This window comes from Macrotis lagotis, chromosome 1 (genome assembly GCF_037893015.1).
Source record: "Macrotis lagotis isolate mMagLag1 chromosome 1, bilby.v1.9.chrom.fasta, whole genome shotgun sequence".
Lineage (NCBI taxonomy): Eukaryota > Metazoa > Chordata > Mammalia > Peramelemorphia > Peramelidae > Macrotis > Macrotis lagotis.
Window position 1 is genome coordinate 79,836,676 of NC_133658.1, and position 128,473 is coordinate 79,965,148.

General features: G+C 36.4%; 4 protein-coding genes and 1 pseudogene across 4 annotated transcripts; 4 read left to right on the forward strand and 1 right to left on the reverse strand.

Annotated features, from left to right (window-relative positions):
* Positions 1-18,058: 18,058 nt before the first annotated feature.
* LOC141511004 (olfactory receptor-like protein DTMT) lies at positions 18,059-45,115 on the forward strand. Its single transcript, XM_074220372.1, has 4 exons — positions 18,059-18,076; positions 22,116-23,049; positions 42,651-42,693; positions 45,112-45,115. The coding sequence occupies exons 1-4, from the start codon at positions 18,059-18,061 to the stop codon at positions 45,113-45,115; spliced, it is 999 nt and encodes a 332-aa protein (XP_074076473.1).
* On the forward strand, positions 45,112-46,071 carry LOC141511112 (olfactory receptor-like protein DTMT). The gene has a single exon (XM_074220424.1). The coding sequence runs from the start codon at positions 45,112-45,114 to the stop codon at positions 46,069-46,071; it is 960 nt and encodes a 319-aa protein (XP_074076525.1).
* A 146-nt stretch (positions 46,072-46,217) lies between these two features.
* LOC141511209 (R3H domain-containing protein 2 pseudogene) lies at positions 46,218-74,062 on the forward strand (annotated as a pseudogene).
* A 1,406-nt stretch (positions 74,063-75,468) lies between these two features.
* On the forward strand, positions 75,469-76,422 carry LOC141511305 (olfactory receptor-like protein DTMT). Its single transcript, XM_074220559.1, has one exon. It carries the CDS (start codon positions 75,469-75,471, stop codon positions 76,420-76,422), a length of 954 nt encoding a protein of 317 aa, XP_074076660.1.
* Positions 76,423-90,820: 14,398 nt separating this feature from the next.
* On the reverse strand, positions 90,821-121,525 carry LOC141500363 (uncharacterized). The gene is made up of 6 exons (XM_074203493.1): positions 118,556-121,525; positions 118,025-118,093; positions 108,640-108,731; positions 106,495-106,621; positions 106,043-106,138; positions 90,821-97,997 (listed from the first exon to the last, which is right to left on the reverse strand). The coding sequence occupies exons 2-6, from the start codon at positions 118,065-118,067 to the stop codon at positions 96,769-96,771; spliced, it is 1,587 nt and encodes a 528-aa protein (XP_074059594.1). The 5' UTR covers positions 118,068-118,093; positions 118,556-121,525; the 3' UTR covers positions 90,821-96,768.
* Positions 121,526-128,473: the final 6,948 nt, after the last annotated feature.

The following is a 128,473-nucleotide window of genomic DNA, read 5'->3' on the forward strand; positions in this document are numbered from 1 at the left end:
TTGCTTCATTGTTAACGGTAAAATTTGTATCCTGTCTTCTCATTCCCAATCCCCAGCCTCCAATCTTCTACTTGGTTTTGGTCACATAAAGGGGGAGGGATTTCCCCTTTTGCCCTCAGCCACCAGATGAAGGGCAAGGCTAAAAAAGTGAGCTGAACTCCACTCAGGGCCAGTCTGTTCTCCCTGACTGTCTTGCTTCCTCTCTTTATCTCCCTATCTCTATCTTTGTCTCTGTCTACCAGGCAACCACATCTAGTCTTTTGTTATTCACCCTGTCCTAAAGTGCTTGTTGGCTCTTCTGGAGGAGGAAAAGTTTTAACCTGTTTACTTTATAATTTGTAATAAAATCCTGCACAGTTCTAAATTCCCAGAGAGCATGTGAATACCTTTGTCTTTCAATAATTCTTGTTTCTTGGTTACCCCAAAATTCCATCATTTTGGCAACCTCATAAAGGGACACACTTAATCTCTCCAGATCTGTTCAGACATCTATGAGGTGAGAAAAATTCTGAACTAGGCTATCTTTTCCTTGATCTGGCTAAATTGGACTCTCAGGAAAATCTTCCCTTATTCCTGGGAAATTGCAGAGAAGAGTGGCTGAGGGGTCCAATGTTGAGAAGACTGTGTTTTGTGGTGAGTTTGGGTTGACTAGTTGAAAACCAGGGATGCTGGTGTGTGGGGGTCACCTGCTTTTTCATAGTTGGGGGCAATCTGCTTGTGTCAAACATAGATGAATTTAAAGGTACAATCCAAGGATTTTGATGGCTTTTTGAAGCTTTTTGAGTAGCACAAATTTGTCCTTGGGATAATCCAGGAGTGTACTGGGAGGATTTTTTCACTGAGAGTTTGTCTGGCATTTTAAGAAGGAAAATGGCAAGTTAAGGATTTTTTCTGCCTCCACTCTTGGAGGTCAAACAAACTCTTATCTATGGTTTAATTTATGCTTTCTCTCTTTGTCTTTGAAATGCTCTCTCTTCCTCTCTACAGCCCCACCCCTTCAGAATGACTGGGGGGGGGGGGGGTGAAAGACCCTTCTTTCTTTGACTCAACACATGGCTACTAGATATCAACTGCACCCCTCACCCCTAGCTCAAGTTCCATCCTTGAGAGGGGTGGGGGAAGGGGAAGTAAGGGGGAAGATTGATTGACATGCCTCATGGTCAATTGAATAAGAGAAAAGCTCATTTTTTCTAACTGGGAAATATAGTTTTCATCTTAATTACCATATTTCCCCATGTATAAAATACACCTTAATTTGGGGAGCCAAAATGTGAAAAAAAATCTATTACATAAAGTTATTGAACTCAAGTTTTATTCATCATGGAATTCAAGGATCTTCTGGTCATAGCTTTCAGGCATCTTTTGGGCAAGTCTGGTGCCTGGACACATGTTCAGTTGATTCTGTTTCATGAACCTGAAGCACAAATCTTGTCGTCCTTTGAAATCAGTCATTTCTTTTTCATCAACGATTATTCTTGTGGCCTGCTGAACCAGCTTTGGGGACACAGGAATTGTGGCCCTTTGCTCTTCAATCCATCTCTTCAGTTATTTTCTAAATCAGGCCATTTGGCTGACTTGCCTCTTTCATGGTCTTTTTCTGCCAGGATGTTTTCAATAGGGGATTTTTTTCTTCCTACAGCCAATCTCAGATTGTTTTCTCAGTTGGAGGAGCACCAAACTGACATTCCGCAGCACAATTTCCATTCACTTTTGCAAACTGGATCACTTTGAATTTGAATTCAGCACTGGAAGAAAATCTTTTCTGAGTCATTTCTGGGCAGAACATGACAAAATATAACCTAATATACCAGTAACAAGTGCAAAACAATGAGCGCAAAGACAACTATTGTGAAAAAGTGGGAAATGCAAGTAAAAAAAATCTACAACCACTGTATAAGACACTCCCAGTTTTCAGACCTCATTTTTTTTAAATGGTGCGCCTTATACATGGGGAAATACAGTAAGCCTAAGATCTCTGTAATAGAGCAACTGGATTTGAACTTTATAAAGCAACTTAAGATGCATTCAACTATATTAAGGAATTTTAACTATTGATTGGCTATTTTAAAATCTTAATGTACATCTGAGGTTCCTAAAGAAATTCTAATTGATTCTAAAATTTCTTGAATGGACTTAATTGGTACAATTCAAAATTAATATTATAAATATATATGTGTGTTTGTTAGGTGTGTATATTTAAAAATCAAGAGGATGTTTTCACACCTCTCCACTGACCTGGAGAGACGGGAAAAATGTTTCTATATCTGAGATTTTTTTTTAGTATATCTGAGATTTTAATATCAGCCAGGGTGTCCAAAAATCTCACTTTGATAAATGTAGAATCTCTGTTCAAAAGAATTGTCTCTGTGTGTGTGTGTGTGTGTGTGTGTGTCTGTGTCTGTGTCTAAAACTCTTCTGTGTGTGTGTAATTCAGATCTGAAATACTTCCTTATTGGTAACTGAGTTAAATGGTATTTCCTTTTATTTGGGGATTTTGGATTTAATTGTTTTTAAAAAAAGAATAATTTATAATTAAGTAACCAATAGGATTTGAGCCTACCTCCTTACTAAAGACTTTTACTACCTTTTGACCTCAATTAGGAATTGCAATGAGTAACTAATTATCCTTTGAATCAAGTTGATAGTAAATCAAGTTAAATTAGAAAATAAACAAATTTAGCACAATCAGGGGAGCTGTTCCTGACTCTGACTTATAGGAAATTGCACTCCATCTATAGTTTACATTTGAAAGTGTGTAAGTACCCAGCTTTGTGATGAATGCCTTTGTGAAACTCACCTGTGAACTGTTTTTGTTAGCTAATATGGATTGAAAATTGTTTTCAATGTACATTAGCTAATTGAGATTTTCAACTTACTGTTTAATTTCTGTGATTGTCCTGGATATAAGGGCTAGATTCTTTTGGTTCATCCTGCCCTCAAGATGCTTTAAAAGGGGAGGCTGGAAGGCTTTTGATAAGAAATGTCTCCTCCTTGAGGATAAAAAAAGAAAAAAAGCTAAATTGGCAAGTATTTGGGGGGAAAGAGAAATATTGTACTAAAAATTCTGTAATCTGATTTGTTTTGATGTTAAATTCATCTTGATAATACATTGCAAAAAAAAAATCTCATGAGGTTTTTTTGTTGGTGAAGAAAAATTTGTAATAACCTTGCCTCAACAAATGCTTATATAAATATAAATATATGACTAAAGTAAAATTTATGTAATATCTGTTATTTTAAAATAAGAAAATGTATAAATTTGGAATCTCATTTGATGTGAATGTAACACTGCCTCATTTGATGTGAATGTAACATTATACCCTGGCATAAATAAGAGTTAATTGAGGTTTTTAAAAATTATTATATGTATAAGATTGAATTCTTGGGAATTCTCATTTTCTTTTTTAAAGATAAAAAAGCATATTTAAGATAGAAATAAATAAACATTAAACAAAATTGAAAAAGATACTGAGTTGCAAGATCTGCCTTAAGTTAAGGAAAACCTCTTCATTGCTTTGGTTTTGTTCTAAGGGAAATGAAATGTTAGCATAGTAATCTTATGCTTAATGTAAGTAAGTAATTATATGCATAATTTTAAAGAAGTTAAAATTGTAGATTTCTTCCCACATGTAAATTTCAGACAGAGGAACAGGAAACTGAAAAGTATGCCCTGATTGTAGGATGTTTTTTTGCTGATGTGTATGTAGGGGTCTGTAAGTAAACTGTGAAAAAAATCTTTATCAATTATGTGAAATGCTTTTGTAGACATAATTATTTGATTATCTCTTATGAACATATAAGCTGTTTGAATACTATAATAGTGCTGAAGCCTGAAATTAATACATAATTATTTTGTAAGGATAATGAAAGGGAAATATCAAAACCAAAACCACCATTAGGATTCCAAATATTACTAAATAATGCATAATGGAATAATGTAAATATAATTTTGTAAAATTTAATAATTCATATGTTAATTGACTTGAATATCTGGCTACTCTTACTATTCTTTTATTACATTGGAATTAATAACACATGTTAGAAAATTTGAAGTCATCTTATTCTAATAGTTTTAAAGAATTCTGAAAGTAATAATTTGTATTTTGAATATGGCTAATAGTTAAACAAGTTTATATATAGAAATTTTCCAGTTATATATGTAAATTAGTATAATTGTGGATGTGTGTGTGTGTGTGTGTGTCTGTGTGTATGCCAAAACTGTGGTTGTTTGCCTTGAGGGAAAAGCACCTATGTAATATGAGAAAGATAAAATAATGGTGATAATTTGAGATTTCTCTGGCAATCCCTAGCTAATTGTTATGTAAAAAGTCTGGAGATGATGGGCAATCTCCTAGCCAAAAGGATATGCTTAGTTATTTTAAACATAATTAATAACTAAATGGGTTCATTGCAAAAAGTTGCTTTTATAAAAAACATCCAGTTCTAAATGTGAATTAAGATAATTATATTTTTACATCTCAAATTCTGCTAATTGTATTTACTTTACAGCACTGTCCTTAGTACATGAGCAACAACGGAATTATGATTTTTTTTCCTCTGGATCTCTTTTACCAAATTACAGCCTGGAACACTGATTTCTTAATGCTCAAGTCACCTGAAGTTCTGGTTATAGATAATTGCTATATTACAATATATTGATAATTAATCTGTCTGACTGACATCAGGTATGTTAAAATAGAAAGACAACAACATGCCAGTGAAGTCATTGAATCTATGAGATTTGACTTTAATACTGCAGATGGAGTGAGTGGTCTTTGAGAGAATGATCTCAGCCTCAACTGTGGTAGGATTCTCTTAAAGGAAGCACCATACTGGCATAGCTGGAACCTGACTCATTGAAAAGGACTGTCTGGAACCTCTGCCTATAAAGGACATCTAATACATAAGGGAACACATCCTCGTGTCCCTCTCTACTCTTTAATAGCAAATTGCCATAATCATATCAGGTGCACCATAAGTGTGACAGTGAGTCATTGGAACTCTATCTTCTAAATCTTTAACTGGCAAATATTCAGTCTTGCCATTCTTCTTTAACATAGAATGTGACTATCACAACAAATTCCCTTAGGGATAATAAATATTAGTATGGTTGCTTATATCAGGATAATGCCTATTGGTCTATTTTTTTAACTGCTTTAGAGGAGAGATCCATTATTCAACTAGAATTTTTGTTCATCCTAAATATGACTAAAGTCAAGATAGAAAAGTCAAGAAAGAAAATTTTGTTGCAAATTACTTATTGGACATGTTCAGTTTAAAATGTTTATTCAATACATTTGTTTATACTATTCTTGAGCCCCTAACAAGACATCCCTAATGAATCTGTGTTATATTGGAACCTATGTTCTTATGAAAAGTATTCTGATATTTTTTCTGACTTGGAATCATAAAGTATAATTCTTGCTCTTTATAGACCTTCCTTTTTTGTAATTATTGGACCTCTGTTAAATAACTTTCTCTGTTAAATTGCTCTCTTTATTAAAATCTCTCTCTCTCTCTCTCTCTCTCTCTCTCTCTCTCTCTCTCTCTCTCTCTCTCTCTGGTTTTGCTTGCTCAGTTTTTTCCCTCGAGTTTCATTTCTCTAGGTTACTAGCCTCTGCAAGATGCCAGACCTAATAGCAATCATTCTCCAGATCCTACCTCAATGGTTCTCACTGCAATGCATTCATCTTCACATGGACCCTGAAAGGTCCAAAAGAATCTGGGTCCCAAAATAATTTGAGGGTGGAAATGATGCAGAAAATTATGAATACAGAAAAGCTATAATCAGAAACAAGTTCTGTAATTTCTAATGCTGTTTAATCTGGGAATCTTGTTAAGAGTGTGGAAGGTTCTTTGCTCTTGAAATATAAAGTGATTCCTATTGTTTCATTATTTAATGTAATATTTATATCCTCATTCCTAACCCCCAGCCTCCAACCTTCTACCTGGTTTTGGTCACATAAGGGGGGGGAGGGATTTCCCTTTTTTGCTCTCAGTACCCAGATAAGAGACAAAGCTATAAAATCTGAACTGGACCTCTGCTCAGGACCAGTCTGCTCTCTCTGACCCTGTCAACTCTCCCTGAATGGCTTGCTTCCTCTGTCTCTGTTTCTGTCTACCAAGCAAGGGTGCCTAACCTTTTGTTATTCACCCAGTCCTAAAGTGCTTGTTGACCCTTCAGGAGGAAGAAATGTTTTAACCTGTTTACTTTGTAATAATTTGTAATAAAATCTTGAGTAGTTTTAAATTCCCAGAGAGCACCTGCATTCCTTCATCTTCAGTAACCCTCATTTCCCAGTTGCTCCAAAGTCAAAAGCCTGGAAAAAAAATACAAGAAAATGTAATGTATTTCATAATAAAAACAACTGACTGGAAAATAAATCAAGGAGAAAAATTTAAGAATCATTGGGCTATTAGAATATCATAACCAAAATAAGTGGTAACATCATATTTCAAGAAATATTAAAACTGCCCGGATCTCCTAAAACCAGAGGTCAAGCAAGGTGGAAATGGAAAGAAACCCCAAAATAAAAATTCCAAAGAATATCATAGTCAAAATCTAGAGTTTCTAGTGATACTGGTGGGAGTGGGGGGGAGTGAGGATGGGGAATATAGTTGGCTAAAGGTTCAGGTAGGATATGAAAGAATTCATGTAAAAATCCCACTCTGACTTAGAAGAATTTTTAGGGGCAAAAAGATTTAAATATTGCTGTGATATATAGAAAAAGTATATCCATGGTATAGTAGAAGTTAAGGGAAAGAAAGAGTAAAGACAAGAAACCATGGAGACCCCATGATCCTTAAGCAACCTAAGCCTCAATGAGAGGATAAGGAGAGGTTATGTGAAGACTCACACTTCCCAAGAGCAGGCAGCCCTCCCAAAGGAAGATAAGTAACTCACCACCGGAGAAGTAAGTGAACTTTTAAGAAGGATGTAGGGAGATATTTGGAGAGGTAGGAAGACATTGGTGGGTGGCAGTAGCTCAGAGAGCAGAGATGAGATAATGAGAGATATGTTGATTCAAAGACAATTCTTTCATTTTAGGTCAAGGACCATTGTTTTGTTGATAAGGTTTCTGGAAGGGGCAAGTTACTTTACTGAAAGTTAATTGATCTCATCTCAATAATTTGAACAATGGAATGGGCTTGGAAGATACATGGTCAGTACAGAGGATACAGATTAATAATTATAAAAAATATTTCTCTTTCCAATATTCCCTCTACTTCACTAGGTCACAGGGAAAATTACTGCAATCAGCCAGTAAGAAACAATTCAAGTACCACAAAACCATAATCAGGATCACACAAAATTTGACAGACATAGAAACAGAGAACTTGGAGCATGAAATTCCAGAAGGCAAAGGATCTAGAATTATAATCAAGAAACAAAATTGAGTATAATTTTTCATGAAGGGAAGACTGAATATTTAATGAAATAGAAATTTTTTTGAGTATTCCTGATGAAAAGGCCATTTAAAAAAAATACTAAAAGGAAGCAGAAAAAGGCAAACATGAATTGAAAAAGATATAGAACCAGAAAGTTAAACTGTTTATATTCTAAAAGGAGAAGACATATGTAACCCCTTAGAATTTTGTCATCATGAGGGATCTAATAGGGAGTCTAATTAGACAGAAGGCATACGTAATGTGGGATCCAAGTCTGCTTTTTAATCATGACTAGCTGAACCAGGTTGAGTATCATTCCCTGAGAAAACAAATCACAGAAACTCAAAACAACTGTCAACATTCATGGAGACCCCATACAACTCTTAATCCCGTGGAAACCACAACATCCTGCTTTCCTAGCACTCACCCTATAAAAGGCATGCTTTCCCAATTATGATGTACTGGAGTTTGCTCCAAACCAGTCCACTGTTCCTTCTTTCAATAAATGGTTTTACACTCCTCTCCATTTTTCTTTTGTTGCTGTCGTCCTTATACCACAAGCTTTCTGACCCTATATTTTACCTTTCATTTGATGTGAAAACCTGGGAGAGGCTCAGCAAGGGTTCCTTGGATGCATGCAACCAAGGAAGCAGTGAGGGAATATCACAATTGGGTTAACTCCTTAATCTTGCCAGAAGGAACACATGAAACTCTCCTAGACCTATCAAACTCTTGGTATTTAAGGAAGACTACTAGATCCTGTTCACTTCAGAAGACAGAACTAATTTGAGAGCTAAGACTCTTCCCCCTTTCTACTTGACAGGACACCAAGAGTGATCCCAACATAGGTGGGAAACAGAACTGGGATGCCTCTTTCTTTCTCTATTTAAACATAACTATGACTCAGCGGACACAGATGCTCCCCTAGTGGTCCTAGTCATAACCACTGGGCTACTCTGTGGGTCCTCACCTTTCATAATACTCTTCTTCATGGGGACTTGGAATTTCAAACATTCCCCAGACATCCTCACTGACCTGAAAAATTAGTATCAGAAACTACACAAGTGGAAATCTCATATGTTCAGCTGTTTTTTCAACTAAAGTGGCACCCTCCCCCTTTTGACTTCTGTTTACCTACTCAAATTGTCCTCCTCTATTAACCTGACCTTCCTAAAATGAGTTTAAATCCCCAAACTACATCAGACCTTTCCCACCATCTCTGTCCCACTGGTCTGACAATTCCTGACCTCCCAGTATCTAGACCATACCCTAGCTCTGACTCATCTTTCCTGAACTGAAACTATCCTAAACCCCCTGAGGTTGTCCCCATAAGAACTGTGAAAAATGTGTGGGATAGGATTTGAAGAAGAATCATAGCATCTTCAGGAGAAATGAACTTTGAATAGGTCAATAAATCAAAAATGTCATTCTTCAATTAGACAAAGTTTCCTGCCTCTGAGAAACTTCCTCCCTCTGAGAATACCTCTACTCTCAGCTTTCTTCTTGCTGCCTCCTCTCCACGGTTCTATAGCTAGAGTTGGTAGGATCAGTCATTTTTATTTTTTACAGCTATTTTCATATCACAGACAATAAATTTGAAGTCCAGGAAATTTGTTACCTACATACCAACTCATGAAACAATGAATTAGTAGGAGACGTCAGTTAGCCATAATCATTTAACAAACACCTCCCATGTGCAAAGCACTGTGCAAAGAGTTAGATTTTTTTTCATTTTATATGTGTGTATGTATTTAATTTGTTTTCCAATTGCATAAAATGGCACTTTCTACCAACCATTTTTGGTCTTTGTTTAAATTCCACAGTTCCTTCTCTGGGTATGGATGGTATTTTATATCACAGATCCCGTAAAATTATCCCTGATAATTGCTTTAGTGGAATGAGCAGGATCATCAAAGTTTATTATCACCCCATGTTGTTGTTAATGATTGACTCTACATATGACCATCACCAGAAGGTCAATCAAAATCTGATTGATTATATATTTTTCAGTCAAAGGTAGAGAGTTTACTGTGACTCAGAGCAAGAGTTTCTTATTGCAAAAGTCAGACTTAAATTGAAGGAAATAGTGGGGAAACCATCAGACTATATAGATATGACCTAAATGTCATCCCTTCTTATGAATATGAAGTGGAAATCACGTTCTAGTAGATAGAGTGCCTGAAGAACCAAGGAGAGAGGTTTGAAACACTCTATATAAGAGGCAACAGTAAAAACATTCCAAAGGAAAATAAGAACAATGAAGCAAAATGGCTATGTGATGATACTTTACAAATAGCTGAGGAAAGAAGAAAAAAGAAAGGGAAAGATATACCCAACTGAATGCAGAATTCCAGTGAATAGGAAGGAGAGATAAAGTTTTCTTAAATGAGCAAGGCAAAGAAATAGAAAAAACAGAATGAAAAAATGAGAACTTTTCAAGAAAATTAGAGCTATCAAGTGAACAGTTCATGCAAAAATGTCAAGCTAAAAGATAAAAATGCTAAGGACTTAATAGAAGTAAAAGAGATCAAGACAAACAAAAATAAACAAGAGAACTATACAAGAAACATTTAACATCACTGATCACCAGGATGGTATGGTTCCTGGAAAATGAAATCAAGTGGGCCTTGGGAAGTATTGTTAACAAGAAGGCTAGTGGAGGTGATAGGATTCTAGCTGAGCTATTTAAAAATTCTAAAAGATGATGCTAATAAAATGTCTGCAAATTTGGAAAACTCAACAGTGGCCAATATATTGAAAAATAGTAGTCTCCATCCCAATCCTAAAGAAGGACAATGCCCAAGAATATTCAAGTTACCAAATAATAGCACTCTTTTCATATACCAGCAAAATTCTACTTAAGATTCTGCAAGTAAAGCTTCAGCTTAACTGAAAAAGTGCAGACTGGTTTTCAAAGAGACAGAGCAACTAGAGAGCAAATTGTCAACATTCACTGAATCATGGAGAAAGGGAGTTCCAAAAATAAATATACTTCTCCTTCATTGACTAAACTAAAGCCTGTAATTGTGTGGTTCACAAGTCCTCAAAGTGATGGGAGTAACAGATCATTTTGTTGTTTCCTGAGGAACCAGTATGTGGATCAAGAAGTAATAGTTAGAACCAAACACAAAGATTTAAGATTGAGGAAGGAATATAACAAGACTACATAGTGTCACTCTATTTATTTAATTTATATGCAGAATATATCATGAAAAATGCAAAGATGAAATTAAGAGTTCCAGGACAATTCCAAAAAGTGCCATTCTGATGCAGAAAATGAAGAAGAATGAAATCTCTTGATTAGGGTGAAAAAGGAGAATGTAAAAACTAAACTGAAGTTTAACATAAAAAAATAAGACATTGACAACAGGTCCTATCATTTCCTGTCACATACTTCATCTCAAAGATCACTGCCGATGGCAATGGTAATTAAATTAAAAGATACTTGCTTCTTGAAATAAAATCTATGGCAAATCTGAACATTGTACTAACAACAGAGATATCACCTTACTGACAAAAGTCTTGTATTGTCAAAGCTATGGGATTGTGGTGTTTTTTTTTTTAAGTAATTCTGTAAGAATGTGAGAATTGAACTCTAGAAAAACTGAGAGCTACAAAATTGTGGAGCTTTTGAACTGTGTTTCTGAAAAAGACTTATGGAGATCAAATCAGTCAATACTTAAAGAAATAGACTTTTCTCTAGAAGATCAAATATTGAAACTGAAGTTTAAATACTGTGATCACATAATGAGAAGACAGTACTCATTGGAAAGACGCTGACATCAGAAAAAGTGAAGAGTGAAGAGAACAGCGGAGGATGAGATGGATCACTGTGTCATAGAAGCAATGAAAAGGAACTTGGACAGACTTTGGGATATAATGGAGACTAGAAGAGCCTTACATGTCCTTATATAGTCCATGGGATCATGAAGAGTTGGACATGACTGAACAAATAAACAGCAACAAATTATACTAGAAATGCTAGTGAGACAAGAAAAAGAAATGCAAGGAATAATCCCAGACAATGATGAAATAAAATTACCACTTTTACAGATGAGATCATGGTTTTCTTAGAGAACCCTAGGAAGACAACTAAAAAACTAGTCAAAACAGCAATTTCAGCAAAGTTTAAGGAAAAAATAAACCCACCCAAATAATCGACATTTCTGTATATTACTAACAAAACAGTAGGAAGAGATAGAAAGGGAGAAGTTACATTTAAAATAGCTATAGATAATTTAAAGTGTTTGAGAATCTTTCTATCAACACATATATGGGAACTATATAGTTACAATAATAAAATACTCTTCATACTACTAAAGACGGATTCAAACAATTGAAGATATAGTGATATATTAAATATATAATACTTGCTAAAATGATTTACTTATTCAGTGCCATACCGATCTATGAAAAAAAATTATGTAAAGAACTGGGGGAAAACATAATAGAATTCATCTGAAAGAACAAAAGTTCAAAAATATCAAGGGAATTATTTTTTTGATGGAAAAAACAAGAACCTACCAATAACAGATCTCAAGCTAGACTGACTATAAAGCTATAATCATCAAATCAATTTATTCCTGAATAAGAAATAGAAAAATTGATCAGTGGTACAGATGAGATACATAATCCAAAAAAAGCAAATGGACACAATAAAAGTGAGCTTGACAAACCCAAAGAGCTTAGTTATTGGAGTAAAAACTATTATTTGGGGAAAAAAAGCCTTTTGGGAAATCTAGAAAGTATTCTAGTTAGAACTCATCATTGGACAACAACCCCTACTATATATAGTTTCTTTTCTTTGCTTTTTTTGGTCAACAATTGATAAAGCAGTTATTTTTGTGATATCAAAGAATTGGAATTAAGAAAATACCATCAATTGGGAATTGGTTGAACAAGTTATAATGGATTAATATGATGGAATACCAATACTGTAAGAGATGGTGAAAAGACATTTTCAGAAAAATCTGGGAAGACTGATTGCAAAGTGAATTAATCAGAACTAGTAGAATAATTTATACAGCAACAGCAGATAACATACAGATTATATAGTAAGTAGAAATTAAGTAGAAATCTACTTTTAAAAACTTAGTAACTAATCAACAGGATGTCCAATCACAGTTCTAAAAGTTCATGTTAAAATATGTTATCTACCTCCAGATAGGGAACTGATAAACTCAAGAGGTCAATTAATATGTATTTTTCCCCTCTTTCGTTTTTTGCTTTTATTTTTCAAACACGTAGCTAATATAGACATTAGTTTTTGTAACTATATACATATGTATGTATATGTATATATAGATATGTAAACATAAGTTTTCCTTGTCTTCTCAAAGGGTGGAGAAGGTGAAAGAGGAAGGAGGGAGAGAATTTGGAGATGAATTCTGAAAATTTTTTTGAAAATATAGTTTAATTTAAATCATATCAATAGGAAACCTTTTTAAAAAACAAGAATAGAAAATATAATGTCCAGTCTTGGGGAGTTCACATATTAAGCAAAGAGAGATGATTCACAAATATTAAATAATCAGAGGGAGGGATACTTTTCTCAAGCCAGTGTGTGGGCAGGAAGAAGGTATATATCTGCCTGGGTGAGAAGAGTGAGAGGAGGAAGGGAAGGTCTTTGCAATCTCTCATTCTTTCCTTCTATTCCCCAGGATACTGTTACTGTCCCTGAGAGGGTTTGATCCAGGGAATATAATGTGTGGTTCTAATAAAAAGCACTACAGCACTACAAATAAGAGGATGATCAAATTAGAGGATACTTTCTAAGTCCCAAAGGAAGACTGAGATTGTAAACACTTCAGCAAAACTTTAAAAACTCTGGTCCAGAGAGATCATCTTGCTGGGGAAACGAAAAAAGGAATTTGAGCACAAGAAAATTCTCACTTTGTCACTAATGAATTTCCTAGGGATGTTAGGTCTCCAGGGCATAGGACACTGAAGAAAGGGAGAGAACTGGGGTAAAGATAAGGAATCATGTAGATAGCAGAGGAAATAACAGGACCAAGGAACAATATCCTAGAGTCTCATTCAGCTATCCAGGTAAGTTGAGAAGAAACTGGGAATTTTACTGTCTGGATTCCTGACCTCCGTGACATAGTATTATTATTATTATTATTATTATTATTATTATTACTATTATTATTGTTGTTGTTGTTGTTGTTGTTATCATTATTATCATTATTATCATTATTATTATTCCTAATTTATCTGGTCTGTTCTTTCCAAAGGCACTAGTTTACACACACACGCACACATGAACACACACACACACACACACACACACACACACACACACACACACCCCTACCTCACATGGTTCCATATGGCCCTAGGATAAAATCAAAATTCTTTATTCTGTTGTCCAAGTCCTTCCCCCACTTGGTTCCAAACTATTTTTCCAGATTAACTTCGTATGACTTGCACACATTCAGTTCTCTAGCCAAACTGACCGACTAGCTACTCCTCAAACTCAATGTTCTCTATTCCATTTTCATGCCTTCTCTGTGCCTAGAATGCAATCTCTCCACATCTTCACTTGACTGAATTCTTATTATTCTTCAAAATTGTATCAGGCATCAATTACAAAGAATAGTTGGTTATGTTTCCTCACATTCCTTTCCATTATACTGATAGATATTAATAATGCAGTCTCCTTGAGGTGAACTTTGACTTTAAAACTAATGCCTTGAATGCAAGCATACACTTGATAAATATTTATTGAATTTAAAGAAATTGAAATTTTCCTCTGATGAATGACATCACTGATCCAAGACAAAGCTGGGTGATTCCCTTTGCCCTCTTATTTTCATCTTCTCTGGTTTTTTACCACCATGACCATCATCCCTGTCTGTTACAATTCATATTCAGAAAAAGAAGATTCTGACCTCAGTAAAAGTGTACTGGTCAAGGTGTAGGGAGAAGAAAGAGAGAAAATCCCTAGCAACAACTCCCCCAGTGGTAAGCATCATCTCAGGAAAGGATATATAGGTCCACAGCATAAAACTGAAGCCAAATGCCATGCCTCATCAAAGGTCACTTAGCTATAGTGTTTTCTATTTCCAGATGCCATAATGACTTCTCTGGAGTCAGTTCAATCAGAAAACTGAAATTCATAACACTGATAAAGATAATAATGATAAATGTGATATTAATATAATTTCTGCTAGGTGCCAGACATCATGTTAAGTATTTTACAATTAGTAACTCATTGGATTCTTGCAACACCCGTACAAGGTAGGTGTTATTATTAAACTCATTTGATAGATGGGGAACCTGAGGCAAATGGAGGCTAAGTGAGCTGATCAACAAAAGTCAAACAGTTAATGTCTGAAACTAGATTTGAACTTAGGTTTTCCTGACTCCAGACGTAGTACTTGATCTACTGCACAATATTGCTATCTGAGCCATTGATGTTAGAAAAGAGCTCATTGCCCTATATTTCTTCAAGACACTAGGAACAAATGGACTACCTCACAGAGTAGCTGACAATGAGATTTCTTAACTCATGCTGTATGGGACACTTCACAGAACTAGAGATGGCCAAGTGTCTCAATATTCACTACAGGAAAAATGTGAATTCTTCAAACCATAGATCAATGAGTATTAACTTAGTTCCAGAGTAGGAAGGGAGCCTTAATAGAGAAATGATTCCTAAGCACCTAGGAAGAGAAACAGCATTTACTATAAGACTGCATGGGCTCCTCAAAAGCAAATCATGAAAACCAGATTAATCCTATTTTATTTGTGATAGGTTTGCTAAAAGATTAGAGAAGGGAAAGACTGTAGGCATAGTATGTCAGATTTCAGCAAGTCAAATTTGTGCCAATGTATGTAATCCACAATATTCTCAGTGGGACCCATATGAGATAAAAATGTAATTGAGAAAAGTTTTAACAAAGAAAATGAAAATACAGATAACTTAATTTGAAGTTTTTTAAAGCAATATGCATCCCACATGGATTTATTTCTATTTGAGATTAACTCCACTGGATTAGATAATACAGATATCTGGGTTCAAAATAGACCCAAAGACTGATCTTCGATGAACTAATGCCAATCTAGAGGACAGTTTCTAGGCAGTACCCCAGAGTCCCTTCTTTGATCCTGTTCTGTTCAACATTTTCATCAATGACATGAATGAATACATAGGCAGGATATTTTTTTAAATTAAAATATCTCAACAGGCTATCATAATGACCTAAAGCAACAATAAGAAATTTAATGGGGATAAATGTTTTCTATAGTGGTTCAAAACATCAAGTGCACAGATAACTAGGGAAAACAGATAAAAAGTACATCGTGTGCTAAAGACCTTAGAATTTTATATGTTTGCAAGTATTTATTCATGTGAATATGTTGTAAAGTCATGAACATAAAAATGAATGTAATATTGAGTCATCATTGATATGTGTTCAGAGTAAGGAGCATTCTAGTCCCACAGTTCTACACCTGATCACACAACAATAATAATATTCTGGATGTTGTCTTAAAGGGAAAGACAATGACAAACTACATAATGTCCATAGGAAGGAAACAAAGATAGTGGACAAAATTTAAATTATATAATATCACAAAATCAAAGAATTTGTGACTTGTAAAGTACTCAAAGCATATCTAGTGAAATTCATAACTGTTCAAAAATACCCTTTATAATATCTCCAAAAGATGTCCTTCACTTAAAAACTTTTAAAAATTATTTGAAACTAGAACCATTGACTACACATTCATTGCACCTCCCAATATATCACATGGTCTAGCTGGCTCACTTGAAGGTATATGTTTAGTATAGAAAACATATATCATTTGGGGAGAAGGTTACTTCTTTTATCAAATATTTTAAAGTCTGTACTGTGTTTGATACATTTGACTTCCAACTTGATCCACTGTATAAAATCAGATCCATTGAGTGAAAAATTACCAAAAAGAAGATATATTTTGGCTCAAAAGAATAATTTTTTTAATCTATTAGTGCTGTCCATAAACAATATAAATTATATAAGGGGAAATTTTTCATGTTCACCAGAAAATTGGGGGTGTTTTGCATATAACAAGTTAATGAGAAAACAGATAAATTAGTATATGAGGGTAAAAATTCAATTATTTCTCTAACATGATAGGGTCCCTATCAGCTAGCAATATTTTCTGATGGTGGGCCAGATATTCAACAAAAGAAATAAATATATAATAAAAACATAGATAACCATACATACACTTTAAAAGTAAATTGAAATTTTAGCCTTCAGGAAACCCTATGAATGGATTAATGACCCTCTTCTATTTGAATTTGACACTTTTTTTTTGGTTTTTTGCAAGACAGTGGGGTTAAGTGACTTGTCCAAGGTCACACAGGTGATTATTAGGTGTCTGGGGTCGAATTTGAACTCAGGTCCTCCTGACTCCAGGGCTGGTGCTCTATCCACTGAACAATCTAGTTGCCCCTTTATCTAGCTGCCTCTGAATTTTGACACTCTTGTTTCTAGGATATCTAATGTACCTCTACTAATAAAGAGCATAAAGAATTATCTACTGATTTTTGTCAAGTGGGCAGATCAAGATGAAAAAATTTAAAAGAGGATGATAGCTTTTATTTACTTTTTGATGTTGAATTTGAAATGGAAAGAATGGAAGATAGAAGAAAAATTAATTTTTAATCCCTACGTATTTTAAGAAAGCATCTATTGATTTCATAGACCATAAATGTCAAAGAGGCAATGTGTCCCTAGTGAATGAACAGCTAGCCTTAAAGTCAAGAAAACATGGGTATAAAATCCCAGTACTCTGAAAGGTTGTTTGAGATTGTTTTAGAAAGGAGGTCAACCTGTATTAATAGAGAAGTTTTCCTAACCTCAAAGTCCCAAAAACCAATGAAAATCACAAGTTTAACTCCTAATCCTGTAAAATGTCAAACCTGGAAGGAATCTGAGGAGATCATTTTAATTCACTCCATTCACTGGGGGGGGGGGGGGGGGCGGGAAATTTATATGACACATATGTAAATTTAATCTGTTTTACAAATAAGTTCTCAATCACTTTGTTAAGTAACAAAAATAACAAAATCAAGCCCTGATTTATAGTAACTGTCAATTTCTGAAAATTTAACAGTCACTTCTCATGAGCAAATTTGAGCTAACTCTAGCATATTCCCATCCCAATACCACAAAAGGATCAAAAAAGTTGAATTAAAAAAACAAATCGTGCTTTTTTGTCAACTCTGAAAATAAATAACCAGAGTCACAAAGTCACATAGCTGCTGTTAACCTTGAAAATAACAAAAAGCTCCACACAGGTTTATCATAATCACTGTTAACTCTAAGAAATAAAAATGAAAGAAAAGCAAAATCAAAGGGGTTATATGAAAGATAATTTATTCCATTGAAAGAGAGAACCTAAGACACATGAGTCTTAGGAAGAAAAATCCACTTAAATGAGGCCAAACCATGATACAAATAGTAGTGACTACAGAGTGGACCTGTACCTGTGACAATGTAATAACAACTGGGTGAGTTGGGAGTCATAGCAAGGCCTTCATGAATGAAACTTCATTGCTTCAGGTTGTTTGAGATGAGGGGATACCTGAGGATGGGGTCAAACAATTCTGGGATTTTTGCTGCTGCCACAGAGTTCATCTGGAGGATGATTGTTGTTATGCCGAGCTCACGTCATGACCTGCTTGCTGGTTGTGGCTATTTATAAAAATAAAAGGAATCAAAAAGAGATTGAGTAATCTTGGCAAGGAGATTCTGACATTTCCAAAGTCCCTACTCAAATTCACCCTTCATAGAATCATTTTGTGAGTGATTCATAAACAATTATTAAATGCATTTTTGTTACTGTTCAGTTTGTTTCAGTGATTCTCCATGAGCCCATTTGACTTTGTTTTTCCCTTGGAAGATTTCTAGTTTGCCATTTCCTTCTCAAGCTCATTTTGGAGGAGGAAAGTGAGAAAAGACTTGTCCCAGGAACACACAGGTAGTAAGTGTCTGAGGCCAGATTTGAACTCAGACACTGAGTGACCTAGCTGCCCCATTTGTTACCTGTTTAAGACTTTAAGTCTTTCCAACCCATCCCAGTTTTGATGACTCATTCCCTCTTCTGAATTACTAAAAACACAATTGCCCTTAATTTTTCATTTAAAAAATTTTTATATAATTTTATAAAGCATAATTTTAATTTACTATAATTTTTACTAAAAAGTATAATTTTATAAAAGGTTATAAACTATAATTTTATAAAGTATAATTGTATAATTTTAATATATATATAAATTTTATAAATTTTATAAAAAACTATACTTTTAATAAAAAGTCCTCTTTTTAGGTCCCAATTTGGATTAAGAATTTACCATGAACCAACTGACCATTTATCAAGCATTTACTAAGATTTTAGGCAATGAAAAAACACAAAAAATTAGTAATATAATGAAAACTCAATACCTGCTTTTCAAAGAGCTTCCATTCTAATGGAGGAGTCAACATGTGTGCATATAGACATGATAGATAGATAGATAGATTAGATAGATAGAATAGATAGATAGATAGATAGATAGATAGATATACTAAATAAATAAAAATTTAGTGTGGTGATACCAACAATAAAACAAACAATGGAACAGTTTTTCCTTGAATGGAAAGCAAAACTCTTCGACACTGAAATCTTTCAATAATAGTTAGACGACAATATGTCAGGTATGTTTTTAAAGGAAGTTCCTGCTTAAGTATAGAGATTGTACTAGAATGAAACACTTAGGTCCATTGCCCCTTTTGAAGCTCTATGAATCTCTGATCTTGCTCTAATCACAATCAGATAAGGCATTTTGGAGGAAAATTCACAAGTCTTTTGCTTTTCTACTTTCTTTCTTCAAAATACTCTGCTTTTTGGTTGGGAAGTTGTCATTCTTTGTTCTTGAAGAAAGAAACAAAGTGACTACATTATATTAGAATCAAGCTACAGTGTGTCCAAATGTGACTCAGAAGGCTTTACCACAGGTTACGCACAAATAGTCCATATGAACAGTTAAGTTTCTAAATTTGAACATCTCATACTACTTCTGAGCTAATACAATTTTGCCTGGTTTATAGAGCACAAACACCTTTTTTTTGAGGAGAAAATACCATGCTAAGAAGTCCTGTGCCAGGGTTTTTCTATATTGCACGATCAAAACCAAAGTTTTTGAAGATGTAGAGAGTGTTTTTTATATTGCTTCTCCTAACTACCATATAAGCACTTGTCCTTTTGTGATTTTCTCCATAAAATAATCTTTTAGGTAAGTGTACTCTTGACATTCAAGCAATGTGATCAGCACTCTCTGCAGTAAACTTTGAATGCATGGCAATTTATTTTGAGAAAGAACCTCAGTGCCAAGTACCTTATCCATCAGATAGATGATCTTCAGAATCTTCCTAAGACAAGTCAAATGGAAGAGATTCTATTTCTTGACATGGTACCAGTAGATTTCCCAGGTTTCATAGGCATACAATAATGAGACCAGCACAATGACTCTTTAGACATTCAGCTTGGTAGTTAATCTAATATTTCTTCCCTCCCACACTTTCCTTCAGAACCTGTAAAACACTATAAGTTAGCTCTGGCAATGTGTACATCCAACTCAACATCTAGGTATATATATTCCTGGAAAGTACATTGCCAAGGTAAGGGAACTTGTCCACAGCATTCAGACTTTGCTATTCTTATTTCACTTAGGACTACTTTGGGAATGTGATACCTGATGAGTTCTCTTGCAACAAGAGCTGTTTATCTCTCATATTTGGTGGATTTTGTGTTGTATATAATTGTTTGCACATTCCATGTACTGATGGTGAGTAAAATCATCTTTGCAGTTTTTGTATATTTTTTTTCTGTTTCAACCATAGGGTGAAATCCCAGACTGCCTTAATGAATAGACCAGGATTGGGGGTAAGCAGACAATTATTAGTGCATGTTTTCTAGCCCCTTCCTCACACCGGGAGTTAAGTTAATGCAAAGTTTGCCCTTCCCTTTTTTGAAAAAGACCACTACATCAGGGAGATGATGTCATGATAAACATGTGAATTAGATTTGAGTGAGGGGGTACTGCGTTAAGTCACCAACCTCACTTTCTCCTCCATCATCTGGATTCAATGGATAGATATGAATCAGGACAACTAGAGATGGTCCCGGATGCAAGTCAATCAGGATTAAGTGACTTGCCTAAGGTCACACACCTAATAAGTGGCAAAAGTCTGAGTCTGGATTCAAACTTTTGTCCTCCTGACTCCAAAATAATTGCTCTATCCACTGCATCACCTAGCTGCCCACAGGAGGTGAACAGTGTGGTAAAAGGCTGCTCAGAAAACCAGAGAGCTGTCAAATCCCACTGCTACTCCCAGTGGGGAAAACAACTCTCTGGCCCTCCTGTGTACAGGGTTGTGACTACAGCTCCCAGGGTATTGTCACCTTCTGCTTCATCACTTGACTGTTGCCAAGGTTTTTTATGGGTTTTATCTTTTAATTTATGCATAAATTGATCAGTTATATAAAGATATTGGACTGCTATCTTCCAGCATTATCACAATAGCAGAAAAGATGTCACTCTTGAGGATAGAGCAGTCGAGATGATTTGTGGTATCTCAGGATGCAGTATAGGGTAAAGGGTGCATTCAGGGAAGACTAGTACCTCTAATATAAGGGTTGCTGTGGTGTTTTCTGGACTGCTTTCCACCTTTGGTGTCCATCTGATCCATTTCACTCTTATCTGTGATACCATGAAGCTATAGCATGTACAACAATCAGTCCAAGCTAGGATGAGAGTAACAGAGAGGTCTCAAACCCATTGGTGAGTTAGAGGGATGTCTTTTCTAAGCATGTGAAGATCTCCCCTGGTAGAATGAGTAGATGAGAACAATTTATTCCAATAATAATGAAGGCATCTTAACTAGACACTATCAAGAGATTAGAATTTGGTTAGACATCAAAGATGAAAAGGTTATCCACTGTGCTTTCACCTGAGTGAGAGGCTAACTTTTGCCAAAAAAAAAAAAATTGTTCTTCCTCCTTTTGTCCGTGAACTGAGCTAAGTCCAATGAGGAAAGAGAAACTGGTGTACTCTTGAAATCGACTGGTCATTCTTCTCCTACTGTCCAGATGTACTATTAATTGCTAGGAAAATGTTAGGCTTTTTCCTCTGGGGGAAACACAGACTGAACATTTGAAAAAGGTTAAGTTGGAAAACATGGCCATTAAGTTAATGAAAAACATGGCAGTTGTTAAACTGAATAGTTGAAATTTGTAGAACCACAGAATCTTAGAGTTTAGAGAGATCCAAGAACTCATATAATTCAATCTATTGCCCAATATAGAAATCCCTGGAAAGAATTTCTGGCAGGTGTCCATCCAATACACAATGATCTTTCTGTGAAAAGAAACCAATAATAATAGTCAGATTATATCATTTTTGGCCAACTAAGAGAATGGAAAGAGACTTGGATCAAGATGATCAAGCAGGACATCTAGATTCTAATGTCATCTCTATCACCAAAACCTAGATCAGATCACTTTTCTACTTATCAGTTTCCTTACTTATAAAAATTAGAAATCATACTTGGTAACCCCTTAGCTTTTTTCCAGCTCTGAAACTCTAGGGATGAGGTCTCATGCAGAAGGTATATTTACCACAATTACTTTTCAAATAAATTATGGGTATTTTTGCTTTCTTTCAGATGAAGGAAGTGTATTATAAAAAGGGGAACCAAACCATTATCTCTGAGTTCATTCTCCTGGGCCTGCCTATTCAAGCAGAACTAAAGAACCCTCTCTATGCCCTCTTCCTGGCCATGTACCTTACTACAGTTCTTGGGAACATGCTCATCATTCTCTTGATCTATGTGGATTCCCACCTACACACGCCCATGTATCTCTTCCTCAGCAACCTGTCCTTCTCTGACATGTGCTTTTCTTCTGTGACCATTCCAAAATTACTGGTAAACATGCAGAGCAAGAAACCAACCATCCCCTATATTGGCTGCCTTACCCAAATGTATTTCTTTCTTTTCTTTGGAGACCTAGAGAGCTTCCTGTTGGTAGCCATGGCCTATGACCGCTATGTGGCCATCTGCTACCCACTGCACTACACAGTCAAGATGAGCCCCAAGCTGTGCAGCTCTCTCGTGGTGCTCTCCTGGGTCCTAACTACCTTTCATGCATTGATGCATACTCTGCTCACATCCCAATTGTCTTTCTGCACCAACAACATAATCCCTCATTTCTTCTGTGACTTGTCTGCCCTGTTAAAACTGACTTGTTCAGACATCCACATCAATGAGATCATGATCTTTATCTCTGGGGGGCTTGTTCTTATAGTACCCTTCCTCCTAATTGTTGCATCTTATGCCCGTATCCTCTCTTCTATTCTCAGGGTGCCCTCTGTCAGGGGCATCCGTAAAGCTTTTTCTACCTGTGGCTCCCACCTCTCAGTGGTCTCTCTCTTCTATGGGACAATCATTGGCCTCTACTTATGTCCTTCAGCCAACAATTCCACAATAAAGGAGACAGTCATGTCAATCATGTACACTGTGGTAACACCAATGCTGAACCCTATCATCTACAGTTTGAGGAATCAAGACATGAAAGGAGCCTTTAAGAAAATCTTGGAAGGAAGAAAACTTCCACTCTCAGCTGGTACTGTGATTCTGAGGCTTCTAACACAATTCTTTACAATAATAGTAGGACTTCATGGTATAATAATAATAATAATAATAATAATAATAATAATAATAATAGAATATAAAAAAATCCTATATGATCTCCTAACTTTAATTTCCTCCCGATTCATTCTCATCATATTCTGTACTACCAGAGAACTCTTACTTAAATCTCCCTTTTATTACATCCTCGCCTACTCAAATACTTTTCAACCCTTCAACACTGACTTTGCTTGTCTTCTATCCCCTTGTTCCTCTACATATAATCTGTACTATAATCAAACAAGTTTCATCACAGTCCCTTATTACTACTTCTACCATTACTCCACTTTCCCAGTTGGAGTACTCTCCTCTTTTTTCCCTCAATATTATCTCTTTATAGTCCTTCATTTATATATATTTAAGTCAATTATTTTTTGGTTTTTGTAAGGTAATGGGATTGTGATTTGCCCAAGATCACACAGCTATTTAATTATTAAGTGTCTGAGGTCAAATTTGAGCTCAGGTCCTCCTGACTCCAGGGCTGGTGCTCTATCCACTGTGCCACCTAGCTGACCCTTTAAGTCATTTTTAAAAAAAAATTTAGATTACTTGTCAAGTATTAGATCCTGTACTTGGCATAGTTACCTTATTTCTTCTCATTTGCCCTGCCAGAAGTGGTTTATCCCTCCTCTAAATTCCTAAATCACTAAATTCTCCAATTTAGCAATTCTTTGTATACAAATTGAAGAATTCTCTTCTTTTATTTTATATTTTTATTGGAAAGGGTAGGGAATTCTTAACTGAAATGGTTTGATTTAAATATTATTATTCAACATACTATGTTCAAGACAACTCTCTTAGAGCATAAGGTTCTGGAAAGTTGCTTCTCCTCATTAATTGAGGGAATTTCCACATCATGAATTCCCCATACCATGAACTCTTTGAACTAAATTTATATTTTAAAAAAATATAACAAAGCAGGATTTAAAAATGAATTTATCTAGATAATAGATTCAATTCCTTAATCTTTATGCCTATGTGGGAAAGTTCCTAGTGAAGTCCTCTTAGAGTTAAAAATTGGTTTTGGTCAAGAAAACCTTATATCCCAAAGGAGGCTCAGAGAAACCTGCTTTATGATAAGACTATTTTTGCAAACTGGGAGGACAGTATAAGCATAGGAATCACTTCATTAAGACAGTGATGAAGGTCCCAAATTATCTCACCATCTGGTGAGAAAAATATTGTGAAAACATTTCATCTCTTTCTCTGTGTCTGTTGCTGGGGTAGATTTTCTGCAAATAACATTGTGTCTCCAGAGACTCAGCGAATGGGTTAGAGGAGAAGGTAGGTAGGAAGGGGGGGCCTACATTAGGATGTATATAATCTTGCTTGACTGTCCTTTGGGTACAACTGTTTGGTCCAAGAGACTTGGTGTTTGCCGTTTTCTTGAGAAAAGCAATTAAACATTCATTTTGCTCAGATCCAGTCTCTGCAGATTTTGTTTAGTGTATTTTTATCCTACACATATCTAAATTGTCAAAAAAATTTCATGATTTATTTTGACTGCAACTGTTTTAAAGATGATTGAGAGGTTGAGCTAGAGGACTACTGAGCTCCTATTCAAATCTGAAACTCCATGTGGTTCTATGATTCTGAAAATTTTTATCTGGACACTAAGTTTTTCAGTCATATATTTACTCAATACTTTGTACTTAATTAAGAAGAACAAGGCCATCTGATATGAATTACCTCCTATGTTTCTCAAACTACCTTATCATATTTTCTTCTTTCTTTCCTTTTAGTCTCAAGATGAAGTTGTCCATCCAAACATGGATTTAATCCCATCCCCTCTGATTCCTTCAACCCTGCTCAATCTATTGTCCTCTTCCACCTCCTCCTCCTCCTCTTCCTCCTTCTTCCTTCTTCCTTCTGTTGTGGGAGAAATTAGTGTCACCATTATAAAGGTGTGAGCTCCTGAAAAGTGAAAAAATTTACAGAGTAGCTCAAGAATTTTTATTTCACAAGCCTGCAAAATTCACAGATTAAAACTTTTTTTTTTTTCCTGAAGAGGCTACAAGTGACTTGAGGAAAGGATGAATAACCAAAAAGTCTAGGAAAGGTGCCTGAGGGAATGGGTGAAAGGAAAGCAGCCAGCAGAGCTGCCTGGGCTGAGACTAGAGTGAATTTTCTGACATGGAGTAGAGGCTTTAAACATAAGGACAGATTGAATAAAAAAGTTGTAGATGAGACTTCCTGAGAGTAAGGGAGAAAGGAGAAACAGCCATAAGAACTGGCTATCTTAGACTCAAGGGAGTCTGGCCACATGGAGTAGAGGCCATAGTTCTCCAGCAGCCTAGGTCAAGAGCAAGTGGTTCTGGCTCAGAGAGAGAAAAGGGCCATCCTGAAAAGAAGAGAAGGGAAAAAAGAAAAAGAAGTTCTCTTCCAGGAGATCTTACTTAAATGTATTTCTATAGTGGGTTGGACAAGGGTGGTACTTGGGCAATGGTTTAGCACCTGGCTCCAGGTCTTATCCAATATATATCCACAAGAGCCACCCTCCAAGGAGTAGCTAAAACAGTACTCATTGTGCATCAGTGGAGTTCTAAGTATGTCTTTCCTGTCTCAAAGGGCAAGAACTTCAAGTCCAACATTAGTCATTTCCTGTGTCCTACATCACTTCCTGTTCTTTCTTCTTTATCCTCCTCCTCTTCTCCTCCTCCTCCTCCTCCTCCTTCTCCTGCTTTTTTCTTTCTTCTGCTTTTTCTAGTTCTCTCTTTTCATAGTCTTTCTCTCAATCTTTCTATGTCTGTATGTCCATCTGACTCTCTCTCTCTCTCTCTCTCTCTCTCTCTCTCTCTCTCTCTCTCTCTCTCTCTCTCCCCTAATATCGTTCCATACCGACTTTATTTTAGCTACTGGCTTCTTATTTTTGGTTCTGAATGCTTCGTGAATATAACATTATTACTAAACTTTTCCCACATAAATATCTTATCTGCACCAGGAAGCCCTTAGATTGGGACTTCTTAACTTCTTTGGTGTCCTGATTCCCTGAACTACTTAGTGAACCCTACGGACCCTTTCTTAGAATTATATTGTAAAGCATGTAAACTAAAACATCTATGATATCAAAGGAAGCCAATTATATTGAAACATAACTATCAATAATTTTTAAATTCATGGTCCTCAGCATGAAAACTCTCACTTGAAAATGGTAATACCACAAAAGCTCATATTTTTAGACTGTATTATTGTTTACAAAGTGATCTACATATGCAAATTCATTTGATCCTCACACCAAGCCAAAAGTTAGGTACTATTGTCATTCCCACAAAAGGAGATTGGAGCTAAGAGAGGTTAAGTGATTTGTCCAGGTTCACACTGCTAGTCAGTAACCAAGTCAAGATTTTAACCCCCCCCCCCCCGTCTTTCTGGCACTAACTCTAGGGCTCTATTTACCACACCAGCAAATCAATCAGCCCCCATCAATAAAGAACATAAATATATTATACTGAGGTTACTTTTGCAGCATTGTTCCTTTGGATCTACACAACAACCCATTAAGGTAAATATTAAAAATATTATAATCAGCCATTTTATAGGTTAAAGAACCATGGTTCAATGATCAGAAGTAATTTCCCCAAGATCACATAGCTAAATAACAGCAGGACCAGGAGAAACACGTCTTCTCCCTCACAATTAGTCAATAAGCATGAAATACATATTATATACCAGATATACTAGATACTAGAGAAGAAGAAGAAAAGAAGAAAAAGAAGAGGAATTATTAACTAGTATAGTTCTGACATTTTAAAACAAATAGCTATCTAAGACAAGTCAAAGGAACTAAGATTACACAGAAGAGTCATTCTATTCCCTCTAGAATACATCTAGCATTTTATTTTCTACTTTCTGAAGTAAACTGGAGTTAATTATATTGCAATTATACACAGAAACTTAATCAGAGATTGTGTACACAGACAAAATGCATGGTGCCATGAAAATATACATAAGACTAGGTGTCTGGAGACACCATAAGAGTCTGGAAACCTAGATTCTTGTCCTATTTCAACAACTTGCTCACACTGTGACCTTGAACAAGTCTCATCTCCCCTTTTGGGGGGGGGGGGGTAGGGGGAATGCTATTTCCTCAACTGTAAAAATTATTAGAATTACTCTCTGCAAAAGTTCCTTTCAGTGTCAAGAATTTTATGAATCTATCAAAAGAAGCAGACACATATAGAAAGATTCAGAGAGGGATAATACAAGAAAGTATTTTTTATTCCTTAATATCAACTAAGTATCTTGTATCTCTAGAGAAAAATCAGAGACAACGACAATAACAATTCTATTCACTATGAATGATTACATTTCCAGAAATAGCTTGAGGTGTTATCAGTTCTAAAAGAAACTGAAAAACACCAAAATACCAGTTGAATTTCCTTATTTTTTTGTCTCCAATTACGTCAAGCATTTACATCATATGAGACCTCTACACAAAGTAACAGAAGGCTTATCTATTAACAAGTTATCAGTAATTGTTGGATGAATCTTAACCTTAGGTTTAAAATAACTACATAAAAGCATGATGAGGAAGACATGGCTAGGAAGCATATTATATACAAAATAGTTGAGGATTTTACTGGACTGCAGGCATTTGTTCATAGGAATCAACAGTGATGTCACAGACATAAAAATAGACAAGATCTTGGGCCACTAGAGGGAATGGCTCTGACAGAACTATAACATCCAATAAAAGGGAGATTCTAGTCCCACCATTTTCTGACTAGCCAGACCACATCTGCAGGGGTGTGACTTTGTCTGGGTGTCATAGTTAAAGAAAAATTCAGTGACATACTACATAATAATCAAAGGAGGGAAGCAAGGATAATGAGCAAAGTCACGCAATATCACAAAAATCACAGATTTTCTTTTTACAAGAAGTATCTTAAATTCATAATTATTAAAGTAGAAGATATCTAGTCTTAGATTGCTTAAAAGGGTGTGAAACCTCAAGGAGATTCCAAATTGTTCTTTTCATTGTGTCACACTTTCCAATTTACTTATTTGAAGGAAAATATGTTTAATATAGAAAAAGAGAAGCAAGGTTTAAGTGGTTGAGAAGGGAAAATTACTTTTCAAAATGTTCAAGGTTAAATTATATAAGAAGTATTAGATTTGTTCTTGTCCATTGGGGAAAAAAACTGAGTTTGAATGAGTAAAAATCACAGAGGCATATTTGGAAACAGAAGGCAAATGTTTTTATCTGTGAGAGTTATCCATATGTGGCATGAGAAATAGCATGTATGTATACTATATGTATTCACCAGAAAATTGAGACCGTTTGCAGAGGTCAGATGACAGAAAAAGATAAATAAATCTGTACAGGCGAGGAATTGAATTATAACACCAGGATAATGAAAAAGTTCTCTAGGGCATCTTGAAGTGCTTATTCTAAAGGAGGGTATAGAAATGGATCATCTATTCTGGAGATATGGATAGGTTGGGAAGAAAGAATTAAGTAAAGATAATTATTTTGTTTTCCTTTTATATATATATATATATATATATATATATATATATATACATATATATATATATCTTACTTAAGCTGAAAGCAACCTCTAACAAACATTTTTAAAAACTCATATATTTTAAAAGATATATATTTTTTGAGATTGTGTACAACCTGAAAATGTCAGCACTCAAAAGGGATCTGAGATTTTATCTAAACTCCTCATTTTGTAAATGAAGAGATTGTTGCCTAAAGAAGAAATTTGCCCAAGATCAAATAGAGAACAAGTAGTTGAATTAGAATTAGAAGTCAAGTCTCTCAACCCCCAAGCCAGCACTCTTTCTGTTTTTCTATTTTCATAGGTATTGTTTGAGTTAGATGGAACAAACTTCTTTGAATAGTGAGCTCTCAAACTCTGGAAATCTTCAAGCCAGAGGTGGGATGACCATTTGTCAGAAATGTTTTTAAAAAGTAGGTTGGGAACAAGGGAGATTTCTGTTGAGGTAATGGTTAGGTTATATGACCTCTGAGGCCCCTTCCAATGCTGAAATCCTATGATCTCAGTCTGGTCAGAGAAAAGTAAGAAAAATATTCAGGAAAACTCACTTGTCATAAGATTCTCCCTGGTTACTTTAACATTATTACTCTCCTTGCATAGAATAATAAGTGGTCTACCTAACAAATATCTTCATTGGAAGTCCTGTTGTCTGTTTCAATTAAAAGTGATTAAGGGCAATTCCTTTCTGGGAAAGGATGCTAATACTTTCCTAAGATAGATTAGCCAGAATTGGTTTTGTTCTACTTTTGCAACTCAGACACACTGCCTCCCCTATTTGCCAGTAAGTGAGAGTCAAGTTTAGCAGGACCATGAATGCTAAGGTATTGATTTGAGTTTATGTGCTAGGAAATAGGAACAGCTTGAAGATTTTAGGTTAACAGATGCTAGTCAAAAAAGATCTTCATCACAAGACAAATAATTAGGAAGATGGCTAATTTGAAAATGAGCAAATGAAATTCACAGATAATTTAGTTAAATATTTTTGGGGTTTTTATTAATCTATGTAATGTTCAAATGCATTAAATTGACAAGAATATCTCAATAGTTCTAAGTTCCAAATTTTTTCCCTTCCCCTTTCCCCAAGTCAGAAAATAATCTGCTATAGTTATACTCGTACAACTTTGTTAAACAACTTTACATATTGGTCATTTTGTGAAAGATGAATCCAAACAAAGAGAGAAACAATGAGAAACAAAAAAAATTTCAAAGAAGTGAAAATAATTGCTTTGATCTGCCTTCAAACTCCATCATTCTTTCTCTGGATGTAGATGGCACTTTTCATCACAAACCTTTGGGAATTTGTCTTTGATCACTCTATTGCTGAATTCTAATTTTATCATAGTTGATCATCACACAGTGTTGCTCTTAATGTGCACATTTTCTACTGTTTCTGTTCACTTCACTCAGCATCACATCATGCAAGATTTTCAAGGCTCTGGGGCGGCTAGGTGGTGCAGCAGATAAAGCACCGGCCCTGGAGTCAGGAGTACCTGGGTTCAAATCTGACCTCAGACACTTAATAATCACCTAGCTGTGTGGCCTTGGGCAAGCCACATAACCCCATTTGTGTTGCAAAAAAAAAAATTTTCAAGGCTTTTCTGAAGTCTGGACACTCATGATTTTTTTTAATATTATTATTTTAATCTTAATGTTATTTTATTTTATTTTTTCCAATTACATTCAAAAATATGCTTCAGTAGTAATCTTTCTGTAAGCTTTTGAGTTTCACATTTTTCTACCACCCTCTCTTCCCTCCTCCCTTTCCCAAGAGAGTAAGTAACCTAACATAGGTAACAGATATACTATCATGTTTTACATAGTTTCATATTAGTGATGTTGTAAAGAAATCTAAACTAATGAGAAATGTGAAAGAAAAAAGGATAAAACAAGTTTCAAAAAGTGTAAGTAGCATGCTTTGGTCTGCATACAGAGTACATAGTTTTTTCTTCTGGAGGTGGCATTTTCCATCACAATACTTTAAGAACTGTCCTTGATCACTGAAATGCTGAGAAGAGCTGAGTCCATCATAGTGGAACAACTCACAATATTGTTGCTAATATGCCCACTGTTTTCCAGGTTCTTTTCATTTCACTATCAGTTCATGCAAGATTTTCCAGGATTTTAAGAAATTCACTCATTCATGATTTCTTACAAAGCAATAGTACTCCATCACATTCATATACCACAATTTATTCAGTCATTCTCCAATTGATGGGCACCCCCTCAATTTTCAATTCTTTTTCACTACAAAATGAATTGCTAAAAATATTTCTGCACATGTGTGTCCTTTTTCTTTTTTATGATCTCTTTTTGATATAGACCTAGTAGCAATATTACTAAATCAAAAGGTATACACAATTTGATTACCCTTTGGACACAATAACAAATAATTACTTGAATTATTTGGATTAGTTCACAACTTCATCAAGAGTGCATTAGTGTTCTATTTTTCCCAACTCCCCTCCAACATTGATCATTTCTCTTTTCTGATCTAATAGGTATGAGTTGGGACCTCAGAGTTATTTTAATTTGCATTTATCTAATCAATAGTGATTAGTGAATGGAAATAGTGAATGGAAATCATGCTGCTGAACATCAGTTTGGTGCTCCTCCAACTGAGAAAACCATCTGAGCCTGGCTACTGGAAGAAGAAACACAACTGAAAATGTCATGGCAGAAGAAGGACATGAGAGGCAAGTAAGCAAAATTGTTGGGAGCCAGGGTCTATAAGCTGTTTGACACAGTTGCGGCAAGAAGACTCAAAGCAGTCACACTGCCTCATGGAACAACATTTCCTTCTTTTTTCTTCTTTTCTACAGTAAAGGCACCCCAATCATCATTATAACTAGCTGCTTCATCTTCCAGATCCTCCTCTTCTTCAGGAGTTAATTCATCAGGAGGAGGATCTTCCTCAGGCTCATCTCTAAGAGATGCCCTTAAGTTATTTCTAGATTTTATTAATAAAGGAGTTTCCTCAGTTGCAGTACAAACTGCAGATGATAACTTAGTATTTATTTTTGTAATTTCATGGCCAGGATCGAGAGTGTCCTTGACCAGGCTCCATAAACTGAACACATCTGTAGGAAGTTTCTCTGGTCCTTGTTCTATATAATATTTTCTGATATCTTCTCCCACTTTTTGCCAAATATCAAGATCTATAGACCTACTTTCAGGAAACCAAGGAACAGCAATTACGCACAAATGAGATGAATCGAGTGACTCGGACCTTAGAAACCTTGATTCCTCTTTTATGTAATAAATGAGTCAGAATTTCAATAAAAAGAACTCTCTGCCTACTTTTATTATTACCCATGATGTTCTTGAGATTACTGCCCTTTCTTGCCTGCTATAACTCTCATCAGGGGGCCTGCAGATTCCCCGAGCAGAAACCTATCTATCCTGCTAAGAAAATAAAAAGGAGGGGGGTATATTACCTGTCAAGTCCCTGTTCGGGCACCAGTCTGTGGGGGTCCTGCCTCCGGGGGGTCCTTGGAACCTGACAGGAGGGAGTCAGCAAAATGAGTTGAGTCAACAAGTGGGTATAGGCAGGAGCAGGTTGACTGACTGTCAGCTGCTTAGATTTATTTTTATAGTCTCAAAATCATATGAAACAAGCAAACTAAAATCATTTCCTTGGTTACAAAAGTATACAATTTTCATCATTAATCATATAGTTCATATGGTTACAAGTTTGATCATGTAGTGGTTACAAGTGTGATTATCAAATCATTGTAGTTAATTTTCTTGTCCCTACTCAGACCGTGATGACCTCAAACTGCCTGTTGCCTAGTTTGTTGCTGCATAGTAAAGTTATTAATTAAACAGAGCTTTCCTTATAATAATCTTTGATATAATTTGTTTAATGGAATGCTTTTATGTTTCTGTGCCGCATATGTAATGTTTTTCGATATGCTCCCTTGACAATCTATAGTGAGGGTAGTTGTGTTTGTCCACCCATCCGTTGACTCCTTCAATAACCAATTTTCCTTTCAGCCTTTGTTGGTAGATGCTACGGTTTCTATGACTTTTTATTCTTTCCCAATAAACTAAGGCTGTTAGAGTTCACATATTGGTTACCTATACTAACTATTCTCTCATCATCTTTATCATATATTCCTGTGTATGATAAGGGGGGCAAAACTGTTAATTTCCCTGGAATTTTCTCTGACCCCATCTTGTATCTGGTTTCCCTGTATATATTCTGACGTCTCCCTGGAACTCGCAGTGCCTGTATCTTCCAAAGATTTCATAATGTTGAAGCCTTTTGTATGTCTCAGGGAGAGGCAGTCCTGTTAAATTTGGAAAGAGTTCATAATCTGTTTTATTCAAGGAATTTCTCTGAAATCCTTCCTTTATAGTCATTCCACTATTAGGATGAGTAAGTTTTGCAATCAATAATAGACCTATAAATATGGGTATACATGGAATCCCCTATATATATATTGAAGAAGGAAATGTTGTTCCATCAGGCAGTGTGACTGCCTTGAATCTAGTCTTCTTGCTGCAACTGTGTCAAACAGCTTAGAGACCCTGGCTCCCAACACAAAATGACCTGATTTAGAGAGAAATTGAAGATATGGATCGAAGAGCATTTGGAATTCCTGTGTCCACAAAGGTGGTTCAGCATGAGGCAAGAAAAATTGCTGATGAAAAAGAAGCTACTGATTTCAAAGGAGGACAAAAATGATGCTTCAGGTTCATGAAACAGAATGGACTAAGCATGCAAACATACACCAGACTTGCTCAAAATATGCCTGAAAGCTATGAGCAGAAGGTGATGAAAAAAATTGAGTCTAATAGCTTTATGTAATACATTTTCTTTCAAATTTCAGGCCCCAAAATTAAGGTGAGTCTTATACATGGGGAAATACAGTTTTCTTGTTTTAAATTTTATTAATCTCACCTTTTATTTTCAGAAGTTCTAATGTGGGACAGCTAGGTGATGCAGTGGATAGAGCACTGACCCTGAAGTCAAGAGGACCTCAGTTCGAATCTAATATCAGACACTTCATAATTACCTAGTCATGTGACTTTAGGTTACTTAACTTCATTGCCTTGCCAAAAACAAAAAAAAAGTTCTAATTTGGTATTTAATTGTGGAATCTTTAATTTGTTCTTTTTCTAGCTCATTTAGTTGCAAACTCAATTCATTTATCTCCTCTTTCACTATTTTATTCATTCAAGCACTTAGAGATATAAAATTTCCCATTAAAAACTGCTTTGGCTGCATCCCATAAATTTTGGTTATGATGTCTCATTATTGTCATTTTTCTTGAATGAAATGACAGATTATTTCTATGATTTGTTTGATCTACTCATTCTTAAAATTAAGTTATTTAGTAATCAATTAATTTTGATTTATCTTTCCATGGCCCTTTATTACATGTAATTTTATTACATCATGATCTGAAAAACATGTGTTTATTTTTTCTGCCTTTCTTACATTTGATTGGAAAGTTTTTATGCCCTACTTACATGGTCAGTTTTGGTATGGGTGCCATATACTGCAGAGAAAAAGTTATATTCTTTTCTAATCATCATTCAGTTTTCTCCAGAGGTTCTAAGATTTTGTTCATCTTCTTAATTTATTTCTTGTTTATTTTGGGGTTAGATTTATTTAATTCTGAGAGAGGGAGGTTGAGGTGCCCCATTATTAATTTTTTTCTGTCTATGTCTCCTTGTAATTCATTCAGCTTCTCCTCTAAGAATTTGGATGCTATACCACTACATGCATATATATTTAATAATGACATAACTTCATTACCTTTTCAGTACCTTTTAAGAAGATGTAATTTCCTTCCTTATCCCTTTTAATGAGATCTCTTTTTGCCTTTGCTTTGTCTAAGATAGAATCGCTACCCCTAATTTTTTTTTTTTTACTTCTGCTGAGGCATAATATATTTTGCTCCAATCTTTTGCCTTTACCATGTATGTATCTCTCTGCTTTAAATGTGTTTCTTATAAACAACATATTTGGGTATTCTGGTTTTTAATCCATTCTGCTATCTGCTTTCTTTCTATGGGAGAGTTCTTCCCATTCACATCTACAATTAAGATTACTAATTCTTTATTTCCCTCCCTGCTGTCTTTCCCCATTTATACTTTTCTCTTTTTTGCCTCTTACTCCTCCTCACCAATGTTTTCCTCCCTTTCCCCTTTAACTTTTCTTTTAAATTTTAACTTTAATTTTACTTCCACTTTACCTTTGCCTTCCCTTTTATCAACTCCTTCTTCCCCTTTCTTTCCCTTCCCCCCATCTACTTCCCTGTAGGGTAAGACAGATTTTTAAACCAAATTTGAAATGTATGTTATTCCCTCTCTGGATCAAATCTATTGAGTTGGATTCATTCAGTGTTCACATCTACATTCAGACACTTAATAATTCCCTAGCTGTGTGGCCTTTGGCAAGCCACTTAACCCCATTGTCTTGCAAAAACCTAAAAAAGAAAAGTAATTGAGAAGTAGGATATAAATTAAGCTAGAAGACCACAAGCTCCCTTTTAAATTTAAAACTCCATGATTCTGTGGTTCTATGATTCTGAAAAAGTTTATCTGGGCATTAAGCTATTTAGTCATATATTTACTCAACACTTTCTACTTAATTAAGAAGATTAAGGCTGGGGCAGCTAGGTGGCGCAGTGGATAGAGCACTGGCCTTGGATTCAGGAGTACCTGGGTTCAAATCTGACCTCAGACACTTAATAATTACCTAGCCATGTGGCCTTGGGCAAGCCACTTAACCCCATTGCCTTGAAAAATCTAAAAAAAAAAAAAAAAGAAGATTAAGGTCATCTGATATGAATTACCCCCATATGTTTCTCAAATTATCTTTTTATATTTTTTCTTTCTTTCCTTCTAGTTTCAACTGATTAAATTGCCCATCCAATGTGTATTTAATAGTATCCCCTCTGACCTGTTCAGTCTTATTTCCCTCTTCCATAATGGTATGCCTCTTCACCTGGTGTTCTTTATCCATTATTGCCTAGCCCTCTTCTAGGAGTACCTATCCTACACTGAGTACCCTCCCTTCTTCTATCTTATTAGAAATGTACTCCTCAAGAGTCATAAATCACATCAAATTATAGTCATTTTATACCTCACCCCCTTTTCAATTTCCCTCCATGGCCACACAATCCTCATGAACCAAAGCATCATGCAAAGTTAGATCATTTCATATGATATTTATATCTACCCCAAGCACACTCCCTCCAATTGTAGCCAAATGTCAAGCAAAGTCTCATCATGATATTTTCATGTCCAGTCTCTCTAAGTACACTCTCTCCCTTCTCTATTGAACTCAAACCATAGCCTTACAATTCTCCCCAACCAAAGTATTGGGTACTCTCCCTCTGGCCCTTTAGTACCCTAGCCAAGGTATTAAAATCCTTGTTAACTAAACTATGGATTAAGGCAAAATCACTTCCTAATCTATTTATGTCCAGCCCTTCTAAGTATGCTCCCACCCTCTGCCCCCTCCTTAAGTAAGGTCTCTAGGAAAAAAAGGTCACTGATTTAATTATGCATAGAGCCTCTAAGTACTCTAAATACTGGGACACCCTGAAGGTCTCTCTTAGGAACTTTAGAATTGAGTGTAAGGCATGGGAGATGCTGGCATAGGACTGCCCATCATAGAGTACCCTCATCAGAGAAAGTACTGAGCTCTTACAAGCAAGGTAGAATTAAAGTAGCTCAAAGGAACTGTGAGATGTGTAAGTTTAGGTAAAGACCCCAAGTGTTCATCTGCACTATCTGTGCCCAACCTGTGGTAGAACATTCTGAATTTCCATTGGTCCAATCAGTCCCTGACAGGTACACTGTAATTTGTCTCAAACATAGTGATATCATTTTGGTCTTCTTCAATAATTAAGGACAAAAACCAGCCATACCCTTATCCTCTAAGTATAATCTCTTCAATTATATTCAACTTTTTAACTATCCTAAGAGAAATACAATTCTCAAGATTTACAAGTGTTATCTTACCTTTTGAGGATATATACAAATTAACATTCTTGACTAGCATTTTTTATCCCTTTTCTATTTACTTTTTTGTATATCTCTTATGTCTTATATTTGAAGATCAGATTTTCCATTCAGTTCTATTCATTTTTATCAAAAAATTTTGGAAGTCCTCTATTTCATTGAACATCCATCTTGTCCCCTGATAGAATATGCTGTATTTCACAAGATAGTAAATGTTTGGTTGTAACCCAAGGTCCTTTGCCCCTCTGTAATATCATATTCTAAGCCCTCCAATCCTTTAAAATCCTGTGTAATTCTGATTATACTTCCTTTGTATTTAAATTGTTTCTTTTTGGCTGCTTGCAGTATTTTTCCTTCATTTGAGAATTCTTGTACTTGGCTATAATAGTCCTTGGAGTGATTATCTTTCTGGAAGTGTTCTGTGTATTTATTTCAAAAACCATTTTGTTTTCTTGATCTGCTATATTTAGGATAATTTCCCATGATAATTTCTTGAAAGATGTTTTCCAGGCCTTTTTTTAATCTAGACTTTCTGGTAGATCAATAATTCATAAATAATCTCTCCTGGCACTATTTTCCAAATCTTTCATTTTCCTAAAAAATACTTTATGTTTTCTTCAATTTTTTTTCAGTCTTTTGATTTTGTTTGATTTTGTTTGATGAAACCTTGGTGCCTCATAGATTTATTAGTTTCTATTTGTCCAACCCTAATTTGGGGGGTTTTATTTCTTCAGATAGCTTTTGTGTTTCCTTTTCCAGTTGAGTAATTTTACTTTTCAGTGAGTTGCTTTCCTTTTCCAGTTGATGATTTTGCTTTTCAGTTGGTTATTTTCCTTTTCCAGTTGGTTGATTTTACTTTTTTGCTAAGTTGCATTCCTTTCTAGTTGGTCAAATTGATTTTGAGATGAATTGCATTCCCTTCCTAAGTATTCAGTTTTATTTATTGATGATTTACATTTTTTCCAGTTGGCTATTTTTATTTTTTAAAGGAGTTGATTTCTTTGGTCAATTTTTCATAATTTTCCTAATGGCTCTCATTTCTTTTTTTCCATTTTTCTTCTTCTCTTCTTTGGTTTTTAACCCTTTTTTAAACCCTTTTATGAGGTTTTTGATTTAAGTCCAATTCATAAACTCCTTTGAGAATTCCCATGTAAGTAATTTGTCATTGCTTTCTTCTTCTGGGATAGCAGTTTTATCTCTATCTGAATAGTAGCTTTCTATGGTTAGCACCATTTTTGTGTTTTTGCCCTTTCTGATTGCTGAGTTCTGCTCATAGAGTATAGGAAGTATAGTTGCGAACTTTTTGTGCTGGGACTAGGGTCTGATCCTGGTTTATTGCTTGCCAAGAAATTGCCTTTGCAGCCCAGGTATTGCCTATGCAGAGGTTTGCTTGTTATTTTATATCCAAGCTCAACCTATGCAGTTCCTAACCCAATCCTGTCATTGCCCCAGTGATCCCAAGGTTCAGACTTTCTCTGAAGATGGGACCCTCCCCTGCTGGCTTGCTTCTAGCTGCCAGGACCTGGGTTGTTGTCCAGCTTCTAAGACCAGGGCTGCCCTGTGGATAGAAGCCTCCCATTGGCTTTCCTACTCTCTTGCTAGCTAAGCTTTACTTCCCCTTTCCCCCAGACAGACCTTGACTGAAGATCCTCTATGATGCTGAAAACTTGTTAGAATCTTTCTTTTTTTTTTTGATGGGATCTATAGCTTTAATATCTGTACAAAGTCTTCATTTTTCTCTGATTTATTTTAAAGAATATTGTTGTAAAAGTAGTTGGGAAGGGGTGGCTAGGTGCCACAGTGGATAGAGCATGACCCTAGAGTCAGGAGGACCTAAGTTCAAATCCAGCTTCAGACACTTAATAATTACCTAGTTGTGTGACCTTGGGCAAGCCACTTAACCCCATTGCCTTGAAAAATCTAAAAAAAAAAAGCAATTGCGAAATAGGATATAAGTTAAGCTAGAGGACTACAAGCTCCCTTTTGAATTTTAAACTCCATGATTCTGTGGTTCTATGATTCTGAAAAAGTTTATCTGGACACTAAGTTATTTAGTCATATATTTACTCAACATTTTCTACTTAATTAACAAGATTAAGGCCATCTGATATGAATTACTACCTTATGTTTCTCAAATTATCTTTTTATATATTTTCTTTTGTTCTTCTAGTTTCAACTAATTAAATTGCCCATCCAAATATGCACTTAATCACATCCCCTCTGACCCCTTCAGTCTTATTCAATCCTCCTCCTCCTTCTCTTTCCTCTCCTTCTCCTTCTTATTGTTTTTCTTCTATTCTCTCTCGACTCCTCCATCTTTCTCCATCTGTCTGTCTGCTTGTCTTTCTTTGTATCTCTCTCTGTCTCTCTCTCTCTCTGTCATTCCCTTCCAATATATTCTCAAACTAACTCTTTATTTTGATTACTGGTTCCTCATTTGTGGTTCTGACTGTTTTTTTGAATTATTATTAAACTTTTCCCATATGAACATCTAATCTGCCCCAGTAGAATATAAGATCCTTTAGAATGGGATTTCTTAACTTCTTTGGTGTCCTAAACCACCTGGTGAAACATATGGACCTCTGCTCAGAATTACATATAATAAAATGCCTATGATAACAAAGGAAACTAATTATATTGAAATACATTATCAATATTTTAAAAAGTTCACGGACCTTGCTTAAAATTCCTGCATTAGAATGGTAATAACCACAATAGTTCACATTCATAGGCTGCTTTACTGTTTGTAAAGTGATTTATATATCTTAATTCCTCTGATCCTCACACCAAGCCTGCAGAGTAGATGCTGTTATCAATCCCATCTTCCAGATGAGGAGACAAGCTAAGAAAGATTAAGTGACTTGTCCAGGGTCACACTGCTAGTCAGTGACTAAGTCAAGATTTAACTCAGGCCTTTCTGTCACCAATTCTAGGGCTCTATTCACTGCACCAAAAAGACAATCACCACCATTAATAAAGAGCATTAATATATTAATCTATGGTTCCAAAGCACTTTTGTATCATTGTTCCTTTGAATCTTCATAATAACCCTATAAGATATAAAAGTATTACTAATACTTTTATAGATTAAAGAACTATGCTTCAAGGATCAGAAGCAATTTTCCCAAGATCACATAGCTAATAACCAGCAGGAAGGGGGGTAGCAGGTCTTCTCCCTCAAATTAGTCAATGAGTAGGTATGCCAACTATATGTCATTATACTGATCTAGCATTTATCATGCAAGTATAGTTTCATTTGAGATTTCAACTAAATAATTCTCTAAGTCATGTCAAAAGAATTAAGATTACACAGGAGAGCCATTCTATTCAGGTTGGAATCCATCCAGACCATCCAATCCATCCAGCATTTTATTTTCCACCTTCTAAAGTAAACTGGAGTCAGTCATCTTGCCACCATACACAATGTCAATGGGATTAAGTACACAGACAGAATGCATGGTACCATGAAAATATCACAAGACTGGGACCTTAGAGCCCTAGATTCTTGAACTTATTTAACCACTTACTCACTGTATTACCCTGATCAAGTCTTTTTCCTTTTTGGGAGGGATAGGAGTTGCCATTTCCTAAACTGTAAAAGTTATTAGACTAGATCCCTGTGCAAAGATTCCTTCCAGTTCAAAGTATTTAATGAACCTATGAAAAGAAACAGACAGAGAGAGAATTAAAGTGGGATAAAACAGAGAAAGAGAGAGAGATAAGTGGGATAAGACAAGGAAGTATTTTTTTTCATCTTTATTATCAACTGACTACCTTGTGTCTATGACTAAGTTATTAGAGAAAATCAGGAAAATCAAAAGCAATGATCCAGACACAGCCAGTCAATATGAATGAATACATTGCCATACAAGCATGAGACTTTCTTTCATGCTGACATTATAGCTACATTGACCCAATAATCATTTCTCAATTTCTCTCTTAACATCCAAACATTTGGACCTGAACCAATTACTGAAATAGAATTCCATAACTCTACCTATGGAAATACAATTTTTTTTCAATTCAAAGTTTAGGTGACACCTTCTCTTTGAAGCAATTCCTAACACATATAGCTAGAAGCAACAAAACCCTACTGAATCTCCCTTCTTAATTTGACCACTTCTATGCATTTAAGGCATTCTATTGGGCATTCTTTGAGTGTCTTTTTCAATATACCTTGCTATATAGTATATTTCCAGAGAAAAGGCAATATATTACTTTTCATTTTATTTCTGCAGCCTAGATCAGCAAATCATTATGTTAAATATATATATGTATATATATACATATATGTTAAATTTTACTGAATTGCTAGCATGCCTTTGAAGACAACAGAAAGAGAAGAATATATAATTTCTGTTAATGAGGATCTCATAGACTGACAAGGACAGAAAACTCAAAAACATAAGACTGTCAGGAAACTGTCTCTGTACGAACATGATTTCCTGTGCCATAAAACTTGATATACCACTTACAGTCCATCCTTCCCACTTCTCTCCCACAAGCCACTTTGGGCTTCTATTGGTGAGTTTTCACTCTATCTTGTCCTGATCTCAGGCCCTCCAAAGTGGCTTTCTCCAGACCATAGCCCAGATTAAAATTCCTCCCATATTTCCATCCCTCTCCTTTCTAACTCTCTCTCTGAAAACAAAATCAATGTACATATCTATCTTATAATTTCAATCACCATTCCTCCAGATTTTCCCATCAAAAGCCTTTCTTCCTTCCTTGCCACCACTCCCCATATAATGTCTTCCCCCATTAAAATGTAAGCTCCTTAAAGGAAGGAATGATTTTATTTGCTTGTATTTTGCAACCTCTGTTCCTAGCAAATTGTCTGGGACATAGCATTCAATAAGTACTTTTACATTCATTTATGAATGAATGATCCAGGTCTATAATGTATAAGTCAGATAAAAAAATAGCATAACAGGGTAAAAGGTGAGCCAAATTAGAATGGACTGAAGTAGACTTAGAACATATCCTGAGTCCTAAAGAATGATTAGGTGTATAAACATTTGTACAAACAACTAATATGTCCCAGAGAGATCCACCTAGTAAGGGAAAGAATGAGGGAACCTGGACACATAAACATCCCCATGTTGATTACTAACAAGTTTCTTGGGGAGCAAAGGTCTCTAGTGACTGTGATATGGCAGAAGGACAGTGAGTGTCAGAGGAGAGAGAGAGAGAGAGAGAGAGAGAGAGAGAGAGAGAGAGAGAGAGAGAGAGAACTAGCTGAATACTACATTGAGGAGAGTCAAGAATGCTTCAAGAAAGCAGGAAAGAAGAGCAATGGCCTGGAACTCCACTCAAGATAGCCAGGTGAGCTAACGGGGAGCTTGGAAGAGATGAAAAGTCTGCATTCCAGTTGTCAAAAGTGGTGACCTATGATCCCAATGCAAGATAATCTTTTCTCAAGGAGACATGTTTCTTTAAAAAAAAAACTTTAAGTGACTCAGTATTGCAATACTCTGAGATAAAGACAAGCTTTACCTTAGTATAGGAACTCATGTGATTCCAACTTATCTTTTAAGATTTGTTTTCATTATTGCCCTTTCCTCAAACTGGTTCAGCCAAACTGGTCTACTAGCTGATCTCCAAATTCAACATTTTCTGACTCCCTTAAAAGCTCATGAACCATCTCCTTCACCTCATCCATACTGTGTGAGAAAAGTACTCTATCTAATCTTCACCTTATTGAATCCCACTTTTCATTATTCAACTCAAAGGCCATTCCTCCAAGAAACCTTCCAGGCTACTTAAATCCCAATGCTGGTATTCCCTCACTTCTCAGATTACTTTCTAATATATCTCCAGGCATAGTGCAGAATACAATCTCAAATCAAAGGATTATTTTCTTTTCCCCTTTATATTCTCAAGTGCTAGCATCATCTATACACATTACAGGTATTAAATTAAAACAATTGTTGAAGTGATTTGAAATTTTCTTCTGAATAAAATTGATCATCCTAAGGGACTGGATGACATTCTTTTACTCTGACTGACATTTTCTCAGACTTCTCCTCTCTTTCTCATAATTCAGCTTTAGACTTCAATAAAGAATGCAGGTTGGATGACAGAAAAAGGTAAGGTTGGAGAAAGAAATGAGTGCTGTGCTCTAGGTCCCTAGCTATAGCATCCCAATGAAGAGAGTCATATCAGATGGAATTCAAAAAAATTAAAGAAAAACAAATACCATGTTTCATCACAGATCACTCACTAATACTGTAAGCTTTTGAGTTTTCTAATATCTCACAAGTCAATTCAGTCACAAGTCAATAACCAAAGTGTACATTAGAAAACTGCTGGCTGTCCTTGATGTGGTTGTTGTTTCAGTTATGTCTTACTTTTCCTGACCTCATTTGGGGTTATCTTGGTAAAAATACTGGAATGGTTTGCCATTTCCTTCTTTGTCACTATGAGCAAAGAAGAATTGCAGAAGTACAAAAGAAAGAGACATCTCCGTTCCAAATGATCAGATGAATTATTTGTGCCCAATCTATATGGTAGAATCTTCCTAGCTTGTAGTGGTCTAATCTGCCACAGTCAGACACACTGTACCTTGACCCCAGTATAGTTCTGTCATTTGATCCTCTTCAGGAACCAAGAACAACACCCCATCTCTAGCTCATTATGCAGTTGAGGTAATTGAGACAAATGGGGGACTTGATCAAGGTCACACAGCTAGAAAGGCTAGATTTGAGGTTAGATTTAAACTGAGGTCTTACTGACTCCAGCCCAGTGCTCCATCCACTGCACCACCTCACTTCCCTTGCCCTTGATGAGTTCAAACTTAATTATGGAACAGGGTATAGAAACCTTATCATATCCTTGGGATATGATAACTAAGCTACTTCCCAAAGGAAATCCTGTGGCAGATCTACATTATTAACTCTATTAGCTATTGCATTGATAGGGATGGTTTTTGAGCACTTATTAATTGGAAGTCAAGTTTGACTGGACTTTGAATGCTAAGAAAATGTGCTAGGTAACAAGTTCAGTTTGAAGATTTTAAAGTAACAGATGCTGATCAAAACAGATCATCATCACAAGACCTCATAGCTGTAAGATGGTTAATTGGAAGATGAGCACCTGAAATTCTTAAAAGTCATGTAATCATTGACCCAGAAGAAGAATACACTCTAAAGCAATCCTAATTGGTATCCATTCAACCTTAATTTGAACACTCAAAGTGCCAGTACCTCACTGCATAACAAAGTAATTTGTTCCATTTATCAGCTGAGAACAGACAAATTCAAACCTGGTCAAATCCAACTCAACCACTTATTCACAAATCTCTGAGACTCCATTTTCTCTCTTAAAAAAAAAGGATTGATTGTTAAGGTTCCTTCCAACTATGTAATTGTAGACAGGAGGAATGTGTAGTTATTAAAAATTATAGTTTGATTTTCTTTCATTTTTATTTTATTTTTCCAATTTTTCCAATAGTTTTCAACATTTATTTTCTGTAAGATTTTGAGTCCACAATTTTCAACCTTCCTCCCTTTACTCCACCTATGTCAATTAGTAATCTGAGAAAGGTTATATGGGTACAGTTGTGTTTAATATATTTCCATATTAGTCATATTGAGAAAGAAAAATCAGAACTAAAGAGGGAAAAGTCATAAGATAAAAAAACATAAAATCGATTTTAAAAAGTTAAAATAGTATGCTTTGGTCTTCATTCATACTCCATAGTTCTTTCTCTTGATGTGGATTCCATTTTCCATCACAATTCTCTTGGAACTCTCTTTGATCATTGAACTACTGAGAACTAAGTCTATCATAGCTTATCATCAGACAATTTTACTATTAATGTGTAAAAGGTTCTCCTTTTTCTGGTCATTTCACTCGGCATCAGTGAACTTTCCAGGTTTTTCTAAAATCCACCTGCTTATGATTTTTTACAGAACAATAGCATTCCAAGGGCAGCCAGGTGACACAGTGGATAGATCACCAGCCCTGGAGTCAGTAGTACATGAGCTCAAATCCAACCTCAGATACTTAATAATTACTGGCTGTGTGACCTTGGGCAAGTCACTTAATCCCATTGCCTTGCAAAAAAAGCACAATAGTATTCCATTACATGCATATACCACAAATTCTTTTTTCAACCATTCTCCAATTGATGGGCATTGCCTCAATTTCCAATTCTTTGTTACCACAGAAAGAACTGCTACAAATATTTTTATATATGGGGGATTTTTTTCCCTTTTCATGATCTCTGAGAATCAGATTTAGTAGTGGTATTGCTAGATCAAAGGATATATATACCTTTTATAGCCCTATAGGCAGAGTTCCAAATTGTTCTCTAGAATGATTGGATCAGTTCACAACTTCACCAACAGTACATAGTGTCCCAGTGTTCTTACAACTCCTCCAAGAGTTACATTTTCCTTCTTTGTCATATTGACCAATCTGATAGGTATGATATGGTATTTCTAAGTTAATTTGCATTTCTCTATTGATTTTTCTTTTAATGAATGAATATTGTTTTCTTTTAGATGAAGGAAGCTGATGATACAAAGGGGAACCAAACTATTGTTTCCGAATTCCTTCTCCTGGGCCTGCCTATCCAACCAGAACTAAAGGCTCCTTTCTTTGCCCTCTTCCTGGCCATGTACCTTATTACAGTCCTTGGAAATATGCTCATCATCCTCTTGATCTATGTGGATTCCCGTGTACACACACCCATGTATCTGTTCCTCAGTAACCTGTCCTTCTCTGACACATGCTTCTCTTCTGTGACCATCCCCAAACTGCTGGTAAACATGCAGAGCCCAAAATCAGCCATCTCTTACTCTGACTGCCTGGCCCAATTGTACTTCTTCCTTTTATTTGCAGATGTGGAGAGCTTTCTGTTGGTAGCCATGGCCTATGATCGTTATGTGGCCATCTGCTACCCACTGCACTACACAGTCATAATGAGCCCTAAGCTTTGTGGTTCCCTTCTAGCATTGTCCTGGGTCTTGACTTTCTCCATCTCCTTACTGCATATCCTCCTGGTGTCCCAGGTAGAATTTTGTGCCAACAACATAATCCCCCATTTCTTCTGTGACATGTCTGCACTGTTGAAACTGGCTTGTTCAGACATCCACATCAATGAGCTCATGATCTTTATCTTTGGGGGGCTTGTTCTTGTGGTACCATTCCTGTTAATTGTTGCATCTTATGCCCGTATCCTCTCTTCTATCCTCAAGGTGCCCTCTATTAGGGGCATACATAAAGCATTTTCTACCTGTGGCTCCCACCTCTCAGTGGTCTCTCTCTTCTATGGGACAATCATTGGCCTCTACTTGTGCCCTTCAGCCAACAACTCTACAATAAAGGAGACAGTTATGTCAATCATGTACACAGTGGTAACACCAATGTTGAACCCCTTCATCTACAGTCTGAGGAATCAAGACATGAAAGGGGCCTTCAAGAAACTTCTGGAAGGAAGAAAACTTTCCTTCTCCCTATGACTGTGATGCTAAGGATACTAATACAATTCTTTACAATAAGTTAGAATGCATTTTATAATAATAATATATGAACATAACTAATGTGTAAATATGTTTATATGACTGCACACATACAACTTATATCAGATTGTTTGCCATATTGGGGAATGGAAATGGTATGGAGGGAGGGAGAAAAAATTTGAAACTCAAAATTTTATTTAAAAATGAATGTTGAAAATTATCTTTATGTGTAATTAGAAAAAGGAAAATATTAATTTCCAAAAATAAAGAAAAATCTAAAAATATTAATAACAATATTGTGGAGAGTAGAAAAATATCCTACATCATCTCCTTGCTTCCATTTCCTCCTATTCATTTCCATCTATCCTGTAGTACCACAGGATAATTCCCCTTTCATACACCCATCTCCTACTCAAAAACTATTCAGTCCTCTAAGGCTGACTTTTCTGACTTCTCCCCCACCCCTGCTCCTCTACATATAATCTGTACTATAACTGGACTAGTCTCATCAGCTTTCCTATTGCTGTGTTTACTATTACCTACTTTCCCAGACGGAGTGCTCTCCTTTTCTTTTCTCAACATTCTCTGCCCTTTAAAGTCCAGTTCAAATTCCCCTTTATCAATATATTTTTAATGATTTTAAAAGATTAAATGCATAGTAAATATTAGATCTTCTATTAGACAAAGCTCCCTTACATTCACTCAACCATCCTGAATGAAATGATTTATCCCTCCTCCAAATTCTTAAATCACTAAATTATCTAATTTAGCAATTCTTTATAAATAAATTTAATAATCCTTTTTTGATACAATAATAATCCCACATCAATATGAAAATAATTATGGATTTGAAGGGAGAGGAGGGAATTCTTAATTAAAACAGTATAATTTAAACATTATTATTATTCAACTTGCTCAAGACAACTCTAATATCATAAGTTTCAAATAAATTCCTTCTCCCCATTGGTTGAGGGAATTTCCACATCAGGAATTCCCCCATACCATGGAATCATGGAAATAAATTATACTTAAAAGAATACAATAAAAGAGCATTTTAAAATGAAATGTTCTAGGTAGAATTCAATGCCTCAGTCTTTTTAACTAAACTATCAAAAAAGTTCACGATTTATTTTATTTTTTATTTTATTTTTTAGGTTTTTGCTAGGCAGTGGGGTTAAGTGGCTTGCCCAAAGGCCACACAGTTAGGTACTTATTAAGTGTCTGAGCCCGCATTTGAACCCAGGTACTCCTGACTCCAGGGGCGGTGCTTTATTCACTGCGCCACTTAGCGGCCCCCATGATTTATTTTAAATAACATTGTTGTAAAGGCGATTAGAAGGTAGGATAAAGGTTAAACTAGTGAACTACTAATCTCGCTTTTGAATTTGAAACTCCAGGATTTAGTGGTTCTATGATTCTGACAGTTTATCCAGACTCTAAGTTGTTTAGGAATGTTTTTACTCAACACCTTTAATTTAATTAACATTAAGGCCATCTGATTTTAATTTCTCCCTATGTATCTCAAATTATCTTCTTATATTTTCTTCTTTCTTTCCTTCTAATCTCAACTAATGAAGTTACCCAATTCAAATGTGGACTTTATATCCCATCCCCTCTGACTTCTTCAGTCCTGCTCAATCTATTTTTTTCTTGTTCTCATCCTCCCCTCTCCTCCCCCTCCCCTCCCCTCCCCTCTCTCCCTTCCCTTCCTCCTCTTCCTCCTCCTCCTCCTCCTTCTTCTCCTCTCCAATATCTCCCTATATTGACACTTTTTTGTTTTTGTGGTTTTGAATGTTTCTTTGAATACTTCCCATCTTATCAATGTTTCTTTAAAACAAGACTTGTTAACTTTTTAGGTGTCCTGAACTCCCTGAACTACTTGGTGAATGAAGCCTATCGACTGCTATGAACTGCTGCTCAGAATTACATTGTGAAGTTCATAAAATAAAATACCTAAAATAACAAAAGAAATAAATTACATTGAAACACAGTTATTAGAAATTTTTTCAATGCATGAATTTCAGATTTTAAAATCCTACTTTAAAATGGTGGCAGCTCACATTTATATGGTCTTGGATTCAGGAGAATGAGAGTTCAAATCCAACTCAGACACCTGAGTTGTGTGACCTCAGGCAAGTCACTTAACTCTGATTGCCTAGTATCCAGGGCCATCTCCAGTTGTCCTGATTCATATCTGGCCACTGGATCCAAATGGTTCTAGAGGAGAAAATGAAACGGGTGACTTAGCACAGCACTCCCTCATTCAAATCAAATTCATGTACTTGTCATGGCATCCCTGATGTCATGGTCTTCTTCGAGAATGAAGGACAAATTCCATTTATCACTTCCATCTTACAGATGAGGAAACTGGTGTTGAGAGGTTAAGTGACTTGTGAAGGGTCACATTGCTATTCAATGACTAAATCAAGATAACTACTCTGATCTTTCTGACTCCAACTTCAGGGCTCTTTTTGCTACACTAACAAGTCAATCACCAACATAGACAAATATATCACCCTATGGTAACAAAGCACTTTTGCATCATTGTTCCTTTGAATCTTCACAACAACACTGTAGAGTAAATAATCCAAGTATTGTTATCAACCCTTTTTATAGATTAAAGAACCAAGATTCAATGATCAAAAATAATTTTCCCAATTAGTACCAGGGACAGGGACAGGGACAGGGACAGGAGAAGCAGATAATTCTTCTTCACAGTGAATAAACATATGTGCCTACTATGTGCCATACATGGTATTAGATTTATCATTTGGGGCAGCTAGGTGGCATAGTGGATAAAGCATCGGCCCTGGAGTCAGGAGTACCTGGGTTCAAATGTGGTCTCAGACACTTAATAATAACCTAGCTATGTGGCCTTGGGCAAGCCACTTAACCCCATTTGCCTTACAAAAAAAACCTAAAAAAAAAAAAAGATTTATAATGCAAGTTAGTTCTGAGATTTCAACTTAACAATTCTCTAAGTCAGGTCAAAAGAACTAAGTTTACATGGGGCAGTCATTCTTTTTAGTTTGGAATTCATCCAGCATTTTATTTTCTACCTTCTAAAGTAAATTGGAGGGACGGCTAGGTGGCACAGTGAATAGAGCACCGGCCTTGGAGTCAGGAGTACCTGGGTTCAAATCTGACCTCAGACACTTAATAATTACCTAGCCATGTGGCCTTGGGCAAGCCACTTAGCCCCATTGCCTTGAAAAATCTAAAAAATAAATAAATAAATAAAGTAAATTGGAGTCATCTTGCCTTTACACACAAATGTTGAGCCAAAAGGAATTAAATAGACAGACAGAATTCATGGTCCCTTGAAAACACCACAAGAACTGGCACCTTGGAGTCCTAGATTCTTGTACTAATTTAACTACATGCTCACTGTAGAACCTTGATCAAGTCTTGTCCCCTTTCGGGAGGGACAGCGTTGCTATTTCCTATATCATAAAAGTAATTAGATTAGATCTCTCTGTAAAGGTTCCTTCCAGCTCAAAGAATTTTACAAATATATTAAAAGAAACAGATACACAGAGAGATATTTAAAGAAGGATAAGACAAGGAAGTATTTTTTCTTCCTTAATATCAACTGAGTACCTTGTAACTCTAGAGAAATCAGAATTAATGATCAAGGCAATCCAAGTCACTGTGAATGGGTACATTGCCAGAAAGAGCTTGGAGAGATCTGTTGCTGAGGGCTCTAGTTTCTAGGACTGGGGTAGGGAACATCTGAATGTGGGCTGTCAATCATTTGGTCTGGTGCAACCATGGCAACCACAGGCAGGATTTGAAATTCAATAAATCTAGAAGCTTTTTTAGGGGAGGAATAAATTAAACATTTGACCAAATATAGTTGGCTAATTTTTAAATTGATAACTTTGTATGGTCCACAAATGATGTTATAAATATCCAAATGGTTCTTATGGAAAAAAAGTTTCCACATCCCATTCTAGAAGAAACTGAGAAACACCAAAATACCTATATAGTTTCCCTAGGCCTTGTCTCCAACTGCATCAAGCAGCTATAATATGGGAGACCTCTGAAACAAAGGAATAGAGGGCTTATCTCAGAGCAAATTATCAGTAATTGCTTTGGGAATGAATGAAACAAATGAATACATATGAGAATGAATTTAAAAATTAAGAATGCATAATAAATTATGAAGGATTTCTGGTTTTATAAATAGATGAATGTATAGCAAGCACCTCTGGGAATGCTAAAGAGATGTGGACACTAGAAATGAACACAACACCTGCTGGTCAGACTGGAACTTTCCCAGGGTTCCTCTGCTTGGGCCTTAAAAAGTAAAGATTTACACCACCTGAATCAGTCAGTGTCAGTGATCAACTATTCTTCCTACCATGGGGGAAAGAAACATTCCCAGAAATGTGGATGGAGATTGGAAATCAGTGCAAGCACAGCAGACAGTGGCTTAGGGGTGAGAGTAGGTATAAATGGTAGAGAACAGATGTGATAAGTAGCTCATGACTTAAGATACTGAAAACTAATTCATTCAACAAAGAACAAATACCTAGAGCTAAAAGTAATGAACTAGTAAGATGTTGCCGTTTTATATTTGGGAAAATAGATTTCTAGTAAGTTGAGGCAATTTTACCAGTGTCACAAAGGAGAATAGCCAAGATTGAAAGCAAAGTTTTGATTCAGATGAAACACTCATTCCCCTAAAACATGAGCTGTCTTTAATGTTTCATATTTCTCTTAAAAGAATCCTTCAGTTTGGGGAGCTTAGCCCTTTAGATGTCTTCTCTCATTATGTTCTCCCTTAGTTTCATTTATTTATTGCCTCCACAACGATTTCTCTTAAATTTGTGTCTCCATCCATGACAGCCTCACTAAAAACAATCCAATTTCACATTGTCAAAAGTCTGCTGAAATGTGAACCTGGATGTTACTCCCCACCCCCACTGAAATCAGTCTTACAATTCAATATGTCCAAAACTGAACCAATTATCTATACCTCTAAACAGTCCCTTATTCTGTCCTCCTTAACTCTATTGAGAGTAACAGCATTTTCAAAGTCATCTGACCTTGAAATTATGGAATCCTTTTTCCCTTCCTTTGTGCCCAACATCTAACCAATTGCTAAGTTCTATTGATTTTACTTCTGTAATAACCCATTCATTCACATTATTCCATTCCTTATATAACTATTCTAGTTCTTACCCTCATTACCTCTTAGCTATACTCTCTGTCAGGAAGATTCCCAACACCTTTTCTACCTGTGGCTCCCACCTCTCAGTATCTCTATTCTATGGGACAATTATTATGTTCTTCCACAAACTCCATAGTCCAGGAGTCAGTCATGTCAGTCATGCACACTATGGTAACACCAATACTTTCATATATAGTTGAAGAAATAAATTCATGAAAGGGGCCTTCAAGAAATTCTTGGCAGAAAGAAAAATCCCCTTCTCCCTAGAACTATGATACCAAAGTTTGTTGTACTTTTTAATATTTTAATTATTTGTTTTTTCCAGCTATATGAAATGGTACTTTTTTGCAAGGTTTTGAGTTTTGTATTTTTCTCCCTCCCCCTCTTCCCTCACCCCTCCCTCTTACAGAAAGCAATCTGATATAGGCTCTTCATTTATAACCATGCCAAACAATAGATTCATATTGATCATGTTGTGTAGCACATTTTTAAATAGAAATAAGAATACATGGTATAATAACAATGTGGAGAGTATAAAATAGCCTTTTTGATCACATTGCTTTGATCACAATTTTTACTGATTCCTTTTCCATGCATCCTGCATAGCAAGTTACTCTTTCTCAACCATATCTTTTATTCTATCTCTCCCAATCTTCCCAGCCCTAAATAATTTTTCCTGCCTCATCTCTCCCTACTGCCCTGCATTTAGGCTATACTCCAGCTGGTCTTCTCTAGTACACCACACTATCTCACCTGAAATTTGCTCTTTCCTATTTCAATTCACCCAGTTCTCAAAAGTTCAGTTCAAATTTTTCTTCCTTCATCCAATAAGCATTTATTAAATGTAAATTGTTGTTAGTGTGTGATTAGGTGGCAAAGTGACTAGAGTACTGGGTCTGAAGGCAAGAAGACTCATCTTCCTGAATTCAAATCTTTCCTCATTTAACTAGCTATGTAAGCCTGGATGGGTCAATTGACCTTATTTGCCTCCATTTCTCATTTGTAAAATAAACTGGAGAAGGTAATAGCAAATTATTCCTGTCTTTGCCAAGGTAGAATACCCCCCAAGTGGGAGTCATGACTGAAATTATTGAACAACAAAATGCTATTGCTAGACCTTTTATTAGACACTCACTTTTTAAAGTCTATAGGGATCATCTCTGCCTGAAGTGATCAATATATCTTCTGAGCTCCTAAAATTATTATTTCTATATCTCATTTAGCAATTTTTTATATTCAATCTTTTTTTTAGATGTTTTTTTTTGCAAGACAAATGGGGTTAAATGGCTTGCCCAAGGACTCACAGCTAGGTAATTATTAAGTGTTTGAGATCAGATTTGAACCCAGGTACTCCTGACTCCAGGGCTGGTGCTTTATCCACTGGGCCACCTAGCTGCCCCAATTCTTTATATTCAATCTCTCCTCCTATGGCTTAGAACAATGCACTGACATTGCTAAGCTTTTCAAAGTCAATGTCCTATCTCACCCAGAGAGATTGAAATTTAGAAGAATGACCATTTCAATCACCGCCATCAATGACTAGCAATATGTCACTGAAAATTACATAGCACTTTTAGACTTATGTTCCATTTGATCTTCACAATGACTATGAGGTAAATAGTGAATTAAATGTTATTATCCTAATTTTCCAAAGTAACACTGAGAATCATATGAAGTGATTTTCCCCACAATTACACAGCTAGTAACCATCAAAACTAGGGCTTCACAGGAGTAGTCTCTCATAGTATACGTTTATATTATTAGCAAAGTTTTCCCTGAGACAGGAATATTATAATATTTTTTCTTTAGGGTAAGGAGGAATTGTTAGTATAAATATGATTCCTTAATATTCTAAACCCCAAATTTTTGTTACAGATTTATTTACATATTTGTGAAAGAAATTTCCAAATCAAGACTCTGACTTCACCTTTGAAATTACAGATGATGTTTTAAAAATACCAATAGGATAATAATTCTTTTTTAAAATTTTTCATAAATAATCTTTGTCTGCTAAGATTTTACAATAGCCTATTCTAAATAATATTGGTAAAGATGTTCTTGATGTTCTTGATCAATATAGATCTATATTTAGCATGGTTATAATTGTAGATTTTATATTAAATTGCTTTCTAACAGGGGAGGGGGGAGTGAAGGTAGGGAGAGAGAAAAATGTAAAACTCAAAACCTTGCAAAAAGAGACTGGTAAAAATTAGCACTCCATATGGTTGGAAAAACAAATAAAATATTTTTTAAAAGTGATAGAGGTGGAGGGCGGAGCCAGGATGGCTACATGAAGGGATCAAGTCTTAGGAGCTCTCTGATAAAAACTCATAAACTAAGGACTCTAACTAAACTTTCGAGAGACAGAACCCACAAAGGGACCCAGTGAGGCAGTTCTCCTACTCAAGGTAACCTGGAAAAGAGCAGAAAGGCTCTGCTCCCTGGGGTCGGAGGGGCGGCCCGCCAGAGGGGTGGCCCGCCAGAGCCAAAGAACTTCAGCCTCCCAGAGGCAGTCCCAGGGTGCTGGGAGCCGCGGCTCACAGCAGCAGGGGAGCCTCCTGAGCTGCACCCTAGGGAGCACCGGGCACAAAGTGGGGGAACAGCAGGGGGACCTCTGCCAGAGCGAGCCCTTGGAGCCCAGCCCCCAGTGCACACAGCAAGCAGCTTGGTCTTTCCACAGCCCTGATGCAGGAAACAGAAGCAGGCGGAGCCTGTAAGCAGGAGCCCCCAGGGCATGAGCCCATTGAGCTGAGGGAGGGGAGTGAAGAGAGAGAGACTGCCTAGCTCTGTCCTCTGCCCCTGGAACAGGACTCTGGGGCTCTGAACACATTCAGATACTGATTGCAGTCTAGGCCCCCCCATAGAACAGCAGAGCCCCCTTTTACCTCAGCCCCATGGCAGAGGGGGGCGCTTATGGTCATTCACAGACCAGGAGGGAGGACAGAACCTCACACACTGAGACCCTTGTGGGAGTGTCCCAAAAGCTCAGGAAGCACCCCAAAAAACAGACTTAGGCTGGGAAAATGAACATGCAAAGAAATAAGAGGAAGACCATTGAGAAATATTTTGCAAATGAGCCCAAGAAGGATCAAAATACTCAGTCTGAAGATGAGGAAGCACAAGCTCCTGCATCTAAAGACTCCAAGAAAAACAGAAATTGGGCTCAAAAAAGATTTTGAAAATCAAATGAGGGAGTTGGAAGGAAAAACTGGGAAAAGAAAGGAGAGAGATGCAGGAAAAACATGAAAATGAAGTCAGCAGCTTAGTCAAGGAAATCCACAAAAAATGCTGAAGAAAATAGCATGCTAAAAACCAGCTTAGGTCAAATGGATAAAACAGTTCAAAAAGTTATTGAGGAGAAGAATGCTTTAAAAAGCAAAACTGGCCAGATGGAAAAAAAAGATAAGAAAACTCTCTGAGGAGAACAAATCCTTCAGACAAAGAATAGAATTCAGGGAGATTGATGAATTTACCAGAAATCAGGAATCAATACTTCAAAACCAAAAAAAAATGAAAAATTAGAAGAAAATGTGAAATATCTCATTGAAAAAACAACTGATATGGAAAACAGACTTAGGAAAGATAATTTAAAAATTATTGGAATACCTGAAAGTCATGATCAGGAAAAGAGCCTTGACATCATTTTCAAAGAATTACTACAGGAAAATTGCCCTGATATTCTAGAAGCAGAGGGCAAAATAGAAATGGAGAGAATCCACCGATCCCCCCCGAGAAAGAGATCCCAAAAAACCAACCCCCCAGGAATATTATATCCAAGTTCCAGAACTCCCAAGTCAAAGAGAAAATATTACAAGCAGCCAGAAGGACACAGTTCAGATATCATGGAGCTGCAGTCAGGATCACACAGGACTTAGCAGCAGCTACACTGGAAGCTCGTAGGGCTTGGAATACAATATACCAGAAGGCAAAAGAGCTTAGAATGCAGCCAAGAATGAACTACCCAGCAAGGCTGAATGTCCTCTTCCAGGGAAAAAGAGGGACTTTCAATGAACCAGGGGAATTTCAAAGGTTGCTTTTGGAATGGCCAGAGCTGAACAGAAGGTTTGATCTTCAGATACAGGACTCAGGTGAAGCATGGAAATTGGAGGAGAGGGGGGAAATATGAGGGACTTAATGAGGATGAACTGCATGTATAGAAAAATGATACTGATAATATTCATATGAACCACCTCAGTTAATAGAGCAGGTAGAGGGAGCTTTTATAGTTGAAGCACAGGAGAAAGCTGAATTCAAAGATTAAATATGGTGTAAAAATGGAATCAATAGAAAAAAGGGAAATGGAAAGAGAGAAAGAAAAAGGAGAGGGGGAATAGTCCAAGATATTTCACATAAGATTTTTTTTATTACAACGAGCTATTGCAATGATATGGAAGGGGGGAGGCAAGGGGGAATGAGGGAACCTTTGCTCTCATCAGTGATGGCTAGGAGAGGAAACAGCAAATATACTCAATGGGGTATAGACAACTGGAGTAAGAAGGAGGGGGGTGCAGGGGGAAGGGGTGGAGATATGAATAAAGGAAGAGAGGATGGACCATGGGAGGAGAGTGGTCAGATATAACATTTTCTTTTTTACTTCTTGCAAGGGGCTGGGATTGGATGGCCTGCCCAGGACCATAGGGCCAGGTGGATTCTGGGCCTAAGGGGTGGTATGGGGGCTCAGGGCTTCTTGGCCCCCAGGACCAGGGATCTGTCTGCTATGCCACTCAGCAACCCTACAGCACGTGGTAGTGGAGAAATACGAAAGGAGAGAGTTGCAAGCAGCAATGGCAATCTTGGAAAAATATGGAAGTAACTTTTGTGACGGACTTATCATAAAGAATGTGATCCACCCACGACAGAGTTGTTGGTGTTGGAACAAAGACTGAAGCACATTTTTTGTTATTATTATTTGGGGGAGGGTGCAGGGCAAGTGGGGCTGGGTGGCCTGCCTGGGGCCACATAGCAGGGTGATCTTTGGGTGTCTGGGGCCAGATTCAGACCCAGGTGCTCCTGGCTCAAGGACCAATGCTCTGACTGCCACCCAGCCACCCCTACTATTATTACTATTTTATTTTATTTTGGGTCATATTTTTTTTCTTCTTTTTGGTTTTTGCAGGGCAGTAGGGATCGGGTGGCTTGCATGTCACATGGCTGGGTGATTATTGGGTTTACGAGGCTGGATATGGGCTTGGGTGCTCGTGGATCCAGGGCTGGTGCTTCATCCTTTGCGCCACCTGGCCATACCTACAATTATTACTATTATTTTTTTAATTTTAATTTTTTTTCTCTCTCCTTTACTTTTTCACCCAAGCAAGTCTATCTATATTCATGGGAGGAGGGGTATTTTGTTTACTTGTAAACAAGTATATTTTATTAATGTAAAAAAAAAACATTTGTACAAAATGAGAATAAAAAAATAAATTAAAAAAGCAAAAAAAAAGTGATGGAGGTGGGGGGGCGACGCAGTGCACCCTCCTTCCCCCTGGGTAGTGTGGGGTAGTGAGTGGCCCCTGAGGCCACAACAGTGAGGGAGGGGGTACTCCAGGGGAAAGTGGGGTACAGGCAGAGCCATGCCGGGGGCAGGGTGAGGAGACAGCCAGAACCCCGAGTGGGGCAGATGAGGACTAGCAAGTGTCCATAGACCCTGCTATATTCTGTTGGAGATATCTAACAGTAACACTATTCAAGAGACCTTGGAAATAATGAAAGAATAAGGGGAGGGGGGAAGCTGGTGGAAGAGTCTGTACACAAGGATAAGTTTGCATCCAAGTCACCAAGTAAGGAAGAGATTGAGAAGGAGGCTAAGGATCCTAGTGTTCGGCAGGAGAAACAGAAACGGTCTTCCAACCATGGACATGCCAGAAAAAGAGCTAAGTCCAACTAAACTGAAGCTGGTGCGGCACCTGGCAGTGTGTGTAGTGGTGTGGCAGTGCTCCTTTTGTTGATGAGCCACTGGTTACCCAGGGTATAATTCAGTTGCATATCAGTGGCCCCTCTGATAAAGAAGAGAAGTCTACAAAAGATGGATCAAAAAAGGAAGAGGAAGATAAAAATATAGGAAAAGTCCCAAGGCAAATGCTGTCTAGAGACTACAGTCAAGAATACACAGACTCACTGGAATAAACCTACATGAATTTCTAGTAAATACAATAAAAAAAAAAAGCCTAAGGGACTGCTAAAGTTAGAACAAGTGATTCTGGAATTCATTAATGACAACAATAACCAGTTCAAGAAATTTCCTCAGATGACCTCATCTCACCAGATGCCATTACACTGGGTTGCTGCCTGTTTTGGAATGGACCACAATGTTAACAAACTGGAAAAGCTGTCATCATCAACAAAACCAGTAACACAAGGATATCTGAATAGAGGTTCAAAGATGAGAAGAATGTAGAATTTCAACAGAGGTTCATCCTGAAAAGAGATGACTCCAGCATGGACCAGGATGATGACCAGGGCAACCGTGAGGGGCTGAGTTGTACTTTGAGCAGCCAACAGAGCAGCACAGACAGCAAGTTCAAATCTCTGGAGCCCCAACCTTGGAGCAGCACAGACTCAGATGGCTCTGTCCCTAGTCTTTGTGACCAAAGCCAGAAGCTTCTGTGGCCACCTGAGGTGACAGCACTGGGAGCAATCAAGGAGACAGTGCAGGAAGAATCTCCAGGCCAGATTTAGCCCTGGTGCCCCAGAAGTGTGCAGCCAGGTCACCTCCTCCCAGCCTGTCCAGGGCCTTCTCCCCTGTGCTCCCCAGCAGCAGCAGCAGCAGCAGCACCAGCATCCAGCTCTCCCACCCACAGCCCAGGAACAGCCACCCCCCAGTAACCACGTGATCTTCCAGGCCGTCTCAGCTTTGCAGGACTCCCAGCAGCCTGTTCAGTACTTTCCAGGCTCCTGTCTCCAAGTCCTCCTGCCAGTCTCTCCACCCCAAAAGTACAATATGACGGATGATCTCAGCAACCCCTTTGGGCAGATGAGCCTCAGCTGACAAGGTTCCCCCAAAGCAGCTGATTCATCTTCAGCCCTGTTCTAGCCCCCACTTCTCTCCCAACACCCTCCACAGCCTGGCTTCATCATGGCCTCCACAGACCAGCCTCTCCTCACCTCCAGCCACGCTCCCCTGGCCCAAGACCTGTAGTCTCAGGGCTCCATACAGCCCCCACAACAGATAAAGGTTTTTTACTCTCCTCTTGGGCAGTATCCCAACTCCAACCAGCAAGACTGGCCTGTCTCACCCGATGGCCTACAGCCCCCAGCATGGTCAGCAGCTGCCTCAGCTATCTCAGCAACCTGGGTTACAGCCCATAATGTCCAACCAGCAGCAGGCAGCCTACCAGGGCTTGATGGGTATCCAGCAGCCACAGAAGCAAGGCCTTCTCAGCAACCAGAGGAGCAACACGGGGGACCAGACGCAAGACCTAGTGGTCCAGGATACTCTGCTACCTTCATACCAAGCTCCCAATGAGTCCCAGAATGCGGTCTGGCAGGCCTGCTGCTCCCTGCTGGCCAGTCAGTGCAGGAGCGCTTACCAGCAGGGAGCAGGCCTGCGGACGACAGGGTGATTCTACCAGCACAGCAGAATGGCACAGGCCCTTCAGTAGGGTTTCTGCAGCCCCCTGGCTCTGAGCAGTACCAGATGCCTCAGTCTCCTTCCCCCTGCAGCCCACCACAGATGCCACAGCAGTACTCAGGAGTGTCCCCATCTGGACGGTTGTGGTGGTCATGCAACTGAATGTGCCCAGTGTTCCCCACAGACCCCATCTGTGGTTCTGTGGAGTCATTGAACACACTACAGCATGGACCAGCATGGACCAGCCTGGACCAGCCTGCGAAGCCAGGAGACCTGTACAAGCCTGAAGATAGCCCCAGATCAATACCCGTATCCCACTCAATCCCCCACCCCATCAGCCCTTGTCCTGTCCTTACACAGTGCCCGCACCTGTTGGCCCTGTCCAGGGCAATGGGCACTACTCCTTCCTGGACCAGCCATTACGGTACAGTCTGTCCATCTGTTCTCCGACGGGAATGAAGCCTGGAAACCCAGGGAAGAGGCAGGCACTCAAACCTGCCCCCGCCGCCCTGGGGACTGCGGCTGTTGTCCCGGAGCAGGAGTCGGAGGGCACGGATCGCCCCGAGGGCATCACGCGCACGGAGGCCGACATGCCCTTCACTCAGCTGGCCATGCCCGGAGCCAAGATCCAGGGGCTGCCAGGGGCTGCCAGGGGCAGGGGCTGCCAGGGGCTGCCCGGGGCTGCCAGGGGCAGGGGCGGGCGACAACGGGACCGCCGAGAAGGGCCGGCACACAGACCTGGCGGCCTCACCCCCGGGCGGGCGGCCCAGCACGCCTCCCTCCGCCTCCACCACTCCGTTATCGCTTCAGACTTCGAGAGGCCAAAAAGAACTAAGAGCTGAGGATCCCGGAGCGGCAGGGGAGGGGCAGAGGCCAGCCCACGGGCTGGGGCGGGGTGGCCTGGGCTAGGGACGCAGAGAAAGCCCAGACGGAGAGGCTGGTCCAGACACACATGGGAACCTGCACGGAGCTGGGGAGATCAGGCCATAGCGCGCGCACACGTTCCCTCCCTTTCTCTGGGTGGCTTCTCTCTTCTCTGCCTCCCTCCCCCTCTACTCCTCTCCCTCCTTTTTTGGACATCCCTTTTTCCCATCCTGGACCCAGTACGTTTCTTTCATTTGGGGACGGGTGGTATGAGGGGTCCCACACTCCCCCATTCCTCCCCTTCTCCTACCACCCCCATCTCCTCTTCCTCTTTTTGGTCTTTATGAATATATTTATATGGACAGAATTAAGAAAAATATTGATTTCCCCCCCCCCTTTCATTTCCCCCCATCTTGTCTCCTCCCATGAGTTAAAATCTGTGACTACCCCTCCTCTATCCACCCCAACCTCCCAGAACATTTCTATATAGTTTGTTTGAGGTCCATGCTGCAGTAACAGACACAATATTTACTTGCATATACAGATGTTTGCTGGGTACGTTTACTGTAAATTTTATTTAGTCTGGATTTTTGTTTGTTTCAGGGGGTTGTTTGGGGGGGTTATTTATTCTATTTTTGTTTTGTTTTTAAATATTAAACATTATCTATCACTAGAAAAAAAGTGATGTTCTTTGGGGTTATAGTTTGAACTGAGTTCTCTTCCTACACTGAAATTCTATGCCATGTCTGCCTCAGTTCCTCATCTATATGAGGGGCAGCTAGGTGGCACAGTGGATAGAGCACCGGCCCTGGAGTCAGGAGTACCTGAGTTCAAATGTGACCTCAGATACTTAATAATTACCTAGCTGTGTGCCTTGAGCAAGCCACTTAACCCCATTGCCTTGCAAAAAAGAAAAAGGAAAAAAGAAAAAAAAGAAAAGAAAAAGAAAAAGAAATTCTATGAAAATATGTTTATGTGATTCTGACTTTGGTCACTTTTCAGGATACTAAATTTTCCATTTGCAGCCTAATCTTTTCACTTTACACTAAAATACCCCTGAAGTAGTCTGAATATATCATTAAAGAGTGCAATCAGACAGGAAAACAGGATTGTCATATAGCAAAAGAGAAGAAATGAAGTGTGTGTGTGTGTGTGTGTGTGTGTGTGTGTGTGTGTGTGTGTGTGTGTGTGTGTGTGTTCCACTGGTTTAAAGTATTAAGGAATCATATTTATAGTAATGATTCTTCCTTACCTTAAAGAAAAAATATTATAATATTCCCATCTCAGGGAAAATTATGCTAATAATATGTTCAGAAATATTCAGAAACCTAAAGGAAGGCTGCCAAAATATTGGGTGCTCTTCCTTATGAGGGAATTACATCAAGGATTGTACTGGATAAAAAAGTATGTCCTGTTCTCAAGCAAATTGAATGGATACTAGTGATACTCAAACTATAAGATATGATGGATTTAATATACTTAATTTGGTGAAGATAAGGAAAATGGGGTAAAATAATCTCTAACACCAAATATTTAAAGGATTCCCAGGAGGGAAAAGGAAATGGACCTCTTCTGCATAACTCCAGCTAATAGCATCAGGATCATAGAAAAGAAAGATCGAAATCTCAATATATGAAAGATTTTAACAATTAAAAGCATTCAAAACTGGAAAGGAAAATTAATTCTTTGGCATTCTAGGTGTCCAAGAGGCAAACTAACAACCTTATTATTTCCCAAATCAGAATAAAACAAAGATTTGGGTCCAACTTTTCCCTACTGGAGAAAAAGGAGGCAGGTTGCTAATTACACTTGGATTTAAAGCCAAGAGATTTGAGAATGGATATAGTTTATTTTCCCAAACAAGATAGCATAAGGCAAGGAAGAGATATTCTGGGAATGGACTGTATTGTTCCCAAGGCAAACCTTGGACTTATATACAATAGCTATGGAAAGATGTCAGATTGTCTGAACTAGATATTAAAAGAAAAAGATTTCCAGTATTTTTGATAGATCCTCCTTGAAAGATTTATGAGAAAACATAACACAAATATTACCAAAATTATAAGGGTTGTGATTTGCATCAAGGGAGTGACTATTTCCACTAATGAAGTCATGGATTAATTAAAGTATAAAAATAACCATATAAGCATTTGTATCCCTCCATACTCCAGAGATCAAGAGATAGGTGCAAAGACAAAAAGTATCACGCAACAAAAACATAGGACTAGAATTCAAGAGACCTAAATTCTCATCCCATAAATTTAACTTTAATCTCATTGTATCATCCTGAGCAAGTTTTGGGAAACTATTTACTGAATGTAACAATGACTAAGCTTTCTAGATTTATCTATCAGCAAAGATTCCTTCTAGCTCAAAATGCCTGAAACAATGAAAAAAATAGGAATAGATTAATTACAAAGAGACAGGGACCAGGACAAGAAGAAACTTTTTCCTGCTTAATATTAACTAAGAATTGTATATTCCCAAAGAATATTAGATACAACCAGGATCAGAAAAATTACCAGGTTCTCTTTCATGATAGAGGAGCTCAAATCGTCAGGAAGAATCTGTAGTCACTGGTGTTCTGGCTGCTAGGAGATGCCCAGTAGGAGAAATGTAAAAAACACTTATCTGGTTTCTCCTGCCTTGTCTCTGATTCTGAAATGTTAACAAACATTTATGGAGGAGTTACTCTGTATGAGGACCTGGTTTGTTGGTTTGCTGACTGACTATGCACCATAACAGAAAACTAATTTATGAATCAAGATTAACAATTATTGAATGAATGAATAGAATTAATTTAAAATGTGTGAATTGAGCTCAGAATACATGGAATAATTCTAATGGCATGAATATATATATATATATATATATATATACACAAATTACATGTGAATGCAATTCAATGCTTTGAAGAATTACATGACCAAATGAGATGAGATAGAACAGTAGAGTCAAAAGAATAAAAGAGGAAGAAAATTTTCACATGGATTGAATCAACAGCATGAATTCACAACTTAATCCTCATCCATATTCTCTATAATCCAGCTATACTAGAATAATTTCTTTTTCTCCTTCATATCATTCTATCTACCATCTCTGTAACTTTTCATTGACAGCACCCTATACCTGTGTACTTTGTCCCCCATCATATATATAATGTTTCTTGGTTTACTCAGCATCAATTCATGTAAGTTTTTCCAGGTTTTTCTGAAATCTCCCTGCTCATCATTTCTTATAATACAATACGAGCCCATCTCATTCATATACCACAACTTGTCCAGTCATTCTCCAATTGATGAACATGCCCTCAATTTCTAATTCTTTCTTGACACAAAAAGAGCTACTATTTATATTTATGTACATGTGCATCCTTTTACCATTTTTATGATCTCTTTAGGATATAGATATAGTAGCCATTGATTGCCCTTTGGGTAAAGTTCTGAATTGCTCTCCAGAATGATTGGGTCATTCCACAATTCTACCCACAATGTATTAGTGTCCCAGTTTTCCCATGTACATTCTGAAATTTATCATTTTCCTTTTCTATCATGTTAAGCAGTCTCATAGGTGTGAAATAGTTCCTCAAAGTTCTCTTAATTGGATTTTTCTAAACAATAGTATTTTAGAGCATTTAGAGTTTTGATAGATACTACTTATCATTTTAAATAAAGCTCCATTTATTCCTATTTTCTCTAGTAGGAAAGGGTGCTATATTTTGTCAAAAGCATTCTCTGCATCTATTGAGATAATAATATGATTTCTGTTGGTTTTGTTATTGATATGATCAATTATATTGATAATTTTCCTAATATTGAACCAGTCCTATATTCCTGGCATAAAGTCCACCTGGTTATAGTTATGATTCTTGTGATGTGCTATAAACATTTTGCTAGTATTTTGTTTAATTCAATTTATTTATTTATTTAATTCAATATTCATTACAGAAATTAGTTTATAATTTGCTTTCTCTATTTTGGTTCTTCCACATTTAGTTTTCAGCACCATATATATGTCACTAAGAAATTTGGTAGGACTCCTTTACCTATTTGTACAAATAGTTTATAGAGTATTAGCATTAAATACTCTTTAAATGTTTAAATGTAGAATTCACTTGTAAATCCATCTTGACCTTAGAATTTTTGATTAGGAAGTTCATTGGTGACTTTTTCCATTTTCTTTTTCTAAAGTGTAGTTATTCTATTTCCTTTTCTGTTAATCTGGGCAATTTAAATTTTTGCAAATATTTGTCCATTTTATATATGCCCATACAACTGGGCAAAATAGCTCCTAATTATTAATTTAATTTCCTCCCCATTTGGGGGGTGAATTTGCCCCTTTCATTTTTGATACTAGTAATTTGATTTTCTTTTTTTCTATTTTTGAGTCAAATTAAACAATGCTTATCTGTTTTTCATAAAACCAACTCATTTTTATTTGATGATTTTCTTACTTTCTGTTTTATTAATTTCTCCTGTGATTTTTCAGGATTTCTAATTTGGTATTTCAATTTATTCTTTTTCCAACTTTTTTTAGTTGCATATGCAATTTATTGATCTATTCTTTCTCTATTTTATTGATGTAAGGAATAGGGATACATAATTTCCCCTAAGAACTTACTTTGACTGCATGCCATAAATTTTGATATGTTGTGTCATTATAGTCATTTTCTTTTATAAAAATTATTGTGTCTATAATTTGTTTTTTAACCCACTCATTCCCTAGGATTACATCACTTTCCAATTAACTTTAATCTCTCTTTCCATGTTCTTTTACTAAATGTAATTTTCATTATATTATGATTTGAATAGAATGTGTTTAATATTTCTGCTCTCCTATATTTGATTTTGAGGGTTTTTTAAAGAAATAATACACTTTTTTTGTATAGGTACCATGTCCTGCTCAGAAAAAAAGGAATATTTCTTTCTAACTCCATTCAATTTTCTCCAGATATCTATCATATCTAACTTTTCTCAAATTCTATTCAAGTATCTCCTTATTTTTGTAGTGATATTTGTCTAGTTATGAGAGGGAGAAATTGAGGTATCCCAGTTGTACAGTTTTATTGTCTTTTTCCTCCTGTAACTCATTTAGCTTCCAAGTCAAGGAGAAAATACTGCAAGAAGACAGAAATAAACCATGGATCCATAATCAAAATCACATAAGATTTAGCAGCTACCAATGTAAAGGAGGGGAGGACTTATAATATTCCAAAAGGCATAGGAGGTGGGATTGCAATAAAGAATAACCTATCCAAAAAAAATTGAGTAGAATCCTTGGAGGGGGGAGGAATTGATATTTAGTGAAATAGAGGATTTTTTAAAATTCCTTATGCAAAAACTGGAGCTAAATAGAAAATTTAACATTCAAATACAAGACTCAAGAGAAACATAAAAAGATAAACATGAAAGAGAAATTTAAAAACTTAAGATTAAGCGTTTACATTTTTGTATGGAAAAATGACATATATATATATATACATATATATATATATAAACTCCTAAGAACTTTATTATTATTAAGGTAGTTAAAAGGTGTTAACAGACAAAGAATGTGGTTGTGACTTTATTATGTTGGGATAATTTCATTAAGTGGAAAAGTGAAGAAGAGGGATGCACTAGAAGAAGGGTGAAGGGAAAAGAAGAATGGAAAAAAATATCTCACATCTTCCTCATGCAAGGAAGAATTTTTATAGTGGAGGGGAAATAGGGGTAAGTGAGCAATGAAGCTCACTCTTATCTGAATTGATTCAAAAAAAGGAAAAATGCACATGCACAAACATATACAAACACACACATATATATACAGATGGGTATAGAAATTTCTCCTATTCAACTGGGAAGTGGGAGAGGCCTCCCCTTGGTTAAGAAAAAAGAGTAGGGCAAGTGATTAGCTGCAAAATAGATTTTTTTGAGGAGGAACAGGGTAAAAAAAAAGCGGTAAAAAAAAGCTAAAACAGATCAAAGCAGGATGGAGGGAATTACACAGTAATCATAACTTTGAGTGTAAATGTAATGAACTCACTCACAAAATGGAATCAGAAAGCAGAAAATATTTGAAACCAGAATCCAACAATATGTTGCTTACAAGACACATACTTGAAACATAGAGATATACACAGAAATAAATAAGAGATTGGAGCAGAATCTCTTATGCTTCCATTGAAGCATAAAAGGCATGAGTAACCATCATAAGGTCAGACAAAACAGAAGCAAAAATAGCCCTAATTAAAAACATAATCAAAGAAACCATATTTTGCTAAAAAGGTACCATAGACAAAGAAGTAATATCAATACTAAATATATATCTGCATCAAATACCATAGCAAACAAATTCTTAAAGGAAAAATTGAATTCTTTAAAAAAAGGAAATAGAACTGTACTGTCAGAGATCTCGTTACCCCTCTCAGAACTAGATAAATCTAATCATAAAGTACATAAGATGAATAGAATTTTAGAAAAGTTACATATAATAAACCCCTGGAGAAAATTGAAATGGTAATAGAAATGAGTATACTTTTTTCTCAACTATTTATAGCATCTTCATAAAAAATTAACCATGTATTAGGACATAAAAACCTCACAATTACAAAAATAGCAGTAATATTAATTGCCTTTTTCTAACAACAATGCATAAAATTACATTCAGCAAAGCGTCTTGGGAGCATAAAATAAAAATTAAGTGTAAACAAAATAATCTAATGCTAAAGGATGAATGAATTCAAGAACAAATCATAAAAACAATCAACACTTTCATTGAAGAGAATGGGAACAATAAGACTGTATGACAGAGAGTGGCTTGGTGGCACGGTGGAGTCAGGAGGACCTGAATTCAAATCCCACCTCAGACACTTCCTAATTACCTAGCTGTGTGGCCTTGGGCAAGCCACTTAACCTCGTTGCCTTGCAAAAAAAAAAAACTAAAAGAAAAAAACTGTATGTCAACATTTGGTGAATATACATAGAGGAAATTTTATATTTTTAAATACTTTAAGTAAGAATGGGCAATGAGTTAACAAAATTATAATTCTTTGTAGTTAATATGATGGTATATTTAGAGAATCCTAAAGAATTAACTAAAAACTAGTAGAAATAATTAATGTTAGCAAAGTTGAAACATAATCTCACACAAAATAATTCACATAAATCATCAGCATTTTTGATACATGACTGACAAAACACAGCAGGAGATAGAAAAAGAAACTGCATTTTACTTTTTTTTAAGATTTTATTTATTTTGAGTTTTACAATTTTTCCCCTAATCTTACTTCCCTCCCCCCACCCCCCACAGAAGGCAATTTGTCAGTCTTTACATTGTTTCCATGGTATACATTGATCCAATTTGAATGTGATGAGAGAGAAATCATGTCCTTAAGAAAGAAACATAAAGCATAAGAGATAGCAAGATCAGACAATAAGATATCAGGGTTTTTTCCCTAAATTAAAGGTAATAATCATTGGTTTTTGTTCAAACTCCACAGTTCTTTCTCTGGATACAGATGGTACTCTCCTTTGCAGATAGCCCAAAATTGTCCCTGATTGCTGCACTGATGGAATGAGCAAGTCCATTAAGGTTGATCATCACCCCTATGTTGCTGTTAGTGTGTATGATGTTCTTCTGGTTCTGCTCATCTCACTCAGCATCAGTTCATGCAGATCCCTCCAGGCTTCCCTGAATTCCCATCCCTCCTGTTTTCTAATAGAACAATAGTATTCCATGACATACATATACCACAGTTTGGTGAGCCATTCCCCAATTTACTTGATTTCTAATTCTTCGCCACCACAAACAGGGCTTCTATGAATATTTTCGTACAAGTGATGTTTTTACACTTTTTCATCATCTCTTCAGGGTATAGACCAGTAGTGGCATTTCTGGATTAAAGGTTATACACAGTTTTGTTGCCCTTTGAACATAGTTCCAAATTGCTCTCCAGAAAGGCTGGATGAGTTTACAGCTCCACCAATAATGTATTAGTGTCTCAAATTTCCCACAGCCCTTCCAACAATAATCATTATCCTTTCTGGTCATATTAGCCAGTCTGAGAGGTGTGAGGTGGTACCTCAGAGAAGATTAAATTTGCATAAGAAATTGCATTTTACAGACTGAATAAAATACTTGGGAATCTCCCTGCCAAGAAACACAGAATTATATGAATAAAATTACAAAACGCTTTTTACAGACAAAAAAAAGAAATTTAAACAATTGGATAAATATTAATAGTTCATGGATAGGCCAAGCCAGTGTGACAAAAATAACAATTCTACTTATATTAACTTACTTATTCAATACCATACCAAGCAAACCACCAAAGTATTATTTTATAGAGAAAATAATAATGATAATAATGAAATTTATCTAAAAGAACAGGTCAAGAAAATCAAGAAGATCATTTTTTTAAAATGTGAAGGAAAATTAGATTTAAAACTCTATTACAAAGCAATAATCATCAAAACAATCTAGTATAGAATAAGAACTACAAAGGTCGATCAATTGACTATTTTAGATATACAGTATACAGAAGTAAATTACCATAATCATTTTATGCTGGATAAACTCAAAGATCTTGCTTTTGGATTAAGAACTTTACTATCTAGATATTTCTGGGAAAACTGTAAAACAGTCTGGTAAAAACTAAGCATAGAACAACATCTCACTCCATCCACTAAGATGTCAAAATGGGACCTGGAATCAAGAAGACCTGAGTTTATACCCAAGATGATTATTATCTGTGGGACTCTAGGCAAGTCACTTAACCTCTGTCCTGTAGGTATGACAATACTTATCTCAGTTTCTCCATCTATAAAATGGGGATAAAAATAGTACCAACCTCCGTGAGTACCTAGGACAGTAACTGGCATGTAATGGGTGCTTTATGGAGGTTTGTTTCTTTTTTTCTACTTCTTAAGCTCCAGTGGTCCTCCATTGCCTCAAGATACAAATGCAAATTCTCTTTGATGCTTTTATGGCTCTTCACAAGTTGGCTCCAGTCTTTCTCTTCAGGCTAATTATAAACAACTACACTGGTCTACTTACTATTCACAAACAACATTCCATTTTCTTTTCTCACACCTTTGAAAGATCATCCCTCTATACTTCCTTCTTACCTGTGTCATAGCTTCCTTCAAAGTTCAGTTCAGTGCTATTCCTTACATGAAACTTTTCCTAATCTCTTCAGTTATTAGTGCCTTCCCCCAAAATTACTTGCATTTATTTTTCATATATTTCACCTAAGCATTGTGTATATATATTTTCTCCCCTAATAGAACATAAATTCAAATAAACTACATACAGCATAAATGGAAAATAATCCTGTATATATAGCTTATTTGGACAAAGTTGTTTTTAGGTTGCCTTTGCATTAGACTATGAGTTCCTTGAGAGCAAGGAATATTTATTTGATTTTCTTTGTATGCCCAACACTTAACCCAAAGGCTACACATAATAGGTTCTTTTTTTTGTTTTTTGTAAGGCAATGTGATTAAATTACTCGCCCAAAATCTCACAGCTTGCTAATATCATGTGTCTGATATCAGATTTGAACTCAGGTCTTCCTGACTACAAGGACAGTGCTCCCTCCACTGTTGCCCCAGCTGCTCCTACATAATAGGTTCTTAATAAATATTTACTAACAGACTGACTTTTGTCTTTGTATGCCTATACAGTGCGTAATATATGTTTATTGATTAATTCATTCTACCATATTGGATTATAAATACCATTTATAGCATAACATTTATATAAAGTATATATACATATATATATATATAATTATAATTGGAAAATAATCCAATTTGACATTTTTTTGCTTCTCCAGTTGACCACAGAAATTTGCTGTAATTCATAATCTCCATTCTTGGAATGATTGAACAAGAAAAAAGATAACATAATTTCAGTCAAGGAATACTCATAGATTCATCAAGAATCAAGAACTCCAAAAAAAGAAAGAAAGAAAACCTTGGCATAATCAAGAAATAAAATGAAAAGTTTAGCTGAACAACTACAAGATTGATCAAGGCAGTCTGCTATAGCTAGGAAGAGAGGTATCATGATGGAGATTTTCTATGCCCCACTGGATGGCTAAGAGCATAAATTCTTAAGAAGTATGCCCCAAAGAGATTTTCCTAGTTGGAGAGGGAGAAAGGGATCTAGACAGAAGAAAATTCCCATGATTGTCACTAACAAGTTTCCCAGAGACTAAAAGTCCCCAGTGGATTGAGACATCAAAGAAGGAGAGAGAGAGAGAGAGAGAGAGAGAGAGAGAGAGAGAGAGAGAGAGAGAGCACGTGAAGATGGAAAATCCTATATGAAGGAGAGATGTTTCTCATTAAAGATAAGCAGGAAATAGGAAGAATGTCCAGAAGTCCCATCCAAGACAGCCAAGTCAACTGGGAAAGAATCAGCTCTGTGATGTGACTTAATTTCTACCTCATCTATAAAATGGGAATAATAACACCTACCTCCTAAAGAGGTGAGTATCAAATGAAAGGATATTTGAAAAGCTTAAAGCACCATGTAAATGCTGTTATTATTAATTTGAAAAAGATATATTTTTTAATATCTAAATTACAGACTCTATGATATGATCCATGATCCCCCTGAAACATATTTCTTTTCCAAAGGCACAGGTTTCCCTCAAAGATCCTCTGGATAATATATGAATTCCTTGGTCCTAAAAAATTAGTATCCTTCACAATTTGGTTCCAACCTATCTTTCTAGATTTAATTAACATCAGTGCCCTTCGCATACTCTTTGTTCCAGTCTGAATGGACTCATCAATTCTTTTCAAACTAGATCTCTCTCCCTCTCTCTAATCTCTGTACCTTCTCACCAATCATCTCCCATACTTGAAATGCACACTCTCCTCTCTTAGCCTGTCAGAAGCCTTACTGTGCTTCAAAATTCTACTTAGGAGTCAATTCCGTCATGAAATTATCCCTTATTGGCCTCTCCTTCCCCAAAAAAAGATAGTTAACTTCTCCATTATAAGTTTTCTTATTCATCATTTCAGTCACATCTGACTTTTCATGCCCTATTTGGAGTTTTTTTGGCAAAGATGTTAGAGTAATTTGTCATTTTCTTCTCCAGTTCATTTTACAGATGATTGAGGCAAACAGAGTTAAGAGACTTGCCTAGGGTCACACAGGTAGTAAGTGTCTGAAGCTACATTTGAATTCAGGAAAATGAATCTTCCTGACTTCAGGTCTAACACTATCCACTAGGTCATCCAGCTGTCCATTTTAAATTACATTGTAATATTATATTGAACTAGGGAGTGCAATTGAATACTGAATCTGGGTTCTGGAAGATCTGAGTTCAAATCTATCCTTAGATACTTTTTAGATGTATGACTCTCATATGACACTTGACCTCTGTCTCAGTTTTCTCATCTTAAAAAATAGGGATAATAATATCTATCTCCCAGGGAGGTTGTGAGCATAAAAATGAAAAAATATTGGTAAAGTGTTTTTCAGACTTTAAAGTATTATATAAATGCTAACTAAACGCTAGAATTGCATATAATTGTAGAATATAAATTACAGAATATAATCTCCTAAAAGGCCAGGGCCTGTTTTGGTTTTGTCTTTGTATCCTTGGGACCTAGCTCAGTGAATACATATATTAAAATAAATGCTTAATAAAATATTTGTTAAATTGAAGTTCTTTCAAATTTTCCTACCAATGACATCTATATTTCAAAAGGAGTTGAGTGATTTTTTTCCTTCCTTCTTACTCTTATCCCCAGAGGTTCTTACCTACTGTCTCTCAGATTTCAGGTATTATGATAAGACTACTAGAACTGCAATAAAAAGTGCAGATTGAACTTCAGGGAGTGATGAAGTTGGAGAAGTCATGCTCTATATCCCTTAGCCTTAGTCTTTTCTCCACTCACCCAAGGTGGAAGTCATCTCAGCCCAGGATTTATGCATACTCAATGTCAACTAAAATCAAATGTGATGTTCATCACAAAATATTAACAAATGCAGCTCATTATTTCCAAGCTTGGAAGTGGCAACTTGGGAGTCATTTACCTTATGGAATTACAATCCAAGATGATTAGAGAACAGATAGCTTGCTCTTGAGTTCAAGTTATCAGGAAGAGATTTATATAGAAAGAATTTAAGCATGTGATTATTAAATTATTTTTAAAGTTTCAGAGTGGATGGAAGACCATATTGTAGAAGAAGAAATAGCCAAATATGTCAATATCTAAAAAAGAAAGAAACATGAATTCTTCAAATTAGAGACCAGTTGAGTTTGACTTCTTTTTTTTTTTAAGATTTTTGCAAGGCAAACAGGGTAAAGTGGCTTGCCCAAGGCCACACAGCTAGGTAATTATTAAGTGTCTGAGACCGGATTTGAACCCAGGTACTCCTGACTCCAGGGCCGGTGCCTTATCCACTACGCCACCTAGCCGCCCCTGAATTTGACTTCTAATAGAAAATATGAATTAATAGAGGAATGCTTTCTGAGCACTTGTGAAGGCCAAAATGGATTCATTTTGAACAAATTATACAGGAATTAATCATCTTTTCTTTCTTGTCAGGCTTCAATAATAGATCAAAAAAGGTCAATTCCAAAGGCATTTTAATGTAATTTACTGAGGCATTTGACATAGCCTCTTATGATATATTGGTATAGAGGATGAAGAGATGGAATAAATGAAGAGAAATAATAATATAATTGTGCTCAAACTTCATTATTGATTGTGCCCAAAGAGGATGAATTAGTAGACTGAATCAGCCCTGAGAGAAGTCTGTAAAACAATAACTCAGGCTTGGTCATATTCTCTCATAATTTAATCGGTGACTTGTATAAAGATATAGATTGCTTACTACATTTAAAATTAATATTAGTGGAAGGGAATAGTTAATTCCCTTGATAAAATTTGGACCCAAAGAAATTCCCATAGGCTATGACAGTGACCTAAAGTTAACAATATGAAATTTAATAGGGAAAAAATATAAAGTAGCATTTTTAAGTTTATTTCAAACTATACAAATATAAGATGGGGAAGACATACTTCAAAAACTTTGAGATTTCATTGTATTGTGAGATCAATACAAGAGGAGGGCAACATATAATCAAAAGAGAATGTGATCTTAGACTACTTTCATGAAATGTTAGTGACCAAAATGAGAGAGGCCTCTAATTCCATTACTCTTTCTGATCAGAAGTATTACCATTTTGTCTACATGCTGCAGTGAAGAGAGGGACAGTGATAAAATGAACATGAGAAGAGGTTGGCTATATTCAAAACCATGTAATGTCCCAAAACTATAGAATATAAAAATCGTATTGGAGTTCAGAGGTTTTCTAGTCAAACTTATACATAAATTCCTTCTACAGTAATCAGTTAGTTATCCAGTCTACCCAAATACATCTTGAAAGAATTTAAAGTCAGGATACTGACTACAAATGCAACTTTTTCTTCCACTATACTCTCTATGTGCAACAGTGGAAGAAAAAAGAGATATTTACTGTGAAGAATAAAATCATTGCTGAGGGAGTTGGAGAGGGCAACTATTGCTTTCTTCAAATATTTTAAAATATATTATGTAAGAGGCATTGTCTTTGTTTTTGTTCATCCCTACATACAAAATCAGATTCAATAAATGAAAGCTATAAAGAGAAAAATTTTGACTTAATGGGAGGAAGTTGGCTATAAAGCTGGCTATAAATGGTGCAAGCTATATAGGGACTATGCATATACAATAGAAATTTGGGGATTTTATGAAATTATAAGTTACTGAGGAATAGATAAATCAATGTGGGGAGAAAGAAATTACATGAATATATTGATGAGATATTTCTGTCATTTTATTTAATATATGTGGCTAGAAAGTATATCTACAAGGATCTGATGCTTTGAACAAATTGACAAGATGAGGAAAAGAAATTTAGAAATGATTATTTGATTATTTCTTTCATGTTATCTAGCTTGAGATGAATGAGAAACAGTAATAATAATTACCAAAGTCCATTTTAAAATAGATGTAATCTACTTAACATAAATATTTGTTATGATTTCATAGAACCATTTAATATCTGAACTAGAAGGGATCAAAAGTGATGATCTAATTGACCTTCCCTACTTTCTTTCTTTTCTTTTTCTAGTATCAAAGTAACCCCATAACTCTATGTAAAAGAAATGACATATAAATGTATGCTAAAAAATTGAAATAAACATGACCACAATATTACTGCTTTAAAAAAATTATTATCTAGTCCAGGTTCTATTCTCAGAAGAGGAAACAGACCAAGAGAAGAAAGTTGTTCATACAATGAGAAAGAAGTTATAATGGAATTAGAAGTCTGGTATTCAGACTTCTAAACCAATACCTTTTTCCATTTTCTCTTTATAGGTAAAAGTTTGGATTAAAATCCTATCAAGGAAACAAAAGAATCTATAACAAGGGTATGATCTTTCTTGGAAGGTTGGTAATCTGAAAAATCTTCAATCAGAGTTTGGATCACTATTTGCCAGGCATGTTATAAAGGGAATTCTTGTACACAAGAATAGATTGCATATTCTTCTTGGGTATAATTAATTGATCAGATAACTTCTGACATTCCAAAATAGAAATTCTATGACTCGGATCTCATCTAGACCATAGACTGATAAGATAACCTAGGGAAGGAGAAGAATAGCAACTTGAAGGGAGGGGTGGAAAGAGTTATGTCATATTTCTTGCCAATTGAACATAATCATTCCACTCCCAAAGAATGATTAAAAGTAAGATCTTAAGTACATTCACTGGAAACTTTTTCTGCTTAATGTTTAAACTATCTCTGTTATAAAAAGTATACTTATTCTCTTCCCAGTGATAGTGACCATAGCTCAGATGTATTGCCTTGTCAGATTATTTATGATCTCGATTTATGGGATAAAAAATTCTAAGACCCAGGACAGACAAATTATGTAGAATGGATCTTCAGCACCTAGAACGTAATTAATAACAAACTTGGCAAATAGGAAGATGAGGAGATGAAATTCAAAAAAATCAGAGAATTTGAAGAGATCTTAAAAGAATGTGCATCTCTGTAACTTTCACATATAATACCTTCTAGTCTTGCTTCATAGCAGACTAGACATCCCCTTTACAGCAGTCTCAGTAAGTACTAATCCAACACTGAATGGATTTTAAACAAGAGGATCTTACTGTCTATTAAGAGAACCTGTTCCATTGTGAATCAGTTCTTGTTTTATTTGTTTATTTATTTATTTATCTCTTAATCTATTTATTTATTTATTTATGGAATAAAAAAAGTATCAGTGGCAGTTCTTAATTGAGAGGCAGTGAATCAAGAAGACCTGAGATTGAATCTCATCTTCAATACTACCCATTTGTGTAACTGTGAGCAAGTAATCCTTGGACCTCAATTTCCTCATCAGTACAATTAAGGGATTGGAGTCCCTCTGCATTAAAGTCTCCTGCCCTTAAATATTCTAATATTCCTCCTAGCTACTAATTTCTGTTCCTATGGTATGATGAATTATAGAGAAAGTGGAGACAAGTGGTAGAACTGAACTAGTAATCAAAAGATCTGAGTTCAAATCCCAATTCAGTTACTAATTCATTGAGAGAATTTGATCAAACCACGTCTCTGCATCTTAGTTTCCACTTGTAAAATTAGGAGTTGGTGTTGATGATTTTTAAAGTTTCTTCCTACACTGAAATTCTGGGAACTGAGCTTCAAAATAACTGTATGTTCATTAAAATTCATGGCTTAACTTTTTTTTTAATTTAATAGGTATTTTCATTTCCTTTCAGATGAAGCAAGTTCATGATGCAAAGGGGAAACCAAACCATTATCTCTGAGTTTCTTCTCCTGGGTCTGCCTATCCAACCAGAGATGAAGGCTCCTTTCTATGCCCTTTTCCTGGCCATGTATCTTACTACAATCCTTGGGAACACACTCATCATCATCCTGATCCAGGTGGATTCTCACCTGCACACCCCCATGTATCTGTTCCTTAGCAACCTGTCCTTCTCTGACATGTGCTTCTCTTCTGTAACCATCCCTAAACTGCTGGTAAACATGCAGAGCAAGAAACCAGCTATCCCCTATCCTGGCTGCCTGGCGCAGATGTACTTCTTCCTTTTTTTTGCAGACCTAGAGAGCTTCCTGTTGGTGGCCATGGCTTATGACCACTATGTGGCTATCTGCTACCCACTGCACTATACAGTCAAAATGAGCCCCAAGCTGTGCAACTCTCTTGTGGTGCTCTCCTGGGTCCTTACAGCTTTCCATGCCTTGCTCCACACCCTGCTCATGTCGCGATTATCTTTCTGTGTCAACAACATAATTCCCCATTTCTTCTGTGACATGTCTGCCCTCCTCAAATTGGCCTGCTCAGACACCCGGTCAAATGAGTTGGTAATTTTTGTCATGGGGGGCTTGATTTTGGTTGTGCCATTTCTATTAATTATCACATCTTATGCCCGTATTATTTCTTCTATCCTCAGGGTACCCTCTGTAAGGGGCATCCGCAAAGCCTTCTCCACCTGTGGCTCCCATCTCTCAGTAGTCTCTCTTTTCTATGGGACAGTTATTGGCCTCTATTTATGCCCTTCAACAAACAACTCCACAGTCAAGGAGACAGTCATGTCAATCATGTACACTATCGTAACTCCAATGCTGAACCCCTTTATCTATAGTCTAAGGAATCAAGACATGAAAGGGGCCTTCAAGAAGTTCCTGGCAGCAAGAAAACTTTCCTTCTCCCTGAGACCCTAAAACTGAGGCTCATAGCACAATTCTTTCTAGTGAGGATAAAAGTACACAGTATGATATTTAGAACTTTTTAATTTTATATGACCCAACTGACTTTTTCTCCCACAGTTTCCTATATATAGTTCACATTCAAGACAATTAGTTCTCCTCATGGCTCCTTCCTATATCTTCCTGCCATGTGGATTACTTCTATTATTTCATTTTTTTCTCTCATTCAAAGTTCAGTTAAAATTGCTCTTCAATCATTCATTCAACTGACATATATCAAACAAATGTACCAGACCCTGTATAAGACACTAACTTCCTAAATCGTCCCTGACCAACCCAATGAGAAGTCAATTAACCTTCCTCTGAACTCTTTAATCACTCAGTGTTTATCTTTCATCTAGCAATTCTTTATGTGTAAGCTTGTAAAATCTTTCCTACTATATCTTGAACATTTATTTAAATACTTCATTATTGTAAACTTTTCACATTAATATATCCTGCCTCTGCCATTTGCAAGATACTTTAGAATAGGGACTATGTCAATCATCATTATTAATAGCTAATGTTAATATAGGGTGTTCCAAAAGTCTTGGTGCAGTCTTAAGCAATTACAATTGTAAAAGCTTATTCTGGACAATCTGAAATGATGGACTCAATGATTTTAAAAAACAGGAAAAGTCTTGCACAAAATAATGAAGGACAAAATGAGAACCTATACAGTAGCAGCAATATTGTTTCTAGAACAACTTCGAGTGACTAAGTTATTTTGTCTTCTATAAATACCCACATTAACTAAAAAGTATATATGAAGAAAGACACTATCTGCATCCATAAAAAAGAACTTATAAATAGAAGTATGTATAGAATAATTTTACATTATTCTACGTGTGGTGTGTGTGTGTGTGTGTGTGTGTGTGTGTGTGTGTGTGTGTGTCTAATAACAGCCATCTATGGGAAAGAGAAGGAAAAACAAAAAGAAATTTACAAGATAATTTTGTTGAAAATTTTGTTGAAAGGAGGACATTTAGGTGATACAGTGGATAGGACATAAGCCCTGAAGTGAGGAGGACCTGAGTTCAAATCTGCCCTTAGACATTTGACACATACTAGAGGTATGACTTTGAACTTAAGTACTTAATCCTAATTGCCTCACATTTAAGGCCATCTCCAATTGTCCTGATTTATATCTGGTCATTGGATTCAAATGGCTCTGAAGAAGAAAGTGAGAATATTGACTTACCCCAGCTTCCTTTCACTCAAATCCAATTCATGTGCAGAACCAAGGACAAATATCATAATCCTATTTGAAAGGAATATCTAGTTATGCAAAGTAAACCTGTATCATATATAATCATCTTTTTATTATATTATAGAAATGCTTATTTTATTCCAAAAATTAAAAACAATTTTTTAAAAAATATTATCATCATTACCCAATAACTGCTCCCTCAAGTATAGAAGTATGAGAAGAAAAACAATAGATGCATTGACTGTATTTGACAGGGAATGCTGCATCTAGTACCTGTAGTCCACCATTTCTTTTTTTTTCTTTTATTAATTTGTCTCTTCCCCACTACCATCCTCCCAAAGAGCAAATAAAAAAATAAAGCTTTCACATAGATTTATAGTTAAAATATATGTCTCTTTCTATATTTTGATTTCATCACCTCTCTGATAAGAAATTAGTAGCATGCTTCACCTTCATTCTTTTAGACTTGTAGTCTATCATTGCACTAATCAGGGTTCGAAAGTCTTGCAGAACTGCTTTTCTCAGCAATTTTGCCAGAAATTCTCTACATCCAAGCTGTTTTTCTGCCCAGCTTGACCCAGTAACTGTGTCTATTGGATTTGTTTAGCAGTTTTTTTCTTTGACAGCTCAGAGGTGCAGTATATGGACTACTGAACCTGAAATCAAAAAGGCCTGATTTCAAAATTCAGCCTTGAACCCTTACAGACTATTTGACCCTAGGCAAGTCTCATAACCTCTGTCTGCCTCAGTTTCTTCTATTATAAAATAGAGACAATAATAGCACCACCTTCATAGGGTTTTTATGAGGATCAAATGAAATAATATTTGCAATAATGTGATTAGAATAATGTCTGGCCAAACCATTCCCCAACTGACAAATGGTCAAAGGATATGCAAAGGCAATTTACAGATGAGGTAATCAAAGCAGTCCATAGTCATAAGAAAAATTGCTCTAAATCACTAATTATTAGAGAAATGCAAAGTAAAGCACCTCTGAGGTACACTTCATACCTTTCAGACTGGCCAATATGACCAAAAAGGACAATGATCAATGTTGGAAGAGATGTGGGAAATCTGGGACACTAATACATTATTGGTGGAGCTGTGAACTCATTCAACTTTTCTGGAGAGCAATTTGGAATTATGCCCAAAGGGCTACAAAAATGTGCATGCCTTTGATCCTGCAATACCACTACTGGGTCTATACCCTGAAGAGATGATGAAGAAGGGTAAAAATATCACCTGTACAAAAATATTCATAGCAGCCCTATTTGTGGTGGCAAAGAATTGGAAATAAAATGAATGTCCTTCAATTGGGGAATGGCTTAACAAATTGTGGCATATGTATGTCATGGAACACTATTGTTCTATTAGAAACCAAGAGGGATGGGAATTCAGGGAAGCCTGGAGGGATTTGCATGAACTGATGCTGAGTGAGATGAGGAGAAGCAGAAGAACATTGTATGCCCTAACAGCAATATGGGGGTGATGGTCAACCTTAATGGACTTGCTCATTCCATCAGTGCAACAATCAGCCACAATTTTTGGAGTATCTGTGATGGAGAATATCATCTGTATCCAGAGGAAGAATTGTGGAGTTTGGACAAAGACCAAAGACATTATTTTTAATTCTTAAAATAATCATTATCTTATTATGTAATTTTGTTATCTCTTATACTTTGTTTCTTCCTTAAGGACATGATTTCTCTCTTCACATTCAACTTAGATCAATGCATACCATGGAAACAATGTAAAGACTAACAGACTGTCTTCTGTGAGGGGTGAGGGGAGGGAAGCAAGATTAGGGGAAAAAATTGTAAAATTCAAAATAAAATATTTCTAAAAGAAAAAACAGAATAATGTCTGGTAAATGATGTGTACTTAATAAATTCTTTTGGGACTTGGCACATGGCAGATGCTTAATAAATGCTTATTCCCTTCCCTTCTTTGTTACGAAGGAGGGCTCGTGTTAGTAAGAAATACATTAAGGGGAAATAATCAATGTAAAGATGAAAGGCATTAGTAAAATTATTATAAAGTTAATATAATCTTAACTTACAAGAAGAGGCATAGGGTTCAAATAGAGGGATAAAAAAGTCACAACTATGCTCTACCATTGTCAGAGATCAAGGTTACACCTTGATAGCAGCTTTAGTAGGCTAACTAGGCAGTTATGGTATACTCAGTGGAGGGGTAGTCGTTGAAGTCAGACAGAACTGAGATTGAAATCTGCCTCAGACATTTACCAGCTATGAGACCCTGAGTAAGTCATGTAACCTTTCTCAGATTCAGTTTCCTCATCAGTAAAATGGGATTAATGATGGCACCTACCTAGCAGAGTTTTGATTGATAATCATTAAGATAATATGTAAAGTGCTTTGCAAACTTTAAAAGACATTTAAGTACTAGCTATAACTATTCTTATCCACCTCTTCCAACTTCTCTATTACCTTCAATTACTGTTATATTCTTTATAAGGGGTTTTGTTTTGGTTTGGTTTTTGCAAGGCAATGGGGTTAAGTGACTTGCCCAAAGTCATACACCTAAATAAATATTAAGTTTCTGAGGTAGAATTTGAACTCATGCCATCCTGACTGTAAAACTGGTGCACTGCACCATCTAGCTGTCCCTGTTATATTCTTTTAAGGGAAAAAAACAATAAATTTATCCTAAAGTTAACAAAATTCTATCCAATTCTGCTCCTTTGCAGGATTCTTTTCTTCTTTTCCACTTCATGGTGGATAATGCAGAATTAATGATGATGCAGTAAACCAATTTCTTTCTTTTCTATTTTATTCTTATTAGCAAATTATATTAGCGCACAAATTATATCCACTCAATTTGTTCTGATTATCCTTCTTCTCAGCAGCAGGTGACAGTAGAGAGCACTCTAGCTTTTCACTGGCCCACCAAAATAATCAAATAATAAATAATACTACAGAGTGAGTTGAAACAGTTGTGAAATCTGTTCTTTTACTTCTACATATAGATCTAACATTATTATTATGGACAAGTAGAAATATATAATTTAGAGGTTGCTAGGTAATACAGTGGAATAGAGGGCCAAGCCTGGAGTCAAGAAGCTCTAATTTTAAATCTGTTCTCAGACATTAAATGCATAATCTTAAATAAGTGCCTAAATTTCTGTTTTCCTCTATTTCCTCAAATATAAAATGTGGATAATAATAGTCCGTATCCTCCAGGGTTATTGAAAGGATAAAATAAAATTATATTTATAAATCACTTAGTTCAATTAGTACTATATAAATTCTAGTTGTTGTTGTTGTTGTCCAAGTCTGCCAAAGGCCATTTGAATATTTAAAATATGATTCACAGGTTATATTTGGTAAATATATATATATATATATATATTCAATTATTTCATCTCTAAAAAGCTCCTAAATTTATTTAAATGTGAATCCCACCTGCAGTTAGTTGCCTTGGCAATGCCAAATCAACACAACCAAAAGAGCAGAGGTTCTCCCCACCCCCCGTCTAATTCAATGCCCTCCTTTTATAAGTTTAAATCAAAAGGTTGAGAAGATTAAGTCTCAAACCAAGGCTAAATTTAATATAAGTAGTACAGCCAAATTTGAACCCATCTCTTTTCACTATAAGAAGAGATTTCAGTTTAGTTCCAAGCTGAATGATATAATTTCTCTAATCCCATCAAATCTCAAGATTATTTGATTCTAGCTTTTCTCTCTCCAAGTTTGTCACACTGCTCAATCCAAAGGGTTAACTTGGCATCAATCTTCATTCACTGCCAGAGAAGGCTCAGGCTTCAATTTCTATCTCAATCTCTCCCTCTTACAATGACCAAAGGGAATTTTCTGAGTGCTCCTTCTTCCTATCCTACAAATTTGCATCCAGATAAAGTCAGGTTAAAATTAATATTCAGTTTTGACTGAATAATCATGAAACAGAAAAGGAGCTACAAATCTAAAGCCCAAGAAGGGGTCCTGCCTGCATCCATTTTGTTAGCTGTGATAATACAATTATACTTTGAATATTTTTACATGAGTCTCTAGGTTTGGTTTGTTTTGGCACCTACTAATATAGGCTTTTACCACCTAAGTCACTTCTCAATATCACAAATTCTAGAAGTTCCCTAATAGCACAAAACCTAGAACAGAAAACTCAATTAACTATATCCTATTGGTGTTTCTGTATGAAGAGTGGCAAGAAGTAGTGGTTGCTTCCATATAATATACAGGCAGGGGTGTGCTGAAGCCAACTCAAAGAGTAATAAAGACTTTCTGACACAAGAACTGATTAGCCTCAAAAATCAATCAATGCCACAAATCTCAGTTTCATTTCTTATTGATATTGACTTCTGAAAGTGGTGAAGAAAATGTTAATAATGCAGCTTAAACTTTAAAATGTACCATTTGTATTTATCCCCCCATATTGGGGGAGCATTTGCTAAACTTCTATCAGAGCATCACTGCATATGGGTCATGAAGGTGTGATGTCTGGTGAATTAATTTTTCTACTGTGTTGTTTGAAAGTAAAAGAGAAGGAGCTGGGGCATGGGAAGCCAGTATGTTTATGTGAACCCACCGTTTCCAGATAGAACCAAATAAAATCTAGCATCTGGATCATCTACAGATCAAGTTTTATATTATAAACAATTACATTGGTTCTTAAGCAATCCAGCTTGTATTAAACACAGAGCATTTGGAATCAGAGATTCCATTGATTACAGATTTTTTTATCAATAAGAAAGCATTTGAGAATATTTCATTTGCCAAATGAGGAAAACTGAGGCCCAAAAAAATGATTTGCCCAAGGTTACACTTAAATGCAGTAACTGAAGCAAGACTAGAATCAGAGGTCCTGACATTTCTACCATATTTCAATGTATCCAAAATTCTGGTCATCGATATGTTTATAGCTGACCTCACATGAATAAAATCCAGAACATCTAAACCTGCAAATACCCAACTCATTTATTCAGAAAAAGAGAAAATGATGAGGACATTAAAAGTTAAACACTGCAACACAGGCTTTGTCTCTTGAGATACAGAAGAGAAGCCAGGCTCAGCACAGACTCCCTCAGGAGAACAGCAAAGACTCAATTTGGAACATTGTGTATCCAGAAAGTTTCTGTATCATTATCAGAGTTAGCAATACAGTTAATGAGTCTCCAGGGAAGTTCCATTTCCTCTATCTTACACTATCCTCTCTTACATCAAAAATTAATTGCATGGGGTTGTTCTTGGCATTTAAATTAAATTGACTCAGCTGGGAAAAGTGTAACTTCTGGTGATTGAGTCTAATTGGGCAGCAATCCTGCCCATCAAATTATCCCTACATAGCACAAAGCAGTCTCCCAGGAACAAAGTGGAGGTTTTTCACTAATATGTTCCTTGTGCTGTTGCATCAGGAAATCATGCTGCCCATGAAGATATTAGAAATATTTTGAGACTTCAAATAATACCCTACCTCACTCCTTACCAGGCTTCTATCCCCATCAGAATGCTACTATAGTAACGCCTAGCAATTTTCAGGTTCTTAAAATCTGGATATTAGATCCTATAGCCTTAAGCTAATACTCGTAAACTTTCAGCCCTGCTGAATTCACTTCCCTTGAAAAGTCCATGCAGTTTTAACATCAGTCACCTAATGCCATATTATAGGCATGGAAGAAAATGCAAGATAATATTATTAAAATATATTACTAGTAAGCATTCAAAATTCTTTCCAAAAATAATTCACCAAACTGTCTACCAACTCTGTAGGGGTCAAAAATTTTGAAGCTATCTAGGTCCAGCCTCCAAACCTCTAACACTGACTGCTAGCAACTATAAGAACATGTTCTAACAGATAGCTTTAGTGAATTGAAAACTTCTTATTGGAATATTCAAACAGGAGCCGATTTTTGATGTCTGGTTTACTGCGACTGTTTCCCTTAATGAATAGAGAGATATAGTGTGTCTGTCTGCTCTTCACCACCTTCATAGTGGTAACATCCTCAGGACAGAAATAGTGAAATTATATCAAGTCCTGACCATGACTTCAAAGGATCTGAATATAACATCCTTGAGGGCAGGGATTATTTTTGCCTTTACTTTTTCCCCCACTGCTGTACCTAATTCCAGTTCACATTTGTCTTTAATACAATAGTAGAGATTCTGGTCAAATGCTTTGCTAACTATATTTATAGAATTAGGCATAAGTAGAATTAAAAATTATTATAATAGTAATTAACATTTATGTAAAGGTTACCAACCCCCTGTACTAAGGTGCATTATAAATATTATCTCATTTGATCTCCTCAACAACCTTGAGAGATAGGTACCATAATTATTCCCATTTTTATAGATATGGAAACTGAGGCAAACAAAGTTAAGTGATTTGTCCAGGGTCACGCAGCTAGTAAGTGTCTGAGACCAAATTCAACTCAGTCTTTCTCACTACAGGCCAAGTCTACTGTGCCACCCAGCTGTTTCATAAAAGGAAATGAGATAAGTTTTGCATAACCCATTTATGGAGAGGCAATGTGTGCTCTTTTGATTACCACTTCCTTTTCAAATATTTATTAATCAATTTTTAGTAATAATAATATATGCTTGAACTTAGCCAAAACCTGAACATAAGCTCAGTGTTCTATAGTTTGTATTTTCCCTTTTCAAAATTAAGACAGCATTTCTTTCTCAAATCTTGCATAACCTTCCCCAGTCTACATGTTCTTTCAAAGATTACTAACAGTCCAGGCATTGCCTCATACTTAGAATATTGCAATAACCTTCTAGTTGGTCTCTGCCTCAAATCACTTCCCACTATAGTTGATTCTTCATTCAGCTGTCAAATTAATTTTCCTAAAGCACAGGTCTAGCCCTGTAATGATTTCATCACCTTCAGGATCAAATAAAATCCTGTTTAGCGTTCAAAGTCCTTCATAACCTGCCTCATTCCTACATTTCCATTTTCTTACACTTTATTCCTTTCCACATAACCTGCTTAGCCAGTGACACAGGCCTCCTTGTGTTTCCTTAAATATGACACTGCATCTCCCAATTCTAGGCATTTTCATTGTCTATCTCCCATGACTAGAATTCTCTCCTTTTTCATTTCTGTCTCCTCTCTTCCCTGAATTCCCCAGCTAAAATGCCATTTTCTACCAGAAGTTTCCCTTTATCTCTCTTAATGCTAGTGCCTTTTCTCTTTTGATTATCTCAAATTTATCCCGCATATATTTTATCTTTCTATGGTCATTTGCATGTTTGCTACCTTATTAGACTGTAATCTCTGATATACTCCTTTATTCGCATCCATAGAAATTATAGCACAGTGTCTGGTTAATAGTATATACTTAATACAGATTTTCTGACTCAGCTTGATTTTACAATGTCTCAACATTCACATCTTTTAATTCTTTCACTGGCTTAAGCTTTGATTCATCTGGGCCTTGTGACTCAGACTCGAGGACAGTTAAGTATTCACTTACAATGTTTATGCATAGCCTAAGGATAAGTTTCCTATTAGCTCTTTCATTTTGTCTTTCCCAATCCAAAGATCATATTCCTGGGCACAGAAAATTGAAGCAAAAGTAGAGTGAGCAGCTCTGCCTTCTCTATCATCAATTATCATAGTGCTATCCACTTAAGGAGAAGTCATATCTTTTCTCTCATTATGGCTTTAAAAAATTTCCTTCCCCCCTTTAATTTCCCTTAGATTACCTTGAAACTTCTATCTCATTCTGAATATACTAATACTTTGTAATTATTGAGTATTCTAATAGATTCCAATAGAATGTAAGTTCCTTGAGAGCATTTCTCACTGTCCTCCCAGTATTCAAGCATCACAACTTCAGTTCCTCACTCTCATATCACATGTCCAAACTATTATGAATTTCTACCCTCACAACATCTCTCATATATGTCTCTTCTCTCCACTATTCCATTTCACCCCCTGTCAACCTTCCCTAAACTTTTTCCAGTTGCCTTTCTCAGCCAACTTATTTCTACATTTCAGATGTGGGCATTTCAACTCAGGTAACCATTTGAGATATCCTCTTCCAAAATCTGCTTCCAAGATAATATTTATAGAAAATTTCAGATTCTGTCAACTATCTCAGCATTTCATTCTTTTGCAAAAAAAAAAGAAAAAATCAGGGAGGAAGGAAGGGAGAAAAGCAAAAATAAGTCCACCATATTTGAATGAAGCCCTGAAGTAGGAAATTAATGAAAGTGTGTTTACCATCATCATATGCATATGGAAGCTAGAGTAATCATTATTGGATGATAATGACTTTGATGGTAACTGATGATGGTAACTGACTTTAGAGTTAAAGATAGTTAAATGTCAAAATATCCAAAACTGAAAAAAATTTCTCTCCCACATAACTTCCCTGACTTCTTTTAAGTGTCAGCTGAAGTCCCACCTTCAGTAAGAAACCTTTCCCAGTCCTTCATCTTATGCCTTTATCTGAGTCAAATTAATATCTTGCCATAACACAAGGCAAGAGAAGCTACATTAAAGAACAGAAAGCATCCTATCAAAAAAAAGTTTCATTTACTTGACCTGGTGCAAAGTAAAATAAGCAGGAAATTTTTCCCACATATATTTTATCATAGTTGTTTTCATATTTTCTTCCCTATTAGATTTTGAGCTCTTTGAGAGAAGGGTGTTTTTACCTTTCTTTGTGTCCCCAGCATTTAACATAATCTTTAGTACACAATAACAATTAAATTCTTTTTTGATCTGCTAATTCTGGATTCTCAGTAGAACACAAGCTATGATAGAATTCCACTAGTATATATAGTAGGTTTTTCATACATGTTTGTTGATTTGATGACTTGAGATGGACTTGGAAAAACTGAAATATGTCCTGAGGAGGCCTGCTAGGGAATTAGAAACTGGGATCAATTAGAGAAACTAGCAATGCTTGGTCTGGACAAAAAAAGACTTGGGAGAGAAGGGAGGACTTAATTGTTGACTTCCACTATTTGAAGGACTGTCATATTGAAAGGGGGGAATTATTTTTTGTTCTGTTAGCAGAAAGTAGAAAAAGGAAGAAATTATGTAGAAGATTTCGACTTTATGCAAGAATCAGAAAGTTAAATGGCAACAGAGGAGTAGGCATATAAATCAGAAGTAGGAATATAAGCAGTGGAAAAAAATGAAAAAAGAAGAGCCAAGGTATGACTGGTGGTTGGATTTCTTACAGAATAACTAAGAATGACAGGGCATCTAGGAGATACAGTGGGTAGAGCATGAGCCCTGGAGTCCGGAAAACATGATTCAAATCCAGCTTCAAACTCTTAATAATTATGTAGTTGTGTGACCTTGGGCAAGTTACTGAACCCCACTGCCTTGCAAAAATAAAAAAAAATTTAAAAATTTAAAACAGAATAACTAATAATGACTTATGTTTACATTAGAGCTTTGAGTTGATCAATTATGATTTAAAGGCAGCTGAGCAAATTAACATCTTGCTATAAGACAAAGCAAGGGGAGCCTCAGGAAAGGGAAGGAAGTATCCTATTAAAAAATTTCCCATTCATTGACTTGAACTGAAACAAAGTGAAATAAGCAGAGCCAGGAAAACAGACTATATGACAATGTTAGGGTAAAAGACATCTACAAAACACTAAAAAATGAATCTCATAATCACAAACAATAAACTTGACCCTCCAAAAAAAGGATATGAGAACACTACTCACTTCAGAAATCATTTCCAGAGATGGAAAATCCCCAAAGTTGTAGAACACTATGACAGTTTTCTTCAAAAACTGATTGGTTTGACCAAATTTTTTAAATCTTCCTCTTAAAAAAAAATTGTTTTGCTTTAATGGATATCTCTCTCTGAGTGGGTGAAGAAGGAAGCTGAAAGGAGATACCTAGGCAACATAAAAAATATCAATAAAATATATTTAATAGCTGTGTGTATACATACACACACACATGAAATTTTAAAGCTCAGTGCACTGAATAGATGTGGCAGGCAGATCATGTGTTAGTCACAAGATCCACCAAATAATAATAACAGAGAACTGAGAGTCTCTTCCAGCAAGTTTGTAGGCAAAGAGAGTAGTCTACCACAGTGGTGTCAAATTCAAAGAAGTCTACATATTGACTTAGAAAACTACAACTAAATATTATCTACATTATATTATATTTTTATTTACTTTGCTACACAAATTTCTCAAATACATTTAAATCTAGTTCTGGGCACATATAGCTGCAAAAGGTCTATATGTTTTATCAAAACACAGTAAATTAATGTTGATCTGAAGTCATCAAGATGTAGGTTCAAATACTGACAAGGAGAAACAAGAGGCTATCTTCTGTTGGGGAGTTTTGGATTTTTCCCTCCATTTTCCCTCACAATAAGAATCCTTGGACTTGATAAAGGGAAGACTATCCAAAGTTCAGCTGATCCTGACCTTGGGAAGGGACTTTTGGGTAGGAGAAATGGGAAGACAGTTAAGTAGGAAGAACAAGAGAACCCAAGTGGGAGGGAGGAGGAAGCCATTGCAGTCATCTACAAAATGCAATCTGAAAGGGGACCAAAAGACATGAGGACCTGCCAGATACTATGAGAACCTGTTGAAAGATCAGATTTGATCTTATGACCTGTTCATCCCCAAGCAAAGTTTTTAATAGTTATTAGTTATAATTAAACAGATTAGTTGTGCAAGATTGTTTCTTATCTTAATCTCTTTGAGAGGAAGAATTCTTTTAATTTTCTATTTATATCATCAGAACTTAACCTTGTGCTTTGCAGATAGTAAGCACTCAACAAATGCTTCACTCTTATCATTTCATACCTGAAATATTGCAATAGCCTACTATCAGTCTCAGGTCTCTCCCCAACTCTAATCCATCCTCTACTCAGCTATCAAATTGATCTTCCTAAAACACACACCTGAATATTTCACACACACATTGAGCTCCCATTCTCCAAACACCAGTGCCTCTCTGGTACTGGATTATCCCAGGACTAATATAAAATTTTCTTTGGTGTTTAATGCCCTTCACTACCTGCCACTTCCTCCATTCTAGTCCTCTTACACCTTACTCTCTCTCTAATCTAAGACAGTGACAATGGACTTTTTACTGTTCCTTAGGCATAGCAATTCATTTCCCAATTAACAGGCATTTTCATTGGTTATTCACTTGAAATGCTCTCGCTCTCTCTCTCTCTCTCTCTCTCTCTCTCCTCCCTTCCTCAGGCTTCCTTCAAGTGCCACTTGAAATGGAAGCTTTCCCAGTCTTCCCTAATCTTAGTATCTTCCCTCTAAGCCTATAACTAATTAATACTGTATATATATTATTTATATACAGTTACATGTCCTCCTCCCACTAGATGGAAAGCAGTGAGTGTTTTTTTTGGGGGTGGAGTAGGTTTTTGTTTTTACTTTTGTATTTTATATGTAATCATTGTTTAGTGTTTATGTTAATTATTGAATGCCATGAGTTATATTGTTATTCTATTTGTGGATTATGAATTTATTGTAATATAAACATATATATATACCCTATAGCTATATCTATTCATTGTGTTGCTATTTGCATGGTAAATGCTCAAGCAACTTTACATGTCTATTGCTATTATATTACTTGTTTTCATTGTTTATCATGTCTATTTTCTTGTGTTCCATGGATATGCTTATGCTGCTATGATAAGAATAATATGTCCTACCCATAACTTAGACATATAGTTCCTGAAGTAGCTTGTGTTTGTTTTGCACTGTGCTATTCTACAGTATGTATTGCTTTAAGCAGTTTTTCCTTAGGGTTCCCTAAAACCTCAAGGGGTCCAAAATTACTTAAGGACAGATTATCCAATGTTTCTGACACTGACCTTGGGAAGAGATTTGTGGATTAAGAGGATTAGGAGTCAGTAAAATCACTGAAGAAAAGCAAGCAATACAAAAGGAGTCATCAAAAGCAGAGGAGATCCACATGACTTGAGTGACAAGCAATGAGAGTTTATCTCAGTGTTGGGTTAATGCAGGGCTGCAATTAGTGGAGCCTGCTGTTCAAGTCCAAATCTGTAATTAGTTACTTATCATAGACCCAGATGTATAGTGAAAGCTACTTCTATTTAGGTTTTGTCAGTTTTAAGAAATGTTGCCCAACAGAAATTCTAAGCTATATATCATGTATTATTTAGTGATCAGATATATAGACAAAAGGGAAAGCACTGTTCTTTTTCTTTTTTAAATGGTCTTAATGTAGGGAAAGCTCTACTTCAGGAAGATTGAAGAGACCAATATTGAGCTATTACAAGTCTGGCAAGAACATACAAAATCCAGATACCCCATTTTCATTTTCTTTTTTAAACCCACAAATTATTAATTCCTGCTGTGGAGTATTTATCTTTTCCCTGGAGGCAATCTCTTAGCATAAGGGAGGAGGATTAAGTTGCTTGGGAGAACAAAGCCACGACACACAAGGGAGGTAAATTACTGAGGAAGGATCAAGTTATATGGGCATACTCAGACAGGTTCAAGGTATGACACATAGCTCTGCTTTTTTGATCAGAAATATCACTGGGTCGGTCACAGTCCTAGGACCTTATCTCTTTCCTCCACTATTTGGAAATAAGTGGAATTTTTCAAGGCATTGTTAATACAATCTAGCAACTGATTGAGGGGCATGAATATCTTCCATGAACTACCATGATCAGTAGTCTAATTTGAAGCCCTTCCAGTCTACCCAGAGTCATTAATGTTAGATTTTCTTACAAATTAAGGAACTTCTGAATCTTGTACTCTATTCTCTTCCTTCATTTAAAATGGATATCGGCATACTGTCTTGGGAATTCTATTTGGGATATATAAGTTTGAGGTAGGGGATATAAAAGTTAAAAACCAGGAGATATATATATATATATATATATATATATATATATATATATATATATATATGATAGTCAAATAAATGCTGGTCAATAGGAAATTGATTTTCTTCATGGCTCTTAAGGTTTCAAATATTTTTTGTTTCCTAAAATTATCTCTTAGAGTGTTAGTCCTCAACAGAAGTTTCTAGAATTCATAGAATTTCAGTAGGCCATCTTGTTTCTCACTTTAGTTCTTGCCCAAGGTCATATACAAAGGCAGTAGTAGATTTCACATCATCATCATCATCATCATCATCATCATTATTATTAAGTTCAGCCATGGGCAGGTAGAACATTTAGCCCTGCAAATGTGAAAAAACAATAATTACATTGTTTATTGTAACATAATTAACTCTCCCTAGCCTATGATAAACAATAGTTGATCAAGTATTTGCACCTTGAGAATTTTATAGATATCAAAATTAGGTATAAAGTATAACCTGTTCACGATGAAGATCTCATAGTGTGATCAGGTCTTTAGTAACTTTGAGCTGGGGATCTTTTTTCCATTGGAGATCTTTTTTATAATCTAAGATCTCCTGGATCTTAAATTCTATCTCTTACCTTCAGTTTTAAGTGAATGAAAACATGGTTCTCTTTGGGAAGTTTGGTGAAGTGCAAGCCAGAAGCTGAAGAGTTTGAAGATAGGGTAAATCTCTCAGGTTCAGCATAGGGATAGGATGTAAGTGGATTTAATTGCTATCAGGAATTATTAGTAATGGTCATTATTCAGGGACCCAAGTGGCCTTTGGGCTGGTAAATCAGAATGATCTAGTCAGACTAGACCATATCCTGAAACACAGTATAATCAAAAAATTGTCTTAACCTACACACTTAACTCTACACTCCAACTGGAGTCATAATGAATTTATAAGCATAAGGAATCATAGGCTGAGAGCTGGAAGGGACCAGAAGTCAGCTAGTTTAACCCCTTCTTTATATAGATAGGAAAACTGACACCTAGGAATTTCAAGTGACTTGAGTAAGCAAAGTATAAGATGCTAGTCCTCTGATTCCAGAGTCAATGTTCTTAACATCATATCATACTTTCTTTCTGAAAGATAGAGATCATCAATCTTGCTCAGTTTACAGAATTATCAGTTTTCAAGTTAGACTCCATGCCAGAATATCACATTTTTTCCCATGGTAATACCAATTCAAAGAGACTTTCTATAATAAATAGCTTCTTCCCCAGATTACATAAGTGTGCTTTGACAGAGAATTTATTTATGGTTAGAAAAGTGACCAGAGACCAAGCAAGATGAATAGAGAGGGAAAGATGGCTACACTGGAAGCACTTACCACTAACTCAATTAAGCAATGTATGTTAAAAAGGAAAAAAAAAAGAGAAGCACACCTGTTTTTTTAATGATTTTTTTCATGATTGAATGGAAATCTGGAAATTCCTATTGTGAATTTCCAGTAATGCTTCCTACAATGTTAAGATTGTTCCATATTCTTTCTGTTGTTCAATAGCCCAACTGCATCCATCTTCTAAGCTCCTTTCCTAACTCCTTAATTCACCAAGTATAGAGTACTGGTCTTGGAATCAGGACAGGAATCCAGCCTCAGACACCTGACTCTTACAAGCTGTGTGACCTTGGGCAAGTCACTTAACCCTGATTGCCCCACATCCAGGGCCATCTCCAGTCACCCTGATTCAGGCACTGGATACAGATGACTCTGTACAGGAAGTGAGACTGGTGATTTAGCACAGCAACCCTCACTCAAATCCAATTCATGTGCTTGTCATGGCATCACCTAATGTCATGGTCTTGATCTTTGACTTGTTACTTATGTGCAGGCCAGATATGGCATGTTAGTGTTGTTTCAGAAGTGTGGCCTTCCCTAGCAGATTGAAGATCAGTTTTAAATTGCAATTGTTTAGAAGTCGTAGAAATCATTAGAAAACTGAAATTTCCCATTTTTCATTTCTCAAATATAGGACTTAAAGTGAAAAGTTTATCTAAATCTCTTAAGTTTAGTGAAAAACTCCAAAAAAAATAGGAATTGGGTCATAAGCATAGGTACTCTTCAATTTGTATTTCTAGAATCGCTGATATATGGGCAGATTATGACTATAAATATATATTTCTGGAGATCTGGATGAGAATCCACCAAAGAAGCACTGTTGTTGTAGGGTAGCCAACGGGATGGTACTATAGCGTACTAGCTGAAGAATTCTAAGCTAAAAGTAATCTGCCAAGTTCTCCCTCCAAAAATATGACAATTATAGACAGAAGAATGTGAGCACCATCAGACACTGGAGAGAGCTCACTTGGCTTAGGATCAGCACTTCTTATCTCCCATTGCACTTTTATAAGGCCAGTCAATCACCAAGCATTTAAGTGTCAGGCACTAAGAAAACTAGAAAGTCCTATTCCTCTTTGGTCCTGTTTTAAGTTTACTTTAGGATTGGCTCAGAATTGCCTGTCACTGATCTGCCTAAGGTTCCTGCATTTGCCTGAAGATCTTGAATTAGCATCTGGAGCTAATATAGTAGGATAACCCAGTATTTAGGAATTATCTGCTTGACTGACAAACATGTGATTGACTAAGCACACCCAATGATAAGAGGTTTGAGTGAAATGCTTAAAAAAACTCTTCCTCTGACCTCCTGCTCCTAATTTTGGGGCCCTAGAATAAGAAGACAGGGTAAATGTGCCCCAGTATCCAATAGAATAAGAATCAACTCCCTTCTAGTTTTATTTTCCTACTTCACACAACTCAATTGGGCCAGGGCTTTATCTATCTGCATTTCCAAATTCAGCATTAGCAGAGGAAATTCTTATACCTTGGGCACAAGAAATGACATAGGGCTTTGCGTAAAATATTCTATGAGCAGGCTTGGGGAATTGTGGCTCTCTGATGAGGACAAGTTTGTCTGAAATGAGTTCATCAATAAGCCTTCCCTAATTTGGTCCATAGTAGTATCTTTGTTATACTCAAAGCTGTAAGTGATCACCTAATCTATCTATAATTCAACCCCTCAAGCATTTATGAAAAATTTTTAAGTGTCAGTTAAGTCTCAAAATAATTTTTTATATAAAACTTCTGCCGTAAAACAATAAAGGTGTGCTACCAGACAGCTGGCTGGTACCATCAATGATACCATTTAACAGTCCATATAAGTGAATAACCTAAATAACAGAAATCCTATCCTTGGATGATCCATGAAGAAATCCCACAAGTTGGTGTTCAGATATAAATTCATCAAAGTCAGAAACCCAGAAATATATCTGAAAATTTATCTAAGAAACCTAGTGTTGAGAGAACTGTTCCAACAGCTCCCACAACTGAATATCTTCCTTCAGTTTTATCACAGTCCCTTACAAAGCTGCCATTTTCTAATCAAATTCAATCATCTGTGCATGAAGTGTGGAGATAGGTTTCATTCATTTCTATGTATCTGCTGATAGCCCTATGATTAGCAGCATGTTCTTTCCATTCCCTTAAAGAGGATTTGGAAGTGAGATGATAAACTAAAAAAGGGTTATCGCAGGTCCAAAAGGAATAAAAACACTCCAACAAATGAAAGTCAGTAAACAAACCAGAACGGGTATAACAACAATATAAAGAGAACAATCTATACTCAAAATCAATTAAAAGGAAAGGCATTAACATAGGAGGAATGAACCAAACTATTTCAGAAGCATTAAACTCACTCCAATATACCACATATACAACAAAAAGGGTTGGGAAGGAAAAAAGCAATTTCTATAGGGTTCATATACAAACATAATAAGCATTATTTTCTATTAGTTGTTCTGTTTATGAGTTGCCTTCAATCACGCTTCTCCACTTATTCCATTGGTGAAATATAAAAAGGAAAGATTAAAGTTAACTGGTAATGAGATGATACCTCAAAGTCCTCAAACTAAAAGTACCTCAAATTAAAATGCCAGGAATGGGAAGGGACCTGTGATTTCATCAATGAAAGGTACTCCCAAGGAGAAATTTCTTCTACCAATGAAGGGTACCAATCAGCTCTGCATCTTATAGTCTTAGAAAGTTACCTAGGGAACTGAGAGGCTTAGTAATATGTCCAGGGATACATAGTCCGCAACTGTTAGAGGAATGAGTTTAATTCAGATTTCCCTACCAGTGATGCAAACTCTTTTCATTATATCATGCTTTCACTTAAATCCTTATCCTTGTTAAAAGAAAAATTATAGTGAATAAAAAGGAGAGAAAAATGTTTCTGAATCAGTTTCTCAAAAAAATCATCAAAATTCTCTTGAGCTTCCCAAAAGCCTTTTAAAAGTCCTAGGAAAATATCCCAAAAAGTTTTTCTGAATTTCATGACCCTAGAGAAAGTGTTCCTTCATCTTCTGACTTATTGTCAGGTAAAATAAGATAGGTATAATAAAGAAGCCAGAGAAACAATTAGTAGTAGGAGGCAGAATGGCTGGTCTTAAAGTCTGGACAACTTAAATTCAAGATCTGTCTCAGAAACACTAGCTAGTTGACCGTGGATAAGTCACTTAATCTCTCAACTTCTCAGGTACCTCTCTACAACTACAAGTTCAAAACAAGTAATGATCGATATTATTAAGGTTAGATTCCACATGAGTTCTCTACATTAATGAAATCAAAGGTCTGAAAAAAATTTTATATCAAATATGACTGTAAACAATATATTACTGAGTTACCCTATTTAACAACTCATATACACTTTAAAAACTTGCTATCATGCATCTATAGCATTTATAATTGATTAAATATAGCATTTGTAATAATTTCTATAAAAAACTTTGGACAACAATCACCTGGTCAGGAATCTTGATTCCCAACCTACAGTATAACTTGCTTCCATGTAATAATACTAAAATCATTTCAATTTTCTAGTAAGGGAAACTGCCAGAAATGTAAGAACAGACTTTTCAGTTCCTTTGCTCCAAAAAGTTCCTTTTAGTCAGTTTTCTTTGTTTCAAAAATCTTGAATTTAAATGGTTGCTCTCAGTAAATACACCAGCACACAGATTTGCAAAATTCTTTTGCTAGCTGGTAGCAGTCAAGTTGTATTTCAGGAAGAAATTTTTTTAAAAGGGAAAAAAATACTTTTGTCTTTCAAATACATCAAAATTTCAAAGATCTATAATTCCAATAATGTAGTCTGCAATCCTTCTAACACTTAGTCTTCATGAGTTTTGTGACAAAATTAATTTTTCTCCTGATAGTCAAATTTCTGGTAAAAGTCTCTGGGAACTTACCTAGGTTGGTTATTTAATGGAAGATAACATAATAGTATTGAGTCCCTACTTTCGAATGTACCAAATAAAATCAGTTGATGGGTAAAAAACTGAAATCTCAACTGCAGGTGACTGAACTAAGAGATGAGTCTGAAAGATTTCCCTTCATTCATAACTTTACTGAACTTCATTCAATAGTTACCTAACATAGTTACTTCCACTATGAAAGCTCCAATGTGAGATGAAGGCTAAACTACAACTGAAGACTATTATTCATTGTATACACATGATTTCTCACCAGTATAAATCAACTGATGTTGCTTAAGGTGTGTATTCTAGCAGGATTCCAAAAATTCATTATCTTCACAGCAATTCTCTCCAATATGAATATAATAACATTTATCTGATTCTGAAGTCCTTTCATATATTTAGTATGCCTATATTTCTCTCTGGAATAGATTTTTCTCATTATAGAGTAAAGTATGATGGCTCAAAGTTTTCCCACATCCAATATTTTCTTAAATGTTGTCTCTTGTATTCAGTTAGCCAACTCCAACAAGGCATGGCTTAACAGCCAGGCTTGTTATCAGTTAAAAAAAATGCTGTTCAATGAATGGAAGAAAGAGTTAGGCACTAAAACCAGGATAAATTACAATTAAGCAAAAGTTAAATAATCAGTCAGAGAATAAAATTGGGGGAGCAGAAGAGTCACAACACACAGAGACAACAAAAGTTGAAATCAGGGATTCAGGCAATGTTAAACATAATTACAGGCAAGTGGGGGTGGAGGGTGGGGAATGGGATGGAAGAGTAGGGACAAAATGAAATCATGAGCTAAAGTGTCAAGAAAGCCAGGGAACTTTTGACCTGAAATTGATGTACTTTTTAATGCTCTTGCTTGTAATTTTCTTTTTTATACTGGAATGACTATTGCTGTTCATGTTATTTCTTATTCTTAAAAGCATATGAATATCAGATGCCCATACTCTAACATTCATGAAATGTTAATTTTCTGAGGTGACAAATCATCTCTCCTAAGAAGTTTTTCCACATTTACTGTATATTTAGAGTTCCTCTCCAGTATGGATTCTTCGATGTTGTGTAAGAGATGAGCTACGATTGAAGGTTTTACCACATTCATTGCACTCATAGGGTTTCTCTCCACTATGAGTGCTTTTATGGTGAATAAGGTGTGTCCTACAGCTGAAGGCTTTCTCACATTCATTACATTTATATGGCTTCTCTCCAGTATGGATTCTTTGATGTTGAGTAAGTTCAGTACTCCGACGGAAAGTTTTCCCACATTCATTGCATTCATATGGTTTCTCTCCAGTATGAATTCGCTGATGTTGAGTAAGATGTGTACTCCATCTGAAGGTTTTCCCACATTCATTGCATTCATAAGGCTTTTCACCAGTATGAATCCTCTGATGTTGAGTAAGATGTGCACGCTGACTGAATGCTTTCTCACATTCACTGCATTCATAGGGTTTTTCTCCAGTATGAATTCTTTGATGCCGATTAAGATCTGTACTTTTTCGGAATGCTTTCCCACATTCATTACATTCATAGGGCTTCTCTCCAGTATGAATTTTCTGATGTTCAGTAAGGTGTGTACTCCAGCTAAAGGCTTTTGAACATTCACTGCATTCATAGGGTCTCTCTCCAGTATGGATTCTCTGATGTTGAATAAGGTGTGCACGCTGGCTGAAAGCTCTCTCACACTGATTACATTCATAGGGCTTTTCCCCAGTGTGAATTCTCTGATGTTGAGTAAGGTCTATAGTCCGTCTAAAAGCTTTACCACATTCGTTACATTCATAGGGCCTCTCTCCAGTATGAATTCTCTGATGTTGAATAAGGTGTGCACGCTGGCTAAAAGCTTTATCACATTCATTACATTCAAAGCGTTTCTTCCCTGAACAAATTCTCTTATGTTTAATTAGGCTGGAATTCTCTTTGAAGCTCTTTCTACACATGTCACATTTATGACAATTCTCTCCTACAGAAACTACCTGAGAAGCAGTGGCAGAGTTCAGACTATAGCTTACTCGACATTTATTAGATTTAGGGGGTCTCTTTTCAGTGAGGTTTTTCTTCTGGATAACTTCCATTTGTTTCACTTGCCTTTCCTGGATTCCCAGTTGACAATTTGACTGGCTATCACATTCCCAGGTTTTTCCTAATTTGGAAGAAGAGAGACCACTCAAAGTGATTCCTTTCTCTTGTGAGTTCTCTTTGGAAATACCTTCCTTTGGAGTTACATCTTTGGCTTCAGGCCTAGTTTCCCTGTCTAAAAGAAATGAAATACAATGAGAATGGGAAAATAAAACTGATAATAAGTACAAGGCATATTTTGTTTTTCCACTCTGTAAAATGTTTTTAAAAATTTGGGGGAAAGGGAAAGGAGTAGCAATAAAGAGAGAGAGAGAGAGAGAGAGAGAGAGAGAGAGAGAGAGAGAAGTGAATATAGGTAAGACTGATACAATATGAAAGAATCCACCAAAACAGACTAGTTGATATGATGAGAGACCATCTTTAAGCACAGGGGATGTAACTAGTAGCAACTATCAGGAGGAAAAGCATCATTAAAAGTGGTAGTATGGCATGAGATTATCAATCCTTCATCATCTCAATTTGATACAGTGCCAGGAACACCTACTTTGAAGTCAGAAAACTCAGCAGCCAGCTATATAACCCTAAGAAGGTAACTGCATCTCTGGGAACATAAATTTTCTCATCTATAATTACTGTACTATCTAGCTACAGATTGTACTTCACAGGTTTTTGTAAGTATTAAATAAGATTATGTAAAGCAGTTCTTAACATGTGGTCTGTGAACGTTTTAAAAAATTTCTTAATTACATTTCAATATAATTAGTTTCCTTTGTAATAGTATAAATTTTATATATTTAAAAACATCAATCTGAGAAAGAATCCAAAAACTTTACCAGACTGCCCAAGGGACACAGAGAAGGTTATAAAACTCTGATCTAAGAAAAATTATTTTGTAAATTATAAAACACTAACATAAATAAGCTATTTTATAGCAGAGTCGAGCACAGTCCCTTACATTCAATAAATATTCTGCCTTGGACAGTTACTAATCAGTCTTAGTTTCCTCATCTGCAAAATGAAAGTAATAAGTTTTGAAGCACCTCGCTTGGTTATGATGAGGAAAATGCTCTGCAAATCTTGAAGTGCTATACAAATGTAAGTTCCTAATTATTAAAATCTTATTATTTGGTGAGTTAAATTATAAAAGTATTTTAATTAATCCTTCTGTCACTAATCACTTCCCCCTACAAATGAACCTACACACCATCATTACCAAAGTAATCCTTCATAACAACCAATTTCACATTGTTAAGAACACTCCCATAACTCCATTTCCCTGTACCAAACCTAACAGAAAATGACCATCAGGTGAGCAAGAACTTTCTCTTTGGAAGTTTTATTTCCAGCACTTAGGACACTGTTTGACATACGGCAGGTATGTAAATAAATGCTCAACCAAACATAATTATAGCCCATCTAGTGCTGTAATTTCCTGGACCAGAGTTATTTATATCTATCAAGAAGTACAAAGGAGCCAATATACGAACCATACTTGCCCCAGAATCAGGTTCATTTTTGTATTTTAGTGAATAGTATTTTATTCTTATTTTCTTATACTTACTGGAAGAGGATTCTCACCTTCTCTAACCACTAAGAGATATGTTGACTAACCATTAGCACTAAAATTCTTAATCTCTATTTTAATTTTATTTCCAAATGTTTGGTCAATGTCTGACCAAGCCTGGTTTGCTGATCCTAGATGTCTTTACTAGTGTGCCTCCATTTGACCAACATTGCCAATGACCAACTGTGATGCCTGACAAAAATAATCCAACATCAATAATTCACATTTATATTGTCATATTTATATAGGTTTGCAAAGCACTGAATATTCCTTTTTTTCAGTTGATCCTCAAACTAACCCTGGGAGATTAATAACCCCATTTCACAGATGAAGAAACTGGTCATACAACTTGTATCAGAGGAGAATTTCAGCCCAGGTCTCTCCTGATTCCCACTCCAACATTCTCTCTATTACATCATAATGCCATGTCTCTTTGGAAAAGTTTTAATGGATAAAATTTGATGTCCTCAGTCCTCAACCTTTGGACAACACAAAACAAAGCTGCTAATCCTTACTGAAATTTCTATTCCATTTTTTCACAAGTACTCTAGGTCAAGTCAATATCTTTTTTCTTTTTTTTTTTTTTGAGTTTTTTGCAAGGCAATGGGGTTAAGTGGCTTGCCCAAGGCCACACAGCTAGGTAATTATTAAGTGTCTGAGGTCGGATTTGAACTCAGGTACTCCTAACTCCAGGGCCAGTGTTCTATCCACTGCACCACCTAGCCACCCCCCTGTCAAGTCAATATCTTAATGATCCTATACATGGTCACTCTAGACTCCCTACTAGAAACATGCTCTTCCTTTCCTCTTCAATAATTCAAATTCTAAACACCCTGTGGTATTCAGCTTATCTTCTACAAATCAAAAAAAAACCTCAATGCCATTTTTAGTCCCTAGATCTCCCTTTTCTTTTAATATTACCTTTGCATGATGGTTGATTCTGTTCCCATCTGATTACTCATAAGAGGCTGTAGGGTCGACAAATATATATACTGCCCACAGGATGTAGCACAAAGTTTTGAACACAAAAGGTGTTCAAAATTCCTGAACTGACCTTTATGAAGACTCCTAGATCTGCCTCCACCCGAGTCTGTCTCCTGAGTTTCAATTCTGCATCACTGGTGTTTTCAGTAGACATCCCATGAGGATCTTAAACTTAACACACCAAAAATAAATTGATCTTTTCCTCAAAGCCCTCTTCTGAATTCTCCAGTTATGGGCAAGGGCATTACCATTCTCCCTGTGTGTCCTCTTCACCCTCCCTCTGTCCATACATCCCATCAGTCACTAACTCTTCACCCTTCTTGTCTTCTGGAGGAGTCTCTCAGGCACCTCCTTGATTCCTGTGACCTGCTCGGCTGCAATCACTGGTCTCCTTATATCCAGCTACATCCAGCTGCATCTCACTCCATCTGCTCAGTCTAGTGCATCCTTCTAAGCATGCCACAAATGCCATTTACTTCCACTGCAGTCCCTCATACTTCTATAAAGTCAAAGATGAAGTGCCATGCCCGTCACCTGGAGCTTTATGATCTTTCCAGGCTTTGTACATGGCAGTCCCATCTACACAATCCTCTACCTAGGAATCCTGGCCCATCAGATACTCTAGTTCCATCTCTAAGCCTCTGCAATGGTTCTCCCTTCTGTCATCTGTCTCTTAGGATCCCTGGCTTCTAAGCTCAACTGTCACCTCCTCCTGGAATCTCTTCTAGTCCCTCCTGCCACTGCTAAGTTGGTTTCCCTCCACTCTTCATGGATTTTTACATACCTATAAAAACAAGCCTTAGGTACAGGTTTACTCCCCTACTAGACAGGTTCCTTGAAATCAGGACTGTTTTGTCTAACTTTGTATCCCCTTCAACATCATATACAGCACTTGGATCAAAGGATATAATTAACGCTTGCTGACTGATTACATCAACCATTTTGTCAACCAATTATATAATAATTTCTTGCAGTTACCTAAATACTTTTATGTTTTAAAATGCAACATTTAAAATTTTTGAGTATTGGTCTTTAATTTCCAACTAGATTCTTAGTTCTTTGAAGAAAATGAATATTTGTTTCTTTCTTTCTTTCTTTGGTTTTGTTTTTTGCAAGGCAAATGGAGTTAAGTGGCTTGTCCAAGGTCACACAACTAGGTAATTATTAAGTGTCTGAGGTCAGATTTGAACTCAGGTACTCTTGACTCCAGGGCTGGTGCGCTATCCATTGTGCTACCTAGGTGCCCTGAAAATGAATATTTGTTAAAGACTAATATACATAAAAAACTAAAGAACAAAGGAGATTATAGGATATATTGTATAAAAGATGCCATATAAATATCATTTCTATGACTAGGAAAAGGAGATGGTCAGTCATTTAGTGTCAGCAAGGATGCCAGAGAGAAAATCTTAGTTGTTACAATGAAAACTGAAATAATAAAATATCTAGGGGGTCTCTAGCATTAAGGGTAGATTCATAAATGCAATTAATTTGACCTCTCTGAAATTTCTCATTCTGCTAAGCATTCTGTTTCTTTCACTTTTATGAAACTCTCTTTCCTAGTTCAATTCCTACAGGTCTCCCACTCCTTTCCTCAATCATCATAAAACCTTAGTATAGACATTCTTCAGGCCTCTGTCCCAGTTCCTCTATTTTTTCCTCTCTACAAACTCCCCTGAAAATTTCAGTTTCAATGGGAAATGATCCTAATTGTAAGTTATCCTAATCTATTTAGCTCTACATTGAACTTCAGTTATGTTATCTACTGCCAACTTAACAACTCCTCCAAAATGTCCCCTGGGGATCACAAATCCAACTAGTCCAGAACAACCTTCTATTTTAATTTTCCTGGTTTCTACTGAGAAGTTCAGTATTATCCAAATCATTCAGATTCATTATCGCAGCTGTGGCTCTTCCCTCTCCTCATTCCCATTTTAATCAGTTGCTAAGATTCATCAATTCTACCTACACAGCATCTCTTCACTTATACACTTAGACTGCCCTAGTTCAGGCCCTCCTCACCTCTTACCTGAACTACTAAAGCCTCTTAAAGATTCTAGGCTTCTGCCTTCACCTCAGGCACAAGGGTGACCATATCACTTCTATGCGTAAAAAAATAGGCACCGGCTCCTCCCCACCTTCTGGGTGATAAAATAGAGACTCCTGAGCCGCGCACTCAAGGATCTCTGCCAGCTGGCTCCTCCCTACCATCCTGCCAGATTCAGTCAGTCAGTCACCAGGCATTTATCAAGTATCCACGATGTGCCAAGCATAAGAACCCATGAAATACTAAGCACTCCTGTCTAAATAGTTTAGCCTGATTTCATAACATTCATAACATAAATTCTATATTCCTACCTGTCTGTACATCTAGCCACTCTCTGAACTCGAGAGCCCATCTCCCACCTCTTTTCATTTTCCCAAGCCATCTTCATTACCCTCCCTCTTCATCTCTCTCAAAATCCTTTCTTCAAGGTTCACCTCAAGTGTTACTTCCTCTATAAAACTTCCTTAATTCCCCAAAGTAATTCATACTCTCTCTCTCTCCTCAATTTTCCAGAACTTTATATGCATACATACTGAACCTTTTCCCCATGATAGAATACAAGTATCCTTGAGGGCAGAGATTGTTTCATTTTTGTTGGTATACCCCAGCACTGTCACTTAAGTTAATAGATATGAGATTGAAATGAATTTGTAGAAAGTTATGGGTAAGAATCACAAAAAAGTGAAAAGGCATGAATGAGTTTCAATTTCCAGAGAGTGTATACAGGAAGTTTTCCTGTCATCATGGGTCTGTCAAAGAATTGAAGTTCAGGATAAAGTCATTAAGAACCTCTTATTACATCATATGATCTATGAATACTTTTAAAGTTCCAAAAACAAAAGAGTCAAGCAGGTTTCATGGAGGAGACAGAATTTAGATAGGCATTAAGGGATGGGAAGAATTTGGATAGGCAGAGAGGAAGACAACATTTCCAGAAGAGTATATTTCATAGGTTCTTCTTAGGCTTGGCATTCAAAGCCACTATAGAGGCACATGGCTTCTAGAGAAGATAATACAGGAATGGAGGTTGTTTGGAGAACAATTCAGCAAAATAAAATTTAAATGTGAAAACTGACAATAGGTTCCAAAATTTAGAGCTGGAAGAAACCTTACAAGTCAGAGTTCAAAGTCCAAATTTTAAGATGAGAAAATTGAGGTATATAGAATGATTTGCCCAGATTCATATAGCTAGTAAATGCCTAAGGAAAGATTTGAACAAAAATTTTCCTGATATCAAATATAGAGTCTTAGCCACTATGCTAAGCTGCCACTTCAACAGGAAGGCATAATAAATTTTTGGATTAAGTAACAAAGTAAAGATACTCTCCAACATCCATTGTGCCCTCTATTTCCTCAATTCTAAAAAATTATTATCTCAGAAGACTCTGTACTTGAAGTTCAGAGATTCCTAATCAGTCTAGGGGCACAGAGATGGTACTTCTGTTCTTGTTTTCTGTGTAATCTTTAGAAGGCTACAAATAAATAGTTACATTAATTGTGCTAGCTTGGGATTCATTTAGGTCTGTCAGCAGAACAAAAGGGAATTGTTGGGAAGGTCAAATAAGAATTTCAATAAGTCAGTTATGAAGTGATGCAGACATGACTACAAGGTTGGTGGCTAAATGGACACTAAGGGAAACTCTTGGGGAATATTTCAAAAGAAAAAAATAGTAGAACTTGTAATATTTTGAACAAAGGGGACAAAAGATAGGAAGTATTCAAAATTAATCCTGTTTTGAGACTTGTTTATTGGTTTCCTTAGTCAGAAATATACAATTTGAGAATGGTACTAGGATATAAATGCAAGTTCAATTTTTCACATGTTGGGTTTCAAGAGACAATAGGAAACCAAATAAAAAATTCTTATAATTAATTGAAAAGATAAGCCTGAAATATAGTTAAGATACCCAAGAAAGGAAATATATCTTTGAGTTATCAGGAACAAGGAACAATTGAAGGTGTCCTATTCTCCTCAGAGATAAATAAACAGAGGGCTAGCGATAAAGCCTACTTGAAATTAGAAGTCTGAAAAAATAAAAGAAGAAAGTTAAAAGGAAAGAGACAGAGGTAATAAGATAGTACAGCAATACAGGAGGAGGGACTTTCTTTTTTACCAGACTCATAGATATATTCTAATATGTCAATAAAATTAACCTAGCTTAATTAGTACTCGTTGCCCATCCCAATCTGAACAGTTCCCTGACTTCTTCCAACCCCCCAAAGAAAGAGACAAATTAGCATGACCTCCACCCAAGGGGTCCCCATATGTCCCAGGAAAAGGATACAACATATCTCCTGAGAAGCAAAACTTCTGACCAAAGGTAGACACAAAAACTCACAAAGGGTCAACTGAGGAAAGGATCCAAGACACTGCTGTGGTGGGGCTCCTCCAGGTCCAAAGTTCTGCACAAGCATCTCAGCTACAGAATCAAACACAGTCTGTACTCTGCAAAATAACCTTTCCAGCATGCTGGGAAGAGTTGAGAGAGGGTGAAAGGGAGGAGCACAACAATGACATTACCAGTGACAGACCCTGCCAAAATAAGACTGATTAAAATAATATGCTTTGTCAAAAGCTAAAGAAAGCAAGAGTTTCAGCTGAGTTCTATAATATTAGGACCTTTGCTCCTTTTTGACTTGAAATTATAATGCCATGCACCTCTCAATTAATAGCTGCAAATCCCTAAACCCCAAAACATATCTTGCAAGAAAGTTACTAGCTGTTAATGTTGGGTGATTATTGGGTATGGTTCTCATTGATCAAGTATTTCTTGTTACCTCTGGGTCAAAAGGTTCTAACCGAACTACAAGACAGAACCTTACTGCACAAAGATAGTAATATTTCAAACCAGTGTTCATCACGTCAAATAAAAGGTAAGAAGATTCAGAAAAAGTGATCACTTCTGCAAGAAGTAAATCATTGAAAATATTTAAAATAACTGTTCCAGTTAGTGTGGGAAAAGTGTGGAGGAAGAAGTTAGCATGGTGGGGGTTAAGAAGAAAATAGAAATAAAAGCCTCTAAGGAAAGGTTATAAGACTGAAGAGATCAGCAGTGAAAGCAATGAAAGAAAAGGAAGAACTGTCAATAGAGAAAGATGGAAGATGACAGAGAATGAGATGAGACTCTGAAAGAAGGGATGGGAACTATAAGAAAAGTTCAGTTTAAAGAAAATAAGCAACATCTCTTCTAATACCAGAGGAAAGCAAAGAAGAATAGATGGGGAAAACTCATCATTCTCCCTATAAATTATCATCAAAAAATGTTAGAGTAAAAAATTATAGGAAAGAAGATTTCAGCACAATGTAAAGAAATCTCTAAAAATTAAAATGAAATCAGCAAAGGAGTGATATCTTTGTCAGGGATATTTCAGAAGAGATTCTTGCTTTGGGTGGGCAATTAAAGATGACTTTTAAGATGACTTCCAACTCTAAGTTTCTATGATACTTTGAGGTAAAATCCAGGGCTTTGGTGGAATATGGTAAATGGTACCAGTCATTTCCACAGGCCTAAGAAAGGCTTTAAAAACAACTCAATCAACATTTCAGATATTATACCCTTATGATTCACCTATCCTACCTCCCACTTGACTGGTTTTGTTTTTTTGGCTTTTGTTTTCCACTTACTTGAACAAATACATCTTGAGGTTCCACTCTCTATCATCCATGGCTCTTTTCCTTTTTCTAACTGGGAAATCATATTTGGTTTGGAAATGCGATGCCCTGCTCAAAAAGAAAAACAGAAAATGGATGTTCATTTTGGAACAATGAATATTCCCAAGTTCATTTCCAGTTTCTTCTTTCTTCTTAAGGGTGCTAAAGAATAAAAGAAGTAAAACATCACAGACACAAAATAGCTTCCTGTTTTAATTTCAAACAAAGGCCTTGCATTTGTTAAACAAAAACAATGTCACAATCTGACAGAAGAGACATTCTATTTCTTTGTCAAAAAGAGAACTTTGAATTACTTTAATTCAAATCTAAAATCAGTAAGCATTTTAGAAGTTTCACATATTTTAACAAGTACAGATATAAATGTGTTTCATGCATAGTTTCTGAATATTAAATCAATATCTTACCCAATGAGACCAGATTCCTATAGTTCTCCAGCATAACTTCCCTGTGTAGGTCCCTCTGACCAAGATCCAGGTGTCTCCACTCCTCCCGGGTAAAGTTCACAGCAACATCCTTGAAAGTCAATGACTCCTGAAATATCAAAGACTTTTCTATTCAACCATCTCCCAAAATAGTCTTGAAGAGAATTGAGGAGATCCCAGAGGACAGAACCAGAAGAAGTAGGTAAAAGTTGTAAAAGGGCCCACTTCAGCTTGATGTCAGGAAAAACTTTAATAATTAGAAGTGTCAAAAAGAGGAATGGGATGCCTCATAGATAGATGACCATCTTCCAGGTGAAAGATCAGTTCTATTAAGGAGGACACCAGCAAGAATCTTGACAAAGACAGAAACTCTTCCCCACTCCCCCAACAGAAACCTGTGATTGTCACATAAAAATCTATTTCCTTTACCTTTTAAAGAGTTGGACAATAGGATAGTTAATAAATTGTTTAATATTAATATACTATAATGCTACAACACAATTAAGTATAAGGCTTTAACTAGAAGTCTAGTTGGACCATTATGAAATAAACCAAAGGGAAAACCAGGAAAAATGAATAACACAATAATTACTATTTAAAATAAATTTAAATAATAAATGTAACAAGATTAAAAAAAAAAGAGTTGGACAATGGAGGCATCCTCAAGGAATACCTCCTCTTGTCATTTAACTTGGAAAATTCCAATCAGTTTTTTTTTAAGGTTTTTGCGAGGCATTGGGGTTAAGTGGCTTGCCCAAGGCCATGCAGTTGGGTATTTACTAAGTGTCTGAGGCCAGATTTGAACTCAGGTACTCTTGACTCTAGAGCTGGTGCTCTATTCACTATGCCCTCTAGCCGCCCCCCAATCAGTTTTTATGTCAGTAATAGACCACTCCACTTAGTAAGTCTAATGTGGAATAAAATGAGCCCCATATTCTTTGCCACAAGAAAGGAGTCTAATGGCATTCAAAACCTCTTCTTCAGTTGGAAATTTGGCTAGAGAGGGATTGACTTCAATCTGGGGTAAACAGTCAAAGGTTTTAGCAATGACTGATGACTGCTGAAAACACTATGGAAGTGTTGAGTCCACCTCTCTAGGACTACACCATTCATACATGGACCCATCAGTTACAGTAAATGGAGAAGTTTTGAATACTGTGGATAAGTTCACTTATCTTGGTATTATACTTTCCATAGGTGTACACATTAATAATGAGGTTGACACACGCATTGCCAGAACTAGTTCAGTATTTGGGAGGTACCAAAGAAAGGTGTAGGAGAGAAGAGGTATCAGACTGATTACCAAGCTGAAGTTTTACAAAACCATTGTACTAACTTCACTGTTTACGCCTATGAAACCTTTGGAAAGGATACTAGCAACATGAGAGGAAACTGAATCACTTCTATTTGAATTATCTTAGGAAACTTCTGAAGATTACCTGGCAGGATAAGGATCCAGATAAGATCCTTTCTCAAACTAAACTGGCAAGCATACAAACTCTACTGAAGAGAGCATGACGCCAATCGGCTGGCCACATTGTTTCAATGGCAAACATATGCTTGCCTAAAAGACTATTTTATGGACAACTCATATAAGACAAGCACTCACATGATGGCCAGAAGAAATAGTAGAAGGTACAGCAAGGGATAAAAAAGAGAAATTCCAATTAGAATAAGTGTAGATAATATAAAACATTTAAGAGTCTATCTACCAGGACAAACCTAGGAACTATATAAGCACAATTACAAAATTTTCCACACAATTAAAGTCAAGAAGCAGTTCAAGACGCCATTCAACCTAACAAACTCAAAAAAAAAAGAAAACTACAATTTCCTTTAGGCAAAGACTTCTTTCAATCACTGGCTTTAGCATGCTACTATACACATAGCAGGCTTGCATAATGTCTTGAATACAACAAGAGATAATGGACAGAAAAAAGAGAGTAAAAGAAGATACTAGATAAACTGGGAAAATTCTCTATTGCACAAGAATATTCTAGATTCCTGGAGGAACAAAATTTAAATTCATTTTCCTGGATAGGATTTTGCAAGGACAAGGGAAGAAAGTATCTTTACCTTCTGGAAGCCCAAAAATTCTAGGATAAGGAAAAGAAACCCTCAACTTACCTTAACTTTGGCTCTTGAAAGGTCAGATATCAATCTTCCAAGTTCCTCTGTTGGCTTCTCTTGAAGAGAGACAAAATCTTGAATAGGGAGATCTGGCAAAGAAAAGAGAACCATGAGGAAAAACCATTCCATCTCATATTTCATTTAATCTAAAAATTATCATATTCTATTTCAATGTTACCCCCATACTCCTTAGAAGTAAGTCAAATAGAACCTTAGACCCATCCATGTCTACAATTAGAGAAAGCTGATATTATTTATGTATACCTAGCATGTTCTGGGGCAAATAAAGCTATCTAATCTACAGAGTAAAAGCATATATAACTTGACTTCACCATATACTATGTGATATTGAATATGTAACCCAACCTCTCTATGCCTATCTCATTTAATAGCAAAATGAATCTAATTCCTCTACCAGGTTCAGAAAATGTATGAGGAATCTATTTGTTGAGTTCTTTTAAGAACTAGGAGCTCCTATATCAAATCAATCAAGGAATCAACAGGTATTTATGGAGTACCTATATGTCCCTGGCACTGTCCTAGGTATGAGGATCCGAAGACAAAATATTCAAACAGTTCTTCTTCTCCTAGAGCTTACATTCTATCAAATGTAAAATAATTGAACTATCAAAGGAACAATATGGAAAAACTAAAATACTAGAGTCACAGGATGAAAGACATACAATTATAATTAATGAGTACCTTAGAGATCATGAAGTCCAATTCTTTCACTTTACAGTTGAGTAAAAACAACTTGTTCAAAGACTCAAAGCTAGTAAATAGAACAGCTTGGTCTTTTGAACCCATGTCCTCTCACTCTGAATCAAGCACTCTTTCTACTTCTGGTTTTAATTCTGTTGCCAAATAACTATGGAAGGTTGAACAATTCATTTGACCTGAGTCTCAGGTTTTCATTATAGAAATAGAGATAGTAAGATTTAGGAAATAAGAGTTTAAAAAGTTGATTGGAATGTTCCTAATCATGAGTTAAAAAAACAAAAAGAATGGATTCTGCTCCATGGACTCTTCAAAAAGTAGAACTGGTACATCTCAATATTCCAGGAAACTTTTTTAAGACTGTAAGTTTTACAAGGGGGCTGCCAACCTACATCTTCATAAGGAATTTACAAGAAAAGGAACTACCCACATCCAAGAAATTAAAAAAGTAGAATATATGTATATATATATATATATGGATTTAAAGAGATTTTATAAATATATATGGACTTTTCCCCCATAATTAAGTAATAGTACATTTTACAATACATTTAATTTTATCTCCTAACCCAGACTCTCCCTACGATCACAGAGTATCTGAAGAGAAAAAGAAAGTAGAAAGGATAGAACAAGGTAGAGTACCTCAAGCAAAGAATCAAGTATAGATAGGTATATATTGAAAGTTGAGGCTGCCAACTCTCTCAAGCAAGGCTTTAATTCAAAATCTTCATGTTGAAAATGTACCCATTTTAGTTATTTTGTACAAAAGGGTTTTTTTTTAGAAAATGTTCCTTTTTAAAAAAAATCATATCCTTGGATTTCTCTCTCAACACATTCAATTTAGATTAATGTATATAGCATGGAAACAATGTAAAGACTTATCAGACTGCCTTCTGTGCAGGGTGTGGGGAGGGAAGCAAGATTGGGAGAAAATTATAAAATTCAAAAATAATAAAAGAAATTTGTATCCTCCTTTCAAATGGACCAAGGGAAAAGAGTATTTTTTGCTTGATCTTAGCCAGAAGGCCAAGCAGTAACTTTTTTTAAGAAAGATTTTATTTTGAGCTTTATAATTTTTCCCCCATTCTTGCTTCCCTCCCCCCACCCCACAGAAGGCAGTCTGTTAGTCTTTACATTGGTTCCAGGTTATAAACTGATCTCAGATGAATGTGATGACAAAGAAATCATATCCTTAAGGAAGAAAAATAAAGTGTATGAGATAGTAAAATTACATTATAATATAATATTTTTTTTTCTAATTTGAAGGTAATAGTCTTTGGTCTTTGTTCAAACTCCATAGTTCTTTCTCTGGATACAGATGGTATTCTCCTTTGCAGACAGTCCAAAATTGTCCCTGGTTGCTACACTGAAGTGATGAGCAAGTCCATCAGGGTTGATCATCACCCCCATGCTGCTGTTAGGGTGTACAATGTTTCTCTGGTTCTGCTTGTCTCCCAAGCTGTAAATTTTTAAAAAGATTTTTCACTTGATCTTAATGAAAAGGCCAAGAAGTAACTTTTTCAAAGAATTTCCACTTGACCTTAGCCAGAAGGCCAAGAAGTCACTTTTTACAAAAATTTTCACTTGACCTTAGCCAGAAGGTAACTTTTTTTAAAGAATTTCCACTTGACCTTAGCCATAAGGCCAAGAAGTCACTTTTTACAAGAATTTCCCCTTGGCCTTAGCCAGAAGGCCAAGAAGTCACTTTTTACAAGAATTTCCCCTTGGCCTTAGCCAGAAGGCCAAGAAGTCACTTTTTACAAGAATTTCCCCTTGGCCTTAGCCAGAAGGCCAAGAAGTCACTTTTTACAAAAATTTTCACTTGACCTTAGCCAGAAGGTAACTTTTTCAAAGAATTTCCCCTTGACCTTAGCCAGAAGGCCAAGAAGTGACTTTTTTACAAGAATTTCCCCTTGACCTTAGCCATAAGGCCAAGAAGTGACTTTTTACAAGAATTTCCCCTTGGCCTTAGCCAGAGGGCCAAGAAGTGACTTTTTTACAAGAATTTCCCCTTGGCCTTAGCCAGAGGGCCAAGAAGTGACTTTTTACAAGAATTTCCCCTTGGCCTTAGCCAGAGGGCCAGGAAGTCACTTTTTACAAGAATTTCCCCTGGGCCTTAGCCAGAAGGCCAAGAAGTCACTTTTTACAAGAATTTCCCCTTGGCCTTAGCCAGAAGGCCAAGAAGTCACTTTTTACAAGAATTTCCCCTTGGCCTTAGCCAGAAGGCCAAGAAGTCACTTTTTACAAAAATTTTCACTTGACCTTAGCCAGAAGGTAACTTTTTCAAAGAATTTCCCCTTGACCTTAGCCAGAAGGCCAAGAAGTGACTTTTTTACAAGAATTTCCCCTTGACCTTAGCCATAAGGCCAAGAAGTGACTTTTTACAAGAATTTCCCCTTGGCCTTAGCCAGAGGGCCAAGAAGTGACTTTTTTACAAGAATTTCCCCTTGGCCTTAGCCAGAGGGCCAAGAAGTGACTTTTTACAAGAATTTCCCCTTGGCCTTAGCCAGAGGGCCAGGAAGTCACTTTTTACAAGAATTTCCCCTGGGCCTTAGCCAGAAGGCCAAGAAGTCACTTTTCCAAAGGATTTTTCCCTGGCTCCGGGGTCCAGGGTGGGAGGTGGCAGCGGCACCCGACGGGCAAGCACAAAGCACTAGGGGGCTGGGCGCGGGAAGGGCGGCGCCCCGCCGGGGCAGTCTCACCTCCGTCCCCCGGCGCCCCCGCCAAGGCCTTCATGGTCTGGGCTGGCGTCCCGAGGGCGGGCAGGGCCGGGCCGGCCTCCGCAGCTGGCCGTGCCCCCAGGCCGGGCGGCCTGCAGCAGGGACAGCTCCGGCCCCGCCCCGTGACGTCGCGCTTATTTACAGGCCGCGCCCCCGGCACACACCCACCCGGGAGCAGCGCGCGTGCCAGACCCCCCACGCACGCAGACACGCGCAGCCGCCGTCCCGCGCGGCCTCTCACCCGCCCTCCGCGGCTCCGGCTTCCCGCCAGCCCGGGCGCAACGGGCCCGCGGCGGGAAAACAAAGGGGCCGCCGTCCCGGCCCCGGACACGCGGTCTGCGCCTGCGCCTGCGCCTGCGCCACCCCCCCGCCCCGGCCCGGCTCGCCTTCCCAGGCGACGCCTCCGCGGGGCTTTGTGGGAAACGAAGCCTGCGCTCGGGAAGGAGCCGCGGAGGACGCCGGGAGTTGTAGTTCGGCCCGGTCGTACTTGACATTGCCTCCCTCGTGCTACTGAGTGAGTCAGCTGGGAGAGACCTCAGAGTCAGTCTAGCCCAGGCCATTCAGTTTCCAGAAGAAGACGCTGAAGTTCAAGGAGGTTCCCTGATTTTGAACTCAGGTCCTTAGGCTCCAATCAACATTGACTCTATTATCCTTCGGTACTATCACCTCTGCTAACGCTTTTTCCAACCTTCTTACAAAAAAATGTTCAATTACTAATTTATGTAAAACCTTAAGATTATTTTCATATGTATTATGGTCTCGTCACTATTGGTTGGTATTATTTTTTTTTTAGGTTTTGTTTTTTTTTTGCAAGGCAAATGGGGTTAAGTGGCTTGCCTAAGGCCACACAGCTAGGTAATTATTAAGTGTCTGAGACCTGATTTGAACCCAGGTCCTCCTGACTCCAAGTCCAGTGCTTTATCCACTACGCCACCTAGCCACCTATTGGTTGGTTTTAAAACAATTGTACACTTGTCTAGCAATGACTAATTTTTTTTTTCCTAATGAAAATGTTGAGTCCATCACTCACCAAGACTTAGGAATCAGAGTGTCAAGGAGGAATTCTATCAGAGATGTAGCCTTATACTATTTGGGGGTGGCCTTATCATCACAGAATCATCTAATTGAGGAACAATAACACACACACACACACACACACACACACACACACACACACACCAAATTTGTCCAGAACAGATAAGATGCCTAAAGTGTAATCCTAGAAAGTTCTCCTGACCATCCTCCAAGTGATGGTATTCTAAAGGAAATGTAGTTGATACACCCAAGGCAGAGAAATCTCTGTCTATCCTAACAAGACTGCAGAGCTTTTCATTAATCTCAATGGCTTAACTGAGTCTGAAACATTTCCTAAAAGCCATTAATGGTATTGAAGCTCCTCAGTAGTGACCACTTTTGAAAGAAATTCATTATTAGTCATCCTTAAATGCTCCATAATACCACAATGATAAAAAATAATGCACTCTTGTCTCTTAAAAGCATTGATGCAGTTTACAATTGTCTCCCTATTTTCCACTTCCCATCCTCATTCAATATAATAGCAAACAAGCAAAAAGTACCTAGGAATTTTAGAGATCTGAATATTCAACAATTTGATAAGACACTTGAAAAAATTAATATAAACTTGGATTGCATTAAAATCCATATTATCCAAAATGGAGAGTTAAAGAGACTTTCATTTTTCTCTTCACTGACTAGACCATATCTGGAAAACTGTCTTCAGGTCTACAAGTCACATTTTATCAGGACCCTGACTTGTGGCAGTCATCCAAAAGAAAGAAAAAATTATGGTTAACAACATATAAGAATATAATAAAAATATAAATAAAAATATATTATTACAATCTATAATATATTAATTACATAGAATATTTCATATTCTATTTAATTAATAATAATCAAAATAGCTGGAGGGAGGTTTTGAGGAGAGAGGAATGGGGGTGCATAAAATCAAGTGAGGCAGTTTGCAGTTTTCGGAGTTTCACCCATGCAAAGGACACTTTGCCTGGGGTGTTTCCCAATCCCTACTCTGAAGGTGATAATGATCATTTTTAAAAAATAGGCACTTTTTGCAAATTAAAGCTGCTCTGAGCTACTACCTCACACCTCTCAGATTGGTCAATATGACCAGAAAAGATAACAATCATTGTTGGAAGGGTTGTGGGAAATCTGGGACATTATTACATTGTTGGTGGAGCTGTGAACTCATCCAACCTTTCTGGAGAGAAATTTGGAACTATGCCCAAAGGGCAACAAAAATGTGCAGACCCTTTGATCCAGCAATACCACTAACTGGGTCTATACCCTGAAGAGTTGATGAAAAAGGGTAAAAACATCACTTGTACAAAAATATTCATAGCCGCCCTGTTTGTGGTGTCAAAGAATTGGAAATCAAGTAAATGTCCTTCAATTGGAGAATGGCTTAGCAAACTGTGGTATATGTATGTCATGAGCTGATGCTGAGTGAGATGAGCAGAAAAACACTGTACACCCTAAAAGCAACATGGGGGTGATGATCAACCTTGATGGGCTTCCTCATGCAACAATCAGGGACAATTTGGGGCTGTCTGCAATGGAGAATACCATCTGTATCCAGAGAAAGAACTGTGGAGTTTGAACAAAGACCAAAGGACTATTATCTTTAATTTAGGAAAGAAACTAATATCTTATTGTCTGATCTTGCTATCTCTTTTACTTTGTTTCTTCTTTAAGGATATGATTTCTCTCTCATCACATTCAATTTGGATTAATGTATACCATGGAAACAATGTAAAGAAGGCAAATTGCCTTCTGTGGGGGTGGGGTGAGGGAAGTAAGATTGGGGGAAAATTGTAAAACTCAAAATATATAAAATTGTTTTATTACTTCCCTCAACACTAAAGTTATGGCTGAACAAATTTAGTCACTTTTACTAGCTGGATTCAAAATTTAGTCAAGGGGGAAAGATATTAATCTTAAACATAGGAATTATGGAGAAAAGCAAATTTCATTGGTTGCTGCAGAATGTCTGCTCCTAACCTGTTTGAGCTATCTTTTCTGCTCTCATTCTTAAGAACTCTTGCAATTGACTTTTCAGTGACCACATGGTTTATTAAACATAATAGAATGAAAAACTGTACAGGCGCCATTGCAGAGCAAAACTGCAAACTGCTTCGTTTGATTTTATGCACTCCCATTCCTCTCTCCCCAAAACCTCCCTCCAGCTATTTTTATTATTATTAATTATATAGAATATGAAATATTCTATAGAATTAATACATTATGGCTTATAATAATGTATTTATTTTTATTTATATTTTTATTATGTTCTTATATGTTGTTAAGCATAATTTTCCTTAGGCTAAAATGAAAGAACAAAGTTAGTTTTCTGAATGAAGTTTAATACTCTAGGAACTTACCAAAACCTAGGGGTGGATGTGAAGGGTTAATACCCATTCTGATCCTGGGCAAGGCCATATGCTGGTCCCCCCACTCAAGGTCCCCCATCACTTTTGCATGAACTTGGTTGTCTTTCCGTGTCCCAGATACTCCCCCTAGGAATTAGCCATTCCTGGAGGTTGGGAGGGTTGGCTACCCATCCAGAGGTTCAACGTTTAATTAATTTCAGAACCATGGCCAGGAGTCTTCCCAGGTCATGCACATACTCTTCACATGTCCTGGTTAAGTGCCAAAAAAGCTTATATAAGCCTATTGGCAATGTGCCACCTTTGTCTGGTACACCTTAAAAGTCCCTAACATTGGCCAGCCCTTCGGAGTTTCGCCTATGCAAAGGACGCTTTGCCTGGGGTGTTTCCCAGTCTCGACTCTGAAGGCTGTACCCTGGAACTCCCCAGCCGCTATTGATTCAGATGTTGGTGCTCCCCCGATTGGTGATGTTTTCTTTAAATATCTATCTTTATGTAGATCTTTGCTCTTCTTTTTATTATATTGGGACTTACCAGTAACTTTTGTTGTAAAACTGATTTATTTCTACATTTTCACTTTATTAAATATACTCTTTTTAGTTTTGTTGGTGTGAACGTGTCATTTTGTAGGAGCAAATCAAAACTAAAACTCCTTAATCAAACAGGATGGCATCCTTAAAAATGCCAACATTGACACAAAATTTGGGGATCATTTTATACAAACTGAGCAAAAAATAATAAAACTCTTGGCAGCCAACCAAAGAGATTTCACATAGATGTTATGGTTTTACAATATTCTTCTCTCAGTTCTTATATTTACTTAAAATTCCTATTGACAAAAAATCCACTTATGCTGAAGAGTCAATGTTTACAACAATAGGATTTTCTCTCTGCTCATCCAGGATGTCTCTTATCTTAAAGTTTGTTGATCAGTACTAACATTGACAAAACCAGGTAAGTATAGTCAACATTGTAGAAGACAGGCCTTACATAGCAGACTGATATTTTATAACCATTAGTTAAAAGGTTGAGAGACTAACTTCTGGTCAGAAATATATAGATCAAGAAATATTAATTCTATCTTAAAGAATATCATAGTAGACAATGTTGATATTTTATATAATAATATAAATATATCATAATATAAATTATAAGTACTAATTTATTATTGTTGTTAATATTAAGGAAGAATATGTTTGGGAGGGTAATCCAATAAAAAATCCTAAAGTGGTTGGTGTTGAATTCTCTGTGCCTGATTTCACTAGGGGATAACATTTCCTAGTGAGTGGGATAAAGTCTGAGATTTCTTCAGTAGAATATTATAGATTGCAGAATAGTTAACTATGTGCCCCTCCTCCCTTGACAAAGCAACTTCTGGGATATTGGTGAAGAGTCAACTGATCCCACCCTTATCTGTTGGAAGTCCAATGACCATTCAGTTCCTGGGGCTGAAGAGATAATCTTTTTCCCTAGATTAGTTTGCACATCTAGATTGTAAAACCACATTCCTCATCAATGAGAGAGGGTCGGGGGGGGGGGGGGGGGGGGGGGGGCAGGGATCCAGTTAGGATAAATGTGATTCTTGGGCCTTTTGCTTTTGCCTCAATCTCTTTAATTGATTGTGGCCCGTTCCTCAAGAAACAAATAAAGCTTTCTCTTCATACCTTGAGAGATCTCCGAAATTTATTTAAGTGACATTTGTCCCACACACTAGCAATAGTTACCAGTCTGAACTTTTCCTTGATACTTAGATACTTTGACTCATATGGCATTTTCTGCCTATGGCACCCTGGTGCTATCACAGCTTTTCAGGATATTCCCTCACCTTTTGTTTCACTCAACTGCATCAATGCCAGCACCCCAACTGCTTGTCCCATTGCCAAAATGAAAGGTGGTATACCACTTCAGAAATCTCAAAGCAGGAAGAGAGGAAATCCACAGATCTGAATGCTTGCAAACAAATCCCTTTCTTCCCTCCTATCTCCCCAGTCTCACTTTGGGAATGGGAGGGGCAATCAAGAAAAATTGTGGAATGTGTCTTCAAGGATTGGAGGAGACATTGAAAGGGAGCATCACTTTTGTATGGAATTTCTGCTGAAGACTAATTTGTATATTTTGAAATTCACATTGCCTCATTCATTGAAGATACATAATTAAATGGACTTAGGTCAAGAGAGAATATTTAAAACGTTATAACCACTGTCCCCTGATTTTGCTACCTGCCAGGGGATGTAAGGAACCTTTTAGAAAGTCCTTCATTGAACCACCTCATTTCTGGGGCTCAGCTCAGGTTTCATTTTCAAGCTACTGACCCCGGCCCCCATGACCCAAGTCGTAGTCAGCCCAGAGGCTAGAAAGAAGCCAAGACCCCTTGGTCCCCTGCTCCCTCTCCTGTTCTTTACCTAAAGATGGGGGCAGGGAGGGAGCTAAAAGCAGTTTGCTTACTGAAGGTCCACCAGGGAAATTGGAATTTCTCTTTGGTTCACATCATGTCAGCTATGTGACTATGGAAGAACACCTCACCTTCCTGAGCCTCAGGAGCCTGACTGGTAAAATAGGCATCCATTTAATCTCGAGATATCGTGCTATGTGCTGGAGGAGCAAAAAAAGAAAAAATGATTTGCTATCCTCATGAAATTTCTGTTCCACCTGAGAAGGATAAACTAGATTCAGAGATTTTTGACCAAAAATGGGACCTTGAACCCCAAACCCACACAGTTTACGAATGAGGAGAACTAAAGTTTAGAGACATGTTTTGCCCAAGGTCATACATGTAGACAGTAAATGACAGGTCCAATATTTGATCTGAGGATCACAGCTTCCAGATACCCAGATGTCCTTTAAAAGTAAATATATGGGGGCGCTAGGTGGCTTAGTGGATAAAGCACCGGCCCTGGAGTCAGGAGTACCTGGGTTCAAATCCGGGCTCAGACACTTAATAATTACCTAGCTGTGTGGCCTTGGGCAAGCCACTTAACCCCATTTGCCTTGCAAAAAAAAAAAAAAGTAAAGACGTGATATCTATAATAAGGCCCCTGTAATAATTATGCTTACCTGTTATTTTTGAGAACTAGTAGCCTGGTTTTAGTAGAACTAGCCATCAAAAGACTCATCTTCTTTTGACTCATGATGCCCATTTTGCAAATTGTCTGGTATGAATTATTATGAAATGTGTTTCCATGTTGGAACCGCTCATTTTGAATGAAATGAAAATGAAAGAGATTTGGAGAAGGTTAAACAAGTACAATATAGAACTCTTTAAAAAATTTTAAATTTAAATACAAAAATAAGAAAAAATGGTTAGATGTGAAGCAAAACATGAGAGAATTCATAATATAAAGCGATGAATTTCCATTTAAAGAAAGCCTATATAATAAATACTACATAATTGTCCTTGTGTAGTATTGTCTTTTTATTTTCTTCCTTGTAGGTTTTCTTCTGCTCTGTTGTGCATTGTTTACTTTTTCCTCCTAGCTACAATTAAGCATAAGTTTATACATACATATACATATATACACACATATATATATACATACACATGCACACATATACAGATCTTTTATATATAGATACAAATGTACATACATATTCATAGATATATGTATTTGATTTGTGTGTATCTCTCATTTTTATATTTCCTGAAAGCAAGAATCCCTCCTCACTCTTCTACTTTACTTCTACTCCCTACCTTACCCTCTTATTCTTTGATCTATTGCACTTCTAAGAATTCTTCCCTTACATGTCCTTCTAAACTCCCCTCCCCGTTGATCTATACATTCTTCTAAAAACTCTTTTATCCTATTCCCTACCCTCCCAATACCTTCCCTATTCTCTCCTCTTGTTTCTTTCTGAACTTAAAAGGCCTTTATACACACACACACACACATACAAACACACACACGTTCCCTCTTAAACCCATTCCTGATGAAGTTTCCAGAACTACAAGTTCTCCTTCCCCATCTAAATCTTCTATATCAGTTCTTCCTCTCATACCTCATTTGTATAAGACGATAGTTCTTTTTTTAATCTTTTCCTATACTATTTTACTTTTAAGAATTCCCTCCTATTTAGCTCTATGCCAATATTACTAATAACAATCTTAGACATATAGTTTATATTTCCTCATATAGATAGTAAACAATTTATCCTTATTGTATCTGTTTCCATTAGTCTTTGATGTCTACCTCATATTTCCCTTGGTTCTTGTATGTCAAATTTTCTATTAAATTCAGATCTTTTTCGGGGCAGCTAGGTGGCATAGTGGATAAAGCACCGGCCTTGGAGTCAGGAGTACCTGGGTTCAAATCTGGTCTCAGACACTTAATAATTACCTAGCTGTGTGGCCTTGGGCAAGCCACTTAACCCCATTTTCCTTGCAAAAACCTAAAAAAAAAAATTCAGATCTTTTTCAAAAAAATCCTGAAAGTCCAGCAATTCAGTGAATGTTCTTTTTTCATTTAGGATTATGTTTAACTTTGCTAGGTATGATATTTTCAACTTCAACTCCAGTTCTTTTGCTCTTCAATATGTAGTGTTTCAAGACTTATGTAGTCTTTAATGTAATGTTACAAGGTCTTGTGTAATTCTAATTGTGGCTTTGTTATATTTGAATTGTTTTCTCTTATTATTCTTAATATTTTCCTCTTTAACCTAAGGGTTTTGGAATTTAGCTATGATATTCCCATCAGTTTTCCTCCTAAGATCCCTTACAGGTGGTGATTGGTGAATTTTTTTTCTATTTCTTTGCTTCCTTTGCTTTCCTTTGCTTCTATTTTCTCCTCTTGTTCTAATATTTCAAGACAATCTTAAGTATTTCTTGCAATATTGTATCAAGATTCTTTTTTGTTCATAGCTTTCAGGTAATCTGATCATTCTCATGTTTTACTTGATATGTTCTCCAGATCAATTGTTTTTCATATGAGATGCTTCACATTTTCTGTTTTTTATTAATTCATTTTGCTTTATTATTTCCTTGTCTCTTATAATTTCACTGGCTTCCCCTTGTCAAATTCTAATTTTCAAAGAGTCATTTTCATCCTTAAGACTCTGGATCTCCTTTTCCTTAAGTTATATTTCAGTAACTGAAAATTTTAAGTGTTAAGTTTCCAGTTGGTTTGCTTTGTTTTTCTTGGATTGTTTTTATTTTCTTTTTTAGTTTTTCCTCAGTCTCTCTTATTTGTTTCTCAAAAGTTTTTTTTGAGTTCTTCTATGAATTCTTTTTGAGCAGATAGTTATTTGATGTAACTCTTTGGGGTAGGAATGTCTTTTATTTTGCTTCAATGTCTTCCTCATGTCTTCTGTTTTTTCATAGTAACTGCTTATGTTTGGGTTCTTTCTCCTTAATTTTTTAGCAGCTTATGTTATATTCACCTCTTGTCCTGGGGTGTAGGGAATGGTGCCTGTGGTCTCAGGAACTTTGTCCTGGGCCCAACCTCTGCACCCCTTTGCCCCCCGGGTTCCCTCAGCACACTATACTGGAAATGATCTTACTCCCTGAGAACCCTCCAGTGACTAGAATCTTCAATTGTCTCCTCTGGACTGAAAACTCAGTTCTCCTGTAACTGTCCACAGTCAGCAGTGTTCTCACACCACTGCTTCTGCATTCACTGTACATGTATTGGTTCCTTCTTTCTGGGACCACATCAGCAGCACAACTGGGCCTGGCATCCCTTAGCAGCAGAGGTGCCCTCTCTTCCTGCTCAGACAAATTCCCTATTCTGTCAGGGAGCTAAGAGTTACTGTGGCTAGGGCAGAGGCTACCTGTCACCCTGGCTGTGACTAGAGCTTACCTGTTACTGTTTCATGGAGTTAGCCAGGAGGCACTTCATTCCAGACAGAATCTCTGTCCCAGGATTTTTCTTCAGGTCTTCTCCAGTGTCCCAGGAGAATCATTGTTCTGCATTAACTCTTTTTGTTATTTTTTGCCATTCTATGTTCACCCCAAGGTGTTTTTTAACTTGTTTTGGTGGAGAAATTCTAGAAAGCTTAGAATTTTCTGGTCTATTCCACCATCTTCCCAGAATCCTCTTCCTAATAAAGAATTATTGATAGAAAAACTGAAAAAGAAAACTCTCATCACTATAGAATGGAAGTTAGTGATGTTTATTCTACTTGTGCATCAAATTATTTGGAAATTATAGCTCAGTCACTCTAAGGATGCTTTTTTAAAAGTGTAAAACCTTTCATTCAGAGAATATGACTGAAATAAGAGAGTTACAAGAAAATAGACTGAATCAATCTGACTGACTTAACTGAAATAAATGAATCATGGTCCAGTATCCCAGAATGTCCATTTTGTGGGAAAATAGAAGCATGTTACAAAGATTTGGAAATGTATGTAAAAAAAAAAAAAACATGTCAATCCTTTAATTACTGCAGCAGAAGGTTAAGATTAGCCATTCTATGAGTGTTCAATATATGGTCTTATCTACACAAATTATCAGATCCTACATGAACATATTGATTTGCATTTAGAAGAAGGCCATTTTGAAGGGGGTGAACAAAGGTTCTAGTGACTTGAGTTCAAATTCAACCTCAGAAACTTATTGCGTGACCTTGGGCAAGTTAACTAACCCCAATTGCCTCAAAAAAAAAAAGAAGAAAAAAATTACTGTCTTTAATTTCTAGGACAGGAGTCCTCAGGAAAAGAAGGAGTTAGTTAGGATTAATTATATAACTAAAATTGACATTGGGGTGATTTTCTGAAAATGTTATCTTTTTTATCCTTGCTCTATTAAGAAACAAAACTTTTATACTTTTGCTATTTAACAACTCCTAATCAATTCTTTTTTTACTGGGTTTTAATAAACTATTTGACCACTAAAGAACCAATAATTGTCTAAACCTTTTGAATGAGATTTGTAAATGTAAGGTGGCTATAGAGCTACTAAGAAAACCAACTGAGATGTTCAACCAGTTTCAAATATTTCAAAGCAATAGCAATATCCCATATTTGAAAGGGAAGAAATAATTTGCTAGAAGATACCTATCATTGGAAGCATGGTATAAGGGATAGAGCTAAATTTGTAGTCAAGTTCAAATTCTGCCTCTGATAATAACCCCTTAGGGTTCTAGGCAAGTCTTTAAAAGTCTAACTTGCAAAAAAATGCCCTGATCTATGAACAGGGGATAGGGGAGAACTGACACAGGTCTCTTCTTTTGCCCTTATTTATCATTTACTTAGTGAATGGGATAAAGTCTGATATTTCTTCAGGAGAATATTATAGATTAGAATAAACTGAGTTATGGGTTATGTCTCTTCTGCCCCTCCTCCCCTGACAAGCAACTTCTGGGATGTAGGTGAATGTAAAAAGCAAACCTGAATGCATGACCTGAATGTAAAGAGCAAACTAATCTGGCTCCTTATCACAGAATCCAGATGTCCACACATTCCTCAGGGCTGGAGGAGATACATGTCTCTGTTTGGATTATATGGTTTTCTTTAAAGTAGCTTACACACTTAGATTGTGAAAACCACATTCTTAACTAATGAGGACGGGTCAGTGTGTGTGTGTGGTGGGGAGATCTATATTGTTCCTGTTGTTCATGTCTTGTTACCTTACTCTCCCATCTAAATGGTTGAGTAGATGTCCTCTTCTCGAGAATTGAATAAAGACTTTTTCTTTTCATACCTTGAGAAACATCCGAAATTTATTTAAAGGGGGTACAACTCACATGCTTAGGTTTCTATTATTACCAGAAAAAAATAAGGGGGGGACACAATTTGAGGTGTAATAGATATCCATGGTTGCCAATCTCTTTCAGCCCAAAGTAACAAATTTCATCATTCCAGTATAGCTAGTTGTCCCTCATTCTTCCCTACTCCCCCACTTTTTTCCATCTGTCCTTGATCTTTCATACTGGACAGAGGACAAAGGTTACAGGGAATGGGAATATTAGTTCCCAACATATATGAGCATCCCTTCCTTTACCACATCAGCCTAATCCTGAAGCTATGGTTCTTGAGTCTCAATCTTCTCTATATTTTCTTTTCCCTAGACCATCACCACTTAGACTTTCAATCTCAAGTCTAGACATCTGTCAGAGAAGAAAAAAGTCAGTTCCTGAAACCATCTCTTCACTATGCAGGAATACACCACTCAGAAGCATAGCTCAGACTCCTTTCCATAGGGGAGTTAAGAGACAGAAGTAGCAGATATGTTTCCATGACAATAGTCTGTTGACCTGGGACCAAAATTGAATGAATGAGTGATTTGGAGTTGGATCTCCACAGCACTAAGGTCAAATGAACAATCTATTAGTCCCGTGTCTGATCAAAGGTATGATGCCCACTTGTCTGTTGGCCTGCAGTTAAAATGACACAGTTAAACCAGATCATTTCTAAAACTCCTTCCAATTCTCTAATTCTGTCTTTAAGTTCCAAAGACTCCAAGAACTAAAGCAGAACTTTGTAATGGGATTTACAAAATGGAATTTCCAGGCTATATTATTTGTCAAAGACTGTATTCTTTAAGGGAGAAACAAAGTAAGATTTTGAAAAAATGCAAAAACCTAAATTAGAGATTATTTTAAGAACCTCCTATATCAAAACAAGATAGAACATATTTCTATAAAATTTTAAAGTGTACATAGGACATTCTTTACAACACTCCTCTGAAAAGGCTACTATTTCAATCATCCTTCAAATATACAGACTTTTAAAAAATCTCTCTGACAAATGGCTTTGTCCAAACCACAATAGTGGAGGACAGAGAAATCCACAAAATGTATCAGGCTTAGTGAAAGCATTCAATTAAAAGCTTGAAAATAGAGAACTCTGTTGGTGTTGGAGGAGATACAAATATGATAAGTTGTGTGAATGGTGGGTACTAAAGGCTAGACTCACTAAAGCGACGTCCTCTGATACCATGCCTGGCTCATTCCATAGTTTTTGACTATTTTACAACTTGATTGTTAACTAGATTAGAAGGTATAGTATATCATTTGACCACCAGATGATGTTCTAAGGATAGGAAAGTGACCCACTTCCCCACCACCACCCCATTTCAATCTTCAGAGTTCATCCTAGGTTCTATGATTTTTTCATTTTTTTCCTTGTATTGATTTTTGCACCCATAATCCAAGTGTCTACTTCTCCCTGCACTGATGAACCCATGCCTCTCTTAAAGTTGGTAACATGCTTGCTAGAAACTGGAGTTTTAAATTCAGACCAGATTCTGATGGATCTCTAAATGTCAGGATCTTGAGGAAACCTCAAAGAGTACCCACTCTTGACTAATCACTTTCTTCTCCCTCTGTCCTTGAAACTTCCTTAGGGCTCCCTCTCTTTGTTCCCTATATTGGTTCAGAATGCTTAAGAGAATTCTGATTATAGTCTGGGGATTTTCTGACATTCTACTATCCATTCCTAATATCCTTCATCCACAGAAGGTATTACACTCATTAATAACTCTGACAGATCAAAGTAAATCCCCTTATAACACTCCTATCCCCTCTGTTCAGAAATCCAATCCAAACCTGTTTATCATGTTGTACAAGGTTTACATATTAATGACTCTGTTATACCAAAGCATACAGGGGTGCCCAATCCTACTACCAGTATTTCCTCAATTCCTTATGAGGCTATCTGCTTTCCTATGATAGAACTCTGCTCAATTTTTTTTTCTTTTTAGCATTTCCATTTACCTAGTTTGCCTTCACCTGAAAGAACACACAATAAAATTGGACTCACCTGCCTCAAGGTATGTAGAAAACTCCACACTGTTCTCCCAAATCTTGCCACAGGATTTGACCTCCTTCACTTACATGGGCATTTCTCTGATTCAGTAAGTTGATGATCTCCTCCTAGTGGCACCCAGTGTTCAGAGCTGTCAAAATAACAGTCACCATCCTTGTCTCTAACTTCATTTGAAGGATCATGAGATGCCTAAATCAGAAGTGACTCCCCCAGGTGGTCTACCTTGTATTCATTCTATCTGCTGCCAAACTCATCAATAATTATCAGATCAAATGACTGAAAGACAATTTTGTGTGCTATTGTAGGGACAGTTGGATATTACTAAAAGTAGTCTGTCTTTTGGTGATATCACTAAGCCTCTAGTTTTCCTAACTCAAGATGTTTCAGAACCTTTGGACTAAATCATCTTTTTGTCCTTGAAGAGCTCAGAAAAACCCAGTTAGCAGCTCTAGGGCTTATAGTAAGCTCTTTTATCATTTTGAACACAAATACGAGGAGGAGCCTTCAGGGATCCTCACTCAATCCCTTGGATCTTCTTTTTCCTGTAGTATATTAGTCTATTCATCTAAATTCAATGGCTGAAGGAGCTCTACCTTGCTTGCTAGCATTAACAGTCTTGCCCTTTCAGCTGAAAAAAAACATGTGTTTTGACTATAGGACCCCACTTGTAATGCAATGACCCCATGAGATTGAAGTACTTTTGGTGAGGTATATCATACCCAAGCTTTCTCTGATCAAACATCTACCAAAGATGGAGTGACATTACTGAGCAAAGAAAATCTGACTTGAAAGTGTTCAGTTTCCAACCTAGTCACATTACTCTGATATATCTATTTTAGGGAAGTTTCATCATTATAGTCCCTCAATGTCCTTTCTTTTTTAAAAAAAATTTCATTTCTTCCCCAACTATACATAAAGACAATTTTTAACATTATTTTTTTAAAGTTTTAAGTTCCAAGTTCTATTCTTCCCTCCCCTGCTTTTCCCTGAGATGACAAGCAATCTGATATATATATATATATATATATATATATATATATATATATATACATATATATATGTGTGTGTGTGTAAAATATATTTCCATATTAGTCATTTTGTGGGAGAAAAATTCAAACAGAAAAAGAAAAATGAAAGAAAGCAGGAAAAAGGAAAGAAAGAGAGAGGAAGGGAGGGAGACAGGGAAAAGGAAGGAGAGAAGGAAGAAAAAAAAGAAAAAGAGACATAATTAAGAGAAAGAAAGAAATAGTATGCTTGTCTATATTCCGATGCCATCAGTTCTTACTTTGGATGTGGATAGCATTTTTCACCATATGTCTTTTGGAATTATCTTAGATCATTGTATTACTGAGAAGAGCTAAGTCTATCATAGTTGATCAATATTGTTGTTTCTGTTGTATAATTTCTCCTGGTGCTGTTCACTTCATTTAAATCTGTCCAGGGTTTTTTCTGAAATCATTCTGCCCATCATTTCTTATAGTATAAATAATATTCCATTATAATCATATAACACAACTTGTTCAGCCATTCCCCAATTGATGGACATTCCATCAATTTCTCATTCTTTGTCAGTACAAAAAGAATTGCTATAAATATTTTACCATAGTATGTCCTTTGTCCTTTTCTCTGATCTCTTTAGGATACAGATCTAATAGTGGTATTGTTGAATAAAAAGGTATGCACAGTTTGATTGCGCTTTGGGCATACTTCCAAATTGCTCTCCAGAATGGAGATACTCTAACGATGCATTAGTGTCTCAATTTTCCCACATCATTTCCAACATTTATCATTTTCCTTTTCTGCCTTAAAAGTCAATCTGATATATGAGCTGGTACTTCATAGTTATTTTAATTTGCATTTCTCTAATCAATAACAAATTTAGGCATTTTTCATTTGATTATAGATAGCTTTAATGTTTTCATCTGAAAACTTCCTGTTCAATATCCTTTGATCATTTGTCAATTGGGGAATGTCTTATATTCCTATAAATTTGACTCAATTCTCTATATATTTGAGAAATAAGATTTTTTTTCAGAAACACTAAAAATTTTCCCTTCTAATCTTGGTTGCATTGGTTTTGTTTATGTAAACCCTTTTTAATTTAATGTAATCAAAATTATCATTTCACATTTCATAATGTTCTCTATCTCTTACTCCATCATAAATCTTCCCTTCTCCATTGATCTGACAGGTAAACTATTCCATGCTCCCCTAATTTGCTTATGTTATGTCCCTTTATGTCTAATCATGTTTCCATTTGAGCCTTATCTGGGTTATGATATGAGATGTTGGTCGCTACTTAGTTTGTGCCATACTGTTTTTCCAGTTTTCCCAGTAGTTTTTGAGAAATAATGAGTTTTTGACCCAAAACCTTAGACCTTCAGGTTTATCAATAACTAAATGATTAGAGACATTTACCATGATGTATTGTTTACTTAATCTTGTTCACCAAATCATTATTTGGCCAATACCAGGCATAAACATGTTGATACCCAAACCAGGAAAAAAGAAAACAAAGAAAACTATAGACCAATTTTCCAATTTCCCTAATGATATTGATACAAAAATTTTAAGTTAAACACTAAGAAAGAATTTACAGAAATGTATCACAAAGATCATTTACTTTAACTAGGTTAGGTAAGGAATGCAGAACTGGGGCATAGTAGGTAGAGCACCAGCCCTGGAGTCAGTAGTACCTGAGTTCACATCCATCCTCAGACACTTAATAATTACCTAGCTGTGTGGCCTTGGGCAAGCCACTTAACCCCATTGCCTTAAATAAAAATAAATTTAAAAAAAAAAGGAATTCAGGGCTGGTTCTGTATTAGCACAACTATAAGCATAATTGACCATATCAATATCAAAACCAATAGAAATCATATGATTATCTCAGATACAGAAAAGTCTGTGACAAAATATAATACTCATTCCTATTAAAGCAGTAGAAAGCATAGGAATAAAAGTGATAAGTGGTATTGATCTAAAACCATCAGCAAGAATTATATGTAATGGGGATAAGCTAGAAGCCTTCCCAATAAGATCAAGATTGAAACAAGTATGTCTGTTATCATCATAATTATTCAATATTGAATTAGAAATGTTATTTTAGAAAGAAGAAATAGAAATTAAAGGATTAGAATAGTCAATGAGGAAACAAAACAACCACTTTTTTGCAAGGCAATGGGGTTAAGTAACTTGCCCAAGGCCACACAGATAGGTAATTAAGTGTCTGAGACCAGATTTGAACTCAGCTACTCCTTACTCCAGGCTGGTGC

What these genes read in the sequence shown, in the direction of transcription:
- LOC141511305 (XM_074220559.1), top strand. Translation starts at nt 75,469, where the DNA reads ATGATGCAAAGGGGAAACCAAACCATTATCTCTGAGTTTCTTCTCCTG.
- LOC141500363 (XM_074203493.1), bottom strand. Translation starts at nt 118,067, where the DNA reads ATGGATGCCTATTTTACCAGTCAGGCTCCTGAGGCTCAGGAAG. An exon ending in GGCTCCTGAGGCTCAGGAAG is followed by an intron (nt 108,732 to 118,024) that starts GTGAGGTGTTCT and finishes TTTCTTTGCCAG; the next exon opens with ATCTCCCTATTCAAGATTTT. An exon ending in TTTCAAGAGCCAAAGTTAAG is followed by an intron (nt 106,622 to 108,639) that starts GTAAGTTGAGGG and finishes TTGATATTTCAG; the next exon opens with GAGTCATTGACTTTCAAGGA.
- LOC141511004 (XM_074220372.1), top strand. An exon ending in AAAACTTCCACTCTCAGCTG is followed by an intron (nt 23,050 to 42,650) that starts GTACTGTGATTC and finishes CTCATAATTCAG; the next exon opens with CTTTAGACTTCAATAAAGAA.
- LOC141511112 (XM_074220424.1), top strand. Translation starts at nt 45,112, where the DNA reads ATGAAGGAAGCTGATGATACAAAGGGGAACCAAACTATTGTTTCCGAA.